This window comes from Adiantum capillus-veneris, chromosome 3, assembly GCF_014529385.1.
Source record: "Adiantum capillus-veneris isolate H3 chromosome 3, ASM1452938v2, whole genome shotgun sequence".
Lineage (NCBI taxonomy): Eukaryota > Viridiplantae > Streptophyta > Polypodiopsida > Polypodiales > Pteridaceae > Adiantum > Adiantum capillus-veneris.
The window spans coordinates 25155253-25272064 of NC_140933.1; the positions used below are offsets into that span (position 1 = coordinate 25155253).

Here is a 116812-nt window from a genome sequence, read left to right on the forward strand (position 1 = left end):
TATACCCCAACAATTGGTCCACCTCCATGGCCATCCAATAGGATTTGAGTGCACCTTGAGGGCATCTGGGCTAGGGAGCTGACATGTGTCCCTCATTCCCTTTGTGTAAAGGAAGCTTGTGAGTTTGTGTGTGTGTGTGTGTGTATGTTTCTCTCTCACCCCCTACTTACAGGACTCGCCCCCTCCTATGTAGGAGTCATGAATACTTTTTTGTACACACACAAAGCATCCAATTTTTATAAGTTTGGCCATTGGACACAACCTTTGATTTTTGGAAGCTTAGCATTTTGGAAGTCTTAATGGGCTGAACCTTAGGGTCTTTAAAGCCCATTGTTGTACATTGCTCTTTTGCAGATGGCCCCCCCCTTTGGATCCCTACTGTGGCCGGTCTTCCAGCTTAACCAATATTCTAGCTTTTTCTCCCCTGGCACTTCCTCATATTAAAAGATCAGTTTAACATGAGAAAATCATTTAGGAGAATTAGATATTAGTTATTATGACAATGGTGGTGAGTATATCTCACATGAGTTTGATGCATATCTATGTGAGCATGGTATTTGAAGGCAAGTTACATGTCAGTATACCCCACAACAAAATGGTGTGATTGAGAGGCAGAATACAGTGATTGCAAAAGTTATGCGGGCTATGATAAATGAAAAATACATGACGTTGTACCATTGGGCTAAAGCATGTTCATACGGTTTTGTATATTCTTAATAGAGTACCTACGAAAATTGTTCATGATGTATCTCCAAATGAGAAACTTTGAGAGAGAAAGCCTATGGTGACATATTTTCGTGTATTTGGAAGCATTTTCTATCTACATGTATTGAATGAGGTGAGAAGAAAACCGGATGCACGATCAATCAAATATGTGTTTCTTGGTTATCCAAATGAGAAGAAATCGTACAACTGTTATGATCCGACAACAAGAAAGGCGTATGCAAGTCGAGATGTAGTTTTTTTGTGAGGATGATTCTTGGTATAAACCAAAGAAAGTTGAGGTTGTTGATGCATATGATAAGAAGATGATCATAATGTACATAGAAATCATGTGGAAGAGAAACATGTCAGTAGAAGTATGTCTAGACCACAAGAGTCACATTATGCAAGTAGATCAGAGAACCCATGGAGGGAGTGGTAGATTGTGTTACACGACTCAAGAGAAGGGTAAGAAAAAAATAGATGAGTGTGATGTAGGTAGACATGATTTTGATAGTAGTGTGGATAGTGAGAATGATTTTCCGAAGGTGCAAAATCCAGGTGTGTTGAGAATGGAAAGACTACTCTCTAAGCAGTGTCTGACACCCATAATTTGATAACCGTCTCATTTAGATCAAGCTAAGGAACATAGCGCACATGTCGTAGTGGAGATGATGCACCACTAGACAATGACAAGAAAACATCTCAAACATGTTGGATGGGGGGAAAGGGGAACACACCCAACACAAAATTGCAAGCCTCTCTATAGCCCAAGATAATCACTGCACCCCGATCCACTAGAGTTCACCTTTGAAACGGCACACAACCGTGCACACACAACACTTGCACCAACCTAGTCTGCTGTCAACTACCACACAATACAAACCACTCTCTCTTTCTCTCTCACTCACCCCACAGGTCTAGAGAGGCACACACTTCTCAAACTGGCACCACACAGTAAGGATAGAGCAAAGACGAGAAGGGGGAAGTAGGGGACATAGATATTAGGGGGGCACTGCACTATAAATACACCGCCAGTTTGCGGCACGCCTGTGCATACGGGCTCATGTTACTGCCATGTGGCGGCGCCATGGGATCCCCCCTCCAAGCTCCTCCAAGATCCAAAAAAACTTACCACCAAACACTCAAAAACCTCATTTTTTGCCCTTTTTGCTCTGCCTGCCATTTATGGCCCGGTGATCTGAATGCCCGACTATAAATTCCCATCAAAAGATTTCTTTGCCGTCTCCAATTTCTCTTGCATGTGACATGCCCCGGCTATCCGATGACCTCAAACGACGCACGTTAAAATTGGCAAGAAACATCCGACATCGCACTGCTCAGCATTGTTGGCAACTTCAAACTTCAATATTTGGCCAATCTGGGCCCCGTTTGACGTGCAGTCACTTCCCGTGGTCTCCTCACACTACATACTTGGCATCCAAACCCGGGCAAGACTCCAAAATCATCAGATGGCACATTTTCGGAGGCGGCCCATTCGGCACACACCTGGCCCTCGGCAAAACTTCATCTGGCAATAACTTGGTACCCATAGCTCTGATGGACGATCTAAAAAGATTGACACGCTTCATAAATCAATCACTACACACCCATAGCTCCAAACTGGCTCAGATCACCTGGCATCATTGGGCCTGTGCGTCTCAGTTCTGCAACCACCTCCAACTTCAAAGCATCGTAACTTGCACACGGTGGCTCCGTTCGACAAGCCATCTAGACCAATTTCTTCAGCACTTCAAGCTCTACATTTTAGGACCCAAAAATAGCACTTTGATCACCCTTCATCTGCCACCCTGTTATGCCATATTTGGAGTCTTTTTGGCCTAGAAAACCTCATTATGCATACATCTCCGTTGTCACATGCTTGCCCAGGCTCTTTCCATCATCTCCAGCCCTCTGCCATGCATCTATAAGCATACACATCACTGTATGTGCCCTCTGCTAGGGTCAACACACTTTGGCTGCACCATCATTGCCCAACCCCCTTGTTGAACATTCATGTTCAACCAAAAAGCATCCTTATCCTTCTACCAACTACAAAAACTGGCAAACACTATCCAAAATTGTGAGTAAACAAAAAAAAGCTATTGTATGTACAAGGTCTTATTCGCAACTAGTCTAAATCTTGTTCAAGTTGGTTGCCCAACCCCCTCTATGAAAACTTGATGCACTGCTAGCACCAACTCTCTCTCAAAATATGGCTTGAGACGCACTCCATTCACCCTATTCTTGAGAAGACGACCATCCATTCGCATCAACAAATAAGTGCCATTAGGAAAGGCCTGATGGACTTTGTAAGGCCCTATCCACTTCTTCTTAAACTTCTTCTGGAAGGTAAAATCCAAATAGCTCTCATATTTTATCACCAAATCCCCCTTATCTATTTGCTACTCTGGCAAATGATGATTAAACTTTTCTACTCTCTTCTCCCGCTGCTTCACATAGAAATCTGTTGCCCCTTCACGGTCCATCTTCAGGGCTTCAAGACTGGTTATCTTATCCTACAAAACATCTTGGTGAGACTTGTTAATCCGCCACATACCTTTTAGTGCACCTAGCTGCACATGAACAGGCAACACTGCTTCCTTGCCATAGACCAACTCATAAGGAGTAAAGTTGGTAACCACCTTGTAAGAGGTCCTGTATGCCCACAAACATTTATCAAGGTTAGCTTCCCACTCTTCTACCTGTTTATATATACTTTGTGAGCATCTTTACTATCTGTCCATTTGCACTCTCAACCAAACCATTGCACTGGGGATGGTATGGAGATGAAAATCTATGTTGAATCCCCGACTTTTCCACTAGTGTTGCACGCACCAGTTTTCTTTTAAAACCCTGACCCCAATCAGAAGTGAGCACCCAAGGCACTCCAAAGCGGCAACATATGCAATCAAAAACAAACTAAGTAACTGTATAGGCATTTACCTCCTTCACCGCTTTTGCTTCGACCCACCCAGTAAGATAATCAATGGCCACCACAATGTACTTCTTACCACTTGCAAGCTTAGGCAATGGACCGATGGCATCCAATCCCCACTTCTCAAACGCATCCTGATCTATGATAGCCCCTTGCGGTTCAGCTACTAGCCTCCTTTCACCAATCGTTTGGCGTGGATGGCAGGTCTTGCACCAGTAGTGCACATCTCGTACGATTGAAGGCCACCAAAAACCACCCCTTAAAATGAGAAACAAAACCTAATCCTTACCCTGATGACCGCTTTCCTCATGACATTGTTCCAATACCATGCCGATCTCCTCTTTGTAGAAAATTATTCTCGACACTTCTTCTCTTTTGTAGGTCATCAAATCTTCTCCCACTAGAGTGAATCCCCGTGCCTTTTGAACAACTATTCTCTTTTGCAACTTTGACAACCCCTCCGAACATTGTCCCGTACTCAAAAAATCATCAACCTCCTTGAGAGTTTTCCTACCTGCATAAGTAGCTGATGCCACATATAGACTTGATACTTGAGTTTGCACTTGATTGCTAGCTAATCAATCCGCTTCTTAATTATGTTCTCTCCTGGCATGCTTGAACTGCACTTCTTCAAAGAACTTCAACAACTTTTTTATGTAAAAAAAACCAATTTTTGAGAGAATCTCTTTTTACCTACCCCACTGCCCCAAAAGTTGCTTTATAACTAAGAGGGCATCACCTTTAACTACCAATCTAGAGATGCCAAACTAGACACACTGCTTGAGCCCCAAGTGAAGTGTCAGGTATTCTGCTTCATTATTCGTGTGAACACCCTCCAAATCATAGGCCTTGGAAAAAATTACCGCACCACGGGGATCCTGAATGACCACACCACCTCCTGGTTTCTGCACAACCCTTATGTATGTGCCATCAAACCACATGGTAAAAGCTTCCTTCAAATCTAGTTCCTCTGCAACATCCTCTTTCACCACCCTCAGGTAGATGGGTAGGTCCACATCCTTGTTGACCAGGATATCCACCAAATGAGACCTACTAGTATGGTCAATTTTAAACTCAAATTCAAACTCCTGCAGTTCCGGTACCCATTTTCTTATTCTTCTCTCTGGCTGTAGATGAAGCACCACTTCAGGCAACAAATTGTTAGATGTGAGAACATAAAAATTTCGCACGATCAAATGCACTTTGAACTTGCGGCAGGCCAAGACCAAGGTCATCACCCACTGTTCAGCTTCCATATATGATCTCTTCCCTGGGCTAATCACTTGGCTATCAAAATAGATTGGTTTGTAGCACTACCTACCTTCTGCATCAATACTGCACCTATAGCAACCGTACCCATCGTCATGGACACATAAAAAGCATCCTCATTGTTAGGAGGGCACACCGTAGGCAGCTGACACAATATCTCCTTCACCTTGTCAAAGCCAACCTGTGCATATTCAGTCCATCGAAAACCATGAACCTGCTGGCTCAACTTTTGCAGGTAGTACACATATTGGGAGAGCATCGAGAAGAATCTAGCCAAATACTTAAGTTTGTGCACAAAACAAGCCAGACCTGTCGCATCAGTGTGGGAGGCTCCATCAAAACTAAAGCCTTCACTTTTTCAGGATCCGCTTCAATACCATTCTGTGAGACCACATGGCCCAAAAGATTAGCCCGCAGCTGTGCCAACTTGCACTTCTTAGGGTTCAATTGCCCTCCTTCTTCATCTAGTCTTTGGAAACACAACTTTAACTTGGAGAGGTGCTCCACCCTGGAACTATAGCAACCAATATCATCCATAAAACTGTGATAAACGTACCCAAATATGGCCCAAATACCCTATTCATCCAATCTTGAAATGTCACATACGCATTCACCAATTCAAAAGGCATCCGACAGTAGGCAAAGCACCCCCAACATGATACCAATCTGAAAGTAACCAAAAAAACCATCCATAATAGAATACTGCTCATGTCCTGCAATTTGATTCAAAATCTCATCCTAGAAGGGCAAATGGTAGTGGTTCCGCTTGGTTGCAGCATTTAACGTTTTATAGTCTACACAAACCCTCCACTTCCCATTCTTTTTCGGGGTAATGACAACAGGGGAAACCCACTCACCCTCCTTTACTGGATATATAATACCTGCCTCCAACAAATGTTGTTGATCTCTTGCCACAAAGCCTCCTTTTGAATGTCCCCAGCCTTCTCAGTTTCTGTGCCTTTGGCTTGCACCTAAGCTTCAGAAGAATTCGATGCTCCACTCCTTTGGCTCCCCACAAATCCTTGTACTCCGTGGCAAACAAATCGGGATACGATGCACATAGCTCCACATAGCTTTCCTTTTTGTGCTTGGTCAGATCCTTCCCCACCATGTTCTCTACCCCACCAGCTTCCAAACCACAAATCGGAGCTTGCATAACTTTAGAGGATTAGTAGAATCAACCGTGACTCCAAATAGGTTCGTGTCCAGCTTTAGCGGGTCTTCTTCTTCCATGCTACTCGAGCCTTCATCATAAGTCAATTCTGTCTCATACTCATAGCTTGTAGTGGAGCCGTCCTGACCATCCTCAGCCCCTGGGTGAAAGCGGCTTTCTCTGGTCTTCAAGTCAAGCACAATTTTCCCGCCATTTTCCCCATCTGGCAAGGTAAAAACCCCTGTTCCCCAATCCTGTTTAGCCCCGATTTCCAATAACCACGGCCTCCCCAAAATGATTGGATATGCATTTTCACCTGCTTTCATAAGAAAAAACTCAATGAGGCATTCAATGCCCATAACCTTCACCTTCGCATCTTGGGCCACTCCCAAACATCGAGCTTTGGCATGGTTGGCCATCCTCATTCAAACATTCAAACTGACCATAGACTTGATGCCTATATCTTTCATAGCACTCCATTATCACGTAGACCTAGGCACCACCATCAATATAGGCTTGCACCTGCTTCTTCCTTTCTACCAAAACCGCTACCACTAGAAGCACATCCGTGGGACTCCCCACCCTTAAGGCCAGATTCTGCATTGCATGTGCATCACCCCTTGCATGGGGTAACCTTGTACTAACACTGGTCAACCACTATCATCCTCAATCTGGGGTTCAATGCAAGCAACTGCCCAAAAGTGACATTAGCTTTAGGCAATGGTGGTCTAGCCTACGGGCAAACAGTGAAGCTCCACGAACATGGAAAGCTTTAAGAGCTTCCATCATGAAGCAGTTTTTGGCTATCGATGCCAAAGACAAAGTACTCACCGAATGGCTAAGCTTGAAGCTCTCTCCCTACAAATCTATTCACAAATATGTTAGGAAATATGCCGTAGCTAAATAGATATTTGAGTAACTTACTTAATGGAGAGAGAGAAATTTACACACACGAGAGATTATAGAGTAGAGAGAGAGAGAGAGAGAGCGCACACGATATACGTGGTTCACCCAATGTGGGCTACATCCACGGGAAAGCAGCCACTCAATGGCTTTAGTACTTCAAACAAGAAGTATGTTACAAAGGGATTAGACCCTTAATAGAGCTCCCGCCTTGCTCCACTCTCACCACCTCACACCCACCTTGTTGCATCAACTTCACACTGTGAAATGTGTGTAGAAATGGCCTCCTTTTATAGGCCAAAAGGGCTGCCCTCTCTCATGAGAGGCAGCCATGTGTAGCCGCCTTGTGTAGATAAGTCAAAATCGGACCCTCCTATCCGCCCATGTGTGGCCGCCCTTGAGAAGACAAGTCCACTTTTGAATTCGGCCACCGGCCATTGAATTCGGCCATCGGCCAACAGGCCATTGACTTCCGACCACCGGCCACCGGCCATTGACTACCGGCCAACCGGCCAACCGATCGGTCGGTTTTCCGACCACTTTCCGGCCGCCGTCCGGCCATAATATTCTGGCGAAAAGGAATATTCCGACAAACGGAAAAAAAAAGTCTCCGGGGCTTCCGCCCACGAGGCCCTTAAAGTTGCCCTTGAATCTTGGCCATGAAATTTTTTATTTCCGATGAGTGATTTTCCTTCATGCACGATGGCTTCTCCTCATAATGGGGGCCTTACAAATGTGCGTTTTTATCACATAAAGTTACAAAGGGTAAATCATGCTCCATACTTAACAATCTCCCACTTGGAGACTGATCTCCAAACCAAACCTGTGTGACTGCTTTCCATCTTGGATTCTTATCCTTGAATGCCGATTGAAGATGATCAAAAGCTCAACTTCTCCTTGTTGACCACCTTTGTAAACATGTCTGCACGATTTTCACTTGTATGCACCTTTCCTAGTTTTAGCTGTCCCTCTTCCAAAAGAGTGCGTATGAAGTGATATCTCACCTCAATGTGCTGTGTCCTTGAATGAAAGGCTGAGTTCTTTGCAAGATGGATAGCACTTTGGCTATCACTATACAAGACACAATTGTCTTGTTTAAATCCAAGCTCTTCTAAGAATCTGTGAAGCCACAGAATTTCTTTGCTTGCCTCCGTCATTGCGACATACTCTGCTTCTGTGGTAGAAAGTGATACCACTTTCTTCAGCTTTGAAGCCCAGCTTACTGCTGTGCCTCCAACCGTGAACACATAGCCAGTAGTGCTCCTTCGAGTATCTTTGTCACCTACCATATCTGCATCAGCATACCCTTCTAGAAAAATATCAGTTCCTTCAAAATACAAAGCATTTGTTGTTGTCCCTTTTAGACACCTAAGTATCCACTTCACAGCTTGCCAGTGCTCTTTACCTAGGTTGTCCATGAACCTACTTACAACTCCCACTGCATGTGCAATGTCTGGCCTTGTCCAGACCATAGCATACATAAGAGAACCTACCGCTGCAACATATGGAACTTTAGACATATAGGCTATCTCCTCTTGTGTCTTTGGACACATATCCTTATTTAGTTTAAAGTGACCAGCCAAAGGTGTAGAAACCGTTTTTGCATTTTGCATTGCAAACCTTTCTAGTACCTTCTTGATGTAATCCTCTTGAGATAGCTTTATTGTCTTCTTCGTCCTGTCCCTTGATATTTTCATACCAAGTATCCTCTTTGCAGCACCTAAATCTTTCATTGAGAAAGATTTAGACAACTCCTCTTTTAGGTCTTTGATGTCCTACATGTTAGCACTTGCAATCAGCATGTCATCAACATACAACATTAGGATGATGAACTTCCCATCTCCCAAGTTCTTCGTGTAGACGCAGTGATCTGAGTTGCATCTTGTGAATCCATGATCCAACATCCATCGATCAAGCTTCAAGTACCATTGTCTTGATGCTTGCTTTAAGCCATACAAGCTCTTCTTTAATATGCAAACCATTTTCTCCTTACCTTTTACTTCATACCCCTTTGGTTGAAGCATGTAAATTTCTCCTCTAAGTCACCATGAGGGAATGCCGTATTTACATCCATTTGCTCGAGATTTAAATCATGAGCAGCCATAAGGCTTAAGACAAGCCTAATTGAGTTTATTTTTACAACAGGAGAAAATATTTCATTGAAGTCAATACCTTTCTTTTGAGAAAACCCTTTTACCACAAGCTTAGACTTGTACCGTTTCTTCCCACCTTCTTCTTCCTTCACCTTATACACCCATTTGTTCTGCAGTTCCCGCTTACCTTTAGGCAGCTCAACCAACTCCCATGTTTGGTTGCGATGTAGTGAGTCCATCTCCACTTGCATGCTCTTCATCCAATCTTCTTTGGATTCATGATGCATAGCTTCTTTGTATGATTCTGGCTCTCCAAAATCTGAGATCAAGAGATGGTTGAAGGAAGGAACAAACCTTTCTGGAGGTCTACTTGCTCTTGTGGATCTTCGGGGAATAGGTTGAGGCTCCTCATTTGGTTGACGTTGTTGCACATTGTCACCATTTGCACTCCTTGAGTCTTCACCGTCCTCAAGCTCCATGTACTCATCACCTGTTTCTTTTGTTTGTTTTCTTTCCAAGTAATCTTTGTACATATTTTGTTCATTGAAAATTACATCCCTAATTCTAAAGATTTTACCATCTTCAGGATTCCATAGGCGATACCCAAAGTCACCTTCTCCATAGCCGATGAAGAAACACTTTTTGGACTTTGCATCTAGCTTTGACCTTAGACTTCTATCTATGTGCATGAAATCCTCACACCCAAACACTTTGAGAAATGCATAATTCACCGGTCTACCTATCCATGCCTCTTCTGGAACTCCCCCATCCAGTGCCGTTGAGGGTGACCGATTGATTAAGTACACAGACGTACTTACAGCTTCCGCCCAAAGCTCAAGCGGTAGTCCTGCATGTAGCCGCATGCTTCGTGCTCGTTCCATGATTGTCCTGTTCATTCTTTTCGAAATCCCATTTTGTTGAGGTGTCCTTAGAGTTTTCTTTTGCCTCCGAATACCATTGCTAGCACAAAAGCTTGGCTGCAATATTCGCCTCCATTGTCGGATCTGAGGCATTTAACTTTGGTACCTGCTTCATTCTCCACAAAGGCTTTCCACCTTTGAAATATGGAAAACACATCGGACTTATTCTTCATGACATAAACCCATGTTTTTCTAGTCGCATCGTCTGTGAATGTTACATAGTACAATGAGCCACCAAGTGATGGTGTACTTGCAAGACCCCAAACATCAGAATGAACCAACTCAAGTTTTTTATTTTTTCTTTCATTTCCTGATTTTTGAAATTTTACTCTCTTTTGTTTACCATAAACACAATCTTCACAGAACTCTAAGTCCACTTCTTTCAAACATGGTAGAAGCTTCTTTGTTTGAAGGATTTGCATTCCTTTGGCACTCATATGCCCAAGCCGATAGTGCCACACCGCACTGTCGACTTTCGTAGCTATTGCACAAGTTGAAGATTGCATGCTAACAGTACACAAGTAAAGTGTACCCACCTTTTCTCCCTTGGCAACCACCAAAGATCCCTTTGAGATCTTCCACCGTTTGCTTCCGAATGCAATGTTGTGACCTTCATCATCTAATTGTCCTGTAGAGATCAAATTTTTGCGAAGAGAAGGAACATGCCTAACATCTTTAAGCTTCCATTCATTTCCGTTAGCAGTTTTGACAGAAAATGTACCTTTGCCGACAATTTCACAAGCTTCATCATCTCCTAAGTATACATACCCAAAATTACCTTTGGTGTAATCTTGGAAATGTTGCTTGTGTGGTGTCTCATGGAATGAAGCCCTGGAATCTACTATTTAGGAATTAGACACATTGTCTAATGAGAGAATTAGAGCATCTTGCTTCACTTTACCTGCCACATTGGCCTCCGATGTTGGCTTGTTGTCTTGAGACTCTGACTCCTTCTTCTTCTCGGACCAGCAATCCTTCTTAACGTGGCCCTTCTTGCCGCAGTTCCAACATTCAAGAACTGACTTTGTGTGTGACTTGCTCTGCCTTGAGCGATCACGACCCTTTTGATTTTTAAACCTCTCCTTAGGCCTTCCTCTTCTTTCCACTGATAGTGCAACACTTGATGATTCTCCTGTGCTTCTCCTTCGAATTTCCTCGCTTAGGAGAACACCCACAACATCATCAAACTTAAGAGTATTTGTGCCAGAGATAGAATTACTTACAGCCATCACAAGGCTGTCCCAACTATCCGGTAGAGATGATAGTATAAGGAGAGCTCGCACTTCCTCATCGAAATTGATATTCACCAATCGAAGTTGACTTATGTTTGTGTTAAAGTCATTTAGGTGTTCTGCAACTGAACCATTCTCTGCCATCTTTAGATTGAACAAGCGCTTCATGAGAAATACCTTATTGGATGCCGATGGTTTCTCATAGAAGTCATCAAGTGACTTCATCAAGTCCTCCATGGTCTTCATCTCCGAAACATTGAAGGCCACTGTTGATGCCAAGCTTAACCAGATTGTTCCCAGTGCCTTTCAATCAAGGACAATCCATGCTTCATGTGCCATCGTTGCAGGCTTCTTTGCAAGACCGCCTAGTGGCAAATAGAGGTCCTTCTGGTAGAGATAGTATTCAATCTGCATCTTCCAATGTTGGTAGTTTTTGCCGTTGAACTTCTCAATCTTGAGCTTCCCTTCCTCCGCCATAACTCCCACTCAATTTAAGGAATCCTTTCCTTGAGATAATTTAGCTACGAGCAAACCTTGCTCTGATACCAGTTGTTAGGAAATATGATGTAGCTAAATAGATATTTGAGTAACTTACTTAATGGAGAGAGAGAAATTTACACACATGAGAAATTATAGAGTAGAGAGAGAGAGAGAGAGCGCACACGATATACGTGGTTCACCCAATGTGGGCTACATCCACGGGAAAGCAGCCACTCAATGGCTTTAGTACCTCAAACAAGAAGTATGTTACAAAGGGATTAGACCCTTAATAGAGCTCCCGCCTTGCTCCACTCTCACCACCTCACACCCACCTTGTTGCATCAACTTCACACTGTGAAATGTGTGTAGAAACGGCCTCCTTTTATAGGCCAAAAGGGCTACCCTCTCTCATGAGAGGCAGCCATGTGTAGCCGCCCTTGTGTAGATAAGTCCAAATCGAACCCTCCAATCCGCCCATGTATGGCCGCCCTTGAGAAGACAAGTCCGCTTTTGACTTCGGCCACCGGCCATTGAATTCGGCCATCGGCCACAGGCCATTGACTTCCAACCACCGGCCATCGGCCATCGGCCATTGACTACCGGCCAACCGGCCAACCGATCGGTCAGTTTTCTGACCACTATCCTGCCGCCGTCCGGCCATAATATTCGGCCCTTGAATCTTGGCCGTGAAATTTTTTATTTCCGACGAGTGATTTTCCTTCATGCACGATGGCTTCTCCTCATAGCGGGGGCCTTACAAATGTGCGTTTTTATCACATAAAGTTACAAAGGGTAAATCAGGCTCCATACTTAACAAAATATGTAGACAAGTTTTGGGACTTACATCTCAAAGCCACTGTCTTCAAAAAGATAGATTTTGGAGAGAAAAAACAACAATTTTGTGCGGGTTTAACTGAAGATATGGCGGAGTATGTCAACTCCCAAAGGCCACACACCATATCTGCGGTCATACACCATACCATGGTGGCTTCACGAATCAATTTCCAACAAGGGGCTAAGAGAAATCTTAAGCCCACGGACAACAAGGACCGTAATAACAAGCCCAAGGGGAAGGACAATGTCCAAAAGTCTTCTAAAGGCAACGCCAACAACAACAAGGAGAAGGGAGTTTATAAAGGCAAAAATAAACTCTCCTGAAGAGATTGAGCGTTATCGTAAAGATAATCGTTGTTTCAAGTGCGGGGACCAAGGGCATGCCTATCGTGCTTGTCCCCACAAGAATACAAGAAATGAGCCTCCTAGAGCTACCTTGGTCGAAATCCAAGAAGAGGATGCTCACCGCAAAGGATCTCCTCTATGCCATGCTTGGGGAAAGGTAAGACAACATGATGTTTTTATTCTCTTTGATATCCACAGAGTTGGCCACCAAGCTAGGCATCCAAGCCTATGAGATGGGAGATGTCCTACCCACCGATGGTGCTTTCAAGGGGCAAGAAGCCTCAGTCACTCCCTTAATTGGGAAATTGAGGATCCATGTCCAAAGCTATGTGGACAAGGAGGACTTCTTTATCTCTCCTCTCAAGCACAAGGATGTAATTCTAGGGGCACCATGGTTTGATTGCATGGTTGCCAATGTTAAATTCCCTGAAAGGCAAATCTACTTTAGGTTCAGGGAAAAAGATATGTACATAGATGCTAAGGAGTTGGGTAACACCATACCCATTGTACATACGCAAGCTTTCAATAAGTCAATAAAGAGCTCTATTTCCGTGTACATGATTTTTGTTAAAGATTCTCAAAATAAACCTAATGCTTTAGCAAAAGAAAATATAAACAATCACAAGGAATTAGAATTATACAATTTTCTCAAGGGATTTCGAGATGTTTTTATGACAACATCCCTTGTGAACTACCTCCTAAACGAGGCAATGATGACCATGCAATTGAACTTCTTCTAGGAAGTTCACCGCCTAATAAACCTCCTTATAGAGTTTCTCAAGCTCAACAAGAGCAGATTATGCGGCAAGTACATGAGTTAGTTGAGAAGGGCATGGTTAGGCCTAGCTCATCTCCATTTTGTTCACCCGTGTTTTTAGTGCAAAAGAAAGACGACACATATCGTATGTGTGTTGACTATAGAGCACTAAATAGGATCACTATCAAGAATAGGTTTCCCGTTCCACAGGTAGAAGACCTATTTGATAAGCTACAAGGGTCGACCTAATTCAGCGGGATTGACCTAAAAAGTGGCTACCATCAAATAAGGATGGTTGATCAAGACATTGTAAAGACCACATTTTGCACTATGTTTGGTCTTTACAAATACATTGTCATGCCTTTTGGCTTGACCAATGCACCGGCCACATTTAACCGCTTGATGGAGAAGCTATTCAAGCCTCACCGAACCTTTACTAAAGTTCTCTTTGATGATATAATCATCTACTCTAATTCACTAGACCAACACAAGCAACATCTCCAGGTAATATTTCAAGTCTTACGAGAGAATAAAGTTTATATTAATCAAAAGAAAAGTGAGCTTTTCTTACAAGAGATTCAGTATTTAGGTCACATTATCCCTCAAGATGGCATCCAAATGGATCCATCAAAGCTAGAGGTAATCAAAGGTTGGCCTAATCCAAGGAATCTACATGAACTAAGAAGTTTTATAGGTATGTGTGCATACTATAGACGCTTCATAGAAAAGTTCTCACAAATCGTGGGACCATTACATGACCTAACAAAGAAAAACGTTAGGTATACATGGTCTTCCAAGGAGAACAATGCTTTTGAAAAGCTTAAAGAAAAGCTTATCTCTCAACCTGTGCTTACACTGTCGGATCTCTCAAAGCCATTTGAGGTCCAATGTGACGCTTGTGGTGATTGCCTTGTTGCTCCAAGAAGGGCACGCCATAGCCTATGAAAGTGGAAGGCTCAACCCTGTTGAGCAAGCTCTAGGCATATATGAAAAGGAACTCCTCGCAATTATACATGCCTTAGACTCGTGGAAGCACTATTTATTGGGGACTCCTATCATTCTACGGACGGATCACCAAAGCCTTAAGTACTTCATGACGCAGACCAAGCTCTCCGACAAACAGATGAGGTGGGAAAATTTTCTTTTGCAATTTTGTTTTCATATTGCTCACATTGCTGGCAAGCATAATCAAGTAGCCGATGCACTCTCAAGACGGCCGAGAGTGAATGTGGTTTCCATAGCAACTCACAATGATCTATCTTCTATGATAGATGAGTACGCTATTGATCCCGATCTTAGAGATGTGATTTCAGCCCTTGCACTAGGGAAGAAAGAGGAACCATTTACCTTGCAAGATGGTTATCTTCTCTATGGCAATAGACTATGCATTACTAACTCACTAAGTGAGAAAGTAATGTATGAATCTCATGCTCCTCCTTATCCGGGGCATAGAGGGATTCAGTCTACCCTAAAAGGGATAGAAACATATTTCTATTGGCCTGCCATGAAAGCAAACATACAAGAGTATGTTTCTAAATGTGTGGTATGCCAAAAGACGAAGTTTGATAGCTGAAAGCAATCTGGATTGCTTCAACCTTTGCCAATCCCTATTTCACCATGGGAGAGCATATCCATGGATTTTATATTAGGAATGTCTAAGTTTATCCATGGGAATACAGGAATATGGACGATAGTAGTGCAAACAAGCTCATTTTATACCTGTCAAAAAGACTATCAAAGCCCATCAAATGGCAACCCTCTTCATATCACAAATATTCAAGTACCATGGCTAAACTTCTCTTTGGCCTATCACCCTCAAACGGATGGCCAAAGGGAAATAGCTAACCTAACAATTCTTGATCTATTAAAAGCCTACGTAACGGAAGTAGATCAAAGGTCCCAATGGGAGAAGTACTTACAGTTAGGGGAGTATGCATGCAATGACACTATGCATACCTCCACCGGAAAAGCACCTTTTGAGGTAATTGAGCGAAGATCTAAAAGTCCCCTGCTACTTAAGGTACAGGGGAAGATCTTTGCTACAGATGAGCATAGCCGAGACCTACAAGAATCTTTCCAAAAGATTAAGGATGCTATCTCTATCTCACAGCAAAGGCAAAAGGCTACTACTGATAAGCACACAGAAGAGCTCAAGCCTTTAAACAAATGATTGGGTCTTACTTAAATTTCCCAAGGCTCGATTAAGGCACACAACGGGCAAGAATCCTACGGGACACCAAAAGTAATATGCTAAATTAGCAAAAAGGTACTATGCTCCCTTCCAGATTCTTAGACCAATCAATGAGATGGCCTATCAACTCAAGTTGCCCAGTCATTGGCTCATACACAATGCTTTCCATGTGAGCCTACTAAAGCCTTACAAAGGAGAGCCACCTCAAGAACCAACTATTGAAGACCCATTGGAGATTGAGGACCAAGAAGAGGTGTTGCAGCCCGAGTCCATTCTCCAACATGAAGACAAGGTATTGAGAGGCGGTAAGATTATCCGACGGTATGTTGTTAAGTTTAAGAACTATCCTTTTGAAGATGCTAGATGGATGCAAGGCATACAATTAAAAGGATAACCTAAACCTTGTCAATGCTTACAATGTTTCCCTAGAGTAAGCAAATGTAAAAATGGTTAAAATGAACAAAGTTTTTGTCTTATAAGACTCTCTTTTTCTTTATTGTGCACAAATGTTAAGAAGTATACATGTTTAGGATCAATTTTGCGGAGACGACGTCTTCCAAACACCAAGTAGAGCTTGTCACTCTACTATGGAAGATTGATAGGACTAATGCGAAGACATGCTTGCGGCAACTTAGGCTCTCAAGTGCCAAATGGATTAGTCATCCATTTTGGAACGATGTCGTAGGGTAAAATAGGGATCCTCTACCCACTAGAAAAAGGACTAATGACTAGGCTTTATCTTCTCTACCTCATAGTCGAGGACGACTATGATTTCAAGAGAGAGGTAATGTCATAATAACTAATATCTAATTCTCCTCTATGATTTTCTCATGTTAAACTGATCATTTAATATGGGGAAGTACCAGTGGAGAAAAAGCTAGAATATTGGTTAGGCTAGCAGACCGGTCACATTAGGGATCTAAAGAAGGGAAAATAGGTATCCAAAGGGGGGCCATCTACAAAAGAGCAATGTGCATCAATGCATTAAGACTTCCAAAATGCTAAGGTACCAAAATTAAATCAAATACTCAATGGTCAAGCCTTAGGGAAAATTTGGATGCTTGTAGGAAGAATCAAAAGTCTTCCCACATCGCTATCAAGGAGGGGGAGAGCCATATTTGTAGGGTATGAGAGAGAAACACACACACACACACACTCTTCCAATCTCCCTTTACACAAAGGGCATAGTGGACACATGTTAGCTTCCTAGCCCAGTTGCCCCCAAGGTGCATTCAAATCCTATTAGATGGCCATAGAGGTGGACCAATGAGAATTAGGCTGGAGCAAATTTAGTTTAATTCATTTAAAAACGCTTGATAAAGGAACCAATAGAAATTAAGCTCTCTAGAAGACTATTGGACAGTCTCCCAAGGGGTCCAATGAGCATTCAACAACTCAATGGCTTTCCTGATTCTTATTGGCTAGAAGACTAAGAGGTCCAATGAGAGTTTAATTGCATTATTTAAATACCTAAAGCTCTCACAAAAGGGGAAAGGGGGACACATGTCACAAGGCTAACACTTAGGCTTCTTAATTGTCGTTGGCTAAGCTTTGTAGGGACCAATAGGATGCCAGCATGAGCAAATAGCAAGAGGGGTCGACCAAGAGAGAGAGGGGGCTGATTTTTACAAGGCATTATCACACACACACTCACACAATCTCATGTGTGAAGTAAAGAAGACTATCTCCTTCTCAAGCTTTAATGGAAAGCTCATTATCTACTCCAAGCTTGTGAGAAGGGAGGCCTACACCAACAACTCTTGGCTTTGTGATGCAAATCCAACCAAGAGCCAAGCTCCAATGCATGCTCATCTCCTCTACCATGCTAATTACTAAGCTACACTAAGCTATTAAGAGTGATTATGTGAGGAGTCATACTTCAATAAGACCTAGGGTAACTGGACATGGGATCCTCCTCCCTACCACCCCTTATATAGGCTAGCTCCTAGCACTTGCCCTAAGCGGATCCCCAGTCCGCACTGGTCTAGCCGGCCCTTGGCCTAGGTTCCTGACCCCCTAGGTTGGGCCTTGCCCGGTAGGACCCTTGTCCTGACATTACTCCCCCCTTAAGGAAGAGTTTTCTTCCTCGAAAACACAAGTAGTAATATCTTCTTAAGAATACTGATGTTTTCTTTACTGACGTCCCATAAGTGAGTCAGTTGTCTGTATGACCGATAATTGGTGCAGTGAGGAGGTTCAATGAAACCAAGAGCAACATCTTGATTTTCAACATTGTTGTCCGTTTGCAACCACTTGGGTCGAAATGGTAACTTGTCCGTTTGCAACCACTTGGGTCGAAATGGTAACTCCAGTTATAACTCACTTGAGTACTGTAAAGGAGAAACCATAACGAAGAGTTTCCGAAAGGCATAACCATGTTCAGATCTTCTGAAGGTACTAGAATATTTCAAGGAAACCTTGGCGCAACTGTCCCTGAAGTTGAGAGCCAGATTTCCAACTCCCCACCACAAGAGGTGTTCAAAGTCGAAAAATCGTACTTAAGCAAATTCTAGAATAGGGAGAAAATCATCTATTGAGAAATGCGTTGTTTTAAAGTATGCTCTTAGCAGATCCTTTAGCGCAATATTACTCTTTGTAATCTGCATATCCCCTTGGATAACTGACAGTACTAAGGTGTGTTTTCCTCACGGTTTACAGACAGTCATCCCAGATGACTGGTAAATGGGGAATCACAGTAGTGTACAACCATCGTGGTTAACTTGAAAAAAGCCACAAACGCCCAAACCGAGCCATGACCTCTATTGGTGATTAGTAGATCCAAAAGTAATCTCATAGATGCAAGCCTTGTTGAAACGTCTGAATCACAATAGAAGGTGAAACATTGATCACTTCTAGGTACAAAAAATGAAACTTTTTCATTAACAACTTATAGCCTTGCTATATGTATAAACAACCATCTGTAATGTTGTTTAGTAGTACTTGTACCGTAACAAGTCATTCTAAGTATCCGACAATTTCTGGCCACGAAATTGCTCCTGATACGTCGTGCTAAAAATGGTCTAGAAAATAGATGTGACTAGCACCTAGGGACTTTGTCGTGACACATAATTGAAATAATGGCGCCAGTGTCAGTCCAGAGACTCGTATTCTCCACGTGTGGAATATGTCTCATGTAAGGATGTGTAAAAAAGAACATCCTTCAAGTACAAGATGTACTTGTGTGTGGAGGTAATTGCAAACACTCTACGATGGGAGTGAGAGGGACCTCAGTAGCCTTGCTCCACACTGGCTAAACCGAACTCCTTGAGTTCCTAGACCATGTTGTATCCCATGTGACAACATGTGCCAAATTGAACCCGACCAGTAGGTTCGTAATAGCATAAGACAAAAAGATAGATTGGACACTTGGCCCAAAATACTTTGTGCCGACATGCCCTTGGCATGGCTCTGTAGCATTCAAGCGTACTTAAACGTCTTGAAAAACCAAGCAAAGCATACTAAAAATGGAATAACACCAAATCAATAGATGCATACCTGGAGATTTGAACGTAATGTACACTTACATGTATTCCAATGGGGAGGAGCACGTCCCCTACCTGAAAAAACAAACAGCATCGCACTGGAAACCTTGGGTGTTGCCTGTGCAATCGAAGCCCTTGGATTAGAATCTATGTAGTCAAACCCCTTGGTAAGACTCTTTGTAGAAACTGCTCAACTAGCAAATCACGGTGACTAGCATAGTCAACCGTGTCTAGAATGATTGGAATCAACTTGAAAAGTGTGTCCATCCGCTACCGCGTTTGGTAGATTGCAAAATTCTTTCCTTGAAAGTATAACTGGGAGAGATCAACTGTGATCCTCAATGCATATCAAACTATGATCCTTAATGCCTATGGGGCGATTTAGTAAGCACCCGCTGGGTCATAGCCCAAAATTGTGATGCCATAGACACTCGTAGTGCTGTAGAGCAAGAAATCCTCCGAAATGACGAGACTCTTGCTCGTCAATTAACATCGGATGTTCGATGTGTACTCCACTGGGCAAATATGTTTGATCCTAAGAACAATAACCCCAGGAATGGCAATAGTTGGATCTTACCCAAGATCTGCCAATGGCTCTTAGCCAGCCTGTGTGTGGCTCCTAGCTCTTACGATATTTAGTGTTCAATCGATAAACCGATGAAAACTAATGTGAATGGCATCTTGGCCCATTTCTAGCTGAGAGTTAGAGCTCCTTGGCTCATGCTGACTTCCAAACAAAACATGTATAAAAAGCTTCTTAGGAAGTTTTCATTATTCTTGAGAAAAATAAGAAAAAGAGAGAGAAGAGTAGCATGCTGGGCCGAGGAACTTTCCTTAAATTTCTAGAGTGTGTGCTCAGAATATGTGCTCTTAGGCATCTTATGCCTGATGTGCAGTTTATCCTATGAACATGCAACCATTTGCCTATACAACGCTCTCATCGAGAGAGGGGACAAAAAACACAAGCCACAACTTGACCCTCTTACCATGTATGGGGTTGTGACTGTAGAAAAATGACTTAAAATGGCACTTTGCGTGTGAAATATGTCGTAGATTTAGGTTCCATTTAGTGGTAGTGTGCATTGACAACAACCATAAATTTAAACTATTTAGAACTTAGTATGTCTGTGACAGAGTGCCTGGTGTGATAGCGGAAGCATAATCTTTGAAGCGGTGGAATTTATGCCACCTAGTTAGCATGCCGTGCAGACAGATTGTGAAGCCCTTGGCGAGAGTGACGGCCTCAAACGGGAGAGCCAAAACCATTAGTGCCTTGCACAATTTAAACTGGTAGGGATTTTGTGAGGTGGTATTCCCTATTTTGCCAGTTAGTCAATCTTGTGTGCCACTGCTCGTGATTCCGAGTCATTGGGCAGTACCTTGGCACAAGGGAGAAGCCTTGCTTCATGAAAAATTGTCAAAGAACTTTGCTTTGTACATTAGCATTAGTTTCCAATGTAAATGTATAAACATGGAAAAAAATAAACAATACTAAACATGGTCTAACCTGGTCATCCTACTGTAACCAGTTGTCTTGAGATGTGGGAAGAAAAACTTGCTCAAATGTAGATCTTCATCTCCGTTGCGCTAGAAAAAGTTGGCCTGAAATATACTGTAGGAATAGGGAGAACTTTCCCAAGGGCGTGTGCTCATAGCATACCCCAAACAGGAAACAGCTTAATGTAAGAGTCGTAAATTGAAGCCTTGCTTCCTTCAAAAATCGGTGCAGTAAAAGGCCATGCATGTCTGTTTAAAGATTGCAATTTTGCCATGCATCATTCCAATCTTTAAACAAATCGACATTTTGGTACTTACAGTAATTTTCACAGGCCATGCTTGTGAGCCTAAAGTGTATGCATATTATATGCACGTCTATTGCATATCATAGCTATCAAACAGATGCTGCATAACCAGAAAAAATCGATTGCGTACCTTATCCAGTACACTTACTGACGAAGCTTGCTGCCGGAAGAATCAAATGAGTCACCAGCAAGAAGAAAACCAAGAAGTGATTTGCCGAATAATAATGTTTGGTTCAGTAGTCACGATCACTACTGCTTAGAATTGGAAGAATAATCGGCCTTGCCAATCATCGATGCCTTATAAGGCACAGGGCATGCCTGAGTTGGCGCTGTTACTAGACAATCGTGCCTCGTTAAACCCTGTGTAAAGGTTATCTCTACCGGAGCCATGCTCCTTAGTCCAAATCATGGTAATGGCTACGAAGATTGTACTTAATATGTTGACCTTGGCCAGTAAAAGGCCATGCCGGTTGTCTTGAGGCGCTAAGGAATTGGCCCTTATTGATCAGTGGTTGGCCTTGCCAAATATTGGCACCTTAAATGCCACAGGCCTTGCCTGACCCAGAGGAGAAAACATGACCGAGGATCGAAAATTTCCAAACCAAAACTGGGAATTTGACAGCTATAACTGTAGACCCGAACATGCTCGAATTGCTCCATGCTTTGCTTTTTGTGCGTATAAGGCAGATAGATCTACAAGATTCAAAGAAGTTATCATTGAAAATATTAAAGTCGACTTTGCTTACCAACTCTTAGAAGTCCAGGTCGCACGGCGGAAACCGTAGGGGAAACATGTCCATCCGTGCCGGAATATTTCCCAAAGGTCATGCATGCGATGCCCTTACTGTGACAACATTGTGCATGGCTTTGTAATGGTGTTCGATCTCTTGAAATGTTATTGGATGCACCATGAGGCCTCTCCCATATACCAAACAACCCGTAACATGTACTGAATTCCGTCAAAAATCCTTGAAACTACGACCTTGTCGTGCATGGTATGCTTGGTAGGCCTTGCCCTTTGCTTGCTATGTCAATTCCAAGTCCGGTGAAACCCTTGCTAAATATTGAAAGTTTATGCCATCAAAACTTGAAAGTTTTGACATCCGTAGCTTTTCCCAAATTGACTGTTCATGGTAAATTCCTGCAACCCGCTGGGTCGTCCACCCTCGCATGGTCGCGCAATCCCCGCACAAATGCATGTTTGTGTTTGTAGGGCATGTGAGCGGACTGGCCTGTTGTTGCAGCGGGTGGGAACGGCCCCCTTGAAAAGGGATTGCCAATTTACCCAAGCCCCAAAGGGCGGCCGAATGTGGGTGAGCCAAAAAATTCCATGGCTTCAAAGCAGACAGCCGCAGGCGCAGTCGACGAGCATGAAGATCCTGCATCCGCTACAGGCGGCTTCTCCCCCTGCCCCACTGTGACGAACCTTGCGCAGATTGCCCTCGCAAACTCAGTGAAACCACTGGCGAGCGGTTGCTTGCAGGTCGAATCTTGCTCCACTTCCCGACTAAGCCCGCCTTCCCACGGTTGCCTTCTGTTCGATTTCTTGATCTCGCCATGAACCTTCCCATAGAAGGGGTTATTCCTGCGCACCGCCTTTGGCTGGCCCTTCCATGCACACCCCTCTTGGAAACGAGACAGAGAGTGGGAAAGAGAGAGAGAGAGATCATGCAACGTCGTGCCAAATCATGAAAGATTCCCCCTTGCTCCATAGCCCCTCCCTGCCCTAAGCTCTGATACCAATATAAGACCTAGGGTAACTGGACATGGGATCCTCCTCCCTACTGCCCCTTATATAAGCTAGCTCCTAGCACTTGCCCTAAGCAGATCCCCAGTCCGCACTGGTCCAGACGGCCCTTGGCCTAGGTCCCTGACCCCCTAGGTTGGGCCTTGCCCCGTAGGACCCTTGTCCTGACAACTTCTTTCTCGTAAGAATACTCCTTCCTCTCGATCTACTCTCATACCCCGCTAGCTCTCACCATCTTCGAAGGTGTGTGAGGTCTTGGGTCTGAGACTGTGAGGGAATTGATGTTGTGTTTTCAAGTGTAAGCTTGATGCTTAAAGCTTCCATCTTTATTGCACCAGCAAGTTATTGAAGGAACACCTTTGTATTGTAAGCTTGATGCTTAAAGCTTCCATCTTTATTGCACCAGCAAGTTATTGAAGGAACACAAAGTATTGTATTGTAAAATGTCTCCCTTGATGGGGGAAACCTATAATACAAAGCCTTTTGGAGGGGGGACCAGCTCCATGTAAATCCGGTACTCAAATGTTGTCAATAGCTTAATTTTTCTCTCTTTTGGAAGTATTGTTCATGCCTATCTAACTAGGTGTTATGCTTTTGTTGCTCTCTCCATCCAAGCACTCTGGATATGCTCATTAGGAATCTAGTCTTAATGAAATGCTCACTATGTCTATGTTATTTTCCGCTGCACACAAGCTACTAGACCATTGAATGTTACATGCAAAGGTCTACCAAAAAACATGTAGAACCTCTAAAGCTTGTGACTATCTGTTGTAGCCACACAAGCATATGCAACTCTCACTCCTGCGAGAGTGTGTACAAGGCTGACAAAACCTATCAAAGTGGAAGTACGACTCGACCACTAAACCATCATAGAGTATACTGTACATGAAACATGGCGAGAATCTGGGAAAAATCCGAGAAAGTTTTCTCTGAAAATTGAGTAAAAACTCAAAAAATCTCATTGAAACTGCATGAAAACAAACGCTCAGTGTCCTAGTAAATAGATCCATAAACGATGGACATGCATTGCCAAAACTTGGCGAGTTGGCTCACTCCTGAACGAGTGGCTCTATGGACCTGTACCTGTCCAAAAATGTTGCAAACCTGTGAACCTGCTACCTACAAGCTATACCGAGCTCAAGCTATGTCCGCAAATGCATACATAGCACGAGGCTGCACAAAACCGTGCTAAAAGCTGCTTTGTGGAATGCACCACACAATGATACATAGCTTGCACTGTGAGAAAGCGCAACCTGTGAGAAAAATGTCGGGAATCTGACGGCGCACTACATAAAAAACCAAGCACAAAGCACAACTAGTTGCATGTGGTCGAAATCGCCGTTCAAGAGCAGCGCTCACGAAAAAACCTACTTCGAAATGGGCCGTCGAAGCCACCATGCATCAGTTGTGCCGCCAAAGCTAGAAACTGGGGAGCTGTTGAAGCCAAAATCACTCCAGAATGGGCGTTGGACTCGAGGGCTTCACCTTTCAGCACCCCCTATATAACGTGCATTTGCAGGGTATTAAAAAACCCCCTCTTTTAACATGTCTGGATGAATAAAATGACCCCTTATTTTATTATTATTTTTAATATATCTTTGTTAAATTGCCTTAAATTTTTTGCATTTTAAAACCCCTCCTTTCGAACTCACGTTATACATTAACATGATTACATAGTGTAGCCCTCGAGGCGTGGGAGGGGAGCCAATGGTGAGGCTACACCGGAGGAGAGCCAAGCGGCTCTCTCTCTCTCTCGGTCTCGCTATGTCAAAGCCGAGAAAACCTGGTCGATGCCGTCTTTCGTTGCCAGACGGAAGTGCTCGCCGAAACCGTAGCCGATTCGAATCGCCGATGCCGAGACGATGTGAAATGCATAGAAGAACACCAAGAAAACGAGAACTCTATGGTTGATGTTGCATGCACGCCAAAGAAAAACCACCAATGTCGGGCCGATGCTGGGGGATGCCCATGCGAGGCTCGCACACGATGTTTGTATGCGTGTGTGCGCCCGTGCCCGATCTCTTTTTCACGACCAAGAGAACTCCTACCCTGCCGACTCAACAATGAATCTGAGAACTGTGTGTATGTCACACCTCTCTCTGTAAACACTAACGAGTGTGTGTGTATGCTTTGCACACTCTCCCTTGCTCTTTCTTCCCTTCAATTGCTAGTTATTGCAATGTTGCCCAATTCAAGAGCTGAAGCTATGTGTGTGTGTGTGTTGGGGGGGGGGGGGGGGGGGGGGGGGGGGGACCACACCCTTACACACGCATCTTTAAAAAAAATAACATTGCCTGCAACTTCTCTGTTCTTCTCTCTCCCACTCTGTAGTAGTGCCAAGCTCTTCCAACGCTCCTTCAACAGGCACAATTGTCAATGCTAGGCAATTCCAAATCCTCAAGCTCTGCTCGATTTTGGTTTGCAGCCCGATTGTATGTGTGTGTGTGTGTGTGTGTGTGTGTGTGTGTGTGTGTGTACACACAAAAGCACACACACACAATCAATTTTTTCTTTGATCCCCTTCAATTCCCAAGCCTTGCTTGATGCCTCCTTCAAGATTCCAAGCTTCCCTGCTCTGCTTGCTTGTAGTGTTAATTTTCAGTTTTGCTTAGTTTTGAGCTCGTTGATTTTGCTCAATTTGCTGCTATGGCTGCCCGCTCTACCTTCGATTCTCTAAAATGCCTTCAAATTTGTAGCTTCTACTGTAACAGAGCAGCACTACCCCCATCAATGCCATGCTATCCATCGTGATGAAGAAGCATGACATAAACGTCGTGATGTAGTAGGTTGCCGAACTTAGACTTCGAATTTCCAAAGTCCTCGACTCTTGCTCTTTTCAGAGCTTGCTATTTTTCCATAAGCTTCAGTCCATGAGCTCCAAGATGCTCACCTGCATGCTTCTCTCGACATGTTGACAATGGGTTTCTTGCTTTGATGCTCAAGCTTTGCTTGATTCAAGCTCACAGGCTCTGCATAACTCAATTTCCCCTGTAGATCCCCAAGCATTCAAGCTTACAGGCTCTGTTACAAAGTTTCCTGACCTTTCAAGTCTTCAATTCTCTCAAGATTCCCTCTTCTCCAAGGGGGCCTGCATGCGTCAAGAGCTCCAAGATCCACCCGGATTTCGTCCAATCCGACTCCACTGCGTCAAATCTACCGCCGCCAAGCTCAAACTTCCGTAGTCGAGCTCCGTCACTCCCATGCGATCGTCGGGAAGCCGTCGCACACGTGACGATCGTCGTTGTGGCTCTGATATCAATCGAAGAGTGTCGTGCAATGCGGAATGTGTGTACGATGCGGTATGCAAGAAGGGGAAGAAGGAGTAGGAGTGCAAGGTGTGGGGGTGGAGTCAGTCTCAAAGCGAGAAGCTCCTTATTCTTGGAATTATGTAAGAATAAGGTGATGGTAAGTGAACGAGCGTCTATAGCCTCGATGACCAAACAAGGCACAGAGGCCTTTACCCCAACTGCACCCAATCGTTTTGAACCAGGAACTCCCGCCTTACAAGGTTGATGGCGCATCACATGATTTCAAAGGCAAACATAAAATTGATATATAAACTCGCGCATCCACTCTCCCATGTCCTAGTTACTTGGTGAGCCCAAGGTCCTCTTTCCAGCATGTGAACGTACAAGCCACCAAGTGGCATTAGATTTAAACTAAATAAAAACTAAAAATAACGATGCACTCCCGTCAAAAGCTCTTTAAAAAAAACATTGCGCTGCCATAAAAGCTCTACTAGCTGAATCGAATAAAGCTCGAGGTCGCTGCTTTTCTCAATTGCGCTCAAAAGCAGATCGACAGGCATCGCTGGTTCAACATAAGCAGTTCGAAGCTTGCCGTTGTTGCTTTGTTGAATTGCACTGACAAGCAGTTTGCACGTTCCCATACGCAACAGGTTTGACTTTATGTACTCTTTGAGAGAGAGAGAGAGAGAGAGAGAGAGAGAGAGAGAGAGAGAGAGAGAGAGAGTGCGAGCCTTGTCAATCACATAGTAGCTTTTGAGTGCCTCCTTTGCAGCGTTAAATAAAACAGAAAAGTGGTAGGTCATTGTATCGGGAGCTCAATGCCACATGCCTTCAAGATAAAAGCGTAGGTGATTGCAGATGCCCTCTCTTTGCATTTGTTGTTGGTGCTGATGGCCAAAACAACCATCTCGGATAGCTACCCCTTCCATCTATGGTGGGCAAAAGGCTCAAGTCGCTTCTCCACAACAACTCACTTCTTCTTGTACAGAGCGCGGCACCTGTGCGAGCGCTCATGAACTTTTTGGTAAACATGAGAGCAATTTTTTGCCTGGTTATAGCGGGCCCCCAGGTTCCTAGACTGCAGATGAAAAGTGGTTGGTGCCATAGCTATGGAGCATGGCAGTTGTTGCAGGACGCTATCGATGAGGGCATGCTGCAGGGTGGGGGAGCATGGCACTACAAGACGAACAACTGCCGATCAACGCATGGTGTAGAGTGGCTATCGGAGCATGGTGCAGGATGGCCATCGGAGATTTGAGAAGTGTGTGTGAGAGAGAGTGGCTATCGAGCACAGTGCAAGGTGACCATCGAAGAGAGAGAGAGAGAGAGAGAGAGAGAGAGAGAGAGAGAGAGAGAGAGAGGCCTCGTATTTGCTGCAGGAAGGATGGTTGCACACTAAAGCAGGGAGATAATGTTGATAGGAGAGGAGCTTGAGAACCGTGTGTTTGGCAAGGAGGTTATCTCACTAGGCAGAGGAGCTTGATTGGATGCACAGTGCCGTTTATATAGAGATAGCATCAAAAAAACACTTGTTTACGTCGTTGACGCGTTGGAGAATGTGGGCCATAGCTATGTGCGCTTCGGATGCGGGCGAGGTGACCATGCTGCTTGTGTGACAACGATCGTACTTGAAGTGCCTCCTGCCCTCACACACACCATTGCGTTCTAGTGTTTTTCCTTTTTCCACTCAAACAAGCATCCCACAAAACTTTAGGACTAATTTGACGAGCATGAGGCTTAGCTTTTGTAGCATCATCAGCTTTACTAGCCAACTCGTCGCCCTCTTGAGTGAACTCCCTCTGCAGCCTTTTTAAGAACCCACAAAGGCTTCATTGCAAGAAACCACAGTTGTGAGCTCACTTTTAACTTTCTCAAACTTGGCCTCGTTGTTGGCTCTGTTTTTGAGAACCCAACAACAAAACAATATTTTTTGTGCTTAAGGTCTCTTATTAGACCGTCCACAACTGGGGGAATGTAGTAGTGCAGTGCAAGATTCATGGAGTGACCAACAACGAAGGTTCGTGCTCCAGATGGCAGTGGTGGTGCTGAGCCATCATCAAACTGACCATGTACCTGTGCCCCACATCAAGAGATGAACTTCGATGGAGGAGCATAGGCTCCTCATCTGCAATCATCTCCATCACCAAGCTACGCACCCGCAGAGACGGAACCTTCGAGCAGATGTAGGTGAAGACATCTTTCATTGAAGTTCCTAATTATTGTTGCTTTGGCACGTTGATGCTTTCAACGATGGGAAACCACAGCCCAGTCTCAGTTTCATCCCCGATGACACAATGAAATAGACCTCGTAGGCGGCATAGGCTCCACCTATTGAGCGTACTGAAGGATTAGCGGTGCGGCGATGCTGCACATGATGGGTCGCAGGGCAGAGGCCAGATATGAGAGAGCTCTATGGTTGGTTGTCGGGGGTAGGTCGTGAGAGAAACACTCGACCGGATCAAATAGGATTTCATAGGCGTGGGTTATTTGTTGGAAGATCGTGATGGCATCCTCAACGTCATGGTTGTGCTGTTGTTGTTCATTAGGGTTCCATCTGAAGGCAAGCTTGAGATATACAAATTTATGGATGATTGGCGAGTATGCTAGCTCGACAGATTGATGGGTTGACAAAAACAAGTGAAACATTGAAAGCGCTCTTCAATGCTAGCGGTTTTTCATCAATGTTTTTTTTTCGAGTTTCTCTTTGGCAACGTTCTTATCAGACTCAACTATTGAGCATGCAATAAAATTAGATCTATTTCTCTTTAAGCTTAATCAATATGCTACATGCCCTATATTTATCCTGATGCGTATTTTGTGTCTGGCAGGGAGATCATATACTCAAAACACTGGACGTTTCGATTGCACAAGCGTACCTCCAACTGGACTACACTGCAAGGTTCATTATCTCCATTGCTTGGCGCAACACATAAACGCTATGAGGCAGGGCATGGCTTCCGTTTCTATAATTTTTGGAGAGACCACAGTGCCAACTCTCCACCATACTTTTGTATGGCACTTCTGCATGACATGCACTGTATACTTAACATCTTCAATTTTTAGCACTTCATTGCAAGATAAAATGTTTAACTATTCACATTCCTTTTTTGTAGCTTGAGTCAAAGATCAGCGTGTAGCTTGGACAGTCCAAAAACATATGTACAACATTTCAGGTCAGTAAAGCACTTCATTTCAATTTGTAGTCCATTGATGCTTTACTCCTCAATTATTGTGCCCATAACCCATTTGAAAAATTCACATCAAGTAGATTGGTTCATTATTAAAATCTTCATATCAATCTCTATTATTTCATTTTCAAAACAACTTTGTATGCTCCCATAATTAAAAAACATAATAACAGTTTTTCTCTCTTTTCTCAGTTATTGTATCCATAATCCATTTGTAAAATTCACGTCAAGTAGATTGGTTTCATTATTAAAATACTCATATCAATCTCTATTATTTCATTTTTAAAACAATTTTGTATCTTCCCATTAGAATAATAATAATAACAGCTCTACAATTACTCCTAAAATCTCTATTGATTTACGCACTAAACTATGTCTCCTGTCACAAAAAACGACAGTATCTTCCAAATGTATAGATGCCTTCCACGCAATGCCGCCATTGCCAAATTAGTATCCTTTTGTTCCATTCAATGTGCGACGTTAAATGTCAATTTGGAAATGGAAATGCTAAGCTATATTCTATAGATGTTACAGAGCGAGGCCCACCAAACAAGACTAGTTTACTAAATTTGTCCTTGTTGGAGAAATCCAACGGCGTTACACATCTTCTGATCGTAAATGTTAGATAGTGCTCAGGTGCTCCTTTAATTAAAACTCAAGAAAGATTACGAACGAACCTCATGCAGAGAGAGAGAGAGAGAGAGAGAGAGAGAGAGAGAGGTGTTAAGGTGAAGTACCACTAGCCATGGGGCGACCTTCAGTGCAAACGTTCCGCTTCCTGCCCAACGAGGTTAGTACCCCCAACAGATTATCAACCTTGCAGTTCTCTGTTTCGGAAAGTTGCAAGAGTCTCGGTCTGCCTTTTTTTCCCTCTCAGAAGCACCAATGTGTTATTTGAAATGCGAAAGAATCTGCGTTTCTGTGTCATGAGAACATAGATGAATGGTCCTTCGGGAAGCTAGCAGCCTGGAAGCTCTGCTAGGTGGTTGTTTCAATTTAAGGACGTTTAGGACGCACCTCCATTGGTTCTTTTTATTGCTGTCTAACATGATGTATGGCTAGTTGCTTCCTTCACTTCGCACGGTTGTCACTTTGGCTGCCCTTTTTTTAATGGTTCACGTGGATGCGAGTAGGAGGAGAAGCCTCTATTGTTGCATCTCTTGAGGGCTTAGGGGTACGACTCCGAGTCCCTAGGGCTAGTATATATGCTGCCCTACACCTATCTTTCAGTTGCGGGTCTTTTTGACTCCACTAGTGAGCTGTTCAAGACTCCATTCTCGTGATGTGCAGGGAGCATCCTAAACCCTTTGAGGGCGACTTGTACATCTACTGTCTCCAAAGATGATACAACCGAGATAAGTAACTTAGTCACGGAGACGGGCACCACATGCCAACGGAAAAGAATAGACTGAACAGACTTTTAGTACTTCAATAACAACTGAACTGAAAGAGATTCACGACACGAGACGAGGATTGGTGGAGTTCTACCCCTAGAGAGCACTGGCCCCAAACGTTGACGCCCCTTTCAGTATTTCTTTATTATCGTTGATTCGCAAAGTACAACAACCTGGGAGAACCTCCTCTGCAATCTGCGCACTGAAGAGTGCGACAGAGGGCCCCCAGGGCTCATATTTAAAGGTCCAAAGCCTAAAAGCATCAAATATGAAAAGCTGACCCCAAAAAAACACTTTTATAAAATTTTGGGATTTTCCTAAAAATCCGTCGTGAAATCCGGGATGTCTGTATATGTGTCACACTATCATATTTTGAGGTTATAAACTTTTCTGACTTTGTTTCGGCCAATTTCGGGCGCTTTAAATAAGTTTTCTTTAACTTTTAGGGTTTTTAGGCCCCTCGGCCGATGATCTGTGAGTTGGTCGAGGATTCCTTTTGTTTCTTCTTCTTCTAGGTTTTAGGTCCCTCGGCCGGGATCTATTCCATTGGTCGAAACTTGGTGGGAACTCTTCTTTAAAAAACTAGGACACTTGGCAAGACTTCATAAGTTGGTAAAACATCTTTTGCGTCTTCTGCTTCTTCTTAGGGTTTAGGCTCCTCAACTGAGATCTGCAAGTTGGCTCCATTCTTTAGTGGCTTGACACGTCAGCAATTTGTGACATGTGCTCTTTCATGTGTGTATTGTTAGAGACATGTAGAGAAAGATAAAATGTGTGTAGCAATTCATATGATGAATGATTTAAACTTAGTGCATCTCGACTAAGTGAATGAAATTCTAGTGTATCAAGATGTCTATCTAGATGAGATGATTGGATACTGTTGTGAGTGCATCGGGAAGGATGAGATAGCTGCACAATGATCTAGGTGCATCAAGAGTTCTCGACGGAATGAGATGGTTGGATTGAATGATTAAAACACAAGTATTCAGTGTGAACTAAGTGTGATTTTGTGAATTGCATGCTATGTAGATGTACTGTCTTGTGGGGATGGTCATGGGCATGGTTTGCTTGATTGAAATGTGAAAGAATATGAATCTAATAGTAATAAGATTTAGTAAATCAAGACATCCGTAAAAAGGTCAATGTGGTTTGGATATGATTGCTAAATGGTTACAATGATTAGGATTTGTATCTGAGACCCTCGACAAAATAATAATTGATCAGTGATTGACATCTTTGTAGACATGCTGGATTGGTGGAGTCTGGTGCATGAGTACATAGAGTCAGTGTCTACTGAAGAAAGTTTCCGTCCTTGGCTGTTTTTGCAGAGGGCGATTACAATTCTTTCAAGAGTCACAAAGTGATGACGTGGCATCCCTAACTGGAAGAGAAATGGCTGAGTGGACAAGAGAAAGTGAATTGATAAACTTGAAGACATTACGAGCACCAGCCGTGGGCCCGAAACCCTAAAAGATAGCTGAAAGAGATTTTCATAAATCGTGCTGACATGTTGACATGGTAGATCGTACGGATGCAGACATTGCAAGGCTGTACGGAATTCCGCGATTTGTGCTAACCTTTGGGACCATATGCTTTTGGATTTAGTGCTTTTGTCAGTGCTTTTGAACATGATGCTTTTGGGCATCCCTTGTATTGTTTATAAGAGCCCATGGGGCCTTACTCTGCAGAGCATCTTCACATAGAGTCTGAGAGCAGAGGACCCTCGAGAGTTGTACCTTGTTGTGATCAATAATAAAGATATACCGAAAGGGACGCAAGTCTTTGGGGTCAATGCTTCTGGGCGCGGAACGCTGCCGTGCCGTGTCGACTGTCTCTCTCTCTCTCTTAAAGTTCAGTGATTTTGAAGTTTCTGTTCGTGTGTTGCCATTGATTTCTCGCTTGGAGTGTCCAAGCCTGTAACATTACCAAGGAAGATAAGTTTTACAGGTGAAGGGACGTCAAACATGCCTCTTAAGAGGAATGAAGGGGGAGGGTTTATGGTAAAGGAGAGCAAAATCAATGAAGTAATGTGAGCTATTCGGCGCATTCGCAAAGGCTGCAAAGTGACATGTAGTGGAACGTGTCATGTGCACATCTAACCCTATGTGCATGCGGACAAGCTATCTCAGGTCTAGGGTTCAGGTTAGCTTAGGAAGTGTTCTGGCACCTTTGTGAGCCTGTGAGCAGGCCGTGCATGTCCATGCATGTAGATTAGTTGCATATCCTCTGGTTGTACACAACATGATCATCAGCATGACATTCAGTACCCATCATGAGCATTTTACAGAGCATAGAACCCTTTTTCCCAAAATACACATTTTTCAATTATTATTTAATAAGTGACTTTTGTGGGAAAAGTGAGTAGGGCAATTTGCTAAGGCTCTATAAAAGAAACCTAGCGCTATCACTTTTTGGTAGAAGAGGCAGAAGAAGTTCTAGCAACTTGCAGTGTCCTCTCCTTAGCAAGACCAACAGAAGGCCCTAGCGTTTTCAGCCAACAGAAGCAGAGAGCGTTTCGGGATTCCCTTCCCTAGCATTTTCAGCAGCAGATTCAGCCTGGTGTTTTCATCAACAGCAGATCCAGGTTGGCGTTTTTCAGTTTGCAGACCTAGCCTAGCTTTGCAGATTCCAGCGTCAGATCAGTCCCAACACATCAACGTTTTCAGTTTTCGGCACTTAGCCACAACAGATTTGGGCCTTAGATCTCACCTACCGGTAGCAGATCCTCGTCGTATCGTCGAGTCAGCCAGTGTTTTCAGTTTCAGCGTGCTGTTTCAGATTTCAGCATCTACGTTTTCAGCGCATCGTCGTCGCGTCGTCGTCCTCGCCGTCCTTGCCGACATAGTGTCAGAGATCAATAGAAAGTCAAAAGTTTGAAGATTTCAGCATTTCAGCCCTAGTGTTTTCAGCTTTCAGCCCGTCCTCGTTGTCATTATCATTGTGGTCAACATCGTCGGCAAGTCCATTACATCTAGACCATTGTACCAGATTTATGCAATCTATAGCATAGACCTCTCTCGCCATAGAGAAGGGGGCCCTTGGGGGAGGGTTTGAGAACCGTCTGGTGTCGTATTCTTCTCTCTCTCGCTCTCTGTAAGGTGCAGCGGAATGAATGTTTGCGCTTTGCTCAAGATGAGTGCTTCGAACTATGCTCAAGGTTCCTTTTGTTCTTATGGAAGGGAGAGCCTTCCGTTCTTAATGAGAGAATGCTATGATCACAAACAAAGTGAATGGACACTGTGCGTGCAAGTGCATGAGATTGAGAGATAGAGAGAGAAGAGAGATACGACACCAGAGACGTTGAAAAACCCTCCTCCGAAGGCCCCACTCTCGTCGGCGAGAGTGGTCTACTTATGATTGCACAATCTGGTACAAACTGAATGCATGGGACTGATGCAAGTTTAGGCTATGTCGGCGATGACGACGGGGATGACCACACTGACCTAAGGGCTGAAATCTGCAATCTTTGATCTGCTGTCCAAAAACGCTATGGGTTGTAATCTGTGGCAAGTCCAAAAACGCTGATTTTGGGGATGTTTTCTGATGATCTTTGTCGCTGAAAATCTGTAGGTCTTAGGCTGAAAACTGAGGTTTCTTGGGGCTGAATCTGATGGTCTTTCTATTGCTGAATCTGCTACTCCTTAGGGCTGAATATGCAGGTGCTTTATTGCTGAAAACGCTGCGTTGCTGAGGTTGTGTTTGCTGAAAATCGCCATGCTGAAATCTGTCAAAAACGCCACTGCAGCAAACGCTAGGTGCTGGGAAAAACGCTAGGGTTGTTGAAGCTTCTGCTGGCGGTGGTTTGCTGATGCAAAACGCTAGGGCAAGGGGGCAATGCGGTCTTGTGTCTGATGAAAAGCGCCAAAGGGAAAAGGGGCTGGCGATGAGGAAAAACGCTAGGGCTGAGTCTTGCTTGGAGGGGAGAACCGCCAAGGTCTTGCTTGAGAAGTTGTCTGCTGAGCTTGACTCCTGTTGCCTCTTTTGCCATTTAGTGCTAGCCTAGGTTTGCTTATATACAAACTTACTCAATTTGCCCTACCTACTTTCCAACAAAAGTCACTTAGAAATAAGAAGTGAAAAATGTCAAAAATAGGTAAAATAGGCTAAATGCATTGGAAAATTCCCCTGAAGGTTTCTGATGGGAATGCTTATGATCATGCTGTGTGCAACCAGAGGATATGTATCTACACTAAGTGATTGGGCATGCACGGTCTACGAATAGACTCACAAAAGTGCCAGATCACTTCTAATCTAGACTAACTGGATTGACTGAACCCTGATCATGCTGTAGCTTGTCCACGGACACATAGGGTTGGATGTGTCACTTGACATCCCCTCCTTTTCAAAGCGAGGTACTGGTACCGAACTGTATGGCGTCGAGGGAGATCGTCAATAGCATCCAGAATCCTAGAAGGGACTCTTCGCCGGCCCACTTTGATGTGTGGGTCGTGCGGTACTTGAACTTCATAAAGGTCTGCAATGCTTGCTTCTTTGGGCCGCGCCGAAAGCGACAAAGTCTTCTGTGGCTCCGTCAATGCTTCAACTTCGTCGAGAGTCATGCTTCTTTCTTCTTCAAGAATCTCCATGGCTGAAAATTCCTGAAACCATTTCCAACACAAAACCATGAACATACCTATTCCATGTAAAGTGAGTGGAAAAATCATGTCATCCTAATAGACTGTGCATGCAATGTAGATGAACAAAGAGACAGAGTGCCAAACCGTTCACCACACACACGTAAACAATGAGATCGAATCTTTCTCTTCTGATTTGAAGCAATCAACTGTGGCAATTCACAACGGAAATGCCTATGCTTGGTGCTCATACTGTCATGTGCTCTTGCTACAACTGTGTCGTGCCAAGGAAGAGACATGGAATGTGACTTCCTTGAATGCATACTTTTCAGCTTTTCATGAAAAATCCGCATACATCCATGCTCATTCATGAGTGAAACGTGCTCAACATACAATATGTCATGCCTAGGAAAAGGGATCACACAAAGATGCTAACGAAAATATAGGAAACGATCACGAATGAAACACTCGTACAATGCATGTGTACTAATCATGCGAACACATAATACTTTCTGTGAGGGTTCTTTGGACCTAGGCTCGAGAGCCAAGATCGGTTCTTTGTGATTGATCGAATCTGCAATGAGGTTAGCTTCACTGGAGAAAGTATCAACTAACACATCATCCTTGTGAACAATCACATCATCTTCATGCAAATCATCATGCTCGTGAGAAATCACATCTTGATCATGCAAATCATCATGCTCATCATTATCATCCAAATCATCATGCTTATCATTGTCATTCAAATCATCATGCTTATCATTGTCATTCAAATCATCGTCATGCAAATCATGTGTGTCATGCTTGGGAGAAGAAGAGATTGAGAGAGTCTCCTTTTTCTGATTCTGTGCAAACTGCGCCTGCACAATAGAAAAGAGTTGCAAGAACTCTTTCATGTGTTGATCGCTCTGTTCTTGTCTTGCTTTGTTCTCGCGATCAAATTCTGCTTGTCTTGCTTTGTTCTCACGATCAAATTCTGCTTCTCTTTCTTTGTTCTCGCGATCCAATTTGGCTTGACTTTCTTTGGCTTCCAAGTCGTACTTACGCTCTATGGCTGCCACGCTTTATTCGTAGTCACAATCTATGGCTGCCATGCTTTCTTTGTAGGCCTTTCTTTCTGCTTTTCTTTCTTCGCGTTCCAACTTTCTTTCCATAAACAACTGCTTCAACTCCTCCATAGGAGTTAGTGTAATCCTTGGCGTAGATGGGGAAGGGGGAGGGTCGGAAAAAGCTTCTGGTGGGGAAAATTCTTCTTCGCCTCTCTCATGTTCATCACCTGTATGCGAAGTATCCATTCCGCTTCAGGTGAGGACCATGCACTATGATCTTTGGTTCTTAAGTTCACGAGGAACTTGGGTTCTTGTGGGTCTTGGGTTCTTGAGGGTCTTGAGGTTCTTCGTGAGGTTTTCTTTCGCTTGCAAACTGTGTCTGAGAAGGATCTTCTCTTCACTTTTCCGCGGGCGCACCCCTTGGCGGCCTTGCGCTCACACCAAGGTTGCTTTTTCCCACCTCATGTCGATTGGCCGGCCGCTAAGTGCACGGTCTGCTTACAATGAGTGAAAAGAGGCACAAGGGGAGGCTGGACAAGCCCTTCTTTCCTGGGATGCCTGTCACTCTTCAAAAACACGATTAGGAATTGACACGCCCAAGCGAACTTGGGTTCGTGCGACCGCAACAAGCAAAAAAATTCTTGTGATTCTTTCCTTGAGTGATACAGAACACTGTCAAAGCTTTGATACCAATGTAAGGTGCAGCGGAATGAATGTTTGCGCTTTGCTCAAGATGAGTGCTCCGAGCTGTGCTCAAGGTTCCTTTTGTTCTTATGGAAGGGAGAGCCTTCCGATCTTAATGAGAGAATGCTATGACACAAACAAAGTGAATGGACACTGTGCGTGCATGTGTATGAGACTGAGAGATAGAGAGAGAAGAGAGATACGACACCAGAGACGTTGAAAAACCCTCCTCCGAAGGCCCCACTCTCGTCGGCGAGAGTGGTCTACTTATGATTGCACAATTTGGTACAAACTGAATGTAACTAAGTCAGACTTTGTAAATAATTAATTTATTTACGAGAAAAGAATTATCTAATTAGTTGTGTGCACACCAGAATAGACCTAGCAGTTCTAAGGCCTCAGGTGAGCCTAAATGCGGGCTAGAACACCTCAGAGGGACCTTAGCAGAAATTACCCTAAAGCCCTAGTGATTGGGAAATCGGGTCTCCAGAAAGGGGTAAGCAGTAGCCTCAGATTTTAGGCTCAGAAAAATACGCGCGTCAGTACCCCCCCTAATGTGAGCGTGCTCTACGCGGTGGAGCCCTCCATTGAAGCTTGAGAGCAGCCCCTTGCGACATATGTGGTAGCCTTGTGCTCCCATTGTCAAGAACAAGGGATCTCACAGTCATAGACACCTTCTGGTGAAGTTTCATCGCGAGAAGCTGCCGTAGACGCTCTCCTAGCAGAGTGCGGCTGCTGAAATTCTCTGTTTTCAGCCCTAATCACCTCGATTAGGGCTGTTTTCAGCAGATCAGCCATAGAAATTCTCTTCTCTCTCCTTATCCTAAGTCTACATCAAGTTTGGCGCGATTCCATCGCGAAGAAGACCTGTGTTTCGGCGTAGGGGTGTGCACAGGTAAGAATTTCAGGTTATGTGCAGAAAATTACAGCAAGCATGTGCGTGTGCATTTTGCTTGTTTCTCTTTTGTGTTCGATGCATGAATGAATGAGCATGAAGGCAACACATAACGGAAGATGGACTCTCCTCTGTGAGAGCTTCCGATGAGCTGTTTCGGAAGATAGACTCTCTTTTCGAGAGCTTCCAACCAATCTCGCAGAAGAGGGGAAATCCCCTAAGCAGTAAGAAAGTGGAAACACTTTCTCAGTCAGTAGTCAGAACAAAACAGAAGAAAGAATAGAGGACGGGCGTATGCCCCGTTCCTGTGCTTGTAAAGATTCTCCCTTAGTAATAAAGATATTCTCTTTATGGGGGGGGACCAGCCCATCTTCTGGTCCCCAATGAAGTGTCAAGTTTTCTCGCTCCCTCTAATTCTCTTGAGTATTTGAAGTGCAATTAAACGTCAGTTTACGCTTCCGTATTTTTTGTGACAGTGGTATTAGAGCAAGGTCCTCTCTCTCTTCCTGAAGGGATTGACGACTCTTGGCAGATTGCAGAAATGGGAGGACGCGAGATAGAGTTATCTCTCCTTCAACAGCAGGTGGAAGAGTTGCAGAAAGCTCTCTCCCATCCAGAAGTCCAAATGATTCTCCATACTCTTGAAAAAGGGAAGGAGAAAATGCCGATGGGGTCGGGAGAAATCCCACAGAACCCAAAGGCGCCACAACCAAGAAAAGATCCTTTGATTGGAACTTCCCGCATGCACGAGAGGCAGAAGAAATCTCCAGATGGTCATGTGCGGTTTAATCCAAAAGTTCAAGAGTAGGATCCCCCTGATTCCCCTCAGTTCTCTTTCATGAAGGATGTGGAAGACATAGTTTCTCCGGAAGACATGTTTCTCGACTATCCGTCGCAACAAGAAGTACATTCAAGGGAAAGGACTCCTATCCCCAAGGAGTCTAAGCATCGAAAGAAGGAGCACCATAAGAAGAAGCACCACAGGCAGAAAACATTCAAGTCGGGAGATAAAGATGTGAAATTCGACACCTACAATGGACGGCGTGATAATGACAAAGCTTTGGCTTTCATCCGCCAATTTGAAGTTGCATTTGCTGAAGGGAATTTTAAAGAAAGATCCAAGCTTCGCCATGTTAGTTTGTACCTGAAAGGCACCGCCAGCAATTGGTGGTTAACCCTTATCCTGGAAGATCGCAAACCCCAAGATTGGACCGCTTTCAAGAAGGAGTTCTACGCACAGTTCCTTCCTCCAGACTATGAGGAAGAGGTAAAGAAAGAATGGGATCGACTTTCACAGTCAGAGAACGAAACTGTTCCACGCTATGTGGATAGGTTTTGGGACGTTCTCTTGAAAGTCACTCCATTCAAGAAGATTGACGATTCGGAGAAGATGCGCAAGTTTGAAGCAGGTTTGCATGAAGCCTTGCAAAAGGCTATGAAGCTTTACCCTCGAGGTAACTTGCAGATACTTATGGAATCAGCCCGCATAGCTGATGGAATACATGACAAGGGTACTCCCAGGAAGATGGAGCAAAGCACTTACCATGCTAAGCAGAAGGCTCTCCATGAGCAGCCTACCTCTTCTACTTCTTCTCAAAAGAAGAAAAGAACCGCCTCCGAAGCAGAAGCAAAGCCAAATCAGCCCAAGAAAGGGAGATATCTCTCTCCTGCTGAGTTGCGAACCTACATTAGTGAAGGAAGATGCTTCAAGTGCGGACAAGTTGGTCATATGAAGGGTGACTGTCCTACCAAACCTCCACAACCACCCTCTTCCAATGTAGTCCCAGATGTACAGGGAAATACAACCAAGGATGGAAAAGAAAGAGCTCTTCTCAAAGCATGGGGTAGTATCACAACCAGCGGGCTCTTATTTTGTTTGACCCTGGTAGTACAGACAACTTCATCTCTACCAAGCTAGCTGACGACCTGAACTTGCAGCCCAATCGTTTTGGAGTCTCTATTCAAGCGCAATCTGCTTTCAAAGGGCAGAACTCAAACTCTACTCCAATCATAGGGAAGTTGAATCTAAAGGTCGACGACTACAAGGATCAAGAGTCTTTCTTACTAGCTTCACTTGAAGGATGCGATGTTATCTTGGGAATGCCTTGGCACTACAAGATGCATCCCATTCTTGACTATGTTCAGAAAACCTTATCTTTTGCTCATAAAGGAAAGGAGTATCTTGTACTTGCAGATGCAGGTGATTGGCGTATTCCTATCGCCAACCACATTGCCATCAAGAAAGAAATGAAAAAGTGTGTTTCAGCGTACTTGATTTTTGCAAGAGAGAGAGATGTGTCTGTTTCACAACTTTCTTCCTCTTTAGAGCAAAAAAGACTTAAGTTAATAGAAAGATATAAAGATTGTTTTGCAGATGAACTTCCAAATGAACTCCCACCTTCGCGACCTGAGGATCATACCATTGATTTGATCCCAGGAAGTTCTCCTCCAAATCAGCCCCCTTATCGAGTTAGTCTAATGCAGCAAGAGGAAATTCTCAAGCAGGTTAACGAACTTTTGGAGAAGGGCTTAATAAGGCCTAGTACTTCTCCATATTGTTCACCTGTCTTGCTAGTACAGAAAAAGGATGGCACATTCTGCATGTGCATAGACTATAGATCTCTAAACAAGATCACAATCAAGAATCGATTTCCAATCCCTCGGATTGACGACATTCTTGACAAGTTACAAGGAGCAAGTGTCTTTAGTCGTATAGACTTGAAGAGCGGTTATCATCAAATCCGCATAGCTCCTCAGGATGTGCTTAAGACTTCATTTAGAACAACCTTCGGGTTGTATGAATTCTTAGTGATGCCTTTTGGACTCACTAATGCACCAGCTACATTCAACAGAATGATGGATAGAATCTTCCACTTATATAGAAGTTTTACAGGCGTTTTCTTTGATGACGTCTTAATCTTCTCAAAGACGGAAGACGAACACTATAAGCATCTCGCCTTAGTGTTTGAAGAATTACGCAAACACAAATTATTTGTGAATGCTAAGAAAAGTGAGTTCTTTCTAAAAGAAATCCACTATTTGGGCCATATAGTATCTCACAACCAGGTGAGAATGGACCCTGAAAAGATTCAAGCAGTTGTAGAATGGCCTACGCCAACTACAGTACATGATGTACGAAGTTTCCTTGGCCTCTGTTCTTATTATCGGCGTTTCATTCGAGCTTTTGCCGCGATAGCAGGTCCCCTCCATGACCTGACAAAGAAGCGGATTCCATTCCATTGGGGGTCTGGACAAAAACAAGCTTTCGAAAAGCTTAAGTATCTACTCAGTCACGGACCTGTTCTCACCGTCCCTGATCTTCGCAAACCTTTCGAGGTATACTGCGATGCATCTGGAGATTGTGTAGGAGCAGTTTTGAACCAAGAGGGTCACGCGATAGCCTATGAAAGTCGGCGCCTTAAAGATGCAGAGTTGCATGCCTCCATATACGAAAAAGAGCTAATGGCAGTAATTCATGCTCTTTCCATTTGGAAACACTATCTATTAGGAGCTGATTTTATTATCAAGACAGATCATCAAAGTCTTCGCTACTTTCTCACACAGAGAAAGTTATCAGAAAAGCAGATGAGATGGGCCAACTTTCTTTCAATGTTTCATTTTCAGATTTTACACACTTCTGGAACAAAGAACGCAGTTGCAGATGCTCTCTCCAGGCGTCCAAAGATCAATGCACTAACAACAATTTTTCATGAGGAACTAGAATCTCTCAGCGAGATGTATCCTCAAGATCCAGACTTTGCCACAATTTGGGCAGATCTTCAAGCTGGTCACTCAAAGCAACCTTATTCTATCAGGGATAATACACTCTATCGTCAACAAGCAATATGCATAGCTCAGCCCTTACGACAAAAGGTGATGGATGAAGCACATAATTCTCCTTATGCCGGGCATCGGGGAAGTGCTTCCACCACTAGTGCCCTCGAAAGGTATTTCTTTTGGCCAACACTCCGTGCAGACATTGAAAAACATGTACGTGCGTGTTTAGTCTGCCAAAAGGTAAAATATGACAGACATAAAGTTTATGGCAAGCTTCAGCCGCTCCCTGTGCCTAACACACCATGGGAAAGTATTGCCATGGATTTTATTACGGATCTTCCTCGATGCAAGAATGGAAATGATGCAATCTGGACTATAGTAGACAGATTCAGTAAGCAAGCCCATTTCCTTCCAGTAAAGAAGACGATCAAAGCTGATCACATGGCCAGAATATTTCTAGCTCAGATTTTTAAACACCATGGATTGCCAAAGACTATTGTGAGCGACAGAGATCCCCGCATGACTAGTCTATTTTGGCAGGCATTGTTCGAAAACTTGGGAACTAAGCTTGATTTTTCATCAGCTTATCATCCTCAAACAGATGGTCAAAGCGAAATCGCTAATGCCACTGTTTTAGATCTCCTCAAGTGCTATGTTTCGGAATGACAATCCGAATGGGAACAGTACTTACCGATAGTTGAGTTTGCGTATAATAATACCATACATTCCTCAACTGGTAAAGCTCCCTTTGAAATGATTTATGGGAAGCCACTCTTACTTCCTATTATGGTGACCAAAGAAAACATCTTCGCCGCAGATGAATTTGTGCGCAATATTGATATTGCCCATCAACAAGTAAAGCAAGCGATTCTTCGAACTCAAGAGCAACAGAAGAGAAAAGCAGACAAGCACAGAAGGCATCTCAATCTTGAAAAAGGACAATATGTCCTGCTTCGGTTTGAGAAAGCTAGATTGAAAAAGCGGGTCGGCAAAGGGAAAGTTGTCAAACTTTCCCATAGATTTTACGGCCCTTTCAAAATTACAGATAAAGTCAATGATGTGACTTTCAGATTGGATTTGCCTTCTAACTGGCGCATCCACAATGCTTTTCATGTCAGTCTCCTCTGACCATATGTTGGACCTCCTCTAGTGGCGCTCGTACAAGAAGATCCTCCAGAAGTCGAAGAGACTGAGGAAATCCTTCAACCTGAACAGATAATACACCACTTGGAGAGACAACTCAAGTCGGGGAGTCTACATCGAAAGTATTTAGTCAAGTTCAAGAATTACACTCCTTTAGATGCAAAGTGGATGACTGAGTCCGATCTCAAGGACTACCCTGACATCTTGCACAGTTATGTTGACGCTCTACAGTTGAGGTCAACTGTTTAGAACCAAGAGGGATGTAACTAAGTCAGACTTTGTAAATAATTAATTTATTTACGAGAAAAGAATTATCTAATTAGTTGTGTGCACACCAGAATAGACCTAGCAGTTCTAAGGCCTCAGGTGAGCCTAAATGCGGGCTAGAACACCTCAGAGGGACCTTAGCAGAAATTACCCTGAAGCCCTAGTGATTGGGAAATCGGGTCTCCAGAAAGGGGTAAGCAGTAGCCTCAGATTTTAGGCTCAGAAAAATACGCGCGTCAGTACAAGCACATGAATGAGATGGGGTCCTTAGAACAGTGACCCTAAGGCTAATAAAGCTAATAAAGCCTTAGGGTAAGTTTCGTGAAATTAAATTTAACGGTTCGTGCTCGGGCGGGCGGCCGGACAAGTGTGAACAGGTAAAGGCGGTGCAGTGCCCGTGCGGCATTGCGCCGGCAGACCTTTGGTGTTCTCATAAAAGAATCATTGGTAGCAGTTGTTAGTTAGTTGCACATTTTTTTTAATGAGCTAGAAGTTTTAAAATCAAAAGTTGAATGGTTTTTAAGTTTTTAAAGTAAGTGTGCCAAGTGGCACACTTACCAATGCAAACTAACTCTCTCTCACTCTCACTCTCACCCTCTCTCTCTTCCTAGCGCCCCCTCTCCCTGATGGCTATTTAGGAGCCCCCCCTCCCCCATTTTCAGGGCTAGCAGTGCACCTACCCCCCCTAATGTGAGCGTGCTCTACGCGGTGGAGCCCTCCATTGAAGCTTGAGAGCAGCCCCTTGCGACATATGTGGTAGCCTTGTGCTCCCATTGTCAAGAACAAGGGATCTCACAGTCATAGACACCTTCTGGTGAAGTTTCATCGCGAGAAGCTGCCGTAGACGCTCTCCTAGCAGAGTGCGGCTGCTGAAATTCTCTGTTTTCAGCCCCTAATCACCTCGATTAGGGCTGTTTTCAGCAGATCAGCCATAGAAATTCTCTTCTCTCTCCTTATCCTAAGTCTACATCAAGTTTGGCGCGATTCCATCGCGAAGAAGACCTGTGTTTCGGCGTAGGGGTGTGCACAGGTAAGAATTTCAGGTTATGTGCAGAAAATTACAGCAAGCATGTGCGTGTGCATTTTGCTTGTTTCTCTTTTGTGTTCGATGCATGAATGAATGAGCATGAAGGCAACACATAACGGAAGATGGACTCTCCTCTGTGAGAGCTTCCGATGAGCTGTTTCGGAAGATAGACTCTCTTTTCGAGAGCTTCCAACCAATCTCGCAGAAGAGGGGAAATCCCCTAAGCAGTAAGAAAGTGGAAACACTTTCTCAGTCAGTAGTCAAAACAGAACAGAAGAAAGAATAGAGGACGGACGTATGCCCCGTTCCTGTGCTTGTAAAGATTCTCCCTTAGTAATAAAGATATTCTCTTTATGGGGGGGGACCAGCCCATCTTCTGGTCCCCAATGAAGTGTCAAGTTTTCTCGCTCCCTCTAATTCTCTTGAGTATTTGAAGTGCAATTAAACGTCAGTTTACGCTTCCGTATTTTTTGTGACACTGAATGCATGGGACTGATGCAAGTCTAGGCTATGTCGGCGATGACGACGGGGATGACGACACCGACCTAAGGGTTGAAATCTACAATCTTTGATCTGCTGTCCAAAAACGCTATGGATTGAAATTTGTGGCAAGTCCAAAAACGCTGATTTTTGGGCTGTTTTCTGATGATCGTTGTCGCTGAAAGTCTGCAGGTCTTTGGCTGAAAACTGAGGTTTCTTGGGGTTGAATCTGATGGTCTTTCTACTGTTGAATCTGCTACTCCTTAGGGCTGAATATGCAGGTGCTTCATTGCTGAAAATGATGCATTGCTGAGGTTGTGTTTGCTGAAAATCGCCATGCTGAAATCTGTCAAAAACGCCACTGTAGCAAACGCTAGGTGCTGGGAAAAACGCTAGGGTTGCTGAAGCTTTTGCTGGCGATGGTTTGCTGATGCAAAACGCTAGGGCAAGGGGGCAATGCGGTCTTGTGTCTGATGAAAAATGCCAAGGGGAAAAGGGGCTGGTGATGAGGAAAAACGCTAGGGTTGAGTCTTGCTTGGAGGGGAGAACCGCCAAGGTCTTGCTTGAGAAGTTGCGTGCTGAGCTTGGCTCCTGTTGCCTCTTCTGCCATTTAGTGCTAGCTTAGGTTTGCTTATATACAAACTTACTCAATTTGCCCTACCTACTTTCCAACAAAAGTCACTTAAAGATAATAAGTGAAAAATGTCAAAGGCTAAATACACTGGAAAATTCCCCCGAAGGATTCTGATGGGAATGCTTATGATCATGCTGTGTGCAACCAGAGGATATGCATCTACACTAAGTGACTGTGCATGCACGGTCTACGAATAGACTCACAAAAGTGCCAGATCACTTCTAATCTAGACTGATTGGACAAAATGAACCCTGATCATGCTGTAGCTTGTCCACGGACACATAGGGTTGGATGTGTCAGGTGACACTCTCTCTCTCTCTCTCTCTCTCTCTCTCTCTCTCTCTCTCTCTCAACTCCTCATTCACAGTAGCATTCACTTTGTTTGTGATCACCCCCGTTTCCTGTTCCCTTGTTTGGATGATAACTGGGGCTGAAATGATGAAAATTGCAGTAATGACTGAATGCTCTCCTAGATCCTTTGTGTCATTGGATTTTACAAGCGGTATGGGACCATGTAGGTTGTGTACAAATGCAAATATGAAAAATGGAGGTGCAAACTTTCTACAAGCCATCACATGTTCTTTGTGTGCATGCAGCATGGGACAAAAATGTGTTGGGCTATATGTGCCTAGAACAGTTTGTCTTTTTCTCCATTAGTTCTGTAATTTCCATTTTCTAGAGTTGTAGGTCTATAAATTGCCTACAGCATATCTTTTGACTTTCTGACCTTATTTTGGGAGAAGTTAGCCAGTTTTGCAGTGAATTTTTCTTATCCATGTTGTTGAATAAATATGTCATGCTTTGGTGCTGAACTAAAATCAGGTAGCAGACATGGAAAAATTGTGGGAGGATTGTCAAGGAAACATCCCTCGTGAAGATGTACGAAACCTTGTTCAGAAGTTCAGGTACTTCTAGATTTTCACATAGCTTTGACTCCCGTGTTTTGACGATTAGTGACATCCTATATGCAAAGCATGCAGAAGGTTCTACTGATGTCCTAGACTCCTAAGCCCATTGAGTAATCAGGACGAAAGTCTTACATGTAATAAATTTTAGGTTTAGAGGCTTTTCTTTTTCTACCATGGTTGCTTGGCTTTTGATGTTTTGAAGTTTGAGACACCACCTGAGTATTGCACTGCCTGGTCCAAGAATCCAGGCATACGTCTAAATTTACTTAGATTTTATGCTTGCTGATTGTTGCTGTGTGTGGCGCACACACTGCCCCAACATAACAAAAATCGTGATTTATTCAAAACACTTAACATTTCCAACACTGCTTATGCACCTTGCTGATTTTAGCATTTTATCTCCATTTTAGAAATGTAAAAGTAGTCACTTTCACACAAAATATGCGATTTATTCAAAACAGGAATACTTTGAACATTGGATATGCTCCTTTCTGTTTTAACCCTTTTATTTCATTTTTTGACAGTAATGCTCCAGAGCGTGCAGGGAAGCCTGTACAAGATAGACAGGTTGGTTGCACTCATATGTTCACGAGTTTCTTAATTATGCTTCGTTGAAATTGCTGAAATGCTGATGAGGCTGAAGTGTCATATTCAGGGTAGAACAAGTTGAAGCAAGTGTGGCTACAAATACCTTGTCTAACTCTAGTTTTCAGCTTTGATAGCCTCTAATTGGTTACTCTCCGCTTCTTTGGATGCCTCCATAGAAACCCATCCTGTAAGAAATACCCATAAGCCTTCTTTCGAATACGTTTAAACTCTTGTTTGGTCTAGTCCTCATGCTTCTTCAGTGTACTCAAATATTTTTCAATCAGCAACCATTCACCTTCATACTTGTCCTCAACAAAAGACTGTAATGCAAAAACCGTGTTTTTACATTCTACATGCAGTTTTGAAGAGGTAAAGAATCTTAATCCCACATCTTCAGCTTCAGAAATCATAGTCTCTTCGTCTTCAAACGTGGCCCTGGACAGCATGTCAGCTACTGGATTATCCTTCCCTGCAATATGATGAAACTCGGGATTTAATGACTTAATATATGCTATCTAGCGTAGCATGGCTATGTCTCCAAGTAATGGTAAGCAATCTGTCTCTGCTATTACAGAAGCACCAATAAAGTACTCCTTGTCACACCTTAGGGCAGTTGCTACACCCCAAAGTTCCCTTTTTACTTGCGGATATGCTCTCTGCCGAGCACTTAACACTTTAGCACCAAATCTGATAGCATACCTTTTTCCCTACTCGTCATTGTGTCCAATAGCCCACCCAATACCTGTAGGACTCGGGCTTTCCACTTTTATAGTCTGCTTTCTTTAATGTAGGAGCCTCTTGTAACATCTTCTTCAGTTTATGAACAACTTGCGAGTGTTCTTCTTTCCAAACAAATTTCTGTCCCTTCCTTTGCAATTGGTATAAAACCTCTGTAACATGTGAAAAATGGGGTAACCATATCAAGTAAAAAACACATGCACCTAAAAATCTTTGCACTTCTGTAATTGAATTCCATGTCTCCTTCATCCTTTGAATAGCATCCACTTTGACAGGGCTTGGTCTTCCTCTAGTTGGCCCACACAAGTGTCCCACAATCAAAACTTCTTTGACCTCAAACATAGACTTTTGGCATGAGAGTGTAAGGTTGACCTCTTCAAGCCTCGATAATATTCTGTCACAATCAACAACATGGCTAGCCACAAACTGTCTGCACCCCCTGTGATCTTTGACTTCATCTTTTTCACCCTCTTCACACCCTTTTATCGGCACGTCGTCAATAAAAGGCATGGTGATCTAAGGAATGAAATCCCGTAGCACTTTGTTCACATGATCCTACTGTCTGTTAAGACTCTGCTGATTGGGCTATATCAACATGTATCCTGAGGGGCTGTGTCCAATTATGAGAGACTCACCCAAGATAAGAAAAGACAAAATATATGAGGGCTTACGTCACAAAATGGGAATGGGGATATGGCTATCTGACCCGAAAATTTACTCAGGTTGTGACAAGGTAATGGCATGGCAGAACCACCCACCCACACACACACAAGGAGACTATAAATGAGTCTCTTAGGTGGCTAGAGTTGATGTGGCAGTCATACAACTTGTGATTTGGGGCACAAATCATGGCGCAAATCTTTGAACTGGACGGCGAGATTTGTTGGTGCGCCAGCAATCCTGGGTTTACTTCTTTCCTAAGGTTCCATTTGAGAAAAATCAATGAGTTGCTTTTGCAAAAGAGTTTCTTTTAACATAAATTTTTGAGCGTTGCTTTTTGTAGCCAAGAGATCTATATATGTGGTCATCGTTCCAGTTGTAACTTAGATTTTGAGGGTGGGTTCTCCTTGCTAGTTGTACACTTTTTTCAAATTAACATACCTAAAGAAATGTTGCCAGGGATCCCTATTCAAAGGCCAATCTTTTTCTCTCATGTGATGGTTTCATCCATAGAAACATGGTACAAGGAAATGGGAACGGGGTCTGATCGGCAAATGTTAGGGAATGGGGTCGGTGCTTTGAAAGAAGATATCAAATTTTCTTGATTTTTTTGAGCTACATGTATGTACCATAGAGCTAAGAACACTTTTGAGCATTAATTGCACCAAAATGGACAAGAAACATGACTCATAATAGCAAAATACGCCAATAAAACATCGATGGCGTGATTGGCGAATACAAGTAGATAAGTACATGTCTCAAGGGCTCAAAATGGAAAGTGATAATGTAAGGTGCAGCGGAATGAATGTTGAACTTTGCTCAAGATGAGTGCTCCGAACTGTGCTCAAGGTTCCTTTTACTTACGGAAGGGAGAGCCTTCCGTTCCTTTAGTGAGAGAGTGCAATGGACACAAACAAAGTGAATGGACACTGTGAATGAGGGTGCGGAGACTGAGAGATAGAGAGAGAAGAGAATACGACACCGAAGATGTCAAACCCTCCTCCGAAGGCCCCACTCTCGATGGCGAGAGTGGTCTACTATTGATTGCACAAATCTCTACAATGCTTGGACTTGCTGACGATGTCGACGACAATGAGGACGACGACGAGATGGGTTGAAATCTGAGAATGCTAATGGCTGAAATCTGCAAATCTTTATCTGCTGAATTCTGACTCTATGTCGATGACGACGACGCGCTGAAAACGCAGAGGCTGAAATCTGCGTTTTCTAGGCTGAATCTGCAAACTTCGATGGATCTGACCGTGCGGCGAGGATTTGCTACGAGAAGGTGAGATCGGCGAGGTTCGGGGGTTCTACTGCGGGTATCGAATGCTGAAAACTGAAAACGCTGGTGCTACTGTGGTCCGTGGATTCCGTCGCGAAGGAACTGCAAAACGCCAGGTCTCTTGCTGCTTCAAAAACGCTAGGGCTGAATTCTGCTTCTGCTGGGGAAAAATCCACTAACGCTAGGGCCGATCTGCTGTCGTGAAGTGGTTCTGCTGTGTCTGCCAATGCCAAAGCTCCTCTGCAATGCAAAATCGCCAAGGCTGATCGGTCCTTGCAAAAACGCTAGCTTGATTCTGAGTTGCAAAAACGCTAGGCCATGCTGTTGGGGGTTGTAACCGGCCTGTTCGATCCAAAAAGGGCGGTAGACTTTACTTTAAACCTTGGTTTAGCTTTCACCCATTATTAGTCGTCTATTTTACCTGTACTTTCAAGACACTGCAAAGGGGAGAGGGATACAGGCTGCTAGATTGCACAGATTGCACGTGTATGAGTAGACGGACACCAGATTGGCCCCTAACTTAGGCGCCCCTTTCGGTATTTCTTTATTATTCAACAGAGGGAATAAACGCTGTGGTTCCTACAAGCTGCCCCGCACAAACTCGGCTGAATTTCCACTGTTCCAGCCCGATTTCGGCAGCATAACTGTACTAGAACCCTTCACGGTCAGTATTCCTACGCATTGACTAACTTTCCCGACGCATACGGGCACTTTGCAAAACCTGGCGAGAATCTGCAGCACGCTGAATTCTCTGTTTTCAGCCCTGAAAATGCGCCAGATCGCCTGTACAGCGGTCCCCTTGCATCCCCGAACCTCCTGGGGGTATTAGGGTCCGTTTAGGGCCAAAACCCTAAACCTGCAAAAATACACAGCAGGCTGTAATTCACTGTTTCGGGCTCCGTTCCGCGTGCCGGTCGCATCCCTAGCAAGTCCTCGAGCTCCCGCACCTGTAGGGCTACTTGCCCTTTGAATCGGACGAGATTTCTGGCGTGAAACCTCTCCGAATTCACCTGTACCTGCGGGGGGATTAGCCGCTAGCTAATCCAGTACCTGTGCAAGAGGCTCTTGCCTCGGCAATCGCGCATGAACCCACACAACTGTACATTGGTCAAATGAAAAGCCCACTAGAGGGGCATAACATACTGCCAAAGGGGAGAGAGAGGGCAGTGCGTAGCGTGCAGGGCATCACTCCTGGCACCGCACTGTGCATAAGAGGGAAAGCAAGCACTCCATAGCTCTTAACCTGTGACAAAAGCTGCAAATGAGCCTCTCCCAGCTTAAAATTCAGCGCCAACTCTCTCTTGCATTAGAAACTGCACCAGAATGTGCCACTTGGCACATTTACAAGCATTTTCCCGTTTCGGGGTTGCCGCCTAAAAATATCCCAACCGGTTGCCCAGTTGACTTCACGGCAGAGTAAGAAAATGTTCCCTTTGTCATTCCGGAGGTAATGACGTCAACACATTTTCAGGTCCCAAAATAGCAGTTCCCTAAATTTTAGGAGATGCTGCCATTGTATCTTTCTAGGTCATCCGACCCTCTTTGTACACTGCGGCCACATCCAAAACTGAAATGTAGCCTCTGTAGCAAAGGATTCCACTTTGGCTAGTCAATGACCCCACTTGGCTAACCATAGTCCTTGTCCAACCTTAGTGCTCTCTTGCCCTCAGGCCTGGACTCCCTCTGGACAGTTCCACACTAGCTATGCAATGCAGGGCAGTTAGATTTCCCGAGGGGTGTTTCCAAAAAGTGAAAGTAAATAGATAATAAGAAAGAAATCAACAAAAAGGATAGATAGTAGTCACACGCTGGTGACATACCCCCCTCCTGAAATCTCAAACGTCCTCGTTTGCATCTATGTCGTACATGCTTACTGTCAACACTGATGTATTCAACACCTGTCGACACATATACGACACATACATGCTCATTGTCAACCCTGGTGTATTCAACACCTCGTCGACTCATGTATTGCCTGCGTGTGAACCCTGTCCCAATGACATAGTGGTAGCTTCGCACTCTGCCATTGCTTTGAGTCACTAACTTTCCAATGACAAAATGGTAGCTGCACATTTTGCCACTGTCTTATAGTACACGTTGGATCCCGTAACACTTTCGAGCATACCCAAACCGACAGTTTAAGAATGCAGTTACACATGTACTCTTCAATAGAAGCAATCACTGTATCCTTGACAAACTGACAAGAAATACTCACTTCTATAGCACTAACCAAACTTTTGGACATTCCATAAGAGCAATTGCCAAACTGACAATCTGTACAGCTCTAACATTCATGTAACAGGTATTTCATTTGAGCTCACTTTAAATACCATGTACATCATTTGTTTCAGAAGCTATTGTCACACTGACAATCCATTTAGCTTTGAAACTCAAGGGGTCAAGGTAGGTTGCAAATCGAAGGCTTCCAGGTAAAGTGATAACACAGTTGGTGACTCTGCAAGTTCACCTTCTTCCATCCACTTAGCATCCATTGGTGGATAGTTTCTGAACTTTACCAAGTAACGCCTGGCAACCTTGCCTTTCACTTTCCTTTCTTTGTGTGCCAAAATCTGTTCAGGGACCAAGATCTCGTCAAGTTCCTCGACTTCTGGCTGATCTTCAGCTGGTAAATCTTCTGGCACATCACCCACATAGGGTCTGAGAAGACTCACATGAAACGCATTGTGAATCTTCCAACTGTCAGGCAATTTCAGCCTATATGCAACATCACTGATTATGTCGCACACTTGAAAAGGCCCATAGTAACGCATGCTGAGCTTTGGAAACAGTCTTTCCTTGCCCTTCATCTTCTTTAACCTTGCCTTTTCAAACCGTAGAAGCACCCAATCACCAAGTGAATATACCACTTCACGACGGTGACGATCAGCTGCTTTCTTTTGCTTTGCCTGAGTCCTTTCTAAGGCCACTTTGACCTTCTTGTACATTTCATCCATGTCTTGAACATACTTATCTGCTTCAAATATCTTGTCCTTTGTATGCAGTATGGGAGGAACTTTCTTGCCACCTTCAACTATCTCAAAAGGTGCCTTGCCAGTTGATGAATGCACTGTATTATTGTATGCATACTCCACCAATGGCAAATACTGCTCCCACTTTCCTTTATGCTCTGACACATAGCACTTCAGCAGATCTAGGACAGTAGAATTTGCCTCTTCTGACTGCCCATCTGTTTGAGGATGAAATGACGAAGAGAATTTGAGCGTGGTACCCATATTCTCAAACAAGCCTCTCCAGAACAAACTAGTCATGCGTGGATCACGGTCGCTAATAATCGACTGTGGCATGCCATGATACTTGAAAATATTGCTCATAAACAAGCGTGCCATCTGATCTGGCTTTATCTTCTTCCTGACAGGAATAAAATGAGCCTGTTTGCTGAATCTGCAAATAATGGTCCAAATACCATCATTTCCTGTCTGCGTTTTCGGAAGATCAAAGATAAAATCCATAGCAATACTTTCCCATGGTTTATCTGGAATAGGTAGTGGTTGCAATAACCCTGGTGCCTTTTGCCTGTCAAACTTGACCTTTTGGCATATTAGGCATTCTCGCACAAAGGCATCCACATCCCTTCTCAATGTAGGCCAATAGAAGAATGTCTCTACCGCTTTAACTGTAGCATCGATACCACGATGCCCTGCATACGGTGGGACATGACTCTCTTCCATAATTTTGCGTCGCAATGGCTTTGTGACACACAATCTGCCATGCATCATCATGAACCCGTCTTTAAGAAGATAGTGTTCATGACGTTGTCCATCCATTAGTTGCTCGAAGACCCTTGCAAAATCTTCATCATTTGCATACTGTTCTCTCATATCATCAAGTTCATGATGATAAGGAATCGACACAGCTGAAATTTGTGGCTTCCTTGACAAGGCATCAGCCACAACGTTCTTCTTGCCTTCCACATGCACAATCTGAAAATGGAACATGGACAAGATATTTGCCCATCGCATATGCTTCTCAGATAACTTTGTCTGTGTCAAGAAGTATCGCAAGGTCTGATGATCCGTTTGGACAACGAAATCTGCACCTAGCAGGTAGTGTTTCCAACTTAAGAGCGCATGAATCACAGCCAGTAACTCTTTCTCATAGACCTGCATGGTCATCTCTGGCCCTTGCAAAATTCTGCTCTCATAGGCTACTACCCTGCCATCTTGCATTAGCACAGCACCAATGCTACTACCGCAGGCATCACACTGGACCACAAATGACTTCCTAAGATCTGGCAACACAATGACTGGATCCGAAGTCATCTTTTCCTTTAAGAGATTAAAAGCTGAAATCTCTTTTTGTGTCCATCTAAAGGTGACTGCCTTCTTTTGAAGAGCATGTAAAGGTGAAGCAATCTCAGCGAAATTTCGGATAAACCTTCTGTAATAGGAGCATAGTCCCAAAAAGCTTCGGACATCATGCACCGTCTTCAAATTTGGCCATGACTTGATCGCTTCGACTTTTGCAGGATCCATTCTGACACCGTCCTTTGAGACAATGTGTCCCAGAAAGTGAATCTCTTCCAGAAAAAACTCACTTTTCTTTGCATTGATGAGCAACCTATGACTGCGTAGCTCTTTGAACACAATGGCCAAGTGATGTCTATGCTCCTCTTCATTCTTTGAGTAGACTATCATGTCATCAAAGAATGTACCAACAAACTGCTGGTGTGGACGGAAAATTCTGTCCATCATCCTATTGAACGTAGCAGGAGCATTTGTGAGACCAAAGGGCATCACTAAAAATTCGTAAAGGCCAAACGTTGTTCTAAAAGCAGTCTTGTACACATCCTCTGATCTAATGCGGATCTGATGGTACCCACTCTTTAGATCTATCCTGCTAAACATAGCTGCTCCTTCTAATTTGTCCATAATATCATCAATTCTAGGTATAGGAAACCTATTCTTGATGGTATTCTTGTTCAGTGCACGGTAGTCGATGCACATACGCCATGAGCCATCCTTTTTCTGCACCAACAACACTGGAGAACAGAATGGAGATGAACTGGGCTGAATCAGCCCCTTTTCTAACAACTCCTGTACTTGGCCCATTATCTCTTTCTGCTGAGCCGCACTAACCCTGTACGGAGGCTTATTTGGTGGGCTACAGCCTGGCACCAAATCTATCGCATGGTCCTCGGGTCTCTCTGGCGGTAATTGAGACGGTAATGAATCGGAAAAACAGTCACTATACTGTTGTAAAAACATTGACCTTTCTTTATCTAGCACAGATAAATTTGATTCATCACAATCTGACACTTCACGTGCAAAAACCAAGTACGCAGAAAGATGCTTTTTCATTACAGAAGTAATAGCAGAAGCTGATACAGTAGGAATAGACTCCCCTTTAAGCTTTACATCCAGAATGTGAGTCTTTCCCCTGCTCTGTACAGTGATCTTTTTGTTGTAGGCATCCATGATTCCCTGTACACGAAACAACCAAGGAATACCTAACAACACATCACATCCGTCCAGTGGCATGATGTAAAATTCTTCAGCATCTACATAGGACTGGATATGTAGACGCAACTTTCCAATGATGGGTGTCACAGCCTCTGTATGGCCAGGACATGCCAAACCTGCCTCTGCTGTATACCCCATCTCTTCAGGTCTGATTCCCAACTTTGAAGCCAATTCTGGGGAAATGAAGTTGGCTTTGGCACCTGGATCAAAGAAGATAAGCACTGTTTGATCCCTAACCTTTCCCCATGCTCTGCAAAGCTCACTTGCATCTGAATTTGGCTTGTCGCCCACCATATCTGGCACTAGACCAGCCATGGGCTTCTTTCCTTTCTTGTCTTCAGAATCAGCTGGCCTTTTCTTTGTAGGACAGTTGTAAGCGATGTGGCCAGGCTGCTCACATATAAAGCATTTGTTCTCTGTCCTCAGGACCTTCTTTTGCTCTTCTGACTTGCGAGGAAAACGTCTTTTCCATTTCTTTGCTGGTCCTTTTTCTGATTCAGCCGTAGCTTTGTCTTTCCCTGCGTTGGCTGACTCCTGAGTCCCTTTAGGAGCCTCATTGGGAACGTGCTTCTTGGCTGAATTTTTCTTGCCTGATCCTGCCTTGACGCCAGTGTTAAATTCACAATCTTCTCCCTTGAGCAAACCATTGCCAGTGTTTGCTACCTCGATGAGCTGCGTCAAAGTAGTGACTTTTGTCTTCGTGCAGTATTTTCTCAATCCTTTGGGTAGGCCACAACAGTATTTTTCAATCTGTTCTGTCAATGGCACAAACCTATAGGAAGTTACTGGAAGTAGGGCTTTCCAAAACTTCCGATTGTAATCATCCAGATTTCTGCAAGTGGCAGCATTAAGCTGGTGCCATTCTGTCATGACATCTGCTTCGAAATCATCAGATAACCATGCTGCTGCAAAAATCTGCTTGAAGTAAATCCATGTGGACGGAGCTTGCCCTTGAAGCAATAAAGTTGTCCACCATTGTCCCGCATTCCCTGTCAAGAAAGTGGCTGCCTTGCGGACCTTTGAAGCCTCTGTAAAATTTCCCCCTGCATAGGCCTTGTCAAACTGCTGGAGGAATGAAAGAGCCTTCTTCCTGTCATCAAACCCTGTAAAGGTCGTGAATGACACTCCTTTGCCACCTTCTTTGTATGGAGTTGGCCTCTCCAGCGGCGTTAAATTGTCATATGGAAGTGACTGAAACATGGGAACACTATTAGGGTTCATCTGTGTTCCTTGGCCGCTATTAACTTGACCTGGAAATGCCATATTTGGCTGCTGATTTGTAATTCCAGCCATACCAAAATTTGCTTGTGGCATCCCAAATTGTCCCTGAGTGCTTTGAAACCCTGGTTGCATACCCATGACACTGTACATGGGGTTAGGCATCATCGTTTGAGCACCCCCAAACACTGTTCCTGGCGTATAAAACTGATTTCCAGGTGCATGACCAGCCATGCTCTGGAATACCGATCCACCTCCAAAATAGCCAGGGTGTAGTGAAGGTGGTGGGAAGACCTGTTGCATAGCCTGTAGGTTGCTTCCCTGCCCATTAGAACCAGCTATAGGCTGTTGAAAGGTGGCGGGCTGAATTGGTACAGCTTGAAAAACTGGCATCTCAGCCACCTGTTCTTGCACCTTAGGCACAGGTTGTGGAGACTGCATGTTCTCCGTCAAGTGTACAGGTGTTTCCATTGACTGTGCGGTATGAATCACCTGTGCTCGAGCCTTAACAGGCTTTTGAATATGATCCAGTGACCCAACTTGCTGAGACGGAACAGGAGGTTGCAGAAAGGCTAGAAACCTCGGATTCTGCATTACTTGTGTGAACATAGCCACAGCAGTAGCCAACTGGGTTCTGAATATATCGTCATCTGTCTGTGGTGGTCTTGAGGACTCACCCACTTCATGTGTCTGTTGACCCTGTGAAGAGGAAACCTCTTCAGTCACATCATCTGGTCTATCAGCCATAATTGCAATTCCCTGTGTCTGGTCTATGATCCCCTGTGTCTTCAAGTCCAAAACTGACCAAGGCTCACTTCTATGGGAAAAAGTGATTTAATCCCGTCGATGGAACCATGTAACCGGCCTGTTCGATCCAAAAAGGGCGGTAGACTTTACTTTAAACCTTGATTTAGCTTTCACCCATTATTAGTCGTCTATTTTACCTGTACTTTCAAGACACTGCAAAGGGGAGAGGGATACAGGCTGCTAGATTGCACCTGTATGAGTAGACGGACACCAGATTGGCCCCTAACTTAGGCGCCCCTTTCGGTATTTCTTTATTATTCAACAGAGGGAATAAACGCTGTGGTTCCTACAAGCTGCCCCGCACAAACTCGGCTGAATTTCCACTGTTCCAGCCCGATTTCGGCAGCATAACTGTACTAGAACCCTTCACGGTCAGTATTCCTACGCATTGACTAACTTTCCCGACGCATACGGGCACTTTGCAAAACCTGGCGAGAATCTGCAGCACGCTGAATTCTCTGTTTTCAGCCCTGAAAATGCGCCAGATCGCCTGTACAGCGGTCCCCTTGCATCCCCGAACCTCCTGGGGGTATTAGGGTCCGTTTAGGGCCAAAACCCTAAACCTGCAAAAATACACAGCAGGCTGTAATTCACTGTTTCGGGCTCCGTTCCGCGTGTCGGTCGCATCCCTAGCAAGTCCTCGAGCTCCCGCACCTGTAGGGCTACTTGCCCTTTGAATCGGACGAGATTTCTGGCGTGAAACCTCTCCGAATTCACCTGTACCTGCGGGGGGATTAGCCGCTAGCTAATCCAGTACCTGTGCAAGAGGCTCTTGCCTCGGCAATCGCGCATGAACCCACACAACTGTACATTGGTCAAATGAAAAGCCCACTAGAGGGGCATAACATACTGCCAAAGGGGAGAGAGAGGGCAGTGCGTAGCGTGCAGGGCATCACTCCTGGCACCGCACTGTGCATAAGAGGGAAAGCAAGCACTCCATAGCTCTTAACCTGTGACAAAAGCTGCAAATGAGCCTCTCCCAGCTTAAAATTCAGCGCCAACTCTCTCTTGCATTAGAAACTGCACCAGAATGTGCCACTTGGCACATTTACAAGCATTTTCCCGTTTCGGGGTTGCCGCCTAAAAATATCCCAACCGGTTGCCCAGTTGACTTCACGGCAGAGTAAGAAAATGTTCCCTTTGTCATTCCGGAGGTAATGACGTCAACACATTTTCAGGTCCCAAAATAGCAGTTACCTAAATTTTAGGAGATGCTGCCATTGTATCTTTCTAGGTCATCCGACCCTCTTTGTACACTGCGGCCACATCCAAAACTGAAATGTAGCCTCTGTAGCAAAGGATTCCACTTTGGCTAGTCAATGACCCCACTTGGCTAACCATAGTCCTTGTCCAACCTTAGTGCTCTCTTGCCCTCAGGCCTGGACTCCCTCTGGACAGTTCCACACTAGCTATGCAATGCAGGGCAGTTAGATTTCCCGAGGGGTGTTTCCAAAAAGTGAAAGTAAATAGATAATAAGAAAGAAATCAACAAAAAGGATAGATAGTAGTCACACGCTGGTGACAGGGGTCCTGCTGAGAAGGTGCCTGTTGAGCGATGCTCCTACTGCCTCTTCTGCCAGAAAGTGCTAACTCTGGTTTGCTTATATATTATCTTAGCAAAATTGCCCTACCTAGTTTCTAACAAAAGTCACTTAATAAATAAGTGAAAAAATGTCAAAAATAGGGAAAATAGGTCTATGCACTGTATGGGTTCTGAAGGAAGATGATCATGTTGTGTGCAACGAGAAGATATGCATCTAATCTAAGTGTCTGGCCATGCACGGTCTGCGAATAGACTCACAAAAGTGCCAGATCACTTCCTATTCTAGACTGACTTGACTGAACTGAACCCTGGTCATGCTGTAGCTTGTCCACGGACACATAGGGTTGGATGTGTCACGTGACATCCCCTCCTTTTCAAAGTGAGGTACTGGTACCGAACTGTATGGCGTCCAGGGAGATCGCCAATAGCATCCGGAATTCTGGAAGGGAGTCTTCGCCGGCCCACTCTAATGTGTGGGTCGTGCGGTACTTGAACTTCATAAAGGTCTGCAAAGCTTGCTTCTTTGGGCCGCGTCGAAAGCGACACAAATTCATCTGTGGCTCCTGCGATGCTTCAACTTCGTCTAGGGTCATGCTTCTTCCTTCAGAATCTCCTTGGCTGAAAATTCCTGAAACCACTTCCAACACAAAAACATGAACATACCTATTCTATGTAAAGTGACTGGAAGAAATCTCGGCTTTTCTAAAGACTGTGCATGCAATGCAGATGAAACAAGAGACGGAGTGCCAACCCGTTTATCAAACACATGTAAAACATGGAATCCAAACTTGTCTTTCTGATCTAAATCAATCAACTGTGGCAATTCACAATGGAAATGCCCATGCTTGGTGCTCATACTTTCTTGTGCTCTTTCTACGACTGTGTCGTGCCAAGGAAGAGACATGGAATGTGACTTTTTTGAATTCATACTTTTCAGCTTTTCATGAGAAATCCGCATACATCTGTTCTCATTCATGAGTGAATCGTGCTCAACGTACAATATGGCATGCCTTTGAAAAGGGATCACATAAAGACGCTGACTAAAATATAGGAAACGATCACGAATGAAACACTCGAACAATGCGTGTTGACGAATCATTCGAACACATAGTACTTCCTATAAGGGTTCTTTGGACCTAGGCTCGAGAGCCAAGATTGGTTCTTCGGGATCTATCGAATCTTCGTGTGGGGGTTCTGTGGACCTCGACTCGAAAGTCAAGATCGATTCTTCTTGATCGATCGAATCTGCAACGAGGTTAGCCTCGCTAGAAAAAGCATCAACTAAACCATCAGCCTGGTGAACAATCACGTCTTGATCATACAAATCATCATACTTCTGAGAAATCACATCGTGGTCATCATGCTTGTCATTGACATCCAAATCATCATGCTCATCATTATCATTCAAATCATCATGCTTATCATCATGCAAATCATGTGTGTCTTGCTTTGGAGAAGTAGAGACTGAGAGAGTCTCCTTTTCCCGAATCTCTTCAATCTTCGCCTGCACATTAGAAATGAGAGAGGAAGAATGAACGACGTTCTTGCGATCCAATTCTGTTTTTCTTTCTGCGTACTTGCCATCAAATTCTTTGGCCTCCAAGCGTAATTGCTCGCTCTCACGCTCCATGGCTTCCATTCTTGCTTCATGCCAGGTTGTCATCATGTCCATCATTGTCTTGCACCAAACCTCCATAGGATCTGGTGCAATCCTTGGCGTAGATGGGAAAGGGGGAGGGTCAGAAAAACCTCCTGGTGGGGAAAATTCTTCTTCGCCTCTCTCATGCTCATCACCTCCAAGTGAAGTATCCATTCTGCTTCGAGTGATGACCATCCCGTGAAGTCGTGGGGTCTTGTGGGTTCTTGTGGTCTTGGGTTCTTAAGTTCATGAGGAACTTGGGTTCTTGGGGGTCTTGGAGTTCTTGAGGTTCTTCTTTAGCTTGCAATCTGTGTTAGAGAGGGATCTTCTCTTCACCCGAGTTCTTCTTTTTTCCACGGGCGCACCCCTTGGCGGTCTTGCGCTCACACCAAGGGTGCTTTTTCCCACCTCACGTCGATTGGCCGGCCGCTAAGTGCACAGTCCGCTCTCAATGAGTGAAAGAGAAATAAGGGGAGGCTGGACAAGCCCTTCTTTCCTGGGTTTCCTGTCACTCTTCAAAAACACGATTAGGAATCGACACGCCCAAGAGGACTTGGGTTACGTGCGACTGCAACAAGCAAAAAAAAAATTCTTGTGATTCTTGTGGTTCTTTCTTTGAGTGATATAGAACACTGCAAAAGCTCTGATACCAATGTCAGGTGCAGCGGAATGAATGTTTAACTTTGCTAAAGACTAGTGCTCCGAACTGTGCTCAAGGTTCCTTTTACTTACGGAAGGGAGAGCCTTTCGTTCCTTTAGTGAGAGAGTGCAATGGACACAAACAAAGTGAATGGACACTGTGAATGAAGGTACGGAGACTGAGAGATAGAGAGAGAAGAGAATACGACACCGAAGATGTTGTCAAACCCTCCTCCGAAGGCCCCACTCTCGCTGGCGAGAGTGGTCTACGATTGATTGCACAAATCTCTACAATGCTTGGACTTGCCGACGATGAGTACGACGACGAGACATGCTGAAATCTGAAAATGCTAATGGCTGAAATCTGCAAATCTTTATCTGCTGAATTCTGACTCTATGTCGGTGACGATGTCGATGACGACGATGCAACGACGACGTGCTGAAAACGTAAATGCTGAAATCTGCGTTTTTCGGGCTGAATCTGCAAACTTCGATGGATCTGACTGTGCGGCGAGGATCTGCTGCGGGAAGGTGAGATCTGCGAGGTTCGGGGTTCTATTGCGGGTACTGAATGCTGAAAACTGAAAACGCTGGTGCTACTGTGGATTTCCGTCATGAAGGAATTGCAAAACGCTAGGTCGCCTGTTGCTCCAAAAACGCTAGGGCTGAATTCTGCTGCTGGGGGAAAATCCACTAACGCTAGGGTTGATCTGCTATCGTGAAGTGGTTCTGCTGTGTCTGCCAATGCCGAAGCTCCTCTGCAATGCAAAATCGCCAAGGCTGATCTGTCCTTGCAAAAACGCTAGCTTGATGCTGAGTTGCAAAAACACTAGGCGATGCTGTTGGGGGTCCTGCTGAGAAGGTGCCTGTTGAGCGAAGCTCCTGTTGCCTCTTCTGCCAGAAAGTGCTAAATCTGGTTTGTTTATATATTATCTTAGCAAAATTGCCCTACCTAGTTCCCAACAAAAGTCACTTAATAAATAAGTGAAAAAATGTAAAAAAATAGGGATAATAGGTCTATGCACTGTAAAAATGCTCCTGATGGAAATTTGATGATCATGTTGTGTGTAACCAGAGGATATGCATCTAATCTAAGTGTCACGTGACACATCCAACCCTATGTGTCCGTGGACAAGCTTCACCATAACACGGTTTCCGTCAGTCGAGTCAGTCTAGATTAGAAGTGATCTGGCACTTTTGTGAGTCTATTCGTAGACCGTGCATGCCCAGTCACTTAGAGTAGATGCATATCCTCTGGTTGCACACCGCATAAGCATAAGCATAAGCATTTCCATCAGAATCCATCAGAATCAGTTTGGGGATTTTTCCAATGTATTTAGCCTATTTACCTATTTTTGACATTTTTCACTTATTAATTTAAGTGACTTTTGTTGGGAAGTAGATAGGGCAAATTGGGTAAGTTAATATATAAGCAACCCAAGGTTAGCATAGCACTAAGCAGCAGATGAGCAAGGAGAATAGCAAGCCATTGGCGACAGGTTCCCCCCTCTCTTAGCAAGACTCTCCAAGGAACCCCTTGGCGATTACACCCACTCCAGAGTTACCGGGGAACGCCATCCCATGGGCAGGGAACCCCGGAACGGCGTTCCGGGGGGGTTACATGGTCCGGAACGGCCAGACGTTCCGCAGGGACTTTTGGTACCGGAACGGCAGGCCCGGAACGGCTCGGAACGGCCCGGAACGGCTGGGAATGGGCAGATTTTCAGATTTTGGTGATTTGTCTTGTGAGCCTTCCCCTTGTTAAATGTCCCTTCCCCCACCCCTTACCTTCACTATGCACACAAGCTTTCAAGGGCCAAAGCTAAAGCTCTACCCTCTCGACTCTCGACTCTCAAGCTCTAGCCTCTTTCAAGCTTTGAAGTCTAGACTCTAGAGTCTACAAGGCTAAAAGCTCTCCCCCTCTCTCTCAAGCTCTCCCTCCCTCTCTAAAAGCTCTCTCTCGAGTCTCTCCCCCCTTCCCTCTCTCCCCCTCTCAAGCTTTCAAGTCTACACGACACACGTTTGTCATAGTAAGACTGAATGGTCTTCAAATCAAGTGTTTTGTGAGTGTTAAGAGTCAAAGGACTCTGATACTACTTCTATTCAATCACAAAGAGCTTGAAATTGCATTATTTGGGTGTTTTTATACCTCCCGTTCCGGGCCCCTCCCCGTTCCCCCGTTCCGCGGGGGATCCCGTCACCGTTCCCGTTCCGCGTCATATCTCCTTGGCGATTACACCCACACAGCCCCTAGCGTTTTTTGCTTCATCGCCAACCTCTCTCTTCCCCTTGGCGTTTTTCCAGCAGATGGCGATTTCAGCCCCCAATTCCACCTAGCGTTTTCAGCCTTGACCAGCAGCACCAAAACCTAGCGTTTTCAGCTTTAACCGCAGCAGATAAGCCAGCGATTTCAGCCCTAAAAACAGCAGCCCTCAGCGTTTTTGTCAAGCAGATTCAGCCTCCAAAAACGCCGCCAAACTTAGTGTTTTTTCAGCCCTAAACCTGCGTTTTTTCAGCAATGCAAGATCAGCCTTGACATCAGCGTTTTCCATCGCCGCATATTTCAGCAGTTAGCGTTTTGGACAGCAGATAGAAGCATTCCACTTTCAGCCCCTTTGTCGTCCTCGCCATCCCGGTTGTCGTCATCGACATAGTCTAGATCTGCATCAGTTTTATGCATCATCATTGTACCCGTTTGTGCAATCAATCGTAGACCACTCTTGCCAACGAGAGTGGGGCCTTCGGAGGAGGGTTTTACGTCTCTGGTGTCATATCTCTCTTCTCTCTATCTCTCAGTCTCATACACTTGCACGCATAGTGTTCACTTACTTTGTTCGTGATCATAGCACTATCCATTAAAGACGGAAGGCTCTCCCTTCCATAAGAACTAAAAGGAACCTTGAGCAAAATATGGATCACTCATCTTGAGAAAGCAAAACATTCATTCCGCTGTACCTTACATTGGTATCAGAGCTTTGGCAGTGTTCTGTACCACTCAAGGAAAGAACCACAAGAATCACAAGAATTTTTTTTGCTTGTTGCGGTCGCACGAACCCAAGTTCGTTTGGGCGTGTTGATTCCTAATCTTGTTTTTGAAGAGTGACAATAATCCCAAGAAAGAAGGGCGTGTCCAGCCTCCCCTTGTGTCTCTTTTCGCTCATTGAGAGCGGACCGTGCACTTAGCGGCCGGAAAATGAAATGAGGTGGGAAAAAGCAACCTTGGTGTGAGCGCAAGGCCGCCAAGGGGTGCGCCCGCGGAAAAGAGTAGAACTCGGGTAAAGAGAAGATCCTTCTCAAACACGGTTTGCAAGCGAAAGAAACCCTCAAGAACCTCAAGACCCTCAAGAACCCAAGAACTTCAAGAACCTCAAGACCCCAAGACCCTCAAGAACCCAAGTTCCTGGTGAACTTAAGAACCAAAGATCATAGTGCATGGTCATCACCCGAAGCTGAATGGATACTTCGCATACAAGTGATGGGCATGAGAGTAGTGAAGAAGGATTTCCTCACCATGGAGGTTTTCCAGACCCTCCTCCTACGCCATCTACGCCAGGGATTGTACCAAATCCTATGGAGGCTTTGGTCAAGATGATGTTGGACATGATGGCACGACAAGACGCAAATCGTTTGGCGGCCGAGGAAAGACAGGCGGAGCGCGTGGCCCAGAGTGAGCAACGCATGCAAGAGTTGGTCCAACATGTTCTCTCCTCGAAGTCCGAACCAGCCAAAGATGTTGGAAGTTCCTCAAGTGGCGCAAGTCGAGACTTGGACTCCAACAACCCAGTCACAGAGAAGTTGACGTTCAGTAAGTATGATGGTAAGATGGATGCTACGGTTATTCATTCTTGGTTGCATCAATTCAATGCTTATTTTGCGACAACTAAGAAGACAGGCAATAGCAAGGTTTTGACGGCAGCTATGTACCTTGCCGATGATGCCATCAATTGGTAACATGCATGGTAAGAGGCACAGCTAGCCGCGCACCTAGAGGAAGCCGACAAATTCACGCCTCTCTTTTAGTTGGGCTGATTTCCAAGACAAGCTCAAGGCGCGGTTTATGCCACCTCAATACCTAGCTGTCACGTGACACATCCAACCCTATGTGTCCGTGGACAAGCTACAGCATAGCAGGGTTCCCGTCAGTCTAGATTAGAAGTGATCTGGCACTTTTGTGAGTCTATTCGTAGACCGTGCATGCCCAGTCACTCAGTGTAGATGCATATCCTCTGGTTGCACACCGCATAAGCATAACCATTTACATCAGATTCCATCAGAGTCAGTTTGGGAATTTTTCAAGTGACTTTAGCCTAATTTCCCTATTTTTGACATTTTTCACTTATTTATTAAGTGACTTTTGTTGGAAACTGAGTAGGGCAAATTGGGTAAGTTAATATATAAGCAACCCAAAGCTAGCACTCAATGGCAGAAGAGGCAGTAGGAGCTCCACGCTCAACAGGCAACTTCTTAGCAGACCCCTTCAAGAGACCTAGCGTTTTTGCTTCACAAGCCTAAAGCTAGCGTTTTGGATCAGATCAGCCTTGGCGTGTTGGTGCACAGCAGATCAGCCCCGACGCCATTGCTACACAACAGATCAGCCTAGCGTTTTTGCATTTGCAGAACCCCGGCGACAAAAGGACAAATTTCAGCTTTGCTAGCGTTTTTGGTTCTCAGCTTTGCTGGCGTTTTTGGATTTCAGCAGCAGATTGAGACTGGCAATTTTCACCTAAAGTGTAGTAGATTCAGCCCAGAAAGACCTCAGTTTTCAACCCTAAACCTGCAGATTTTCAGCGACAAAGACCCACAGAAAACAGCCCCAAAATCAGCGTTTTTGGACTAGTTGCAGATTTTAGCCCATAGCGTTTTTGGACAGCAGTAGAAAGATTGCAGATTTCAGCCCTTAGGTCGACTTCGTCATCTCCGTCGTCATCGTCGACATAGCCTAGACGTGCATTAGTCTCATGCATACCATTTGTACCAGATTGTGCAATCAAAAGTAGACCACTCTCGCTGACGAGAGTGGGGCCTTCGAAGGAGGGTTTTACGTCGTCTCTGGTGTCGTATCTCTCTTCTCTCTTTCTCTCAGTCTCATACACTTGCACGCATAGTGTCCACTCACTTTGTGTTGTGATCATAGCACTCTCCATTAAGAACGGAAGGCTCTCCCTCCTATAAGAACTAAAAGGAACCTTGAGCACACTACGGATCACTCATCTTGAGCAAAGCGCAAACAATCATTCCGCTGCACCTAACATTGGTATCAGAGCTTTGGCAGTGTTCAATATCACTCAAGGAAAGAACCACAAGAATTATTTTTGCTTGTTGTTGCGATCGCACGAACCCAAGTTCGCTTGGGCGTGTCGATTCCTAATCGTGTTTGTTGAAGAGTGATAGGAATCCCAAAAAAGAAGGGCTTGTCCAGCCTCCCCTGGTGTCTCTTTTCACTCATTGAGAGCGGACCGTGCACTTAGCGGCCGGCCACTCGACGTGAGGTGGGAAAAAGCAACCTTGGTGTGAGCACAAGGCCGCCAAGGGGTGCGTCCGCAGAAAGGAGTAGAACTCGGGTGAAGAGAAGATCCTTCTCAAACGCGATTTGCAAGTGAAAGAAAACCTCAAGACCCTCAAGAACCCAAGAACCCAAGACCCCCAAGAACCCAAGTTCCACGTGAACTCAAGAACCCAAGACCACACGAACCCACAAGAACCCACGACTTCAGAATGGTCATCACTCGAAGCGGAATTGATACTTCGCTTGGAGGTGATGAGCATGAGAGAGGCAAAGAAGAATTTTCCCCACTAGGAGGTTTTTCCGACCCTCCCCCTTCACCATATACGACAAGGATTGCACTAACTCCTATGGAGGCTTTAGACCAGATGTTTCTGGAAAGGAAGTTAGAACGCGAAGCAAGAGAAGTAGAAAGAAAGGCAGAACACACAAAAAGAATGGCAGCCATAGAGCGTACATACAATGAAGGAATGGCAACCCTAGCACGTGACCGCGAACTTCGAAGAGATGTTGCGACTCTTGTATCGAATGCAGGCACAGATGAAAGAGAATCAGGAAAAAGAGACTCTCTCAGTCTCTTCTTCTCCAAAGCATGATACACAGGATTGGCATGATTGTGTGAAGCATGATGATGATTTCAATGATATTGATAAGCATGATGATTTGATTGACAATGATGAGCATGATGATTTGGATGACACTGACAAGCATGATGATTTGCATGAGCAAGATGTGATTCCTCCCAAGCATGATGAGTTGCATGAAGATGATGTGATTGTTCATAAGGATGATGTGTTAGTGGATGCTTTTTCTAGCGACGCTAACCTCGTTGTAGATTCGATCAATCACGAAGAATCGATCTTGGCTTTCGAGTTGAGGTCCAAAGAACCCCCACAGGACGATTCAACCATTCAGGAAGAACCGATCTTGGCTCTCGAGCCTAGGTCTCAAGAACACTCGCAGGAAGTATTATGTGTTCGCATGATTGATTCGTACGCAGTGATCAAGTGTTTCATTCGTGATCATTTCCTGTATTTTAGTCGACGTCTTTATGTGATTCCTTTTCCTAGGCATGACATATTGTACGTTGAGCACGTTTCCATCATGAATGAGCACGAATGTATGCGGATTTTTCATGAAAAGCTGAAAAGTATTCATGTCAAGAAGTCACATTCCATGTCTCTTCCTTGGCACGACACAGTTGCAGAAAGAGCACATGAAAGTATGAGCACAAGCATAGGCATTTCCATTGTGAATTGCCACATTTGATTGAATTAGATCAGGAAAGAAAGATTGGATCTCATTGTTTGCGTGTATGGGATGAACGGGTTGGCACTCCGTCTATTTGTTCATCTACATTGCATGCACAGTCTTTTAGGAAGACACGATTTTTTCCAGTCACTTTACATGGAATAGGTATGTTCATGTTTTTGTGTTGGAAGGGGTTTCAGGAATTTTCAGCCATGGAGATTCTTGAAGAAGAAAGAAGCAGGACTCTAGACGAAGTTGAAGCAAGGAAGGAAACTCAGAAGACTTTGTGTCGCTTTCGGCGCGGCCCAAAGAAGAAGGCATTGCAGACATTGATGAAGTTCAAGTACCGCACGACCCACACATCAGAGTGGGCCGACGAAGAGTCCCTTCCAGGATTCCGGATGCTCTTGGCGATCCTCCTCGACGCCATAGAGTTCCGTACTAGTACCTCACTTTGAAAAGGAGGGGATGTCACGTGACACATCCAACCCTATGTGTCTGTGGACAAGCTACAACATAGTAGGGTTCCCGTCAGTCTAGATTAGAAGTGATCTTGCACTTTTGTGAGTCTATTCGTAGACCGTGCATGCCCAGTGACTCAATGTAGATGCATATCCTCTGGTTGCACACCGCATAAGCATAAGCATTTACATCAGATTCCATCAGAGTCAGTGTGGAAATTTTTCAAGTGACTTTAGCCTAATTTCCCTATTTTTGACATTTTTCACTTATTTATTAAGTGACTTTTGTTGGAAACTGAGTAGGGCAAATTGGGTAAGTTAAATATATAAGCAACCCAAAGCTAGCACTCAATGGCAGAAGAGGCAGCAGGAGCTCCACGCTCAACAGGCAACTTCTCAACAGACCCCCCCAAGAGACCTAGCGTTTTTGCTTCACAAGCCTAAAGCTAGCGTTTTGGATCAGATCAGCCTTGGCATGTTGGTGCACAGTAGATCAGCCCCGGCGCCATTGCTACATAGCACATCAGCCTAGCGTTTTTGCATTTGCAGAACCCCGGCGATAGAAGGACAAATTTCAGCTTTGCTAGCGTTTTTGGTTCTCAGCTTTGCTGGCGTTTTTGGATTTCAGCAGCAGATTGAGATTGGCAATTTTCACCTAAAGTGTAGCAGATTCAGCCCAGAAAGACCTCAGTTTTCAGCCCTAAGAAACCTCAGTTTTCAGCCCTAAACCTGCAGATTTTCAGCGACAAAGACCCACAGAAAACAACTCCAATATCAGCATTTTTGGACTAGTCGCAGATTTCAGCCCATAGCGTTTTTGGACAGCAGTAGAAAGATTGTGGATTTCAGCCCTTAGGTCCTGTCGTCATCGTCGACATAGCTTAGACTTGCATTAGTCTCATGCATACCATTTGTACCAGATTGTGCAATCAAAAGTAGACCTCTCTCTCGTTGACGAGAGTGGGGCCTTCGGAGGAGGGGTTTACAACGTCTCTGGTGTCGTATCTCTCTTCTCTCTTTCTCTCAGTCTCATACACCTGCACGCACAGTGTCCACTCACTTTGTGTTGTGATCATAGCACTCTCCAGTAAGAACGGAAGGCTCTCTCTTCCATAAGAACTAAAAGGAACCTTGAGCACACTACGGATCACTCATCTTGAGCAAAGCGCAAACAATCATTCCGCTGCACCTAACACTAGCGAGATTGAAGGACGATTGGCGTGCTCTCAAGCAAAATGGTATGCTGGTTATGTCTTTCTCTAATCGTGTTTTGCAGCTAGGTACTCAATTACACAAGTCGGATGATGAGCGCAAAGAGGCATTCCTTTATGGATTGGACGAGTATATCAAGTATGATGTCGAGGTACTCGATCTAATCGATCTCAACAAGGCGGTAGCGATTGCTCTCGTACACGAGATGAAGCACAATAAGGGAAAGCCTAAGGAAAAAAAGTCTTCTCAAGGAACCTCTCAGAATTCTCAAAACACGCAGAATGGTAAGAACTGTAAGAATGGTAACTCTTCTAGCCCTTCTTTCTCTAATTTCTCGGAAAAGGACTCTAACAATGAATCTAAGGGTAAAGCTAAAGGACCTGCCAAACCTAAGCTAACCCTTGATGAAAAAGCTGCACAAGGAATTGTAGGAGGATACATCACGGCTGAAGAATAAGTGATTTATGCTAAAGAAGGTAGATGTTATCAATGGCACGTCAAAGGTCACATTAAGAAGGCTTGTCCAAAGACAGCCCCACCTAGAGAACAAAAGGCACCCACAGCAACCACAAGCACTATCACACACCACCCTGAGTCTTCTCATGTCTCTAACACACACATTGATGAATCTCTTATTAAGTATTATGGTCATGTAAAGGGTCAGCGTTTTATTATATTGTTTGATCCACGCAGTATGCATGATGTGATTAGTCCCTCTCTTGTTGAGAGAGCCCGCCTAGAGGTTAGTCAGAAATCTCCTCTCGAGGTTTCTGGCTTCGCTCCTGGTATGGATTCTCTCATCACGAAGGAGTGCCTTGATGTGATGTTTACCGTTCAACAAGCTTCTTTCAGTAGGAAATTTCTTGTGTTTCCTTTCTCAGGATGTGATATGATTTTGGGCATTAAATGGTTTCGTGAGCTTAACTCTCTCATTGATACAGAGGCTAACACTCTCACCTTGCATGCCAAGACTGACTCCCCCTCATCATTCATGCTGAGGAGGGCTTGCATTCTTTGCCTCTCATCTCTCATGTGCAGGCAAAGCGTGAATTATGACGAGGAGTACAAGCGGCATTCATCTATGTTGCCCCAGTTTCCCAGAGCATTCAGGCTCCAGATAAGTATTCAGATTTGTTTGCCAAGTTTAAACATCTCTTTTTGCAGGATGATCTTCCACCTCGTCTCCCACTCGAGCGGTCGGAGGACCATCGCATCGAGCTTATGGAGGAGGCACAGCCTGTCAGTAAGGCTCCCTATCGTTTGAACAAGACGCAGGAGGAAGAGTTAGAGCGGCAACTTAGGGAGTTGGTGGCTAGAGGATTTATACGTCCGAGTGTAAGTCCTTTTGCTGCTTCTATTTTGTTTGTTGGCAAGAAGGATGGTTTGTCTCAGTTGTGTGTTGATTACAGGGCCTTAAACAAGATGACCATCAAGAACAAGTTTCCAATGCCTCGCATTGAGTATATCCTAGATAGGCTCAATGGGGCAAAGGTTTTTAGCAAGGTCGACCTCAAGAGTGGATACCATTAGGTACGGGTATTCAAAGGCGACATCTTCAAGACAGCCTTTCGCACTGAGCGAGGATAATAGGAGTATGTTGTTATGCCTTTTGGATTGACAGGTGCCGTGGGTACATTTAATCGTCTCATGGTAGGTTGTTTCGGCGATATGGTCGGTGTATGTGTGTTCATCTTTTTGGATGATATTCTCGTTTTTTCTGCATCGTGGGAACAACATGAAAAGGATGTCGAAAGGGTACTAACCCGTTTGGATGAGTGTCAGTTGTACATTGCAGCTAAGAAGTCGGAATTTTTTCTTATTGAAGTGACTTATCTGGGTTATATCATTTTTGCAAAAGGTGTCAAGCTAGACCCTTGAAGGTGGAACAGGTTCGTAATTGGGATTTGCCCAAAACTGCATATGATGTGCATTCTTTTCTTGGTTTATGTCAAGCATATAGTTCGTATATAGAGAATTTTGCATGCATTGTTGCACCTATGACTGATGTTTTGAAAGGGGTAAAGACTCGCCGTCAGCGTGTAGACTTGTCCGACGCAGCCATTGAGGCTTTCGCAACTCTCAAGGTTGCGGTGACAGAAGCGCCGTGTCTCATCCTTTCCTCTTGGGATGACCCCTTTGAGGTATGGACGGATGCGAGCAATGTCGCCATAGGCGCTGTGCTTCAGCAGCATGGTCGCCCTGTAGCTTTTCTTAGTCGGAAGCTCAATAGTGCGGAAAAGAATTATTCAGTTTATGATAAAGAACTTTTGTTTGTCATTCACTCTCTTAAGCATTGGAAGCATTTTCTTTATGGTAGAGAGTATACAGTTCGCACAGATCATCAAGTCCTCAAGTTGCTCCAGTCTATGCCTAGTGCACATTGGAGTGACGGCCAAGCCCGGTGGTCACAATTTTTTGAGCAATTTGGAGGTTTGATTATGTGCCTGGAAAAGCTAACCCTGTTGCAGATTCGTTGAGTCGCAAAGGACAGATTTTGGCTCGAGTCAAGATCAACATTTTCCATTCAGGGTGAGTCTTTTGACAACATGAAGCATCAGTATGCGGATTCCGAGTTTGGGCATTGGTTGCAGACTCTTGCTTCCCAAGGGCCGAGCAACTATCTTATTCGTGATGGTTTGTTGTATTTTCGTCAACGTTTATGTGTGTTGCCCTCTCTCAGGCCAACCATATTGCATGATGCACATGACTCTCTCATGGTGGGCACAAGGGAATGAACACCACTTTGGAAAAAATAGACAGATTCTTTTATTGGCCTGAAATGCAAAAAGATGTGTTTCGTTATGTCACACAATGCACTATATGTCAAAAAGTAAAAGATCCTCGGGGTAAGCAACAAGGCCTCTTGCTTCCGTTGCATATTCCCGATGGACCTTTTCAAGATATTTCTATGGATTTTGTGACTAACCTACCACCAAGTTTGCATTTAAGGAACACTCAATGTTTGACAATTGTTGATCGTTTCAGCAAGTTTTGCATGTTGATTCCTTGTAAAGCCACGGTTACTGCACAAGATATAGCACAGTTATTCATTAAGCATTGGTACCCCCTCTGTGGTTTGCCAAAATTAATTGTTTCAGATAGGGATGTTAAGTTTACGTCCAATTTTTGGCGCGCACTCTTTGAAAATTTTGGCACTAAGTTGAATTTTTCATCGGCTTTTCATCCACAGTCAGATGGTCAAACAGAAATTTTCAATCAATTGGCTTTTGATGTTTTAAAGTCATATGTGCATGATCAGCAGTCTCAGTGGGAGCTCTATCTCCCATTGGTACATGCTATTCTGAATGACTTGTTTTCCTCTGCTCTTGGTCGAACTCCGTATAAGGCAGCTTTTGGCTGTCCGTTCCAGTCACTTTTGACTCGCTCGGTTAGTCAAATGCCTGATGCCAATGCTGAAAGTCAGTCATTGGATGAGATTACTGAGAGTGTGAAGCTTCGGCTAAGCAAGGCTCATGAATTTTATTCACGACAGGCTAATAAGCATCGTCAGGATGTTTCGATCAAGGAAGGAGATCGGGTGTATTTAAGGATCATGAAGCAACGTCTTAAGCAAGTTGGAAAGAAGTGTCCAAAGTTGTCTTTTCGTATGTATGGTCCATTTCCAGTCATTAAAAAGATAAATGAGGTTTCAATGAAATTGCAGTTGCCGAACTCATGGTCAATGCACAAAGTTTTCCATGTTTCTTGGTTGAAAGTGTTTCAGGGAACACCTCCAAAGGACATTTCTGAAGACAAGAACCGGAGATCATCGATGAAGCTAAAGTCATGGAGCCGGAGCAAGTCTTATTGCATCGGTTTTGACATTGTTCGAAGAAGCAAGTGCGACAATACTTTTTGAAGTTCAAGGATCGAGGAACCCACGAAGCGGTGTGGAGAGTTCTTCAAGGATTATCTAGAGTTGTTGGCAGACTACAAGGAAGCCATGTAGCTCGGTACCAATACCTCACTTTAAAAAGGAGGGGATGTCACGTGACACATCCAACCCTAGTGTCCGTGGACAAGCTACACCATAATAGGGTTTCCGTCAGTTGAGTCAGTCTAGATTAGAAGTGATCTGACACTTTTGTGAGACTATTCGTAGACCGTGCATGCATTTAGCCTTTACCTATTTTTGACATTTTTCACTTATTAATTTAAGTGACTTTTGTTTGGAAGTAGGTAGGGCAAATTGGGTAAGTTAACATATAAGCAACCCAAGGTTAGCACTAAGCAGCAGATGAGCAAGGAGAACAGCAGGCCATTGGCGACAGGTACCCCCCTCTCTCAGCAAGACTCTCCAAGGACCCCCTTGGCGATTACACCCACACAGCCCCTAGTGTTTTTTGCTTCATCGCCAACCTCTCTCTTCCCCTTGGCGTTTTTCCAGCAGATGGCGATTTCAGCCCCCAATTCCACCTAGCGTTTTCAGCCTTGACCAGCAGCACCAAAACCTAGCATTTTCAGCTTTAACCGCAGCAGATAAGCCAGCGATTTCAGCCCTAAAAACAGCAGCCCTCAGCGTTTTTGTCAAGCAGATTCAGCCTCCAAAAACGCAGCCAAACTTAGCGTTTTTTCAGCCCTAAACCTGCGTTTTTTCAGCAATGCAAGATCAGCCTTGAAATCAGTGTTTTCCATCGCGGCAGATTTCAGCAGTTAGCGTTTTGGATAGCAGATAGAAACATTCCATTTTCAGTCCCTTTGTCGTCCTCGCCATCCCAGTTGTCGTCATCGACATAGTCTATATCTGCATCAGTTTTATGCATCATCATTGTACCCGTCTGTGCAATCAATCGTAGACCACTCTCGCCAACGAGAGTGGGGCCTTCGGAGTAGGGTTTTACAAGGTCTCTGGGGTCGTATCTCTCTTCTCTCTATCTCTCAGTCTCATACAGTTGCACGCACAGTGTTCACTCACTTTGTTCGTAATCATAGCACTATCCATTAAAGACGGAAGGCTCTCCCTGCCATAAGAACTAAAAGGAACCTTGAGAAAAATATGGATCACTCATCTTGAGAAAGCAAAACATTCATTCCGCTGTACCTTACACTAAGTGTCTGGACATGCACGGTTTGCGAACACTCACAAAAGTGCCAGATCACTTCCTATTCTAGACTGACTTGACTGAACTGAACCCTGGTCATGCTGTTGTCCACGGACACATAGGGTTGGATGTGTCACGTGACAGATAAAGTGGCAAAAAAGGGTAAAGCCTAACTAGGGAGTGGGTGTGCCCACAATGGCACATCAAATCCTTGAAGTGCTTGCTTCATGAGAAGACGGAATATGAATCTCCATTTCTGAAAGTTGAAGTCATCAAGGTTGAGATTAGAAGCCACCTCTGCCTCTGCGTGGTCCTCTGAAGGCCAAGGTGGCCTCATCGTGTGTCATCTCCCACTCAATCAAGGGATCTGCGTTCTTTATCCATGCCTTGCAAAGCATCTGCAAGCTGGCTCTCACAAACACTAAATCATTGGCCCTCCAGATCCAAAAATGGTTTCTCTTTTTAAAGGCAATGTGGCTGAATACACGCTCCAAGCAGTTGGAGCTCACGGCCTGGCTAAGAACATGAACGGAAAATTGTTGCAACTTAGGTCCATCTGATCCATAATCCTCCCACCACAGTGGCCCCTCAATCTTCGTGCGATCCAACTGTGTACCATTTGCCCTTCTTTTGCCGACAAAGAGAGAGTTGATCCCTAACCATGCACTGATGGTCTTTGTGAGGACAAAGGCAGTTCAAGACAAGGTTGAACCCATTCATGATCTCTATATTACTTTCTTGCTTTTTGCCTTGAAATTCGTGGTCGACCACGAAGGCCGTTGCTTGTAGGGGGGAGTAGTAGGAATTCCACCTAAAAAGACATGAGGATTTGATTCCTTCGTGGGTGTTCTTATCCACTATAAGATCGTCTGTTCAGTTTTACTTGCTGTTGTTTCATTGGCCGCGTCCTTGCCTCACATGGCTTATGTTTGATATTTTATCTCATTTGTGGCGCACTAATTCCCGAAAGAAAGAGTTTTGTTTGTTATCAATGGAGAAACTTTGCACTCCGAAGCGTTTTGGGGGGTTGAACAATTTGGACTTTCTGTAAGGTGCAGCGGAATGAATGTTTGAACTTTGCTCAAGATGAGTGCTCTGAACTGTGCTCAAGGTTCCTTTTGTTCTTATGGAAGGGAGAGCCTTCCGTTCTTAATGAGAGAGTGCAATGGACACAAACAAAGTGAATGGACACTGTGCGTCAAAGTGTATGAGACTGAGAGAGAGAGAGAGAGAGGGGAGAATACGACACCAGAGACGTTGTAAAACCCTCCTCCGAAGGCCCCACTCTCTATGGCGAGAGCGGTCTACTTATGATTGCACAAATCTCTACAATGCTTGGACTTACCGACGATGTCAACGACGATGAGGATGACGACGAGACGGGCTGAAATCTGAAAATGCTAAGGGCTCAAATCTGCAAATCTTTATCTGCTGAATTCTGACTCTATATCGATGACGATGTCGATGGCGACAATGTGACGACTATGTGACGACAACGCGCTGAAAACGCAGATGCTGAAATCTGCGCTGAATCTGTAAACCTTGCGGAATCTGACCGTGCAGCGAGGATCTGTTGCGGGAAGGTGAGATCTGCGAGGTTCGGGGGTTCTACTGCGATGTCCGATTGCGGAAATATGAAAATGCTGAGGCTTCTTGGTGTTCCGTCGTGGTGAATCTGCAAAACGCCGGGGCTGATCTGCAAACCAAAAACGTTAGGGCTGAATTCTGCTGTCTTGTGAAATTTGCTATGGTATGTTGGTGCAACTGCTAACGCTAGGGGATCTGCTATCTTGGGGTCGCTGAGGCTGCTTTGCAATGCAAAAACGCCAAGGCTGATCTGGAACTGAAAACGCTAGGGTCTCCTGTTGATGCCGAAAACGCTAGCCTGCTGGGGTCCTGCTAAGAAGGTGCATGTTGAACTAAGTTCCTGCTGCCTCTTCTGCCAAAAAGTGCTAGCGCTAGGTTTTTATTTATACAAACTTAGCAAAATTACCCTATCTACTTTCCGACAAAAGTCACTTAAAAATAATAAGTAAAAAATATCAAAATTAGGGAAAATAGGCCTATGCACTGTAAAAATGCTACTGATGGGATCTGACTCGAATCTGATGGTCATGCTGTGTGCAACCAGAGGATATGCATCTAATCTAAGCGTCTGGACATGCACGGTCTGCGAACAGACTCACAAAAGTACCAGATCACTTCCTATTCTAGAATGACTTGACTGAACTGAACCTTGGTCATGCTGTAGCTTGTCCACGGACACATAGGGTTGGATGTGTCATGTGACATCCCCTCCTTTTCAAAGTGAGGTACTGGTACCGAACTGTATGGTGTTGAGGGAGATCACCAATAGCATCCGGAATCCTGGAAGGGACTCTTCGCCGGCCCACTTTGATGTGTGGGTCGTGCGGTACTTGAACTTCATAAAGGTTTGCAACGCTTGCTTCTTTGGGCCGCGCCGAAAGCGACACAAAGTCTTCTTTGACTCCTTCGATGTTTCAACTTCGTCTAGAGTCACGCTTCTTCCGTCTTCAAGAATCTCATTTCCAACACAAAACCATATTCCATGTAAAGTGACTGGGAAAAATCTCGTCTTCCCAAAAGACTGTGCATGCAATGTAGATGAACAAATAGACGGAGTGCCAAACCGTTCACCACACACACGCAAACAATGAGATCGACTCTTGTCTTGCTGATCTAAATCAATCAACTCTGGCAAATCACATCGGAAATGCCCATGCTTGGTGCTCATACTTTCTTGTGCCCTTTCGACAACTGTGTCGTGTCAAGGAAGAGACATGGAATGTGACTTCCTTACATACATACTTTTCAGCTTTTCATGAACAATCCGTATACATTCGTGCTCAAACGATCACGAATGAAACACTCGAACAATACGTGCTTACGAATCATTCGAACACATAGTACTTTCTGTAAGGGTCTTTGGACCTAGGCTCGAGAGCCAAGACCGGTTCTTCCTGATTGGTCGAATCTTCCCGTGGGGGTTCGTTGGACCTAGGCTCGAGAGCTAAGATCGGTGCTTCGTGATTGATTGTCTCTGCAATGAGGTTAGTTGCACTAGAGAAAGTATCAACTAACACATCATCCTGTGAACACTCACATCATCTTCATGCAAATCACCATGCTTGTGAGAAATCACATCTTGATCATCATGCTTGTCGTGCAAATCATCATGCTCATCATCATGCAAAACCTGTGTGTCATGCTTTGAAGAAGGGACTGAGAGAGTCTCCTTCTCGTGAATCCGTTCAATCTTCGCCTGCACATTAGCAATGAGAGATGGAGAATGAGCAACTTGCTCTCCACGAATGACAATGGGAGAGTCACTTTTGGCATTGAAAGTAAATGTATTTTCCGCCCAATCAATGAGAGGGTTATGCTCACAAAACCATCGAATGCCCAAAATCATATCACATCCTGAGAGAGGAGAGACAAAAAAAATTCAAGGGAAAGCAGCTTGTTGAACTGTAAACAACACATCAAGGCACTCCTTCGTGATGAGAGAGTCCATACCGGGAGCGAATCTAGAAACATCAAGAGGAGATTTCTGACTAACCTCTGAGAGAGTCCATACCGGGAGCGAATCCAGAAACATCAAGAGGAGATTTCTGACTAACCTCTAGGCGGTGTTAGGTGCAGCGGAATGAATGTTTGCGCTTTGCTCAAGATGAGTGCTCCATAATGTTCTCAAGGTTCCTTTTGTTCTTATGGAAGGTAGAGCCTTCCGTTCTTAATGAGAGAATGCTATTATCACAAACAAAGTGAATGGACAATGTGCATGCAAGTGTATGAGACTGAGAGATATAGAGAGAAGAGAGATACGACACCAGAGACGTCGTAAAACCCTCCTCCGAAGGCCCACTCTCGTCGGCGAGAGTGGTCTACTTATGATTGCACAACTGGTACAATGATGATGCATGTGACTGATGCAAGTCTAGGCTATGTCGGCGATGACGACGGGGACGACGACGGCGACACTAGGGTTGAAATCTGCTATCTTTGATCTGCTGTCTAAAAACGCTATGGGCTGAAATCTGCGGCTAGTCCAAAAACGCTGATTTTGGGGGTTGTTTATGTCGGTCTTTATCGTTGAAAATCTGTAGGTTTAGGGCTGAAAACTGAGGTTCTTTAAGGCTGAAAACTGATGGTCTTTCCGGGCCAAATCTGCTACTTCTTTAGGGGCTGATCTTGATGGTTTTCCTGCTGCTGAAATCGCTGCATGCTGTGGCTGAAATCTTCAAAAACGCTAGGCTGATATGTCTTTGCAAAAATGCTATGGTCTTCAAAAATGCTATCTGCTGTGTTCTGGTGGTGAGGATGCTGATGCAAAAACGCTATACTTGGGACTTGCTAGCGATGGTGTGCTGATGCAAAAATGCCAAGCTGAGAAGTATGGCGATGATGCTCCTTCAAACTCTAGGCTTGGCTTGTGGAAGGAAAACGCCAGTGATGGGGATCTTTGCTTGGAGGGAAACCACCAAGGCTTGGTCTTGCTGAGAAGTTGCCTGCTGAGCTTGGCTCCTGTTGCCTCTTCTGCCATTTAGTGCTAACTTGGGTTTGCTTATATATTAACTTACCCAATTTGCCCTACTCAGTTTCCAACAAAAGTCACTTATTAAATAAGTGAAAAATGTCAAAAATAGGGAAAATAGGCTAAAGTCACTAGAAAATTCCCCTAACTAATTTTGATGGATTCTGATGGGAATGCTTATGAACATGCTGTGTGCAACCAGAGGATATGCATCTACACTAAGTGATTGGGCATGCACGGTCTACGAATAGACTCACAAAAGTGCCAGATCACTTCTAATCTAGACTGACGGAACCCTTGTTAGGTTGTAGCTTGTCCACGGACACATAGGATTGGATGTGTCACGTGACATCCCCTCCTTTTCAAAGTGAGGTACTGATACCAAACCAAATGGCGTCGAGGGAGATCGCCAATAGCATCCGGAATCCTGGAAGGGACTCTTCGCCGGCCCACTCTGATGTGTGGGTCGTACGGTACTTGAACTTCATAAAGGTCTACAATGGCTTCGTCTTTGAGCCGTGCCGAAAGCGATACAAAGTCTGTTGTGGCTCCTTCTTTGCTTCAACTTCGTCTAGAGTCCTGCTTCTTTCGTCTTCCAGAATCTCCATGGCTGAAAATTCTTGAAACCACTTCCAACACAAAAACATGAACATACCTATTCCATGTAAAGTGACTGGAAAAAAATCTTGTCTTCCTTAAAGACTGTGCATGCAATGTAGATGAACAAATAGACGGAGTGCTAAACCGTTCATCACATACACACAAACAATGAGAGCGAATCTTTCTTTTCTGATCTAAATCAATCAAATGTGGCAATTCACAATGGAAATGCCCATGCTTGGTGCTCATACTTTCATGTGCTCTTTCTGCAACTGTGTCGTGCCAAGGAAGAGACATGGAATGTGCCTTCCTTGAATGGATACTTTTCAGCTTTTCATGAAAAATCCACATACATTCGTGCTCATTTATGATGGAAACGTGCTCAACGTACAATATGTCATGCCTAGGAAAAGGGATCACATAAAGACGCTGACTAAAATACAAGAAACGATCACGAATGAAACACTCGATTACGGCTTGCGAACTAATCATGCGATCACATAATACTTCCTGTAAGTGTTCTTGAGACCGAGGCTTGAGAGCCAAGATCGGTTCTTCCTGAATGCGTTCTTTGGACCTCGGCTCGAGAGCCAAGATCGATTCTTCGTGATTGATCGAATCTGTAACAAGGTTAGTGTCGCTAGTAAAAGCATCAACTAACACATCATCCTTGTGAACAACCACATCATCTTCATGCAAATCAGCATATTTGTGAGAAAACACATCTTGATCATCGTGCTTGTCATGGTCATCCAAATCCTCATGCAAATCATTGGCATTCAAATCATCGTGCTTATCATTGTCATTCAAATCATCATCATGCAAATCATGTGTGTCATGCTTTGGAGAAGAAGAGACTGAGAGAGTCTTCTTCTCCTGAATCCTTCCAATCTTGTCCTGTATATTAGCTATGAGGGAGGGAGAATGAACAATGTCCTCTCCACGAATGACCGTGGGAGTATCACTTTTGGCATAGAGAGTGAAAGTGTTAGCTTCCCAATCAATGAGAGGGTTAAGATGACGAAACCATCGAATACACAAAATCATATCACATCCTGAGAGAGGAGAGACAAAAAAATCTTCTAGTGAAGCCAGCTTGTTGTTAAATTGTAAACAACACACCAAGACACTCCTGCGTTATGAGAGAGTCCATACCGGGAACAAAGCCAGAGACCTCGAGAGGACATTTCTTACTAACTTCTAGGCGGGCTCTCTCAACAAGAGAGGGACTGATCACATCATGCATACTACCTGGGTCAAACAATATGACAAAACGCTGCCCCGATACCTGACCATAACATTTAATGAGAGAATAATCAATGGGAGGGTCAAGAGAAACTTGGGACACACTCATGTTATCATTAATTGTATTGACAGAGGAAGTGGGTTCTGTGGATTCATTCGATTCAAGCTTATGACATGTTCTTTTTATGTGACCCTTAATGTAACAATGAAAACAACGACCTTCCTTAGAATAAGTGCTTTGCTCTTCCGACGTGATATATCCTCCTAAAATTCCTTGTGCTACCTTTTCATATGGAGTGAGCTTAGGTTTAGCAATTGTGTTAGCCTTACCCTTAGGTTCATTGGAAGAATTCTTGTCTGAGAGACTGTTGGAAGATTGGTTAGAAGAGTTACCATTCTTACCTTTTATACCGTTCTTACCGTTCTGAGAAGTCTGCGAGGTACTTGTGGAAGTCTTGTTCTCCTTAGGCTTTCCCTTGTTGTGCTTCATCTCCTGTGCGAGAGCAATCGCTACCGCCTTGTTGAGATCGATTGGATCGAGCACCTCGACATCGTACTTGATATACTCGTCCAATCCAAAAAGGAATGCCTCTTTGCGCTTATCATCCGACTTGCATAATTGGGTACCTAGCTGCAAAACACGATTAGAGAAAGACATGACCGGCATACCGTTTTGCTTGAGAGCGCGCCAATCGTCCTTCAATCGTGCTAGGTACTGAGGTGGCATAAACCGCGTCTTGAGCTTGTCTTGAAAATCAGCCCAATTGAAGGAAAGGGGTGTGAATTCGTCGGCTTCCTCTAGGCGCACGGCTAACTGTGCCTCTTGCTATGCGTGGTACCAATTGATGGCATCACCGGCAAGGTACATGGCTGCTGTCAAAACTTTACTATTTCCTGTCTTCTTAGTTGTCGCAAAATAAGCATTAAATTGATGCAACCAAGAATGAATAACTGTAGCATCCATCTTACCATCATACTTACTGAACTGGATTTTCTCTGTGACTGGGTTGTTGGAATCCGCATCGTGGCTTGCGCCACTTGAGGAACTCCCACGATCTTTGGTTGATTCGGACTTAGAGGCTAGTACTTGTCGAATCAATTCTTAAGTGCGTAGTTCTCTTTGAGCCTCCTGCTCGGCCTCCAAGGCCGCTCTTTGAGCTTCACGCTCGGCCTTTCTTTTTGCTTTTCTTTCGTTTTGTTCATCGCGCTCACGTTCTAAAGCAATGCGATTTGCTTCTTGTTGTGCCAAGGCAATTCGATTCGCTTCTTGTTGTTGGGCCATCATGTTTATGTGAGTCTCTTCTTGTGTGGCATCATGTCCATCATCTGCTTACCATTGCCTCCATAGGGTTTGGTACAGTTTGTGGCATAGATGGCGAAGGGGGAGGGTCGGAAAAATCTCTTGGTGGGGAAAATTCTTCGTCGCCTCTCTCATGCTCATCACCTGTATGCGAAGTATCCCATTCCGCTTTGGGTGACGACCATGCACTATGATCTTTGATTCTTAAGTCGGGTTCTTGAGGGTCTTGGGTTCTTGGTTTCTTGAGGTTCTTGAGGATTTCTTTCGCTTGCAAACCGTGTTTGAGAAGGATCTTCTCTTCACCCGAGTTCTACTCTTTCCTGCGGGCGCACCCCTTGGCGGCCTTGCGCTCACACCAAGGTTGCTTTTTCCCACCTCACGTCGATTGGCCGGCCGCTAAGTGCACGATCCGCTCTCAATGAGTGAAAAGAGACACAGGGGGAGGTTGGACAAGCCCTTCTTTCCTGGGTTTCCTGTCACTCTTCAAAAACACGATTAGGAATTGACATGCCCAAGCGAACTTGGGTTCGTGCGACTGCAACAAGCAAAAAAAAAAATCTTGTGATTCTTGTGGTTCTTTCCTTGAGTGATACAGAACACTGCCAAAGCTCTGATACCAAGGTTAGGTGTAGCGGAATGAATGTTTGCGCTTTGCTCAAGATGAGTGCTCCATAATGTTCTCAAGGTTCCTTTTGTTCTTATGGAAGGTAGAGCCTTCCGTTCTTAATGAGAGAATGCTATGATCACAACAAAGTGAATGGACACTGTGCGTGTAAGTGTATTAGACTGAGAGATATAGAGAGAAGAGAGATACGACACCAGAGACGTTGTAAAACCCTCCTCCGAAGGCCCCACTTATGATTGCACAACTGGTACAATGATGATGCATGTGACTGATGCAAGTCTAGGCTATGTCGGCGATGACGACGGGGACAACGACGGCGACACTAGGGCTGAAATCTGCAATCTTTCTACTGCTGTCCAAAAACGCTATGAGCTGAAATCTGCGGCTAGTCCAAAAACTCTGATTTTGGGGGCTCTTTATGTGGGTCTTTATCGTTCAAAATCTGCAGGTTTAGGGCTGCAAACTGAGGTTCTTTAAGGCTGAAAACTGATGGTCTTTCTGGGCCGAATCTGCTACTTCTTTAGGGGCTGATCTTGATGGTTTTCCTCCTACTGAAATCGCTGCATGCTGTGGCTGAAATCTTCAAAAACGCTAGGCTGATATGTCTTTGCAAAAACGGTATGGTCTTAAAAAACGCTATGTGCTGTGTTCTGGTGGCGAGGATGTTGATGCAAAAACGCTATGCTTGGGACTTGCTGGCGATGGTGTGTTGATGCAAAAACGCAAGGCTGAGAGGTATAGCGATGATGCTCCTTCAAACGCTAGGCTTGGCTTGTGGAAGGAAAACGCCAGTGATGGGGATCTTTGCTTGGAGGGAAACCACCAAGGCTTGGTCTTGCTGAGAAGTTGCCTGTTGAGCTTGGCTCCTGTTGCCTCTTCTGCCATTTAGTGCTAATTTGGGTTTGCTTATATATTAACTTACCCAATTTGCCCTACTCAGTTTCCAACAAAAGTCACTTAATAAATAAGTGAAAAATGTCAAAAATAGGAAAAATAGGCTAAAGTCACTGGAAAATTCCCCTAACTGATTCTGATGGATTCTGATGGGAATGCTTATGAACATGTTGTGTGCAACCAGAGGATATGCATCTACACTAAGTGATTGGGCATGCACGGTCTACAAATAGACTCACAAGAGTGCCATATCACTTCTAATCTAGACAGGCCCGCCTGTCACGTGACAGGCGGGCTCTCTCAACAATAGAGGGACTGATCACATCATGCATACTGCCTGGGTCAAACAATATGATAAAACGCTGCCCCGCCATATGACCATAACATTTAATGAGAGACTCATCAATGAGAGGGTCAGGAGAAACTTGGGACACACTCGTGTTGTCATTGATTGCATTGACAGAGGAAGTGGGTTTTGCGGATTCTTAGATTCATTAGAGTCAAGCTTAGGACATGTTCTTTTTATGTGACCCTTAATGTGACAATGAAAACAACGACCTTCCTTAGAATAAGTACTTTGCTCTTTCGACGTGATGTATCCTCCTAAAATTCCTTATGCTACCTTTTCATATGGAGTAAGCTTAGGTTTAGCAATTGTGTTAGCCTTACCCTTAGGTTCATTTTGAGAGTTCTTTTCTGAGAGACTATTGGAAGATTGGTTAGAAGAGTTACGGTTCTTACCATTCTTACCGTTTTTACTGTTCTGAGGGTTCTGAGAAGTCCTTGTGGAAGTCTTGTTCTCCTTAGGCTTTCCCTTGTTGTGCTTCATCTCCTGTGCGAGATCAATCGCTACCGCCTTGTTGAGATCGATTGGATCGAAGACTTCTACATCAAACTTGATATATTCGTCTAACCCAAAAAGGAAATCCTCTGTGCGCTCATCATCCGATTTGCGTAATTGAGTGCCGAGCTGCAAAACACGGTTAGAAAAAGACATGATTGGCATACCATGTTGCTTGAGATTGCGCCAATCTTCTTTCAATCGTGCTAGGTATTGAGGAGGCATAAACCGCGTCTTGAGCTTGACTTGGAAGTCGGCCCAATTGAAGGGGCGCGTCTCCGTCAGCTTTCCCTAGGTGCGCGGCTAGTTGTGCCTCTTGCCATGCGTGGTACCAATTGATGGCATCACCGACAAGGTACATAGCTGTCGTCAAAACCTTGCTATTTCCCGTCTTCTTAGTTGTCGCAAAATAGACATTAAATTGATGCAACGAAGAATGAATAACACTAGCGTCCATCTTACCATCATACTTATTGAACGTCAACTTCTCGGTGACAGGGTTATTGGAGTCCGAATCTCGGCTTGCGCCACTTGATGAACCACCAACTTCTTCGGCCGGTTCGGGTTCGAGGTGAGGACATGTAGTATCAAGTCGTTCATGGGTTGTTCTCTCTGGGCCTCACGCTCTAACTCCAAAGTAGCCTTTCTTTCTTCGGCCGCTTCCCTTCTTGCGTCGGCCGCCAAGCGCGCTTGCACAAGCTCACGCTCAATAGTAGCCTTTCTTTCTTCGGCCGCCAAGCGAGCGTGCTCCAAGTCGGCTTTTCTTGCCGCTTTTTTTGCTTTCCGTTCCTCGGCCGCCAAGCGATCGCGATCTTGTTTGTCTTGGCGGTCACGCTCCGCGGCAATGCGAGTCGCCTCTTGCTTTGCCATCATGTCCATCATCGACTTAACCAAAGCTTCCATGGGGTTTGGTGCAATTCTTGGCGTAGATGGCAAAGGGGGAGGATCAAGAAAACCTCCCTGTTGCTAAATTCTTCTTCACTACTTTCTTGCCCGTCACTCTCATGCCCGGTATCCATTCCGCTTTTGGTGATGACCATGCACTGAAGTTGTGGGTTCTTAAGTTCATGAGGAACTTGGGTTCTTGTGGGTCTTGGGTTCTTGAGGGTCTTGAGTTCTTGAGGGTCTTGAGGTTCTTCTTTTGCTTGCAATCTGTGTTAGAGAAGGATCTTCTCTTCACCCGAGTTCTGCTCTTTTCCGCGGGCGCACCCCTTGGCGGCCTTGCGCTCACTCCAGGTTACCTCACGTCGATTGGCCGGCCGCTAATTGCATGGTCCGCTCTCAATGAGTGAAAAGAGGCACAAGGGGAGGCTAGACAAGCCATTCTTTCCTGGGATTCCTGTCACTTTTCAAAAACACGAGTAGGAATCGACACGCCCAAGCGAACTTAGGTTCGTGCGACCTCAACAAGCAAATAAAATTTCTGTGATTCTTGTGGTTCTTTCCTTGAGTGACACAGAACAATGCCAAAGCTCTGATACCAATGTAAGGTGCAACGGAATGAATGTTTGAACTTTGCTCAAGATGAGTGCTCCGAACTGTGCTCAAGGTCCCTTTTGTTCTTATGGAAGGGAGAGCCTTCCGTTCTTAATGAGAGAGTGCAAGGGACACAAACAAAGTGAATGGACACTGTGCGTGAAAGTGTATGAGACTGATAGATAGAGAGAAGAGAATACGACACTAGAGACGTTGTAAAACCCTCCTCCGAAGGCCCCACTCTCTATGGTGAGAGCGGTCTACTTATGATTGCACAAATCTTTACAATGCTTGGACTTGCCGACGATGTCGATGACGATGACGATGAGGACGAGACGGGCTGAAATGTGAAAATGCTAAGGGCTGAAATCTGCAAATCTTTATCTGCTGAATTCTGACTCTATGTCGATGACGATGTCGATGGCGACGATGTGGCGACGACGCACTGAAAACGCAGATGCTGAAATCTGCGTTTTCCAGGCTGAATCTGTAAACCTTGCGGAATCTGACCGTGCGACGAGGATCTACTGCGGGAAGGTGAGATCTGTGAGGTTCGGGGCTTCTACTGCGATGTCTGACTGCTGAAATATGAAAATGCTGAGGCTTCTTGGTGTTCCGTCGCGGTGAATCTGCAAAACGTCAGGGCTGATCTGCAAACCAAAAACGCTAGGGCTGAATTCTGCTGTCTTGTGAAATCTGCTATGGTATGCTAGTGCAACTGCTAATGCTAGGGGATCTGCTGTCTTGGGGTCGCTGAGGCTGCTCTGCAATGCAAAAACGCCAAGGCTGATCTAGAACAAAAAACTCTAGGGTCTCCTGCTGATGCTGAAAACTCTAGCTTGCTGGGGGTCCTGCTGAGAAGGTGCCTGTTGAACTGAGTTCCTGTTGCCTCTTCTGCCAGAAAGTGCTAGCGCTAGGTTTTTATTTATACAAACTTAGCAAAATTGCCCTACCTACTTTCCAATAAAAGTCACTTAAAAATAATAAGTGAAAAATGTCAAAAATAGGGAAAATAGGCCTATGCACTGTAAAAATGCTACTGATGGGATCTGACTGGAATCTGATGGTCATGTTGTGTGCAACCAGAGGATATGCATCTAATCTAAGTGTCTGGACATGCACGGTCTGCGAACATACTCATAAAAGTGCCAGATCACTTCCTATTCTAGAATGACTTGATTGAATTGAACCTTGGTCATGCTATAGCTTGTCCACGGACACGTAGGGTTGGATGTGTCACGTGACACTTTCGCTGCCACGCTCTTGTGAGGAAGGCAATGTTATCATCTAATCTTCCGCCTTTGGTCACTGGTAAACCTCCCTCTAGGAGCATATTCCTGGTTGCTTGGTTACCTCTAGTTTACTCCTTGCTTGGAAAGCCGTTATGGCTCATCTTTCATGGCATGGTAGACAGCAACCAAATGGGAATTCGCTACGCTTGGAAACCATTCATTGGAGTAGGGCATTCTCTCTTACTCTTGTTGACTGGCCGCCACGCCCGGCATACTTCCTTTCTTGTCAAGGCATATGCACGGTGGATGATGTGGTTGACACGTCTGGGAATATGCTTTGTTTTTCTTAGGCAGCTGCACGCTTTGGTTGTGCATTATCGTGAGATTTGGAGGACGCTTGAGCACATGCTGGCTGTTTTCCTGCTCATTCTGCCACTGGCCAATGGATGTTGTACGTCGGATTGGACTTTATGGGATACTCCTGCTGCTATTTCTGCCAGCAACATTTATGCTTCTCTCCTACATGAGTCTTGGCTGGCTGACCATTGTAATGCGCTATGGTCTTTGCATAAATCTGATTAATGGTGGAGAAAGGCTCTTATAAAATTTGGAAGTGCCATCTGCCTTTGAAGGAACATCCGTTTCTATGGTGTTGCTTGTTGGGAGTTCTCCCTGTTGGAACTCTCCTTAGTGCGCATCACATCAATTCTTCTCGTTGTGTCAGATGTTCAGCTTGTGATGAGACTGTCAGACACGTGCTTTGGGATTGTCGCTTCACGAGGGCCTTTCTTGTTTCTTGACCGCATATCAGCCTGTATGCGCCTCCGCATTCCCTCTGCAGTTTTCCACAAACGGTCTTGGGCTTTTGGCATTCTTCCAACTTGCCTGCAATGATTTGCGGTCTTCTTCACATGGGTCAGATTCTGATCTCTATGGTCTTTGTGGCGCCAACGCAATTTTCGCATGTTTCATGAGCATGATGCGGATCTCTTTCCTTCGCTCAAGATTTCACTTAGGAAATCCTTACATTTTGCGCTTGATGTTGGGGATATATCCTGGATATCCTACAGCTCTCCTATGTTTGCTTTTAGAGCTTCACATTACGGAACACTTCTCTGTTCTTCCCTTTGTATTTGATCTTTCTGATGGGTTTTTCTCACTTTGAGGTTTCCCACTAGCAAATTAATCTAAAAAGATTTACAAAAAAAAAGTGTGCATGTGTTTTCGAGTGCTGAGGTTCATGCAAGCATGGCAGCTGGGGGGTGCATGGCTGGATCTGCACGGGTAGAGAGACGAGGTGTGTGGGAACTAGTACGGGAAGGTGGCAGCGACAGCCGAGCGCAGCCAATGAGGGTGTGAAAGGAGGGTGCAAGGAAGAGCAACATGAAATGGGATTCATCCAAGAAGAGCTGTCTTAAAATTTAAGCTTCTAGTTGTCTCTTATGGATGGTTGCTTCAAACTAAACTGCTCATTATAACTCCTTGCTCTCAGGTCCAAAACTGGTTTTGGAATAAACGATGTATGCTGAAGAAACAAGCTTGGAAATCAAGCATTGAAGGTTCTCATCTGAAGCGAACGGAGGACTTGACAATAGCAGCTATGTCAGGTTTTCCATATGCGTTTTCAATGGAGCTAGGCAATGTTTTTGTATACACATATTTAAGTAGAGCTATGCAATGATTCTGTATGTCTGTTTTTTATTTGACCTTTGTCAGATGATAAGTTAGAGTTTGAAGCAAAATCATCCAGGGATAGTGCTTGGTAAGGGATGATCTTTAACTATTTTGCTTTGTTGTGAAGGTTCTATATTTTAACCATTAATCATTTCATGAGTTCTGTTACCAGGTACGACGTAAAGTTGTTTCTTGCACACAGGATGCTCGACTCTGGAGACCCGGTGAGATCTCACCCTAAAACAGTTATCTGCGATGAACCCCCGAACAACCCCCCCCCCCCCCCCCCCCCCCCCGGGCCCCAAAAAGGAAAAAAAAGAAACCAGGACACTGCAGAAAAGCAAGGGTGGTTGCGTTGGGCTGCTGCCCTATCACGTATGAAAACCTTAGGTTTTAGGGGCTGTATAGTGTCACCTATATGCCACCACAATCAATCTGCAAAAGCGTAAGAATGAAGGATACACAGCTGCAAATTTCTTATGAATGTAGGCTGTCAAAAGGCACTTGCTTGATGCCTCATGGGAGGCAATAGTTGTCTACCAAGGCTGCTGAAAAACGCAAGCCAGGATGAGGGACACAAGTGATGCCAACTGGTTCCTTTTTTTCCCAGCAGAAAACACTAGAGAGAAAGAGGGATGTTTGGCAAAAAGTGCTGCCCAAAATGCTGCCTGATATGAAACCTCCACGTTTTTACAAAGAGGTTTCCTTGATAGTATAGTTAAATTGATTTGGTGTCAGTGATATAATGCACAGTAGATTGGGCACTTTTGACGAAAAAACAGACTGTAATGACAGGTGGTGCCCTGGTACTGCAGGAGGTCAGAGTACGATTTGTGGGATTTGGTGCAGATGACGATGAATGGGTGAATGTGAGAAATGGTGTCCGTCTTCGATCCTTGCCATGCGAGGCATCAGAATGCGTTTCTGTCCTTCCTGGAGATCTGATTTTATGCTTCAAGGTAGCGCTATAAATTACGCCTACATATGGCTTCTTTTCCCCCCTTTCGTTATGAATAATGGTGATCACAGTGTAATTTGACTACAAAGTTATACATGTTCCGTAGGGGAGTGCTCGCAGTATAGTAAGATGAGGAAGTTCTAAAGGAGGTTTTAAGAACCCGTATGGATGTTTCTATACTCGTGTAGGAAGTTTCTTTGAGATGCATACTTGGACTAAACAGATTGTCAGTACCCCCAGCATTCCTCACATCCTCTAAAATTGTGAATATATTGGATGTTTCTACACTTGTGTTGGACGTTTCTTTGAGTTGCAAACTTGGACTAAACAGATTATCAGTACTCCCAGCATTCCTCACATCCTCTGAAATTGTGAATATATTGGTGATAAGCATCATAGAAGATGTAACCAAGGAATTGAAGAAGCCTGTATAAGTATTGGTCTGTGATGCTTATAGGTGATGTTTATTTGTTATGTTTTACATTGTTGCATTGTCGACCATTACGAGCATGGATTAACATTGGCTGTGTCTGTCTGTAATAGAAGAAAATCGTAATGAAGGTTTAGATTTCTATTTTGTAGACAGTGATCAGCAGAACTCGTGCAAACTTAAATGCTTTTCAGTACTATATTTCAATAGGTCATATTTTGTGTTCTCAGGAAGGAAACAAACAGGCACTCTATTATGATGCCATTGTGATTGAGGTTGAAAGGCGCCGACATGACATCAGAGGTTGCAGATGCCGATTCTTGGTCCAGTATGAGCATGATGGTTCAACGGTATGAGAAGTTGGGTATTAATGGTTTTTCGCCTTATCTCACAATCAGCTACATTGTGTTTGTGTGGCGCAGGACATTGTACCCTTGCGTAAGGTGTGCCGGAGGCCAGAGACAGAGTACAGATCACCTACTACCCAGCCGTGTGAGGATGATTCTTCTATCAAGGAGAAACCTCCGCCTGCTTCTGATACTCCAATATCAATGGAAAGCATTTAAGGTGTGTCTCAAATGAAGGCTGTAACATATGAAGAGGTTTTGGGGCCAGCAACAGCTAAAGACTGGTGTCAGTTAGTTGGGAGTCACTTGATATTTAATCCTAGCATTCTCTTGCCAGAGCATTGATGGAGGGTGGTCACTTTCATGAATTGTATATATTTGTCTTGATGAAAGCCATATTGTTCAAATCTCAAAAGCCCAATGTACCTGACAATAGAATTGCCTCTAGAGAAGGTTCTTCCAACAAGTCACCTCATTTATTGGGTCCTTGCCACAATTCACATTTGTGGATGTGTACATACATTCCATTCCACAACCTCGTTACATTTCCTTGAGCTCCCATTTTTTTAGAGGCTTTACTCACAGGTTTATTCTCAATTTATTTTGACAACCTGTGTTGCAACGACTCTTCCGCCCACTTTCAAGTGCAGTATCGATAAGCTCAAGCCTGCAGTTTGGTTTGCTTTACAAATTGTAGTGTTTCACAACCTTCTTGTGACATTTTACTAAACTCTCTACTGCAATTTGCTGGTGGCTCTTTTACTACAAACAATTTTCTAATGTCAAGGTTCATCTTTATCGTTTAATATGTACAATTTTGCAGTGCTCAGGCACAGATGACTGGACTAATTAGTGAGGAGGAGGGAGTGTTTTGTGCAATTTCCTTGGCAAGGAAACAGTTTGCTGTGAATCAACGATGCTGTTTTACCTACTTGGTGGTAGCTGAACAATTTATACACTAATGACCTTGCCAATAAGGAGTGTGCTTGTCACTAACCTAACCAAAATTTTGATTTTCTTTCGAGACCTGATTTGGTGTAACTACCTTGTGCTCTTTTTTAAAATTCTCATGTCATTCAAGTACACATACAGAGCAAATTCCATTAGTCATTGCTCTCTTGTTTCACTATTGTTCCTTGCTTTATTATTTCTTTCAACCCTATGAATATATCTATTCTTGCTTTGTTGGTTGCTTAGGCGCTTCATAGTCTTTCCCTCAATTGTTTGCTTTTGGAACATCAGAATGTGAGCTTTCTTGCCCACAAGTTGTACATATTGACTTTTGAATGTCACAAACAAAAGAAATTGTGCTTGTTAAGAGTGAGTTTCTTGAGTAACATGTTGATGGTCGAAGTCCTTCAGTAAAATTCACGAGGGTGTGGTTGTGAAGGGCCACTTCCACTACGACGCATACTTACCGAATGGTTTATCAATGACAACTCCCCTCAATTATGATTAAGTGTTGCCTTGAATTGATGTTAGAATGTAAGCCTCGTATCAGAAGTGTTTCCCACAATCTAACATAAATATGAATCGCTCTCGTTCATTTTGATGCAGTCAGCTTGCTTCAATAAGAGGTGTACAAAGGAACAGTCTAGAGAAATCATATCTCATTGTCCTACATCTATGAATATGAGTCCACCTTGTTCGAGTTGTGGAATTTGGCTCAAAAAGTTTTATCATTCGTTTGTACAAACATACATTGGAAAATATGAGCATTTTTTAACCTTCATTTTCAAGCATTGCAGTTTTGTTGGCAACTCAGTTTTGATAAAGGTTTTAAAAATTTATAAGCACTTCTTGCATAGACTAAAATTACATATCTTAGCAACCAAACTTAGATCTTGCTTTTCAAGTTCCTTACCACCTATAATTTTCTTTTTGTCACGATGTATAGATGAGCTTTTGAATGCTTGGGTTATTGCTTTACTGATTGTTGCATGTAGTGGGGAAATCTAGTGATTGAAGAGTTGCTTTGAGCCTATGGAAGTAAGGAACATTCTAATAGCGAACATAAATTGCCTAAATTAAAATCTTCTTACAATAGTTTTACTCATGATTTAGTTTGTTTAGGATAACCACAAGTCTGTTAGAGGCGGTATGCAAATGAAAGAGGCAGCTGGCTAGCTTTAAGCAAGGTTTTTAGGTTTCCCTATAAGTTTTATCGCATCTATGCTGCACGATTTCCCAACCCGTTCTAATATTTTGTAGGATCAGGGAGACCCCCACATTATTTGTCAATAGGAAGGACATAGTAGACCCGGCTAGTGCATGGAGGCAACAATGATGTGTTGAATTCTTGGAAAATAATATCAATATAAGGTATAATCCATACTCTCACTCAAGTGATCCCAAATCATCAAAGGCTAATCTTGAATTGCTAGTCAATCTTTACCAAATCAATCACCAAACAGTATCCAAATGCAACCAAACTTTCAAGAATGACTAAGGGGACTAAGACAACCAATCCTACGGTCTTTATTTATCCAAATAGCATGCAGTCATAAAAGAAGATACTAAACTATAACCCTATTTCAACAAGTAAGACTCATCGATTAAAACACCCTGCAACTTAGGAATGAAGAGAGCTATCCTATGCAACTAATGGTTCGAAAATTTGGTACTTAAATAACAAGAGATGACATCAAACAACTTGTAGGTGCTCGTCAAAAAACTTTTGAAATAAAGATTTACGTCAATTCAAAGAGCCTTCACCATGTGACTTGTGAAAAAATCAGAATTGAAATGTGATAATTGATAAGGTAGTAAAGAGAAACTACAGTTTGTAGATACACACAACGTTTTATGCTCAACACAATTTTATCATTAATAATAGCTTATCCAAACAGGACTTTTATACTTGGGTGAAAGTTTAAGAATTTGGTCCATGTCCATAAGTGGACTTACAATTGGTACAAGATTGACATAAAAAATGGGAATTACAACTTAGAAGCTTGTAGCTCCAACTCAATTACTCATGGCTCATAATCACATCCAAAAATCACAACTACATGCTCGATGGACAAACTACCAATTGTTGATCTCATAATATAATGGAAAAATTACATGGAGCATTACAAACTTGCCTCCTGATCTTTTGTTAGGTTGTATTCGTTAGCTTGCTGCTAGCATTTTTCCCTCCTAATATTGGGAATTATGGGCTTTGTCCTAGAGTCACTAGAGTGTGAGTGAATGGGAGAAGAGGTGGATTATCCCACATGTAAAGGTGTGAAGATGTAGAGCTACATAAAGCTCCCTTTATGAATAAACAATCCAAGTTTTTCATTACATGTCTCTTGTCTATTGATGAGCTTCTAATGGGCTAGCAAACTACTCAAGATTGTGTTTATGAATCCAAGCTAATAACAATCTAGCCTACACACACACACACACACACACACACACACACTCACAGGTGTCCATAATGTTTGTCTATCGCCTACCTTAGCTAGCACGATCCCAATCCCATCATGTGGTATCAGAACCATGGTATGCTAGCTAGGTTTATTGCTATGCATTTGTGTGCTAGTGTGATCATCATCTTCATTAGGTTTCTCTTCTCTCAAAGCCTATGGTTCATACCTGGGCTATTAGTCTCTCTACTTGATTCATTAATATAGCCTTTGATTGTTTGCTATAGCATATTATATCATTGATAATATCTTCTCCTAATTGCAACTTGGGCATGAGCATGCTCCACTACCCTTTGGTAATTAGGTGAGGAGGAATTTTGCATTTAGCATTGTGTGTGTTTGTGTGTGTGCACGTAACTTTGGTGTGCTTTTGTGTTTATTTTTTGGTTGACTTGTGCAACAAGTGTGTGCGCAAAGCTATTTCCGAGAGCACTCAATCAAGTATCTATTTGTTTCAATCGGTCCACATATACTCAATTAATTGGCCAATCAATCTCGCATGATTAGTGTTTTTTCAGTTTCTGGAATTTTTGTAGATCTGCAACATCTCAATTGTGTGTGTGTGTGTGTGTGTGTGTGTATAGAAAGTCAAAGCTAACTAAATGTGTGTGTGATGGCCAGATCCGTGTGAACCTCCTAAATATAGGAGTCAAAGGCTTTTAAAAGAAGAGGGACACACCCCAAAAGGGGGCTCACACAAATACTCGCCGACCATTGCGGACTTCAAGCAGGCGGTGACGTGGATTGTGAGTCTATTTCTGGGTCCGGACGGACGCCCATCCGACTGCACGCACCGTTTGTCGTTCGGTGGCTTCACTGTCTCACCCACTCGCTATATAGGCCGCAATCGGAGTTGCCCATTTCTCCCGTCTGTCGGCAGCACAAAGTGAAACATGCGCTCATGACTTTTTGATAAGCAACTCGGATCCGCCACAGAGTGGCCCCCCTTCCCACGGCCGATTTCAAGTTCATGCTACCCTCTTCCCAAGAGGACTATCCTACAGCCCCAGTGCTCTCAAGCTCTTGCTAGGGGCGCCTTCCCATGGTTATACTCGGGGGGGTTCCCACCCGCAGAGAACTCGAAGCTACCAAGGCAAATCATCAAGCCCTCCAAAGAATTCAAAGAAATTTCAAAGCCTCAAAGGCAAGCATCCATTAAGCAAAGAATCAGTGCTTTCATCATTCCTATTGTGAAGAGGGGATTCACCGTCATTGAAGAGGAGCTTCACATAAAGGAAAATCTCGCAATCTCTCTCTCTCTCTCTCTCTCTCTCTCTCTCTCTCACACACACACACACACACACACACACACACACACACACACACACACATGCACGCACATGCACACGCACACGCGCGCGCGCACACACACACACACGTTAAGCTTCAAAATTTTGCAACCAAGCACAATACTCGCAATCAATATTATGATATTTGTTTATGGTGATGATTTCATAATTGTGCTCATGTAAAGAGGCAGACATTGACCTTGGAGAGTCTCCAAGCGTTAAGACCCCTCTATTGGTACAATGAGTGAGAAGGGTGTAGATAAATTTAATGGGGAAGATTTCCACACATGGCTGATGAAGCTTCGAGACTACTTGATGAAGAAGACAATATGGGGAGTGGTCAAAGCGCCACTAGATGATTAAGAGGGAGTGCATACTAGGGCATTTAGTGCACAAGCTATAAAAAAGGGCAAACAAGCACTCGAGATCATTATCACCACACTTCATGATAACTATGTTCACCTCATTGATGATTCTACAAGTGCACATATAGCATGGGTTATTCTTGAAGAAAACTTTGGGGCTAGAGCTAAAAGAAGTAAAGTGAGCCTTAAAAGACAACTTTACAAAACCACAATGTATGAAGGAGAGGACATATAAAATAATCATAACCCAAATTACTTACCTAAAATGTGATGTACCAGAAGATGACAAAGTGACCATACTTTTGAATGCACTTCCACACTCTTATGACCACTTAGTCACCATCCTTGAAGAGAAAGAACCAGCTTGATCATTTCAAGACGTTTATCAATTCACTTAAAGCAGAAGAAAAGAAGCAAAAGGAATCATCGACATCATCAGGAGGATATTTTATCGCGCATCAGCATCAAATAGGAATTTTTGTAATTGTGAAAAAATGGGTAGCAAAGGATTGCTACACCAACAAATCTTGCACCAAATGTGGTAAGAAGGGGCATCCTCCTTCTCGATGCTACTCAAGTGAACGCAAAAACAGTGGAGAAAGCAGCAGTGGCGGTAGTAACAATAGAAGCTATAATAATTAAGGCAAGAAACCTGTAAGAGGAGCAACTCATGTGATGGAAGACAAAGGCAAAAACAACCTTGTCTACGACGATATACTCTGAAGATCTGTCACCTCTCTACTTCAAGGGGAAGAATTTTTTTACATCCTGTGTGGATACCATATGTCATCCTATGTGGATATAGAATCTTTAGTGTATTGTCCTAGTTCAAACCTCAAGGGAAAAATTGTTGGGAATTATGGGCTTTGTCATAGAGTCACTAGAGTGTGAGTGAATGAGAGAAGAGGTGGATTATCCCACATGTAAAGGTGTGAAGATGTAGAGCTACATAAAGCTCCCTTTATGAATAAACAATCCAAGTTTTGCATTACATGTCTCTTGTCTATTGATGAACTTGTGATAGGCTAGCCAACTACTCAAGATCGTGTTTATGAGCAAGATAGTATATCTTGGAACCTAATTTGCTTGAGTAACAATATAACCTAGCAGTGGTGTGTCTTCCAAATCATTGGTTCTTTGCCTTTGGTTCTTGTAAAACTTTCGGCACAAATACCTTGTATCTTTGACTTTGGATCTTTCCATAGCCTTTAGCTTTTGTCTTTCTTTGGCCTCTTTCTTCTATCCTTCTACTTCTAGCTTGAGTCTTTGAGCCTCCTCCTCTCTTTTTAACCCCTCAACCGATTCTTGAGGCGTATACCTTGCACAAGAGAGGGATTTTGCATACAAGGGTTTTTCTACACTAGGGTAGTTCATCTAGATCATTGTTCAATTTTCTCTCTCCTTCATATGATGCCCGTTCTTGAGGCATATACCTTGCACAAGGGAGGGGTTTTTCTACACTAGGGAAATTCATCTAGATCATTGTTCGATGTTCTCTCTCCTTCATATGATGCCCGTTCTTGAGGCGTATACCTTGCACAAGGGAGGGATTTTGCGTACAAGGGTTTTTCTACACTAGGGCAGTTCATCTAGATCATTGTTTAATGTTCTCTCTCCTTCATATGATGACCGTTCTTTTTCTACCCTTGGCTTTCTTTGCAGAGGGTCTTCAATCGGGCTTCATGCACCTTTCTTGCTAACTTCTCTATCTTTTCTAGTCAACAAGAGGAGTAGCAAGTGGAATCTCCTCAAACAATGGAGGTGTAGACTATTGTGAAGGATTGAGGATTCTATCTTCATCCTCTTGGGATCTTTTTCTTTCCCCTTCTTCCTCTTGTAGCCATTGTTCTTCCTCTAGTTTTTTGGGCAGCTTCGCTTGCTGCTCATTCTTTGGCTATGGTTTTTAGTACTTCTTCTTTTTCCCTTCTAATTTGTTCCATTTGTCTCCTCTTATCTATCATTTTTTCTTGCTTTTGTAGTTTATCAATTGCCTTGGTTGTTCTATTTTCTATTTCTCTATTCCAGCTTTCTTTTGGGCAATCTTTTGTTCTTGATCAGCCTTCCACTTGGCATTTGTTGTGCTCTTGCTTACTTTGGCCTCACTAGTCATAACAGCCTTCAATTTCCTTGTGTCTTTATCATCTTTCTCATTGCTTTGGTGATCTTTTCCCTTTTTTGATCTCTTTCTCATCGAAAGTGTCTTGCACAACTTCAAGATTCTTACCAAACCGTGTTTGACCTTAATGATTTCTTTGGTGGCTCCTATTCTAGAGATGACAAAAGGTTATCTGTCAGTCCCAGATGAATAAGCCAATTGGGTTAGCACTTTGGCCTACCTTGTCAGCCCTCTTGGTGGGGAGTTTGACTAGCCCCTCATGCACATACTATGCTAGATTGAGTTGTCTTTTTGTACCTGTCTTTAGTTGATGTGCCATGAGGTTGGCAAAGGAATTATTGGGTTTTTTTACCAAATGTCTTTGATCTTGAGATTGCCAAATGTTGTTGGTATAGGCAGAGTGGAGCCTCTAACTCTTTTCTCTTTATTGTTGGAATTAGGGTTGCAGAGAAACACACACAGCTTGGAGAAGACGAAGGAAGCTCAAGGCACACAATAGAGAGAGTGTTACTTAGTGTGCAATGGAAAGATAGTTAGCCCTAGAGTGATGGGCGTATATACAATGCACGGGGGAAAAAACCTCCTAAAGAGGGAAAAAATGCCCCGGCGGTCCTAGTGTGTTCACACACATCACTACCACATGTATATGGTAACAAATCCCCCCTGGAGTGATGCGGTGAACGAGAGCTGGCACATGAGTAAAGGGAAGTGCCATGCCCTGAGGACAGAATCAGTCCACAAAGGGGAGTAAGCCCAAAGCTTTGCGGAAATCTTCAAGCTTCTCACGAGACAATGCCTTTGTGAAAAGATCTGCAAGGTTGTCCTGTGTTGGCACATAAGCCAAGCTGATCTCTCCTGCTGAGAGCCTCTCCCTGACATAGTGGTAATGCACCTCAATGTGCTTTGTGCGAGCATGAAAAACTGGGTTCCTCGCAACTGCCAATGTGCTCTGACTGTCAGTGTAGATAGTGTTGGCAGTGTCCTGTCCAACACCCAAGTCAGCCATAAGGCGTCTGAGCCATACACACTCAACCGTAGCTGTGAAGACTGCCCTGTACTCAGCCTCACAACTCGAAGTGGCCACAGTAGGTTGCTTCTTGCTCAACCATGATATACATGAACTGCCAAGCATGAAACAAAAACCACTTGTGGACACTCGCGTGTCAAAACAACCAACCCAATCTGAGTCCGAAAAAGCATGTAAGTCTGGCGGCAATGATCCCCCCTTGGGATAAAACAAGCCAAGATGTAAAGTGCCACTAAGGTAGCGGAAAATCCTCTTGACAGCCTGCCAATTCTTAGACCCTGGGCTATGCATAAATCTGCTGACCTGTGAGACTGCAAACTGAATATCTGGCCTCGTGTTGCATACATAAATGAGGCAGCCAACAGCAGTTTGGTAAAGAGTGACATCAGCAGGATCGCCAGCATCATGTAGACTCAACTTCAAACCTGTTTCCATGGGAGTGGCAATAGGTTTGCAATCCTCAAGTCCAAACTTACATAGCAATGTCTCTATGTAACTTTTCTGACACAAGGCAATACCACCATCACACTGCTTAAACTGTATACCCAAGTAATGATGCAACAGCCCCAAATCTTTCATCTTGAAAGTGGCATTCAAATCAGCCTTAAATTCAGCAATATGTCTCTCATTTGGTCCAGTGATCAGCAAATCATCAACATAAAGAACCACAATGAGAAATACATCATCCTCACGCTTTACATACAATGTGCTTTCTGTTGGACTGTTACGAAAGCCTCGTTTAACCAAATGAGTGTCAGCTTTCTCATACCAAGCACGAGGAGATTGCTTCAACCCATACAAAGCCTTCTTACATTTGCACACTTTGTCCTCTTGTCCTTTTATGACAAAACCGCGAGGCTGCGTTACATAAACTTCCTCAAATATGTCACCATTCAAGAAAGCAGTAACAATGTCTGATTGATGTACATCCCAACCAAAATGAGCTGCCAATGCACATAGAAAACACACAGTAGTCATACGACAAGTGGGAGCAAAAGTCTCTTCATAATCTATGCCTTTTTGTTGTGCATAACCCTTTGCAACAAGTCGAGCCTTATGGCGATCGATCTCACCATCCGGCTTGCGTTTCAACTTGTAAACCCACTTCGTACCAATGGCCTTTTTGCCAGGAGGCAAATCACATAAAGTCCATGTGTCATTCTCTATAAGTGCATCATATTCTGATTTCATGGCAGCAATCCAATTTTCTGAATTCTGTGCTTCATCAAAAGACAGAGGCTCCTCAACATCATGTAAACTAGACACAGCCAAAGCATAACAATCCGATGCATAAGATGCATGGCGAGAGCCTGAACGAGTACGACTAGATAAAGGTGCATCCAATTTACTGTCACGCAAAGTGTGCACCAGCCATTTTGGCATACCTCTAGCCTCCTCATTTTCAGCCCTTTCCTCATCAAGTACATCATGCACATCTGCATCAGTAATAGGCTGCTCTAAAACATTTTCAGAAACCCCCATAGGCTATACATTTGCCTCATTGGAACTTACATTCGTATTTCCACCACTGAAAAGAGGCAACAAAGTGTCATAAATGTCCTGTGAGCTTACATTACTGTCTCTAGTACATGACAGCAAGGGCTGAACAGAGTCTTCCACAAACACTACATCCCGTGAAACCAGAATACGTTTTGTTTGCGGATGATACAACCTGTAACCTTTGCTTTCAGCACTATAACCAACAAAAATACATTTGACAGCCTTATCATCCAATTTTCTGCGCTGCACTTGTGGCACCAAAGCATATGCCAAACAGCCAAAAACACGCATGTGCTCAATAGAAGGTTTTCTATCATGCCATGCTTCATATGGAGTAATAGACTGCAAAGCTTTCGTAGGACACTTGTTAAGTACATAAGTGGCACACATGATGGCCTCAAGCCAAAAAGAATGCGGCAAAGCTTGACTTTTGACCATACATCGTGCCATTTCCGTTAGTGACCTGTTTTTCCTCTCAGCAACACCATTTTGCTGAGGTGTATAAGGCACTGTACATTGGTGTTTTATCCCACGACTAGCCAGAAATGCATTAAATTCATGAGACATATACTCCCCCCCTCGATCGGAACGGAGGGTGCCCATAGTACATTTTGAGACATTTTCAGCCATAGCCAAAAATTGTTTGAAGCACATAAAAACTTCGGACTTCGCTTTAAGCGGAAATACCCATGCATGCCTAGAAGTACAGGTAATTGCCCAAGGACGGAGTTTGCATGGGCCCACAAACATCACTATGCACAAGCTGCAACCTTCATGTGGCCCTAACTGAACCATCCTTTGGAAACTTACAACGCTGCATTTTACCCAGAATACAGCCTTCACAAACATGTTTGACAGGTGCTTCAAGAGGCGGCAAAGAAGCAACCATATCAGATTTCTGCAAACGCAGCAAACTGGCAAAATTCAGATGACCAAAACGTGCATGCCAAAGTTTTGCATCTGAAATAGCCCTTGAATCTGCAACAGCATTTGCAAAATTTTGTCCACACTTGTCATACAAAGCGAGCTTATACAGCCCACGGCACAAAAGCCCAGATGCAACAATTTCATCACCAAAACTGAGATCATGAACTGTACATCTGTCATCCACAAATTTGACTACAAGTCCAAGTCTAGCAAGTGCGGATACAGACAAGAGATTCTTCTTGATCCTAGGTACATAAAGTGCATCAACAAGTGTGAAGGAACTGCCATTAGCAGCAGTGAGCACAATCTTTCCAACTCCCTGAACTGGATAAGAGGCGTTGTTGGCACAAGTGACTGAATTCCCATGAGGGACAGACTCGAGAGAGGTAAACAATTCACGATGTGAGGTAATGTGCTTTGTAGCACCACTGTTGAAATACCACACATGTGAATCTGCAGCAACTGACAAGCATGCATCATGGACAGCAGGATTGTAAGTGCACTCTGCGCTAAAAGCCCATTCTGCATCAACATCAACATCACAATCTCCTTTCACAGAAGACTCAACAATGGCTGCATTCGTAGTGGAACCAGCATTTGCAGTGGAACCACCCTCTTTCTTCTTAGCCTCTTTGGCCTTCAACTTAGGACACGACTTGATCAAGTGATCATTGGCTTTACAATAATGGCAACACATCTTCTTTTTGCCCTTATCACCAGAATTGCCAGACGAAGTGCTGCCAGCAGAAGCATTAGGAACAGAATTTTTGCCACTCGCAGCAGAACCATAAGAAGTGGCTGCATTACTGTTACCACCCTTTCTTTGAGAAGCAATAAAAGCCTGTTCAATTGCACGCTACCTAGTCCTGTTTTTTCTAGAAAGTGACTCTTGCAACAGCAGTGTGCATAATGCATCAAACTTGACAACTTCAGGATTTCCTTGGGTCATGAGTCTCCAAGTACTAGCAAAAGTCTGGTAGGAATCTGGTAAGGCATCAAGAACAGTCTGCACAAGGGAACTGTCCGAAATGACTTCACCTGCAGAAATGAGTTGCTCATTGATATCCTTGACACTAGCAAGGAAAGTGTCCATATCATCTTCCTCATGCATAATCTTCGACTCTAGCTCTTTATGCAGCAAAGCAATTTTAGCCTCATTGCGGCTTGCATAAAGACCTGCTAGAATATCCCAAGCTTGTTTTGCAGATTTTGCTGAACGGATGTGAGGAATAATGGTGCGCTTCACAGACAACGCAATCAATGCATGAACCTGCGCATCCTTAACATCCCAACGAGCTTGTTCTGCCGTAGGCAAAACAACTCTAACAGCTGCAATCCTTGCAGCAAGACCTGCAACATCCTCAACATCGCCTACATCTTCAGAACCAGGACGTACATCAATGCCCTGCACAATGTTCCAGACACCTTTTGACACAAGAACATGTTGCATCATATAAGCCCACATAGGGTAGTTGTCCCCATCCAACCTGTCCTCAGTAGCAAACATCTTGAACACATCTGTGTTGTTGTTGTCAGCCATGGTAAATGCTGCACCTGATGTGAAAACTGCCCGAAAATAGGAGAAATGGAGCGGGAACAACTTGTGCTATATAGCACAAACCGTAGAAGACTATAAGGCACCTGTTATGCAGAAAACGGCACTGACAAAAAATCTGCACAAAATGACGAAATAGCCTGTGCAGTACTGCCTGTAGTGGAAACGGAGGCTGAAATGAGCCCAAATCAAAATTCTGAGCAGACCAAGCTCTTTGAGCCTACCCAAAATATTTGTCGACCTGCGAACGCTCGCCAAAGCTCACTGAAATCGGAGAAAGTGAGCAGGCGTGTGCTGGAGCAGCTGGCGACTAAGCCCGGGAGGACGTGACCTGCTCTGATACCAATTGTTGGAATTAGGGTTGCAGAGAAACACACACAGCTTGGAGAAGACGAAGGAACCTCAAGGCACACAATAGAGAGAGTGTTACTTAGTGTGCAATGGAAAGATAGTTAGCCCTAGAGTGATGGGCGTATATACAATGCACGGGGGAAAAAACCTCCTAAAGAGGGAAAAAATGCCCCGGCGGTCCTAGTGTGTTCACACACATCACTACCACATGTATATGGTAACATTTATGTCTATAAATGTGGTGGTTACCTCTCTTGCTTTCACTGAGTCTCTAGTGTTAGACAGTTGAACCCTTAGCAACCATCTCTTCCATTATGCAAATTGTTATCTCCTCCATGTTTTAAAATGTTGGTAGTTCCATCTTCTTGGATGGCAGAGACTAGTTTGAGTGTTCTTTTGTAGTCTATATCTTAGGGAGGAGGCTGAAAGTATTTGTCTAGCCCCACCTTTTAGAAGATCTTTTGGACATCTTTGTGCATGGCTAGTGCATCTGTTTCTTTGATGGGGAATTCTACCTTTGTACCCTATTCAAATCTAAAATTCCCTTGGAAGATGGCAATGGTGTTTTCTTGAAGGTATCCTTTGTCTAGCCACAGACTGCTAACTATTGATTGCTTGATGGTGTCCATATCCACATGGTATGAGATCAAGTCTTACATTTCATCACCATTTCTTTTCTTCTTTGGAGTAGATTTATGGCTAGAAAAGGATCATGTGATTGCGACAAATAAAGCAGAAAAGTTAATTTAGACCCTTTTTCTAATGTGGACATGCATTGGCATATTAGATTACAAGATTCAACTTCAAAAATTGACTCAAGCATGCAAGTAGTGTCTGCATACAAGTCCAATGCCCACAATCACCTTGAGAGTGCTGCCACCTCGAATATGCATCTTCTTGAAGTAAATTGTTTATCTTATTGACGTGTATCCTATTCACTTGGTACAAATCCCCAGGGATGGCATGCGCGGCACATCAACTAGTGGTATAATCTGGAAATTGTGAAAGAATCTTGACAATTCGATCGTTGTTGGTGGTCCTAGACTCTCCTGCAAGTTTGGCAACGATGGCTGAAGAAAAGGGCTATACAAAGGGAAGCTAGTGCCATCGATGCTGTAGGAGAGGAAAAGTGTCATTGATGAGGTGATTGTTGTTGGAGGAACGATTGTTGATGAAAATCATGGTGCGCGTATTGGTTGCTACAAGCAGGATGCAAAACAGTTTATGCATTTACACATGGCCCTTAAGTTCTCATCATGGGCTTATTGTCTATGGTGGAGCTAAGCAAATAGGCCTTCTTCCCTTGACTTGTCATTGCTTTGTGAAGACAAACATGTGAGGATTATATGATATTAGATAGCCATGAATCTTGAGTTTTTGGTGCAATTTGAGAGAGAAACAGAGAGAAATTTCTCAGCTCTGAAGGTTGTGGCCTTTTTGGTGCAATTTGAGAGAGAAACAGAGAGAAATTTCTCAGCTCTGAAGGTTGTGGCCGACACCTCAATCAAAGAGAAGCTTGGAGTGCTACTTCTTGTGGTCTTGTGTTGACGTTTTGAGAAGCCTTAGATCTACGTCATTATAGATTATTGAAAAGCATTCACTACTCGCTCAAAAAGTCTATGTTTGTGATCGTTGGATTATTCTTGAAATCCCAGATCTGGCCAATCGATCATATCCTAAGGCTAGTGACTTACTTTGGTAAGAGTGAGATGAGTTGAAGCTGATGGAGTTTCAAACTGTAGCTTTCTATCTCTACATGTTGTCACAATTCAAAATCCAAGGAAGCTATTTTGGTCTATTGCTCATGAGTCTTGGAAATTTTTATGCTTCCTAAGTACGTTGAGTTTGAACTTTGAAAGCATGCTTCGCTTGTGGGCCCCGATGACTTTTCAGCTGCCATGAGTTTCAACTCGCTCAAACATGCTTTCCTTTTGTTTAAAGGCTGAGATAGAGATTTCATAGCGATATCATAAGGTGGTGCAACCCCACATACATGACTCATGTCGGCTATTCATAGTGGCTTCTTGTTTATTTCTCTATTTAGTACGCTAGGGCGGCAAGAAGCTTAGACGTTGGAGAGGGGGAATTGGAACACACCCAAAAACACACTGAGATGCCTCTCTATAGCCTAGGGCACTCTTTGCACCTCACTCCTCTCAGGTTCACCTTCAAAATAACACAAATTTTCCCCCAGAAACCAACCACCCATTGCAACATGCACCGGCACGGCTTGGATAATACACTCATGCCACACAAAATCCAATTCCGACTACACACACCGCAACCACAAAAAAACACTATCTATCTCCCTCTTTGCACCACATTGCACACATCTCAGGGCACCACGACACCACATCAACACTGATGAACAAAAGCGCACAATAGAGGAGAGAAATAGCAAGAAAAAAGGGGGATGAGGGGTGTCGACAATACTTGGAAAGGGTGAGTTTTGATTATGCCAAGTTTGATTACAATGCTTTCTCCTTCTTCTTTGCTTCCAAAGCTCTCTCCTTAGGCTCTGTCCTCAAAACTGAGCTCTCTCCCCAATTTGCCAAAAAACTGCCCATATAGTGCAACCTCCCTTTTTTTTTTGGTCGAACTTCTTTTTTATCTTGCTTTTGCATGACCACCCGCTTCTATTTTTGACCTTATTGCCCTCCAAGCCACCATGTGCATCTCTTCTTCCTTGGAGTCTCGACAGCGCCGTTGATGCTCCCAACTTTACCCTAAAAAATAATTGGCCCCTCAGGGAGTGTGAGAACCATCTCCACGGGACACTGCCACATCAACACTTTGGATTGCCACCCATTAGAATTTTCACCACCGGCTTTCCACCCTGCCCATCTCCTCCAACCAAAAACGCCACCAATGCCTAGCTGTGCCACATGCAGAGCCCAAGGGGCCACCGCTCGACGGGTGCCATATCCACACTCAGAGAGAGCCTCCTCTCTCTCCCACTTCTCATGCCCTTTAGTGATCATGGTATGGAATATATAGCTTCGCTTCTTGCAGTGTCACACACCCGCATGGGGGATATTAAAGTGCCATGTGGAACACTTTGGTGAAGCACCCCCTTGGGGTCTTGACAAAGTTCTCCATTTTTTTTTTTATTAAACAACTTTTTTGCCCGAATTGATCAACGTCCCATTCTCTGCTCAGCAACCCAATGAGGAGGAAGCTGTCGAACCTTGCTGAAAGTTGGCATCTGAGACATTGTCCTCACACACTTTCTCTGCACTTTGATATCAGTATGGCCTTGAATGATGAGCACCGAAGCGGCAAAAAAGCATCAGATACACCACAGCCGCCATGGTTGTCAAACTTCAACTTGATGGATCCTAAGACGGAGTGCAAGGGAAGGGAAGGAGAGAAGGGGAAGGGGATGGAGAACATACACAGGTGTTTAGTGGATCTTATGAGATTGACTTCTCATTCTCGTTATTAACCTTATAACCAAAACAATGCAAGAGGGCCGGCACAGCCAGTCCGGGCCACGGGCCTGAAACCCAACAATCTCCCACTTGAAGGCCAATGTGGCCCAAGTGGCTAAAGTATGTAGGGGCTACTATGTACAAATGTACAAAACCGTGAGGCATGACTATAGCTTCACCCTACGCCCATCATCTCTATGTAATGTGCAAACCGCTATGAGGCTAGGCTCTTTGTTAGAGCACTCGCTGGCTTTTCATCCGTGTGAACTTTGACTAACTCAATGCGTTTGCTAGCCAAAATATCCCGTACCACATGATACCTGACCTCTATGTGTTTTGACTTGGAGTGAAACTCGGGGTTCTTTGCTAATGCAATTGCACTCTGATTGTCATAATGTAGCACTAGAGTTTGGTGTATACCAAAATCTCCCACTAGACAAGATAACCACACAATTTCCTTACTGGAACTAGAAATTGCAACATACTCTGCCTCAATGGTGGAAGATGAAGTGCAATTCTGGATACATGATCTCCAAGAAATTGTCGCTCCAACAAACAAGAAAACATAGCCAGATGTGGATCGCCTAGTGTCCACACAATCCGCATAATCCAAATTAGTGTATCCAACTATAGATGCATCACTATTCCTGAAGCGTAAGCACTTACTGGCTGAGCCCTTGATGTATCTCAAGATGTCCTTCACTACTTCCCAATGCTTTCTGCCTAGATTTTCCATAAACCTGCTGACCACTCCCACTGCATTTGCAATGTCTGGCCGTGTGCTAACCATGGAAAACATAAGATTGCCAACTGCCGAAGAATACGGCACCTTTGCCATCTCTGCCTTTTCAACATCCCATTTGGGACAATCATGCTTGCTAAGTTTTTTGTATGTTGCCACTGGGGTACTCAATGCTTCCCCCCTTGCATATTAAAATGTTACAAGACCTTATAGATATACTTTCCTGCAAAAGTTCAAGTATACCACATTTGTGATCTCTCTTGATACGCATACCAAGAAAGTGATGTGCATCACCCAAATCTTTCATAGCAAACTGCTTGCTTAAGACATCCTTAAGAAGTGCAATCTCATCTTTTGACTTCCGTGCTATGAGCATATCATCCACATACAAAATCAGAATGATGAGGGAACCATCGTTCAACCTCTTTGTGTACAAGCAGTGATCCTCTTGGCTCTGTACTACGTAACCCTGGACTGAATGTACTTATCAAACTTGATGTACCATTGCCTTGAGCCTTGCTTTAATCCATACAAAGATTTCTTGAGTCTACACACCAGTTCTGCCTGTGTTGGCTTCTCAGGATTTATCGAAAAACCCTCTGGTTGTTTCATGTAAACATCCTCTTCAAGATCCCCATGAAGAAACACTGTCTTCACATCCATTTGGACCATTTTCAAGTCCTTGATGGCTACTAGATCAAGCACAAGATGCAATGTAGTCATCTTGATCACTAGAGAAAAGATTTCATCAAAATCACGCCTTTTGTTTTCTTGAACCCTTTTGCAACCAATCTACCCTTATACTTAGGCTGATAATCATCTGTGATATACTTCTTCTTGTACACCCATTTGCATGGCAATTCCTGTTTATCCGTAGGTAACTCTGTCAAATCCCAGGTTTCATTGGCTAAGATCGAGTTATACTCAGATTGCATAGCCTCTTCCCACTTCACGCTATCATCATTTGAATGGCCTCTTTGTAGCAAGTGGGTTCACCGCAATCAGTGACTAGCAAGAAGTCTAATCTTGGCTCAAAATTCTCAGGTGCACGAGATGTAAGTAGATCTTTGAAGTGCCTAGCTTCTTGCTTCCGCTCCCTCTAGAGCAACATGTGTGTCTTTACTAGTGGAAGGTGCGTCGCTAGCACGTCCAACATTCTGTGTAACTGGCGGTGAGGAAACATCCTCAAACCGTGCTCTGCGATACTCAATGTCTTTCACTGGCTTTTTATGCATTTTAGACTCGTTGAATATCACTTGTGATCTACGTATGACAAATTTTGAGTGCCAGAGAAGATGTCCCATCTCTCCATCTACACCATATCCAATGAATATGCATTCGTGTGATTTGGGGTCCAGCTTTTGTCTAAGTGCTTTTGGCACATGTGAGAATGCCTCACACCTAGATACACATAACCTATCATAATTGGGTTCTTTGTCCGTACACATCTCCTACGGAACCTTGTACTTTAGTGGTGTACTAGGTGATCGATTGATAAAGTAAGCAGCCGTCGTAACAGCTTCTCCCCAAAAGTTGGTCGTAGACAACATAGAAGTGACCCGTTCCTGAATGGTTATATTCATCCTCTCAGCCACACCGCTTTGGGCGGGTGTGTAAGGAGTGGTAAACTGTCTTCTAATGCCTCTTTTACTGCAAAAGTCCTTGAACTCGAAGGATATGTACTTGCCTCCATTGTCACTACGCAAAGCTTTAAGCTTTCTACCCGATGGTTCTCTACCAATGCTAAGAACTTCTAAAAGACACTAGAGGCATCGCTCTTTTGCTTCAAGAGATAAACCCACACCTTTCTAGTAGAGTCGTCTATGAATGTTAGGAAGTATAACGCTCCCCCTAGAGACTTGACTAAAATAGGTCCGCACAAGTTACTATGAACGAGATCTAGAGGACTCCCTAGCTTCTTGTCCAAAGGCGCTGAGAGAAGTTAGAGTGATCTAACACATGAATATAACCAGAATGTTGCAAGACTTTCATTCCCTTTTGACTCATATGTCCTAGCCGGCTATGCCACAACTCTGTAGAAGACAGCTCGACTACACAAATAGAATTCTCTTTCATTGGAGAGACATAAAGTGAGTACAATGAGCCAGATTTAAGGCCTTTAATCATGACCAAATTTTCCTTTTTGATAATTTAAGAACCATGAGAAAATATGATAGTGTAACCCAAATCATCCAGTTGTCCACCAACTGACATCAAACTCTTCGTCAATGTGAGTACATGTCTAACATTGTGTGGCATAAAATCAATGCCATTACGCATAGAAAACTTGACGCTGCCCACACTGCATATATCAAGCTCATAAGAATTTCCTAGCTTCACTGAGCTATGTGTGGCAGTATATGGAGAAAACCACTCCTTATGAGGAGTCACATGGAAGCTAGCACTTGAGTCCACAATCCAATTCTGCGCATAACACTCATCATGAGCTAACAATGCATCAAGACTCAAATCCGATGTGAAAATCAACACATCATTTGACACTTCAGAAACTTTTTCAATGGTTGGAGACTCAACCACGTTAAGCTCTTTAATATTCACGTTCCTTTTAGGTTTGTCACTTTTTTCTTGCCCTTATCACGCTGCATTGTGCGACAATCTAGTGTCCCTTTTTATGGCAGTAGTAACACTTTACATTTTGCATGTCTTTGCCGTGACTCTTGCAACAACCTTGCTTACGATCCTGTGAACGACCGCGGCTACGACCACGCTACCTTTGCTTATCACAATTTGCGGCTACGACCACGCTACCTTTGTTTATCACAATTTCCAATAGCCACATATGCATCACCATGTCCACTCGCATCAAGAGATTGACATCGAATCTCCTCAGTGAGCAACACACCAGCAACACTACTGAAATCTCACTTGCCATTGGGTGCAGAATTACTTACTTATGATTGATATCCCATGACAATGGTAGCGAACATAGCAAGAAAATGGCCCTTATTTCATCATCAAAATTGAGACCTTTTGAAGTAAGGTGTGAAAACACGTTGTTGAACTTGTTCAAGTGAGAACTAACATTACTGCCTTCTTTCATGTTCATGCGTATCAATTTCTTCATAAAGAAAACCTTGTTCAAGGCGGTGTTGCCATCCCAAGCCTGGCATAGAGCATCCCACAAATCTTTGGCATTGGTCTTATCCATTATGGTAAAGTAAATGGATTCACCAAGGTGTAGGTGAATGGTCCCATAGCACACACATTCAAGTCATCCCACTCATCATTAGTGTACACATTCTCTCTTCTTGCACACAAGGGTGCTATCAAGCCTTTGTTGATCAAAACATCTTGCATACGCTGCCGCCAAATGACAAAGTTTGAACCATGATTTTTTTTAATGTAGTACTCTTCTCTTTCGAAAGCACTACTCACAGTCGTGATTAAGAGAATGTAGCCAAAAAACTTTATGGCGAATTGCATGGGATAATTTCGGTAGAGTTTTCCCTAGAACATGAGCGAAAACTCAAATCAAAATGTAGTAAAATCACTGTGTAAGAACGGCAAGAAGTGCCAAGAACGCATAAAATAGACTCGTGAAAAAAATCCGACAGAGTCTCCTTATTATGAGGAGTCAAAACTCAACTAAACGAAATAATGCATAAACTGCTCAAAAGTACCACTGGCATCAACTGCTCAAAACCATTGCTGTGTGATCACCAAATCGATGTCAAAAGCATAAAACACCGTCCAGATACATGTCCTATGGCGAGGGTTTCGTATGAGGGAACTCCAGCTACCTGTATCACCGAAGATATCTCAACATTCAAGAATACCCCACCTCAAAGAAACCTCACGCAATCGATGTCAAAAGCATAAAACACCGTCCAGATACATGGCCTATGGCGAGGGTATTGTATGAGGGAACTCCAGCTACCTAAATCACCGAAGGTATCTCAACATTCAAGAATACCCGAGCTCAAAGAAAACCTCACGCTAGCGAACCTCCAGAGGCTAATGCCGACAGACACAAAAGGACTAGCCACAGTTTCAAAAAGGGCCTTCCAGTCCGAGTCTCAGAAACGGTTGGGAAAATTGCTAAAATATCCAAAAAATGGCTCTACATGAAGTACAATGGGTAGTATCCGCAACTCAACGTACATGAGTGACCATGCTCGAACAGCCACAAAGAACTGCTGCATGTAGTAAAAGTGAGCCCTGTGGGGATATCTACTCTCAATAGCACTATAGTGTGCTAAAGCAAACATGCACCTGTCAACAAATCTATCCGTAGAGAAACTACTGTTGGAAAGACTGCCAAATTGTGTGTCTAGAAACCTGGAGAATCTGCGTGTAAACGGGCTCAAAAGCCCCGTGTAACTTGCGTGTTCGGTATGTACCAATTTTTGTTGCCAAGTAGTCGAATAGCCAAAAACCGTGCCGTTAGGTCTGATCGGTGTGCTCGGTGCGGATGCCGGATGTCACTCCTCTATGGTAGAAGCACCTCACCCGTGCATGTGGCAAGCACGACCGTCCGCGGGAATGCTCGGTGTCCGTGTCGGAGATCTTCCGCAATGAGAGGTGATGTCGAGCCAATGTCTAATTGCAAGAATCAATATCGAAACCGATGTGCCAATGCGGAGCGGCAAGTCACCGATGTCGAGGTTGCTCTCACTGATGTCAAAGGTATGGTGTCGGTGTCGGAGCCGAAGCGCTCTCTCTCTCTCTCTCTCTCTCTCTCTCTCTCTCTCTCTCTCTCTCTCTCTCTCTCTCTCTCTCTCTCTCTCTCTCTCGCTCGCTTTCACTCTCACTCTTAGCTATCTCTCAAGCTCCCTAGCTCTCGGGCACACTCTCGCTCACTCTCTCTCTCTCGTAGCTGTCTCTCAAGCTCCGGGTGTGTGAGAGCGGGGTAGAGGAGTCGGGAGTAGGTGATGGGGGGGGGGGGGGGGGGGTGTCTAGGGCTTCGTGGGAATGGGTACTTGCACACACAAAGGCTCTAATAATTTATTTATTTTTATTTTAACCGCCTGTCGAATGCTGCCAAGTTTGACGAGCTGCAGGTTGCAAAAAAGTCGGGTGTGTGTGGTCGATCCCGCTGACGGCTCACAGAGCCTCCTGCTGCTGCCCAAATTGTGCTACCCTGCTCAACTTGCTGCTCGTGCTCGCCAGCGTTGCCCTCTTTTGCCTTTGTTTTCCCTGCTGCATGGCTGCTACCCGAGCCAGAGGCTGACTCTTTGTTCAATGTCGACCTTTAAGCCCTTAACTTTCTGCTGTCATTTCCCTGTTCGAAACCCTATGTCAAATGTATGAAACTGAAAAATCCAAAGCAAAAGCCACCAACAATAAGAAAAAATAAGTAGAAGCTCAGTAAAGAATGTACTAGGAGAGTTGAGGGGCATGTCGCAAAGGACTTGCCACCATCCAAATAGAGGAGGTGGAGAAAAGTCTAACTGAATACTTGAACAAACGCTTTATTTGGCTTTCTTCATCACCTTGGGCATCACCCATTATTCATGTAAAGAAGAAACATAGTTCATGTGGATGTGCATAGACTGGCCCACAAAAGGTTGCACTTCATTGAAGAAGAAGATCGAGAGAGCGATAGCGATCTGGGATGGGATAAACAAAGAGAAGACCAAGAGCTAGCCATGGAAGAGAATCCAGACATAGAGGGGCAAGCATCACTTACAATCCCATTTGGCCATTGTCCATCAGTATGACTAAGGCCACCCACTGCTCATGCTTCAAATATTCCAGGTCTCCAAGGAAGATTCGTGCCATTTGCTAGCAACGATAACATCCACCATTCACAATCACAATGATCCCATATCTAAGGATAAACCCAATGACTAAAGGCTTCATGGATTGGTTCCTAAGAGATCCTCAAGCTTACCCGCAAGCAGTCAACTAGTGGTTCCCGTGACACTTGTGCCGAGCCGATTAGCTCGTGATGTGGAAAGGGACTCCAAAAGTCCACAAACAATTGGAAGAAGAGTGCAAGGAGCAAGAAGAAGTGGATAGAGAGGAAGATCCCACACTCCATTCCATAGAAAACATTCTCCAAAAAGCTAAGGCAAGAAGGTAACTCCAAAGGAACGAAGCTACAGTACTCTAACGACAACTCATGTAGTAGGAAAGGGAGGCTGAGAGAAAGTTGAATGGAATCATTGAAGAGAGACACTTGGTTATGGAACAATGTGAAACTAATAATGGGCATCTCCAACAAAGCTATTAGTATGAAGAGCAGCTTGAAGTCGAGTTAAAGAGAGTAGAGGCTAAGACCAAACAATTATATATAGAGTTCAATGTTGACAAGGCCATCATGATTTTAGATAATGCAAAGAAAGACCAACTTCTAGAGCTACATGCAAGAAGGAGAAAGTGTGCCTTGCCTGCAAACAAAGAATGAAAAGAGCAATAACATGAAGAGACCAGGCAGCGGCACGAGCACAAATTCTAGAGTACGAAACACAAGTGCTCAGAGGCTAGCTTCTCTCCTTAGAATTAGCATGAAAAGAAGATAAAGACACCATTAGCCTACTGCAATCACAATTAGACTCAATACAAGCAATCTCAAACGAGCTCTACAATCAAGGCTTGTAGACGGGAAAGCCATAACCTCAGATATACCAAGTGTTGGGGTGTGAGCTTTATTGAATCTCAAGTGTGTGAACCCCTCTCCAACTTAGTTCAGTGGATAGGCCCCATGTGTAAAGCCTTATGTGGCATCCCAGTCAATGCCTACTCGTGTGCCTATGTCATGTTTATTACATCATCCAGTGTGTCAGCCCTAGAAATTCTTTGTACTCATTTCTAGCACAATTCCTTCTAGTACTTTTGCATCAACTCTCTCTCTCTCTCTCTCTCTCTCTCTCTCTCTCTCTCTCTCTCTATTAGTAATCAGTTTAGGTTATCTTAATTATGTTTAAGCCATAAATGGCTCACTAGGATTTCCACCCTAATCGTAACAATTGGCATTAGAGCCTTAAGTGTGATTAGTATCTCCTGCTAATCACATTAGATGCTAGTTATCTTAATCTCTCTCTATACTAGACCAAGTGAGTTTTCGTCTTGCTTATCTTGGTTGATTTAATTTCCCTTGCATTAGGCATATAGGTTGCATAAAATTTCTATGAATCCTCCCTAGAAGTTGTCACTAACCTCCGAGGACTTTACCTCCGCTTACTTTGTCAGGAAGTTGTCCCTAGAAGTTGTCCCTAGCGGAGGTAAAGCGGAGGTAAAATTGCCTATTAACAGAGTTAGCTATGTCTTCATTTGGGTTCATTTTGAGTTGTAGAGTTCCTTCTTTAAGCTAACCTTGCACTTCTTTGAGATGTCGATATTTTGTGTGTATGCATATCGATGCATTGATGTGGTGAGAGCACTTCATTTTATTCTTTCTTTATCTCTCTGGCCTATAGAACCTTTAAGCCTGTAGAAAAGAGAGCACCCAAGCACTTCAATGATGTCGAATGACAGGATTTGGATAAGCGTTACTAGAAATGAATGATAAGCATTAAGGAACATGAACATGGAGGCATGAATAATGCAGAACATTGAAGTGATTTACTGATACCAAGGTTTGGTGGTAATGGTGAGGGTAATCAAAGGGTTCCCTCGTATGATTGAAAATACAGTAGCATGTACAACATCACAGGCATTGCAATGTTTTAAGAATTAATTTTTTTCAAGCATGCATAAGTCGTCACAGGTCACTTGAAATTCATTTTGTTGCAACCTTATAGGGATGCAAGAATCAAACTAACTAGAGCATAAACATGTTCCTTTGGGCTTTTAACCATAGTTGGGTTTGTCTTGTCGTATAGAGGCGATTGAGAGCAGCTTATTCATCGCATGTGTGTTTTTTTGTTCACATGCTAGCTTGGTATGTACTAATTTGGAGCCCAGGCATTCTTCTTCAAGGGGAATGACATCCTCACACTAACATCTGCTGTTACTTTTCTTTTCTCAGCGTGCTTGAAGTGATGGACAAGATGATAAAAGGTTAACAAAGGGCACTTGTCCCACATGTTAATAAGCAAAAGAGGGAAAACTATGTATTGGTTATTCCATGATAACACAAACAGACATTATCAAGTTTTTTCAAGGAGAATCAAAGAAGTTCAAGCACATACTGAGGCAGAGTTCGGAGTCATTGCAAGTACACCAGCCAAGAGTGCTTGGTGTGTGGTCAGACATACATGTTGTCGATGCCATCAGGTGCATGCATGAGGCATCACTTGCTGTGGTCCCTATCCTGGATGTCAACGGAAATACGACGACTAAAGAGCTTACACCTGTAAGTATATCTCATCATGTTGTGATACAACATGTGTCATGCTTGAAATTGGTATGAGAATGTTGTGTATGCTACCTATTATTCATGGATGATGGAAACCCAACCAGACTTCCCCTCCCCCTGCTAATAGTGCCTACAATTGGCAGTCCAGCTCCATTTTGAATGTACAAGATGCACTTTGTAGTCGAATTTGCAATCCCCCCCCCCCCCCCCCCCCCCCCCCCCCCCCCCCAGCCCCTGCCTCGGGCCCACCTGCACCTAAATTTGGGCCTTTTACCCTTTGCATTACATCAAATTCGGCTGAAGGTCAATATACAAGAAAAATAGAAAAAACCCTGAAAATATCTCAATGACATTATACAAATAAATCACATATACAACCACATGATACATCTATAATAAGATGCAATCAATCATCAAAAGTATCCCTCTCTAGTTTGTCATAGCCATGTATGTATCCCATGGATTAGATGTGGTACACCAAGGTAGGATGGAGATGGGTGAAAGCATGTTAAAATTTTACCAAAAAGTATGTCCATGGATGGTGTTAGTCAGCATAAAATGGAGATATACTAATTGGATTCGATGATGGGCTATTCCATACATTTATCTATCATAGGAAATATCACTAGAAAGCTCTTGAAACGAGGAATGTACTTCTAAAATCTCCGACAAATTTAAGTTTGATTTACGAAAATTCTACCACATGCCCAATTTATAAGCATAAAACTACTAACAAGCATAAATAACATATGTGTTAACGTGCTTTTGGCCAGATCTCCTATAGAGCCATATTGTAAACTGATTGAACACACATTGGCTAGGCTGTATGCATCGATTCTTCTCTTGATCATATATTGTCATTTAGAGCTATTATTGAGGGGGTTTGCTACTCTTGATCATATATTGACATTCATAGCTATTATTGAGGAGGGAAGATTACATGGGAGGAGGACTTATTGTACTTTTTTTGGTATGTATGTGGATGAGGTTTCATATTACACATAGAGGGAGGGTGGCAAAGGAGCACAGCTGGCAAGGACATGCATTTCATTGTTGCTATGCTAATGATATTGTGTAGATTTCTAACTCCTCAAAGGGAATGCAACGTCATTTGGATGCCCTGCACTTTTTTGCTCTGGATAGTGGCTTGTCAGTGAATCTTGGCAAGACCAAGATCATGGTGTTTAACATCACACCATAGTGGGTCAGGACTCAGGGAGTCAGCCCCCACCTTTACTTATACCGCAGACCCTCAAGTCCACTTCCCTTGCTTCTGCAAACATTGACCACACTACTCACGCCTCGCCTCCAACACACCCCTACCATTTTACTCGGTGACTTCAACATCAATGCTAAATACCAAACCCCTGAATACCTTGCTATTTCTGACCTTCTCTCCACACACAACATGACACAACACATGACCCACAGGAGAAAAATCTACAATTCAACTTTGGACCACATTTGGACTACA

At 43.9% G+C, this 116812-nt stretch overlaps 1 protein-coding gene across 4 annotated transcripts; it reads left to right on the top strand.

Moving 5' to 3' along the window:
* Nucleotides 1-29901: 29901 nt before the first annotated feature.
* LOC147460630 (protein SAWADEE HOMEODOMAIN HOMOLOG 2-like) lies at nt 29902-91165 on the top strand. 4 transcript variants are annotated; one of them, XM_086508253.1, is made up of 10 exons: nt 29902-30074; nt 46031-46113; nt 46641-46683; nt 70305-70475; nt 88443-88557; nt 88667-88712; nt 88797-88848; nt 89407-89583; nt 90243-90362; nt 90435-91165. In XM_086508253.1, the coding sequence occupies exons 1-10, from the start codon at nt 30030-30032 to the stop codon at nt 90576-90578; spliced, it is 996 nt and encodes a 331-aa protein (XP_086364379.1). In that variant the 5' UTR covers nt 29902-30029; the 3' UTR covers nt 90579-91165. The 4 variants fall into 4 exon arrangements, with proteins under 4 accessions (XP_086364379.1, XP_086364382.1, XP_086364389.1 ...); XM_086508256.1 differs by having other exon boundaries at nt 29907-30074; nt 89440-89583; XM_086508263.1 differs by lacking the exon at nt 70305-70475 and having other exon boundaries at nt 29915-30074.
* Nucleotides 91166-116812: the final 25647 nt, after the last annotated feature.

Coding starts and splice junctions, on each gene's coding strand:
- LOC147460630 (XM_086508253.1), top strand. CDS start 30,030: ATGGGGCGACCTTCAGTGCAAACGTTCCGCTTCCTGCCCAACGAG. Junction 46,114..46,640: donor AACCTTGTTCAGAAGTTCAG/GTACTTCTAGAT, acceptor ATTTTTTGACAG/TAATGCTCCAGAGCGTGCAG. Junction 88,849..89,406: donor TGCTCGACTCTGGAGACCCG/GTGAGATCTCAC, acceptor ACGAAAAAACAG/ACTGTAATGACAGGTGGTGC.